This window comes from Triticum aestivum, chromosome 5A (assembly GCF_018294505.1).
Source record: "Triticum aestivum cultivar Chinese Spring chromosome 5A, IWGSC CS RefSeq v2.1, whole genome shotgun sequence".
Classification (NCBI taxonomy): Eukaryota; Viridiplantae; Streptophyta; class Magnoliopsida; order Poales; family Poaceae; genus Triticum; species Triticum aestivum.
Window position 1 is genome coordinate 556905107 of NC_057806.1, and position 144179 is coordinate 557049285.

At 45.0% G+C, this 144179-nt stretch overlaps 4 protein-coding genes across 5 annotated transcripts; 1 reads left to right on the forward strand and 3 right to left on the reverse strand.

Annotated features, from left to right (window-relative positions):
- Positions 1–66502: 66502 nt before the first annotated feature.
- LOC123104739 (Fanconi anemia group J protein homolog) lies at positions 66503–76219 on the reverse strand. The gene is made up of 28 exons (XM_044526610.1): positions 75771–76219; positions 75602–75665; positions 75361–75436; positions 75046–75110; positions 74918–74962; positions 74721–74821; positions 74471–74612; positions 74230–74291; positions 74049–74128; positions 73864–73934; positions 72761–72848; positions 72520–72592; positions 72355–72447; positions 72055–72163; positions 71574–71667; positions 70793–70876; positions 70538–70694; positions 70260–70447; positions 70075–70119; positions 69886–69914; positions 69685–69806; positions 69554–69601; positions 69280–69404; positions 68669–69207; positions 67645–68581; positions 67512–67565; positions 67265–67411; positions 66503–67007 (listed from the first exon to the last, which is right to left on the reverse strand). The coding sequence occupies exons 1-28, from the start codon at positions 76141–76143 to the stop codon at positions 66942–66944; spliced, it is 4077 nt and encodes a 1358-aa protein (XP_044382545.1). The 5' UTR covers positions 76144–76219; the 3' UTR covers positions 66503–66941.
- A 1498-nt stretch (positions 76220–77717) lies between these two features.
- Positions 77718–87376, reverse strand: LOC123104740 (DNA mismatch repair protein MLH3). Of its 2 annotated transcripts, XM_044526612.1 has the most exons (25): positions 87077–87376; positions 86504–86638; positions 86231–86282; positions 86100–86147; positions 85018–85175; positions 84863–84920; positions 84614–84671; positions 84268–84360; positions 84019–84184; positions 83917–83932; positions 83596–83819; positions 82946–83024; positions 82796–82837; positions 81250–82698; positions 81077–81170; positions 80893–80995; positions 80589–80789; positions 80211–80255; positions 80082–80135; positions 79846–79952; positions 79543–79591; positions 78884–78943; positions 78470–78542; positions 78268–78353; positions 77718–78129 (listed from the first exon to the last, which is right to left on the reverse strand). In XM_044526612.1, exons 2-25 carry the CDS (start codon positions 86627–86629, stop codon positions 77932–77934), a joined length of 3639 nt encoding a protein of 1212 aa, XP_044382547.1. In that variant the 5' UTR covers positions 86630–86638; positions 87077–87376; the 3' UTR covers positions 77718–77931. The 2 variants fall into 2 exon arrangements, with proteins under 2 accessions (XP_044382547.1, XP_044382546.1); XM_044526611.1 differs by lacking the exons at positions 84614–84671; positions 84863–84920; positions 85018–85175; ... (2 more) ...; positions 86504–86638; positions 87077–87376 and having other exon boundaries at positions 83596–83932; positions 84262–84473.
- A 3512-nt stretch (positions 87377–90888) lies between these two features.
- On the reverse strand, positions 90889–94154 carry LOC123104741 (SRSF protein kinase 1). The gene is made up of 4 exons (XM_044526613.1): positions 93745–94154; positions 92512–93300; positions 91530–91577; positions 90889–91449 (listed from the first exon to the last, which is right to left on the reverse strand). Exons 1-4 carry the CDS (start codon positions 93955–93957, stop codon positions 91219–91221), a joined length of 1281 nt encoding a protein of 426 aa, XP_044382548.1. The 5' UTR covers positions 93958–94154; the 3' UTR covers positions 90889–91218.
- Positions 94155–114114: 19960 nt separating this feature from the next.
- On the forward strand, positions 114115–115357 carry LOC123107669 (probable ubiquitin carboxyl-terminal hydrolase creB). Its single transcript, XM_044529617.1, has 3 exons — positions 114115–114665; positions 114767–114844; positions 115069–115357. The coding sequence occupies exons 1-3, from the start codon at positions 114252–114254 to the stop codon at positions 115198–115200; spliced, it is 624 nt and encodes a 207-aa protein (XP_044385552.1). The 5' UTR covers positions 114115–114251; the 3' UTR covers positions 115201–115357.
- Positions 115358–144179: the final 28822 nt, after the last annotated feature.

Consider the following 144179-nt stretch of genomic DNA (forward strand, 5'->3'; position numbering starts at 1 on the left):
TTTATAGTATTTAAGTGCCCAAATTCAAATACAATAAGATTTAATTCAAAAATCCAGAATGGCCTAGAAATATGTGCATGACTTTTGGCAGAGGTTTTCACCTTTAACAAAAATCATGAACTTTTCTAAAGGGCAATTGGGATCATTGAAAATATTTTTTATTGAACCTAGTTGAATTCATTTGGTGCTAGGGTTTCAACAATCCCCATTTCAAGTTTGATGAAATTTAAACATGATGCATGGATGTAAAGCCACTAGTTACAAGCAAACTCTAGGGCTGTGACAACTCACCCCCACTAAACAAGAATCTCATCCCGAGATTCAAGACGTGAGGTAAGAAGACAGAGGGGACACAAAGCTAACACGATCTTCACGATCCAACTGTCCTTCTCAAAGATGTTGATTCATTGCTTCAATTTGATCTTGACGTCTTTGCTTTCGAGATCTCCATCCAGCACGATGATGGCAGAAAGAAACTCTACAGGAATCGATCTCCTCGAAGATCGAGTATTCAGGATCAACTCAGGGAGTGAGATGTTGAAACATCTCTTGAGCTGAGCGACAAAACACACATCAGGGGTGATGGAAAGAAGCGGATGACAAGGGTTCAAGTTGGTAGACAAAAATTCCACACCTAAGAGGGTGGTGAACGGTGTCAACGTAGCGAGGAGTTAGGTTGCCAAGATACCACAATGAGACACCTTAAGGAAGGTGACTCGCAGAAATATTCCCTTAAGTGGCAAAAGAATTACTTTTGATCCATAGATCATTGAGACTCTCTATACCAACCTAAGGCAATTCACAAACGATCCTTTGACGGAGTTCGAGAGAACGACATACTCGGGCTAGAATGGATGATGTGGACTACCTTGTTGAAGAATACGCGATGGATGATTTGCTTATCATCAAATATGGATGGAACCCATGGTAGGACCACTTTGAAGATGATCCTGATCAGTAATTACTGAGAAGGGTACTCCCTAGTAGGATGACACAATGGCGGTGCAAGCTGGGAACAAAATGCAAATGCTGGGAATGATTCTAGTAACTGGGGAGAACCCCAACAGTAGAGAGAGATTCCACGGTTTGAAAGGTTATGGCATAATCAAAGAAACCGGGAACGGACCCCAGCTAATGCCGACGATAAATCCTAGTGCTTGCGCATGCTCTCAAGAACTTGAGCATTTCTGTATTCATCAGGGTTTTACCAATATTCGTGTCAAGGACCCTGGCAACACAACATGCTACCATGATGAATAATGGTGGAAGATGCAGATGCAAAGAAAGATAACACTTTCTCAGATTTCACCTTAGCGAGGCCAAGGGATCAAAATCCGGATGATCGACCGAGAGACATTTAGCGCTCCGCTTCTAATGTTCTCCTTGATGTGCTAGCCTAACCCATTCATTGGAATGGTTTGGTATCTAGAACATCAAGTAGCAGGTCAGACTCCGGGAGCTCAGGAATCCATAAGGAATAACTACTGGAGTAAATCCTACGTAATCCTTATGGGGAGGTGGCCAACTTACTCAATCAAGATACTACAATAATAGGTCTTCCAGCTCGGTGTGTTGGCCACGACATCCATTTACCGGGTTACAGAGAGACCAATATTATAGCTCTTGGGAAAACGTCCCAACCATCACATCTGCCTGAGATTCAGATCTGGTTGGTGTCAGGATATTCCAGACTCATCGAGTCTAGAAACAAAATGAAAGTCTGCAACAGAAATCGATGAGATGACATTGCGAGATTCTCAGGAAATGGACTATGGTAGTAAGCTCCAAAACATGAGCTGGTTCTGCTAAACACACATGAACACGCTGTCCCAGACAAGCATGACCACATGGTGGTCTTACAATGAAACACTACCCAGTCCTGGTTGGGAACCATCATCAAGGATATCGAAGTCCTTGCATAAGTCATATGATTAGCTCTTATGGAGAACTTCTTCTCCCTGAACAAGTCAATCAGTGGCTTGGTGTGCTAGGGATACGTATGGAATGAAGATGATCAGTCTATCAAACCATAGAATACTTCGCACATGCATGACTGACTTGGGATGATTCCAGAGGAAGCAAAACAAACTTTCCCGGATTCACGGCGGCAACTTACATCAAATGCACGTGAATAAAAGGAGGTCACTTCTTTCATCCAAACATATACTTCATGAACGGGGCGTGAAGAAAATGATTACACAAGTTTCCAACACTAGCTGGATGTTCAACACAATCATGGAGAGGGCATGGATGTTGTCGATGGGCTCAACAACAATTCATCCAGGTTTCCATATAAATGGAAATCCATAATTAAGTGAACACGGTGATAGCATGGTCAGACCCAAAGAATATAATGATGTATGCTCGAGGAATCAACCACGAGTAGGACAACATGACGAATGTTGTTGGTTCTGATTTGATTTGACAATAGCCCACACTCAAATCAAAGTTTGGGTAAGACAATAGCACCGACAATTGATCACGAGGATCAATTGATGAAGATATCATCTTTCTCCAACACACACGCACACACGCGCAAGATATCCCTTTGGAATGAAATGAGTCAGACAAGCTTTTATCTTTCAACTCTCCAAGTTGTTGTTTAGCTTAACCAACTTGCTCAAGGTATCCGACACAGATTCTTGGAGAAAGGACGGTTTGGAGGAAAACCAACATGATCACAAACTCAACATAGCGGGCAGGTGACAACCTGGTAATACTTCCAAGAAGATATTCGGAACATCATGAACCACCGATATGTTACTAAGCTTGAGAACAATCTTGCTTTTTAGGGCAAGACAATGTGATCAAGAGAGTGATGGATTGACACACTCCTAACACATTGGTCGAAGAGTGCACCAGAAACAATGATTAGGTAGCACAATCTACCTTAGAACGATGATTCGATAACCAACATGCTAAGAATGAAGTTATTGTCCTTTAACTACCAAGCAACGGGGTTGCTAGGAGTATTGATTTCACACATCATGATTCACTTGTCGACATTCCGGTTGCAACAACACGGAAACCGAGAAATGAATAATGATGGAGAGAGTATCACTACGTCAAGAATTCATGAGAGATGCTGCAATTCCTATGACAATCCTGATATAAAGGGGGTAATACTCCGAGGTAGAACAAAACAAAAGTTGGATTGGCATTTTGATCTACGGAATACAACTACTTTGACCAGTCCAAGAAATGGATGAGGTGCTGGAGTTTGTTTCTCCTAGTCATTCCGGAATAGAATGGCTCGATGGACCATAAGAATAATAGGCATCGATAACATGAATGCACAACATAAACTTGGCTATCAACTGATAGACAAGGATCAGAATACAACTACAGAGGGACAACTCAAAGGAACATATATCTTTCTGAGTTGTGGATGCATAGGTTAGTATGTCGAACAAGTTCAACATATTTCTTCCGGATAACCCATGCTGAGATGTAGGACTGGCAGAGTCACAATTATGAATGGAGAACTCCTCAGGATTACTCTAGTGGTGATCTTTTGGTTCAAATAACTTCTGCCTTAATGGTTCATGGTATTTGGAAGAAAGAAATTCCACGGACCTCGAGGACTGTCACATGGTTTCTAATATCCTAAATGAACAAGCAACACTATCTACTCAAATTAAGTAGAGTGAATCTTGGGTTCAAGAACCCAGGAGTAGAATACCTACTACTAATTGGCATCACGGGATGCTTTCGAGAATGGTGGCCAGAATCATCACACCGGAGCACAAAACATGGCTAGATTACTAGGTGACTCCCTAAAACACCTAGGGTCATAATAATAGCTCCAACATATACGCCGAGGCAACGGAGTACCTCACAGACCGAGTAGTGTGCTTAATCTGGCCCAAAAGGACATCGGGAACGGAAAGAAAAGGTTTGCAAATGCATCAGACTATGTAGAGACTTGGGATGACTCGGACAGCATAACAGCTATAAATGCTCGAAATGATTTGAGACATTATGCAAAATGGTGGCATAACCACTCAAAACACAATATCAAGGTTCCGAGATCAACTGTCAACACACAGAAGATAGGAGGAACTGAACTGGGGCTTGAACTCAACAATCCTAGGCAACTACGGTTTAGCACACGTCATCCCGAGAGATAGAAGAGAAGCCTAGTTCTTAACCCCAGCAGAAAAGAAGAGTGTCGGTGTCAAAACCGACGGATCTCGGGTAGGGGGTCCCGAACTGTGCGTCTAGGCCGGATGGTGACAGGAGACGAGGGACACAATGTTTTACCCAGGTTCGGGCCCTCTTGATGGAGGTAAAACCCTATGTCCTGCTTGAATAATATTGATGATATGGGTAGTACAAGAGTAGATCTACCACGAGATCAAGGAGGCTAAACCCTAAAAGCTAGCCTATGGTATGATTGTTGTATGATGAGGTTGTCCTATGGACTAAAACCCTCCGGTTTATATAGACACCGGAGAGGGTTAGGGTTACACAAAGTCGGTTACGATCGTAGGAGATCTTGAATATCCGTGTCGCCAAGCTTGCCTTCCACGCCAAGGAAAGTCCCATCCGGACACGGGACGGAGTCTTCAATCTTGTATCTTCATAGTCCTGGAGTTCGGCTGAAGGTATAGTCTGGCTACCCGAACACCCCCTAATCTAGGACTCCCTCAGTAGCCCCTGAACCAGGCTTCAACGACGACGAGTCCGGCGCGCAGATTGTCTTCGGCATTGCAAGGCGGGTTCCTCCTCCAAATTCTTCATAGAAGTTTGTAAACACCAAGAGTAGTGTCCGGCTCTGCAAAATAAGCTTCCATGTATTGCCATAGAGAGAATAATATTAATACAAATCTAATCAGCTGACGTATTCCGTAGCGTGACATCACACTATGGCCAAGCCTTTATTTGAATCGTTTTCACTTCTCCACCTCAGCGTGTTTTGCGAGGCGGTTTCCTTGGCACGTACTGTCAAAGGAGAGATCGTGTCCCCTTTGTTTACGGGGTTCTCGTTAATACAGACGTGGGTAACCCAACCACGCCACTTATCACGGCGCTTGGGAGGCAAGCGAGTTTTACTAGGCTGGTGGGGACGCATAGTCGCATCTGCCCATATAAGGGGATAAGGATCCACCTTTTTACCTACGCCTTCTTCCTCCTTTGCCTACCCATCTTCTGCACACCCGAGCTCCAGTGCCCAAGCCCGCACTTCCTACCTCAACCCTCTCCAACAATGTCCGGAGCGGGAGGCAAGTGGATGGTCTCCTCCGTCACGGAGGGCCATGTCAAAAGGGTAAGGAAGGCCGGATACCTGTCCAAAGACATCACGCACCGGCTTCCTGAGGAGGGGCAGCTTCTCCCCACCCCAAGGCCCCATGAGAGGGTAGTATTTCTTCCCCACTTCCTCCTCGGACTGGGTTTGCCTCTCCACCCATTTGTCCGCGGGCTCATGTTCTACTATGGCCTAGATTTCCACGATCTGGCCCCGAACTTCATCCTCAATATCTCGGCGTTTATCGTCGTGTGCGAGGCTTTCCTCTGCATTCGCCCCCATTTCGGCCTCTGGCTCAAGACCTTCAACATCAAGCCAAAGGTGGTGCGCAGCAACCAGGCAGAGTGCGGAGGTGCCATGGCGGGCAAAATTGCCAACGTCCTATGGCTCGAGGGCTCCTTTGTGGAGACCTTGAAGGGGTGGCGGTCAGGGTGGTTTTACATCACCGAGCCACGCGATCCGAAGTGGATCACAGCCCCTGAATTCCGATCCGGACCCCCTACGCGGCTCACGTCCTGGAAGGAGACGAGCTTGTCATGGGGCGACGAAGGAGAGTTGACCGGACTGCAAAAATGCATCCAGTCCCTGGTGAACAAGCAGCTCAAGCTTGTCAACGTAATCCAGGTCATGCTCGTCCGTCGGATCCTTCCGTGTCAAGAATGGGACTTCAATTTGTGGGAGTTCAACCCGGCGCAGCACCGAACTCTGAGCAGGCTCTTCGACACGACGTGCGAAGATGTCTGGAGGGGGCTAACCAAAGGCGCCGAGGCTCCCACATCCGCCTCCGAAGACCGCGGATTCAGCTCGCAGCGTCCTACTGGCGAGGTAAGATATTTCCATCTTTTACAGGACGTTAAGTTTTTTCATAGTTTGACTCTATGCAGGATCTAAACTCCCTCACCTTTGACAGGATTGGCGGGAGAAGTCCGGACAGATTAACTGTCCGGCTCCCTTGCCCGAAGACCCAGCCCCTGCTCTCCTAGAGAAGCTGCTGGTTCCGGCACCTTATGTGGTGCCGGAGAAGAAGGCCAAGAAGAAGAAGGCCACGGGGACTCGAAAGAGTTCCCGGCATATGGTGGTGTCGGACTCGTCGTCCGACGAGTCCGAGACGCACTCCTCCCGTGAAGGCAAGGAGGAGGAAGAAGAAACCTCTCCCCCTCCAGTGGGGGGAGGAAAGAAGATGAAGGCCGCCCCAGTAGGGGAGGCCGAGGGGTCCAAGAAGAGGAAAACCCCTCCGCCGGACTACGTCCCCGACACCGACGAGGACGAAGAGGAGTGGCCGAACAGGGCCAAGCATCTGGCGAGATCGTAAGTGTTCGGATACCAGAGTAACCCATGATATTCCTTTTGTTGCACAGCTTTCCCTAATGTCGGATATAATCATGCAGTCCGCCCAAGGACAGGCTCGACGAGTCGTCGAGCGGCTCCCTGGATTCATCGGACGTGAATTCAGTTCCGCCCGCTGCTTCCCCCTGTGCTGCGGATGACGCCGAAGTGGCATCGCGACAAGCTCCGGGGCGAGAGGAGGTGGTCCAAGAGGAGCCACGAGGCGACCTCCCGGACTCCAGGAGTGAAGGGGACAAGACCCCCCTGGGCTACAAGTCCGGCTTTAAGCCGGACACTGCGCCGAAATCATCAACGGTTCCGGACCGCGGTGGGCGAACTCCTGCCAAGAGGAGCAAGCCTACTGAGCCGGCGTCCTCTGTCCAACCGGGGGCGCCGGACAATCTGCTGGAGGAGCTTAAGGGCGCCTCCATCGACGAGGAGCACTGTGCCATCATGAGTACGGTGGTCCACAAGGTTTGGTCCGCCAAAAGTGGACTGACTGAAGCTTGTGCTAGCCTTCTAACAGGCTTCGAGGTAAGTAAAAATATGTAAAAATATTACCATATAGACAGTAGCCCCTGATGCTCTGTTTGGCGTTCGGAAAGAAAAGCCGAATAGAGGATCTATTAAATATCGCAGGAGTCTAACTAAAAAGGAGTCAATATACGTATGCAGGCTTCGCTGCTGGCCACCGCCGCACTGACTGTGGAGGTGGGTGCCCTGAAGCAGGGCCTCGAGCAGACCGAGCAAGAGCTCGGCCTTGCCAAACGGCAGCTCGAGGAGAAAGAAGGTAAGAGATACCTTATAGAAAAAATGCCTATAGGAAGGCGCAATTGCAAAAAATGATAGGAGTATACTGCTTATTGTAGGGGCCACAACTGAGGTGGCGACCCTCAAGCAGGCGCTGTCCGAGGCCAAGAAGAAAGCGGCAACGGAGCGCGCCGAGCGGGAGAAATTTGAGGCGCAGGTCGGCGAGGTGCGGCAAGAGCTTCAGGTTCTCATGCAAAAACATGAGAGTTTGGAGCTCGACTCGAAGACGCGAGCGTCCGAGCTTGCTGCGGCCCTTAAAACTGCCAAATCTGCCAAGGCCGAAGCCCAGAAGGCCCTCCGGGAATTGGATGCGGTGAAAAAGATAGCGGTGGGTAAGGCATTCTATATGCAAAGCAGACAAATAAAAGTAAACTACTTGTTACTTACCCGAATCCGGAGCTCTCCAAGGGCATTCGCAGATCTTCCCCACAGCGTATCCGATGCCGCCGCATTCTATCGAGCCGAGGAAGGCAGCTCGACGAAGAAGGTGTTCTAGTCTCGGTACGCTGAGGCCGGACACCCTGTGCCCTTGAGCGACCAGCTGAAGCAGCTGGTCGAGCTCCACAAGGCGGTCGAACAGGCCCTGAAGGGCTTCATAGTTCAGCTGTGGCCTGGAGAGGCCCTGCCTGGGAGCTACTTCGGACTGGTGCGGCGGCTGGTGGAGGCTTGTCCAAGGCTCGAGGTCATCAAGCGCTCCGTCTGCATCGAAGGTGACCGTAGGGCCCTTGCCCGTACAAAGGTGCACTGGGGTAAGCTGGACGGTGAGAAGCTTGTGAAGGACGGGCCGCTGCCAGGGAAGGAGCATCACAAGCCCGAGAACTATTACAAGGATGTTCTTGCTGGTTCCCGCCTTGTGGTGGATGAATGTACCAAGGATGTAATTTTTGAATGAACTCGCTCGTGTTATCCTGTGCGCTGAAAAGTTGTTCATATGCGCTAAGCAATGCTTGAATTTAAAATATTACTTTCTGTGCGGCCGTTTATCAAAAAATTGAGAGATGGCCAGTCGTTGGCTTCTGCCCCCATGCCACTAGTGTTGGGGTGTTCGGGATAAACCTAAGCGCTCTTTTTCCCATGATTGGGTCCGTCGAGGGAGGCGGTCAGCAAAACGACCAAGGCAATCGGACTATAATGCTTGAACACTCTCACTTAGCCATAGAACTCTATAATTTTAAATTTCAGCGAAGCCCCTAGTATTCGGAAGAACGAGTTCGGGGCGCTATCCACGCCTTGGCCGGACAAAGCCGGTTCCTCGCTCGAAGCGGCATAAGCCTTTAAGGACTCGAAAAACCTCTCGAACAGCGACCGGTCTCTCGCCTCATCATGACAGTCATTTTTAGCTTTCTCCACTGAGGTGCTCGGCCCAGCTCAACTGGGGCACAATCGCAGTGGTTCTCCTAGTGCTACCTTAGCCGATATAGCGGAACGTAAGGCACCAAAACATAGGAGCCGGGCAAACCCAACTATTGACCCAAATCATGATTCGGAGCCGATGCATATAGTGCTATAAGTTTGGGGTGCCGCACTTGTGAAAGTGGACGGACTTCTCACGCCATATTGATGGGTACTGAAGCCCCTGGCGTATTTTGCCGTACCACGATGTACGGATGCAGCATGTTATTAATAAACATATATATATAAAGAGGGTAATGCAAAAAATAGACAAAAAGCTATGCATTGTTTATAGAAAGGCTGCTCTGAAAGCGGAACGATACAAATAGTGCGATAAGCAAAATAAATTGGACTATTTAACATGTCCTGGCCAGGGGCAGGCCGCGGAATTGTATTAAAAAACAGGTATACTGCTCGCAATAGAGACCACCTGAGAGTTCCATAATGCGGTGTGGCTTGGTTGCTTCCCTGGATCTTGCATCGTTTGTGCGGCAGTTGAATTGCCGAACGGGTCGTCCGAAGTATGGAGTCCTGAGAGTAAGAGAAAAAAAGAAGGAATTCGGCAGCCCCTGGTGCGGTTTAAGCCGTATTTCGGGCGTGCCGTGATAGTGCCCCTTCCCCCGTGCCCATGGTATTTCAAGAGCGTAGTTATGTACGTGAAGCGCTGGTTTCTCTATATCGCGAGGCCTAGGGTTGGGGCTGCATTGCTACGCTAGCTCGGAACGTGCCAGGCGGTCTTGTTGTAGGGTACTCCGGGTGCGCTTGATAGTGTCCGGCTTTTTGAAGGCCGAACTGGAGAACTGCCTAGAGAGGCTGCTTTGTACTTCTGCTGCGAGCGCTGCCGTGTGCTCCTCCGTTCGGAGGGAGCATTCAGTGTTCCCATTGACCGTGATTACTCCTCTAGGTCCTGGCATCTTGAGCTTGAGGTATGCATAGTGCGGTACCGCGTTGAATTTTGCGAATGCGGTTCGCCCGAGCAGTGCGTGATAGCCACTACGGAACGGGACTATGTCGAAGATTAACTCCTCGCTTCGGAAGTTATCCGGAGATCCGAAGACCACTTCCAGTGTAACTGAGCCTGTACAGTTGGCTTCTACACCTGGTATGATGCCTTTAAAGGTCGTTTTGGTGGGCTTGATCCTCGAGGGATCTATGCCCATCTTTCGCACTGTATCCTGGTAAAGCAGGTTCAGGCTGCTGCCGCCGTCCATGAGGACCCTTGTGAGATGAAATCCGTCAATGATTGGGTCTAGAACCAATGCGGCGAAGCCGCCGTGACGGATGCTAGTGGGGTGGTCCCTTCGATCAAGGTGATCGGGCAGGAGGACCATGGGTTGAACTTTGGGGCGACCGACTCCATCGCATATACGTCCCGTAACGCACGCTTCCGCTCCCTCTTGGGGATGTGGGTTGTGTATATCATGTTCACCGTCCGCACTTGCGGGGGAAATCCCTTCTGTCCACTGTTGTTCGGCGGCCTGGGCTCCTCCTCGTCGTTGCTATGCAGCCCCTTGTCTTTGTTTTCGGCTCTTAACTTGCCTGCCTGCTTGAACACCCAACAATCCCTGTTGGTGTGATTGGCTGGCTTTTCGGGGGTGCCATGTATCTGGCACAAGCGGTCGAGTATTCGGTCCAAACTGGACGGGCCCTGAGTTTTTCTTTTGAATGGTTGTTTCCGTTGACTGGATTTGTAGCCTCGGAATCCGGCATTAACTGCCGTATCCTCGTTGTTGTCGCTGTTAACGTGGTGCTTTTGTTTGTTCCGACGTGACCTGTCACTTTTTTCCTTGGTATTCGAATTACCAGTGTTCTTGGTTAAGTTGTTACTGCGAGCTAGCCAGCTGTCTTCTCCGCGCAAAGGTGGCTCATGAGTGTCGTGAGGGCTGCCATAGATTTCGGCTTTTCCTGTCCCAGGTGCCGGGCCAGCCACTCATCACGGATATTATGCTTGAAGGCCGCTCAGGCCTCTGCGTCCGGACAGTCGACTATCTGGTTTTTCTTTGTTAGGAACCATGTCCAGAATTGCCTGGCCGATTCTTCTGGCTGTTGAATTATGTGGCTTAGGTCATCGGCGTCCGGTGGTCGCACATAAGTGCCCTAGAAGTTGTCAAGGAATGCGGCTTCCAGGTCCTCCCAAGAACCGATTGAGTTTGCTGGCAAGCTGTTAAGCCAATGCCAGGCCGGTCCCTTAAGTTTGAGTGGGAGGTATTTGATGGCGTGTAGATCATCGCCGTGGGCCATGTGGATATGAAGGAGATAATCCTCGATTCATACCGCAGGATCTGTTGTGCCATCGTATGAATCGATGTTTACAGGTTTGAAGCCCCAGGGATTTTATGATCCATTACTTCATCTGTGGAGCATAGTGGGTGTGCGGCGCCTCTGTATTGGGCTATATCACGACGCAGCTCAAAGGAGCTTTGTCTGTTGAGTTCGGCCCGGCCAGATTCATTGCGTCCGGAGTGACAATCACCGTCACGTGTCGTGGGGCGCCTGCGCGATCCGTAGATCGATCTTGTTTGCCTTGCCTTGTCCTCCAGGATGCCGTGCAGGTCGGGCGCATTTTCCCATGCCTTAGTATGCTTGACGCGGTTCCGGGGCATGGCTTGAGTGGAGGGCCAAGAGGCGTCTCTGTCATGGCCACGAGGTGGCCGGTCGGCCATGTCATGCGCTGGTGATGTAGGTGCTTCCTCCTCTAGTCGGGGTAGCAGCCTGCGCTTTGGGTAACTCTTGGGGGGCGTTCGAGTTCATACTCTTCGGCCGCAAGGACTTCAGTCCATCTGTCAGCTAGCAAATCCTGATCAGCTCTAAGCTGTTGCCGCTTTTTCTTGAGGCTGCTTGCCATGGCCATGAGCCTGTGTTTAAAATGCTCTTGTTCGGCAAGATCCTTTGGCACGACGAACTCATCGTCGTTGAGGCTTTCCTCGTCTTCGGAGGGAGGCGTATAATTATCGTCCTCAACCTCTTGGTCCGCCGCCCTCTCGTGAGGGCTGGCTTCTCTGTCCTCCTATGCCGAATTTTGCTGGAGGGGGTGTTCTTCGGTGCTATCCGGAGTAGTATTATCTCCCGTGCCGGAATCACCATTTTTGCTTTGGCGAGATTTAGAGCGGCGCCACTGACGCCGGCGCTTGGGATGTTTCTTAGTGGTATTGTCCACCGATGTTCCATCGCCATCTCCATCCTTTGGAGTGTCCACCACATATATGTCATATGACGAGGTGGCCTTCCAACGCCCTACAGGTGCTGGTTCTTGTTCGTCTCCTGCATCGTCGTCCATGCCGTCGATGTCTTCGGAGTCGAAGTCAAGCATGTCGGTTAAGTCGTCGACAGTGGCTATGAAGTGGGTGGTGGGTGGGTTTTGACTTTCTTCATCATCAGTATCCCAACCTTGCTGACCGTAGTCCGGCCAGGGCTCTCCTGATAAAGAGAGAGACTTTAGAGAATTTAGGATGTCGCCGAAGGGTGAGTGCTGAAAGATGTCCGCTGCGGTGAACTCCATTATCGGCGCCCAATCGGATTCGATCGGCGGGGGCGCGGGGGGGCTCGGAGTTCGGAGAGGAATCCGGCTCCTCGGAGTCACGGGCCATGCGGAGTGCGGGGCTGGAGTTCGGCTCGATCGCCTCTGAGATCGCAGCCCCTGAGGCAGCGTCCAACCGCTGATCCTCGATTGGCGCAGTGGGCTCCGAATCAATGGTCGGAACCGATGCGTGTGAGGCCTCCAAGACGATGTTCGGCGGCAGAGCTATATCATGCCCATCGAGACAATGCGGCACGCTTGGCTGTGGCTCAAATCTGTCGAAGATCAAGTCCCCGCGGATGTCAGCCGTGTAGTTTAGGCTTCCAAACCTGACCTGATGGCCAGGGGCATAACTTTTGATCTACTCAAGGTGGCCAAGCAAGTTGGCCCGCAGTGCGAAGCCGCCGAAGACGAAGATCTGTCTGGGGAGAAAAGTCTCACCCTGGACTGCATCATGGTTGATGATCGAAGAAGCCATTGGGCCTGAAAGCGATGACAGAGAGGAACTCCCAATGAAAGCACCAATGTCGGTGTCAAAACCGGCGGATCTCGGGTAGGGGGTCCCGAACTGTGCGTCTAGGCCGGATGGTAACAGGAGACGAGGGACACAATGTTTTACCTAGGTTCGGGCCCTCTTGATGGAGGTAAAACCCTACGTCCTGCTTGATTAATATTGATGATATGGGTAGTACAAGAGTAGATCTACCACGAGATCAAGGAGGCTAAACCCTAAAAGCTAGCCTATGGTATGATTGTTGTATGATGAAGTTATCCTACGGACTAAAACCCTCCAGTTTATATAGACACCGAAGAGGGTTAGGGTTACACAAACTCGGTTACAATGGTAGGAGATCTTGAATATCCGTGTCGCCAAGCTTGCCTTCCACGCCAAGGAAAGTCCCATCCGGACACGGGACGGAGTCTTCAATCTTGTATCTTCATAGTCCTGGAGTCCGGCTGAAGGTATAGTCCGGCTACCCGAACACCCCCTAATCCAGGTCTCCCTCAAAGAGGGTGACTCAGATCAGAAGGCATAGGGTATAAGAAGTAAAAAGAGCCTTCCGTTCCCTTCCACAATCAATTCCCCTACATAACTAAAGCATTTCTAGACACAACTTCGACCAGTATGGCTTGGTAATGCTACAGGCAGTCAGGCTCTGATACCAAAGCTGTCAGCACCCCGATTCCAAGTCACATTGATCTAGCCGGTAACACCTCATATCACTTTGTGGCCTCTCGCACGGTATTCCCACGGGTGTCACCTTACCATGGCCTGAGACCGCTTGCGCCTCTTGTCTCATGTATATGATAGTGTCGCTAGCATCCATATGACAGAGAACCCGGGCCGACATGGCTAGTCGTTAACCCAAAGCGGCACTAACCTATGGGGACAGGCATACATGAATCACATCGAGCAGGTCGGTCAGCAGCGTGTGAATCTGGGTTGTAGCACTGGACTAACAGGACTTCGGGAACCCGGGCTGTAGCAGGCTAGGCAGGACTCCAAATGTCACCGCGTGACATTTCCCCCAAGGGACAGACACAGGAACAAAGTGAACACATGCCGGCCAGTCAAGTGTCCTGAGCAGTAGTGCTGGGCTAGCAGAACTCCGGTGAACCGGGCTGTAGCGGACTACTATGGCTCATGGAAGCACTAGACTACATTTCCCCATAAGAGAGGCTGCCAAGGATAAACAACTAGATTGTCGGATCCCACACATACCAAGCATTTCAATCATACACACAATATGCTCGATATGTGTAAATACAACATGGCATCACAACATAACTCTACAACTCAAGTATTTATTCATTAGGCTCCGAGGAGCGGGATATTACAAACATGGGTCTCATGACCCAACAATCATAGCATACAATGCATAGCACATGTGCAAGCTTAATATGTCTGAGTACAGACATCTACAAATGAAAAAGGCTAAGAAGCCTGACCATCTACCAGATCCTGCCGAGGGCACAAGATCGTAGCTGAGGTATCAAGCTAACGTCAAAGTCCACGTGAAACTACTAGCGAGACTGGAGTCTCTCTGCAAAAAATAAATTAAGCAAACGTGAGTACAAAAGTACTCAGCAAGACTTACATCAGAACTAGCTACATATGCATCGGTATCAACAAAGGGGGGTGGAGTTTAACTGCAGCAAGCCAGCTTTGACTCGGTGGCTATCTTAAACTACGACTGCAAGTAACTCTTTTGAGGTGGCGCACACGAGTCCACATATTCACCAATCAATACACCACTAAGGATCCGCTCCCGTCTCCCTACGAGAACGTCATCCATAGCACTCACGCTTATCTTGCGCATTTTAGAGTATCCACTTTCACTTGTCTATGAACTGTTATAGGCAACACAGAAGTCCTTTACCGCGGACAGGGCTATTCGAATAGATCATTTATAACCCTGCAGGGGTGTACTTCTTCACACATGTTTCCACCACTAAGTGTCTGCACATGACATGTGCTCGGCAGACTTCAAGCGAAAGCCGACGCGGGTGTAGACCGCGACCTAACTAATCGCACAAGTCTCTAGTCCAGGTTTATCGCCTATTAGGGTTCCATCCGCAAGGAAATCCGGCCGGGGTGTCCTCAACGGCCCCAAACGATGTGTACAGGGTCCCGAGACGCCAAACGGGCGCCCGGCATACCCGGCCATAGTGTATCTACCGCATCATAGCCCACCCCTAGGGTCAGCGCTACGCACGGCCGCCAACACATAACCTACTAACACCAGAAACTAGTTGCAACTCCTGGACAAAGGACGAGAGGGTCAATAAGTCGAGCGGGGTCATATTTCAGGGCCCAATGTGTGGTAGTAGCTGTTTCATGGATCACAAACACAGAACTCAGTTCCTGAGGACGGTTTTAGTGAGACAACCCACCATGTACTCCTACATGGCCTCTCACCGCTACCTTTACCAAATTGTGTTCACACACTTAGCTCACACACAGTAGGACATGTTCATCACTATTCCAATTCACCCCCGATGAATCAGACCTGACTCAACTCTAAGCAGTAGCAGGCATGACAAACAAGCATGAATGAATAGGCACATCAGGGCTCAAACAACTCCTACTCATGCTAGTGGGTTTCATCTATTTACTGTGGAAATGACAGGTCATGCAGAGGATAAGGGGTTCAACTGCCGCAGCAAGTAACAGTTGACTCGTTGTTGTCCTAATGCAGTAAAAGAGAGCAGGAGCGAGAGAGTGGGATTGTATCGGAATGAGCAAGGGGGTTTTGATTGCCTGGCACTTCTGAAGATATCATTGGGTCTTCATCAGTGTCAACGATCATAGCGTCGGTACAATGTCTACCGAGAGGGGACAACCACCGGCAACAGAGAAGGAACACAATCAATGCAATGCACAGCATGATGCATGATAATGACATGGAAATATGTTGTTGATTGAGCTAATGCAACTAGCAACACAATTAAATGAAGTTGGTTTGAATACAAAATTCAAATTCAAACTCCATATATGATTAGTTAAATGCCAGTTATTTGTTTTGTCCAAAACAGAGAACAAACATTGTTCAAACGTGCATGAAAATGCCATAAACAGATTCCTTGAATTTTTCTGATAATTTTTCAAATATAAATTATTTCATTTGGAGTTACGATTTAATTTCTATGAATTTTAGAAGTTTATACTAATTTCTGGAATTTCCTGGATTATTTTTACACCAGAAAATTAATAACTGAGTCAGCATGACATCATCACTGCGTCAGCAGGTCAACGTGGTCAGCCTAGGTCAAACCTGACCACTGGGCCCCGCAAGTCAGTGTCTCAGATCTAATTGGGTTTTAACTTAAAACTAAACCAGAGATTAACAGGGGCTGGACCCACCTGTCAGTGGCACAGGGGAAGTCAAATCCCGGTCAACCGGGGTCAAACCCACGGGCTTGGCCCACGGCTCATCGCCGGCAATGACAAAGACGGCGGGGCGGCTTGGAAATGCTCCTCCGGCGACCAAAACGGCGGTGGAGAGGCTCTACGTGATGCTGGAGCTCGTCCGCGTCTAGTACTGCAAGCAGCAGCAGCTAGGGTGGCGAGGGTTGAGCACGGCGTCGACCTCGGCGGCGGCCGGAGTTCGGACGCACTTGGGAACGGGACTGTGGTGGCCGTGGAGTGGTGTTCTTAGCTCCTACGGCACCTACGCGGCGCGGTGAGCACGTGGGTGTGCTCAGTTGGGAGCTACGACGACTGTGGCCATGGCGGCGAGAAGCTCGGGCGGCGGCGCGGTTCGGTCTCTGGCAGAGCGACGGCTACAACGTGCAAACGGAACGCAAAGGAGGGGGGTTTGGGTCAGTGGCTCACGGCGAGTCAGACGAGCAGGTCGGCGAGGCCGGGGAAGCGTCGGAGCGAGCGAAACGGTGAGGCGGATCTCCGGCGGCCGAAGAAGGGGATGACGGCGATGGCGGCGTTACGGGGCGCTCCGACTGGCTTCCTTCTGTGGAGAGGCGTAGCGCGAGGTGGCGGAGCTGCTGGGCATGACAGAGGGGCGAGCGGGTGGCTTTGGTGACGACTACGGCGAACGGCGGCGAGGATGGCGCTCGGCCATCGCGGGAGAGGGTGAGGGAAAGAGCGAGGGAGGGAGAGATCGATCCGAACGGGTCTGGGGGGTGGCGTGGCGCTACGGAAGGCTCAGGGCGCTTCGGGGAAGCAGGAGGTGGCTCGCAGGCGGACGCGCGCGGCGAGCACGTGCCTTCGTCCTCCTGGCAGGGGAGCAAGACGACGGGGAGGAGGCCAGTGGGCTGGGCCAGCGAGCTGGGCCGGCCAGGCAAGTGGCCCAGGTAGGTCCTTCTCTCTCTCTCTTTCTTTTATTTCTATTTTTCTTTTGTTCTGTAAGTTTGTGGCATTACTAAAAATATCTAGGCACTTTCAAAAATCACCAAACTGGGCATGCCCAATGTTTAGAATATATCAAACATGGAACATTTTGGTTTGGGATTATTTGGACATTTTAAATATTTTATAGTATTTAAGTGCCCAAATTCAAATACAATAAGATTTAATTCAAAAATCCAGAATGGCCTAGAAATATGTGCATGACTTTTGGCAGAGGTTTTCACCTTTAACAAAAATCATGAACTTTTCTAAAGGGCAATTGGGATCATTGAAAATATTTTTTTATTGAACCTAGTTGAATTCATTTTGTGCTAGGGTTTCAACAATCCCCATTTCAAGTTTCATGAAATTTAAACATGATGAATGGATGTAAAGCCACTAGTTACAAGCAAACTCTAGGGCTGTGACAACTAGAGGCAGGAGCAGGCGGTCTCCCCAGCGCTGGTTTGGGCGGCTGGTGCAAGAAGAGCAGCGATTGAAGAAGCAGCACGACCGTTTGATTCAAATCCAACGGTTACTGCTACTAGAATCGTTTGTTGACTAAGTTGACAAGCCCTGCGTACGCGTCAACTTAGTAGGCCCATAGGTCAGCCTCCCAACAGGTGCGCCCCAGATGTCAGTGGGAGGAATCATTTTTTCGCGTAATAAGGAGGCAGTTGATTGCGTGCGGCCAGGCCATCGGAGGGAGTAGGGTGGGTCGGGGAAGCATGCACGTCATCACAGCGGGCCACAAGAGGAGGGAGCAGGCAGTCCCGCCGGCGCTAGTTTAGGCGGCTGGAGCAGGAAGATCAAAGATTGAAGAAGCACGTCGGCCGTTGGTTGGACATCCGACACTAACTGCTACTAGAATTGTGTGTTCACTGAAAAAGCCTTGCGTAAACAAGTCAGCCTCGAAATCTGTGGCGTGTATAGCCCATTTGTCATTTTTTTATAATTTTTACTCATTTTCTAATTCATATGGAATTTATTGCGGCATGTTTTCCATTTTTAGAATTCTTGGCCATTTTCTGGTCAGTACCAGGGTCAAAAAATTAACTAAATATGTGGGAAATTTTGAAAATTCACAATTTTTTGCTGGGGAACGAAATATTCTTAATCCAAAAATTAATAGCCATACTAAAACAAATTTAAAAATAAATTAGTACTATGTCATGTTAAATCCAATGAAATACGTATAAGATATCAGTGAAGAACAAAAACAAAAAAAGAAACTTATATCCCATTTGCTATTAAATTTTTTGAATTTTCAACCCTTTTTGATATTACTTTTAACAGACATTGACCATACTCTTAAGCTAGGCCGGAATGCATCCCTCCTCATCTTGAAAGATTTGCAGCCCGGTAATTCAGAGAAAACAAATAGGCCTAGCTTGGGTATTCTTCAAAAAGAAATATTGGGCTACCTATTTTCCCAAAGAACTGGTGCATGAGCATTTAGCTTTATTTATTTATTTATTTACTTATTTATGTTTAGGGGACCATGAGATGTACCTGGGCTGGATTCATGTGAGAGCCTCCCTTCCAGTTAATTATGGGCTTCTCTATTGGGCCTTCATCAGTGGGCTGCATGTTATCAACAAGTGGAAAATGTGTTCCGAGATTCAAAAAAAATGTGTTCCGTACGATAAATAGTATGCGCTACGTACGGTACGGGGCACTAAAGGATCGAACCGTGCAACGACTTCCAAAACATTGTGTTTGTCGTTCTAACAACACATTTATTCAACCAACAGACGAAATATACTACTGATTGTATATTGAAAACAGCAGCAGCAGCAACCAGGGCTGGGGGTGCAACAGAAGCAGTAAGCAGGCCAGAAGAGTGAAGACGCAACTCTCTCTTCCAAACCAAACATCAGCCATCATTACAAAAGGGCTACCAAAAAAGAACAAGTGTATGCATCAAACTAAATAAAGATCCTACTACACTAAGTGTACGCATCTAACTAACTAGCTTAGTTAGACGTTACTATTTTTTTCGAAACGGGGGCAAAAGAATTGCCTCGTCGATTAATTAAGAAGAAGAGAATTGTCTGGTTAATCTATGGAAAACCGGGCTAAAACCGAAGACGTTACTATTTATTAAGCTGCAGTGGAGTCGCTGATGGAGAGGAGGTGGGAACTTCACTGGTTCGGGTGCGCGGCAGCATAGCCGCGGTGGTTAGAAGGGAAAACATAAATTGGACACGGTATTACTTTTATAAGAGACCTGCGTTTTATACCCCACAGTAGGCATACTAACAAGTTCACACACAAATACAACAGAAAAGGTAAACATTCATATCAAACTCAGGTTCACAGGACACATTCATATCCATAGCCAACATTCACAATCAACAACTCAAAATATTCATATATACACAAGCTCAGCATATCTATGCATCCAAATGATTGATAGATCACACGACAATATTCATACATAATTTACAAAAAGATTCAGATATACACATGTTCAGTATGTTTATGCATCCAAATGATTGAGATCACAGCCAATATGATCCATGGACGAACTTTAATTATCTAGGGTACAAACTGGTAAATGGTGTTCAATCGGAGGTACTTCTTGCTAAAATTAGTTCTTGTACGAGTAAACTTTCGAGTACATAAGAGGCAGCACAGACAATCTGAACTTTGCTTGTAGGTTTATCCTCAAATAGTGGCCTCGTGCCCAGGTAGGTTTGAGCAACTTGGCCACTACTTTCATCCAACCAGTTTACTGGGTCATCTTGGTCATGTATCTCGCCAAAATTCTACATTGAAGACGAGAAAGGAGGCGGTTGAGAAAATGAACCACCCAAATTTTTTGTGTAGTTCAACTGAAATGGAGCATCCTTGGCGTGCAGACTGATTAAGTGCCAGATGAATATACGCGTCAACCAACTTGTCTGGAATCTTTAGACTCCATGCCATATAGTTCGCTACCATATGTGCCGATAACCAAAAGGCACAAGTTGGGACCAAAGACTGGACTGCATTTTTCTGGGCTATGCACCAAGCAATATTTTTGGCCTTCACTCTCCTAATACTTGGAGTTTGACAATTGGTTGACACCGGTTGATACTCGAATGAATATAGGCACTTCTTGTCAACATCGATGCTTGTCTGAGTGAACTTTGGAGTACATAGCAGCAGCATAAGTACCTGTCCATCTGATCATTTCGTGCAGTTCTACTGAAATCACCCGATGTAATGATTTGCCTGCGAGTTCAGGCTCCAAATTACTCCTTTATGAAATCGGCAAACAGTAGACAATACCAAATTACCAATACATATGACAGGCATAATAATCAGGATAAAGACCAGTACCAACCTATGTGAGGTAGCATATCAATTACTATTTCCTTTGACTGGAAGCTGAGATAAGCCAAGCGACTGACAGCAAAGGAAGAAAGCATGTGGAGTTTAGCGACTGACAGGAAAGGACGGAAGCTGTCGAGGCAATGAAGCACCCAAAGTTTTTGTGCAGTTCCACCAAAATCGAGCATCCCTGTTGGCACATATATTGAGAGAGTGAGATTACTGTAATAGTGGGACTAGTTTATGAAACATACACTAACAAATAGAAGCACCCTCATTATCTTAATGGGTAAAGTTAGCAACATAGTAGTCTTGCTTAAAGAGAGGTATTAGTTTATTTAATCAGTGCCAATTAGCTCAACTCAACACTCAAAGCATTGCCATTTATCATAGGTTGCAAAACTTTAACATGCAAAGATAAAGGAGTTTCTCATGATAGTAGCATGATACAAATAGAGATGGCAGCAAACTAATATGGATGAAGGCCTTAGGCCTGTACCAACCTGAGAAAAAAAGCTTATTCATGTAGTCCCATAAGAGATGATAAAGCACTCACTGGAATCACACAATAGTATATATTTTTGTGCACTTCAAATGTACAGTTGAAATCACTCTTGTTTACCAGTGCTGAGATTATATCGAAAGATTATCAAGAACTTCTAGCAGAGTTAAAGCACTGGCTGGGATATAGTTCATTGTATTGTCTTATGTAGTTCCATTTAATGTATGATTGGCACAACATGATCCCTGTTTGCACAAGTAGGAACAAGGTGAAACCTTCATTAGCTTAGTGAGAAAGGATACGAAGACATAAGCATATTACTCAACCAGTAGCATCAAATTCATGATGGACAATACGCAAAACATTGCCTCATTGAACCAATGGCAATAAACTGACATGCAAAACAATAGCACTATTATGTCATGACACTAATAATATTCCCTCCCTGCTCCACCACATGATTCACCTCCATAGACAAACATACACACGTACATGATTCAGCATAGGTTCCTACTAAAGATTTGTTTAACTCCAACATGAAAATTAGGCAGTAATAAATTAGTGGTACTTAAGTACTCCTAATTAATTAAGTGAGACAGCAGAAGTGGAAGGGCTCCCTGGAGGATCGTCTCACATGTAAGGTAGTCATTGTCGAAGCCCTTGAATGGCCTCGACTGAGGCCTCTGGATTCAGCAAGATCGCCTTGGCACTGTTTATTCTTCTTCTTCTTCCTCTTCATGCTCTGTTTCTCTTTCTCCTCACCAGTTGGTGAAACCAAGTACATGATTGGCCTTCTAATTCAGAATTGGTTTTGTCAGTGAGGGAGTACAAGTGTACTAGTAAAAAACAGCATTATTTTCTCATGGCAGTCGGAAAATAGAGATGAACACATGCATTAAATATCATTCTTACCTAAAGGAAGGTTATGGCGCCAATATGGATGATGAGGATTGGAACACAGATCTCCCTTTGTGCAGTTCCACCAAAATGAACCAACTTTTCCATTCTGACATTCCAGTTAAACAGCACAAAAGTCACTTCTTTTAAGAAGAGTTTTGTGCGGTGCACCAAAAGGTCACAACAGCAACCAGGTGAATTGGATATCCCTATTTGCACAAAAAGGCACAGAGGAAACAGTCAGAGTCTCAAACAATTACAGGCAAAAACATTTTGCTAAACTTGTCATGGCTTATAACAGTGGGTGCACCAGCAGTCCAGCACCATGTACGTAAACAGGGGCATAAAGTGGTGATTCATAGTTTGTTGCCCCGAGAAACAAACATCCAAGAAACATATCTGGCTTGGTCCCATTTTTGTTCACTCTAGCCACCTACTCCTATGTGTGGATAGCAAATCTAGTCCTGGTCATACCACTGCGTACAGCATTACCCCTATATTTCCCTTTTCGACCAAGAGATCGGTTGGATGACCAGTGTGTACTACTTTCACCCCCTTTCCTTCATGTTTGTACCAAGTCCGATGTACATACTAAATTCCCCCACCCCCACTTTATTTCTTGTTTGAACCAAGTACTCCCTCTGTCCGGAATTACTTGTCATCAAAATGGATGTGTCTACAACTAAAATACATCTAGATACATCCATTTCAATGACAAGTATTTTCGGACGGAGGGAGTACAAGATTCGACTCCATGAAGTAGCTTTACCTCTAACAATAGAAGAAAAAAATATGTGACGTTGGACCATCCGATCGAGAGGGGTTGAGAGGTAGAAAATGATGCACATGCAGCGATGTAGCGAGCTGGGGAAGTAGAGCTAAGGCAGTTTCGAACGAAGATATACCTGAAGGTCGTCGGGATGTGGATAGGTGGGCGGCGGGAGGCCGGATCCGCCCACAGGCAACGACGAAGGGATCGGAGGACCTCCCGCACTGGCGCTCGGCCAGAGATAATGGTGCGGCCGGCAGTGGGTCTCCTCCCTCGATGTCGACGACGGCCTAAACGCTGCCCCTCCTCCCCTTCACCGGCGGAGGGGGATACGTCTGGATCTGTAACCAGCGGTGAGGATAGAAAGCCAGTGTTTTTTGAAGGGAAAAAGACAGTGTTACTACCCCTATCTTGTTTAAATCTGGAGAGAATGAGAGTGTGTGAATAGAGCAACCCTAGCAAGCAAGCGCGGAGGCTCCGGCCTATATATACGTAGTGAGCAACCCTAGCAAGCAAGCAACCCCTATCTTCGTCAACTCATACAAGACCAAGAAATTTGATTACTACAACACCCTCTCCCTCGCGAACTGAGCTCCGGTGCCTTAACTGCACCTGCCTTTGGCTGCATGACAGGAGGGCCAACCACCTGTTGGGCCCACCTATCATGGATGCAAAGGCAGGAGCAGTAAGTTGAAGCTTTCGCTATCCCTCCCGCACGAGGTGGACGGACATGCAGCAGTGGATTCGATACTGTAGAAGTAGGAGTAATCATTATTGTTTGTCTTCTCAAAGAGGCGAAGATCCAAGCGCAACCCGAACGTGGCAGTTGCGAACGCTCGAGTGGTGCGGTTCCTTGGAGTACTAGCCAGGCTCTTGCATGAGACAAAATTGCTATTGTTTAACAATTAAACTCCATTATCCATTGGTTGATACTCATTCTGCATAGGTCCACGCGCTTAGCACCGTTTCCTCCTGGGGTCACCAATGTTTATTTGCTAATTAATAGCATTGCATGCAATGAACTAGCCATTGCAAGTCATTAAAAGCATGCACACCTCTCATCTCTTATTGGTTGATATGTCAAGAAACAAGAAACAAGGTAGAAGTTAATGCACCGCGCCTAAGTGTTTTGGGACTATTTGGTTTTCGTAAGATCACTTACACACCTAGACGGAGGGAGTAGTATAGCCCTGTAAACCGGAAAGGAGTATTTGCCTTTCTAGAGATTTCAACAAGTGACTAGACTACACCGTGTGCAGTACTCCATCCCTTCCTGTTTATAGGGCTCAAATCTCAAATCTCATGAACCAAGGCATTTTGTGATTAGAGGAATGTATCTCGTACTTTACAAAACTACCCTAATTAAACTCATGCATTAATTACGTAGTTCTCTCGTTTTCCTCTCCGCCTTGGTCGCGGTGCACAATATTGGGCACTCCTATATGACTAGCCGCTCTATCTACATGCAGGACATTTCAAAGCATCCGGGCCCGCGTGCCATCCACCAAATCACAGCGAGGTGCTACAGTCGAGTCTCACCTGTAACCCCGGTGTGGCCGTCATGACCCGTCATATCACAAAACCCACACCTTTACCAGCAGTGGTAAGGTGGCCTCCAAGTTGGACTGGACGAAGCAACCATCATTTCACTGGAACGCTCGTTCAAGCCCTTTCTTCCCTTTCTTGAAGAAAACCTCACTCCAGGCTACTCACTTCTGCGATTTTTCTTCTGAACCGACGAAGGAAAGGTGGGCGAATCATTTATGCTGCTATATTTTCATTCCAAGAATCTTCTTTTTGTGAAGCACCGGCCGATTCTCACATCCTATTCTTTTCCCGTCATTGCGATTGTGGTTTCCTTTCGATTGCTTTTTGTTTGTCAGTTCATTGATGGATCCTGGAGCACTAGGCAAAGAGTTGCCGGCGGACAACCCACTAGAGACAGCAATCTCCAGGAAGCGAGCACCGACCAACGAGTTGACCATGTTGGCGGGCCAACCCATGGAGACGAAGAACTCCAAGAAACAAGCATTGGCCAAAGAGTTGAGGACGTTGGTGGACGAACTCCTCAAAGGAAGTTGGAAGAATGGCAAGGGCCCCACCGTGCCTACCCCAGGAACTCTGATTGCCACCTATGTGAGGCTCAAGACCGAGTTTGAGGATATAGTCGCCGTTGAGAAGCAGTATTCCCCTGGCAAGGTGATGGCCCCCATCGAGGATGAGGAGATGGCCCCCGGAGGGATGAGATCCCCCGGTGAGCTGCACATGGTAAAAAATAATGGCTTATTACCATAGTTGTGGTTTTTTATTATTTGCAATTTTCTTGCTAATATGTTAGGGTTGTGCAGGTGCCGGTGGACGTCCTTGATGATTCCGATGTCGTGGTGTTGGCATCGCCCTGGAGTTCGATTCCGATGCCGTTGTCCATCCTGTGGACATCGCCCCAGAGATCGATTCCGATGTCGCGGTCAGTCATGCGGACATCGCCCCAGAAATCGATTCCCATGCCGCTGTTCGTGCTGTGGTCATTGCCCGAGAGATCGATGACAAGAAATAGTTGGTCGGGCTAATCCTTCAGGGTAGTTTGCATTGCCCTGTGTTTAATTACCAGAACGATGCGTGTTATCAAACCATCTTAGGGCTAGTGCACTGTCTTGTGTGGGCGGATCTTGCTACTTTTGTTTGATAGTGAATCATGCGATGAATCATGTGAACCCTCTCCGAGTTATGGAAACAGATGTATCCTCACCAGCTTTTGATGTAATATATGGCATGATTAGATGTAAGTTTGAACTGTTTATCATATCAGCAGGGCTTGTTTGATGATTCTTGGTGTTAGTAGGCTAGCTAAGTAGCGAGCTATAGTACTTGCAAAACACTCACCAAAGAGAAACGTTGGGGCTGATGAGCTCGTGGTACCCTTATACTTATCCCTCGTCGATCGACCAATAGCCCTAGCTCCTAAAATTGTAGGCTTAGCGATCGATGACCTAGGCGGGCTAGTTTGGCCTAGTGGGTTTGAGTGATATCACGTGCAACACAAAATCATAGCAGTGTAGAGACGTACTCCCTCCATTCCAAAATAGATGACCTAGGCGGGCTAGTTTGCCCTAGTGGGTTTCGGTGATACTCCCTCCGGTCCTTTTTACTCTACGTATTAGAATTCTGTGAAGTGAAACTTCACAAAGTTTGACCGTATTTATATGAAAAAATATTAACATCTGCCATGCTAAAGTTATACAATATGAAACTTTAAGTCACGGCACATCTATTGATATTGATTTTAGATTTTGAATGTTGATACTTTTTTCTATAAAGTTGGTCAAACTTTACGAGGCTTGACTTCAGTCAAATTTTATATGCGAACTAAAAAGGACCGGAGGGAGTATGATGTGGTACAGTGCCGTCCAGTCTTCGCGTGTGGTAGCAGTATTGCGGGTATATAAGTTTTCTTGAAGAAGCGGAATTCAACGAAGTCATGATGGTTCCTTCGTCCGAACAACTTACAGTGGGAAAGGTTGGGCCTGCGATACGACCGAGGTAGACCAGGATAATTTTGTGCATGGCAGGTGGACCAGGATGGTCGACGTCCCACATGTCAGTGAATGAAAGTATTCTTTCTGATATAGAGGACGAGCAACGAGTATTCATTGTTTATTTTCGATGAAAGCTATTGTCTCCACTGTTACGACGGAGGAGTGTGAAACACGGCAGCCCAGTGAACTTGACATGTGCACCACTCCCTCCTTCCTCATGTAATGCCCAGGTTAAAGATTTTTCTCACTTTCTCTCTATCTATTTCCTCTCAAATGTTTTTTACCTTTCTTTTTTTAAGACACAATTGTTTTTATGCCTTTTTTAGAATTATTTTTTATACCTAGGAGCACATGTAGAGACGGGCTCTTGCAGAGCCCACTCCTTGACTTTGTCAATGCCTCTCTCTCCTCCACATAAGGAGTACTACTTGCTATGCATGCATGCGGCGGGCAGCTGGCGTCTTGAGGGGCCAGGGCGGTGAGAGCGGGCTCCGGAAGCGGTCCGGACTCTAGCATAATTTTGGTTTTTACAGTATTTCTTTCTCCATTGACAGGTAAGCCCGCGTAGATAGATAAAGAACACGAGATGATGAGGCGCATGCGGACTATTTGACTGGTCAACCAGACAAATATGGAGCTATAGCTGAGCCAGTGACCGTATAATCACCATATCTCGTATACAATGATCAAAGTGAGCTATCAAGACAAGTTCGATGACCGCCAGTGCATTTTACTCGGTAATAAATGACCAGGATTGAAGGGGAATCCAAATTTGCTTCGTCTTCTGTCCTTGAGCTCTTAACAAACTAATGCACTATACGGTTGTCCGGCCACTCCACCCCAGAGCTCTCACCAAGCGTCGTTCATGCCACCGCGCCGCACACTAACCGGTAAGGCAGCAATGGCATCCCGCCGCGCCGAGTTCCTCGCCGCCCACGACCGCACACAAAATGGTAGGGAAGCGATGGCATCCCGCCGTGCCGAGTTCATCGCTGCTCGCGACCTCACAACTATGTGGGAGGAATTTGAAGATGCCAAGGCCGAATGGGCGGTCGAGCAAGAGGCGGCCAGAGCCGCACAGAGGGAGCGGAAAAGTTAGAAAGCACTCAATAAAATAGAGGCCCGCCGCCGCAAGAAAGAAAAGGACGCACGCGCTGCTGCGGAGAGGTCGGTGGAGATCCAGGCACGGTGGGGTGTCGCCGACAAAGCCGGGAAGGAGAACGACGGCGTCTGGCCAGCATGTGAGAAGTAGTAGTACTAGTAGTTAGTTAGTGTGTGTGTGTGTCTAAGTACGAGCATGTACCAATACTACTAGTTACTACTGTAGTTTTTAGAGCAAATTACCAGTACATTAGCCTAGACTAAATGGAAAAATTCCTATCCTAAGCATCAAATGGCATCTCTTTCTCTATAGGAATTGAGATGCATGTCATCTCACTTCCTATGATTTTCATATTCCTATCCTATGAACGAAAGGAGGCCTCTATTGGAGTAACTACTGTAGCTAGCAGTACTGCTGGTACAGTAGTTTTCTTCAAGAAGCAGAATTCAATGAAGTCATGATGGTTCCTTCGTCCAAGCAACTTCAAAGTGGGAAGTGGGCCTGTGATTTGACGGCTCATTAGTCATTGTTACTGCGGCGCGACGACCTGGGTGACTCCCTTGGAGTTCTGTGTGCATGGCAAGTGGACCAGGATGGTCGACGTCCCACATGTTGGCGAACGGAAGTATTCTTTCCGATATCGAGGAGCAAGGAAACCGCGTGGTATAGTATCACTGCTGATTGGTTCGCAAAAAAATAGTATCACTGCCGATTTATAATTATTTTTTATTTCTGATGAATGCTAGCGTTTCAACTCTTACGACAAAGGGTGCCAAACACGGCACGTGCTGGATGTCCCACACGTCAGCGAAAGGAGTGGGACATGAACAGCGTGGTAGAGCCCAGCGTAAAAAACAGCGTGGTAGAGCGTCTCCACTTCTTCCACTTCTGGGTCGGAGACCACACGTAGTAGTACTTAGTGGTATGAACGATACAAAGTGCGACCTGGAGACAAAGACACGTCTAGTTGGAAGGTCTCGGGGCATACACGTAAACAAATATAAAAGTTAATATGTGCCTCCAACTAATATAGTAGTAGTAGAGTACTTAGGCACGTACTCCATAACATCACCGTGCATTGCACGTACAACATTTAGTGGTAGTACGTAGTAAGAGACAAATGCCGCCCAAGAGTTCCCTTCTCGACCTACTTTTGGGTGTTTGGTAGAGTGTATGGAGGGTGCATGAGTCCACACTAGTTTAGCACAAATACACTAGAAGCATGCATGAAGAGAGCATGCATGAAGAGGGGTGTTGAGTTGAGCATGCATGAAGAGGGAACAACTATGCTGAGACGAGAACGCAACCAAACACACCCTATATGCCACGCATGTTCATACCATTTGTGCCTTTCTACTTCACTTACTGCGCTACATTACTCAGGTTCGTACGTCCACTCCTGGGTACATGTCCGTCTCGTAGTTCCAGTCCCACGTGTTCTTCATATAGATGGAACGATCCTTGCATAACACGTGCACCTTGATGCTAGATGTCTCGCGTGTTGGCAAAAGGATGAACAAAGCTCACGTAAAAAAATAGAGTGGAAGAACATAGATTCCGGACGACCGAGAAGGAGCAAGGAACCTCGTGGTGGAGCGTCTGCACTCATAATATTTAATATTATTCAGCGATATAAAATTAACCAATCATCTCCACAGTGGACTGGAAGAGTACGAAACACGGCAGCCCAGTGTAGTTACATCATACTAGTACATGGCTAACCCACGCTATCACCATATTTCTTGGCTTCCGTGCGACACCTATCTCTAGTAATCCAGCAGCCTGTATCGCTTCTCCCTCCTCGTCTCTATCAAAGTGCGGCGGGCTGGCGTTTCTGCCGTCTATTGAGGTCGGTTAACTATCACATGTTAGCGACATGCCAAGAGCATTCTAAAAAAATTCCTTTCACGTTCCGTTTTCAAAAAGAAAAAAATCCTTTCACGTACGAATTTGCCTGTATGCTTTGAGCAACTTGCATGTCCTATACTGCTCCTGTTTGATACTCTAACTTAGCTAGAGGTTAGACTAACTCATGACTAACCCTGAACTAACTGTAGCCAAAGAGGTGTTTGGGTGACAGGGTTAGATTGACAATAAATGCACTTCATGGAGAGAGAAAAGTGATTTTTCAGTGGTCCCAATGAGAACTATCTCCAGTTAGCACCTCTTGGGTGGGATAGTTTTTTTTGGTGGGTTCGGTGCAACTTGCTCCAATTTAAACCCTCATGCTTGGATACTTTAGGGCTATTTGAGCCCCAACTAGCTCAAACTAACTCTAACCCATGGATCCAAACAGGGCCTATGGCCAGTCTCGACGCGGAGCAGTCGCGTGCACCGGGAAGCGGCGCTCTCTCGGCCGTCGCGCCACTTCAAAGCCGGCGCCAGTGAGAGGTCGCCTCCGCTCTGGCCGGGCATTAATGCGGCACTGACGCTCCAGGGCGACGCTGACCGTTTCACGCGGGAAGCGCGCGCTGGCAAGGGAGTATAGGTTTTGAACCGTTTCAGGTGTAGTACTGGTAGTTTGCAAAACTACTCAATTATTGCACTCAGTTTCCTAAGAAATTGTGGTAAAAAACGTTACTCCACAGCCCGCTTCCCTTCTCCTTCCTCTTCCACCGCCCGCGCACGTCCGCGGGAAGCGACCGGTCAACCCTTATATAGGAGTGCTAGCACAAAAAGATGCATGCATGACCACTAAAATTTCCATATTAAAGCGCCGCTCCGGCGGGAGTATGGCGTATGTTGTTACCTTCGGCCGGCCCATGGCTACCGGGCGACGGCGACCAGAGAAGAGGCGGCGGGAGGGGAATGAATGCAGCTACTGTTTGGGTTCGCCTTCCGGCTTAAATAAATGCGCAGCATCACGTGTACCCGCGGGTGCACAAATTGTAACATACGTGTCTGCTTAAGTGGGCGTCACGTAACTGGTGTGTGTGTGAGAGAGATTCTGAGAGACAGAGTGCGTGTGTGCGACTCTACTCTTCGGACATGTACTCAACCTTTTGCATCGGGATATAAGTATAATGGTATTTACTTTAGCTAGTGATTTACGTGGCCATGTTAACGTGGTTGTGTCAAAAAAATGTCACTTCCTGCTCGTGATTTGCGTTATATAATTACAAGCAAGATTCTCGTGCATTGCACGGAACATCAATATGCATTTTTTACAGAACACCTGTTGTGATTGACCCATGCAGGAGTAATCCCATGTGTAAAAACTAATGATATCTCGAGAATTTTATCGGAAAACTGGTATCTCGAGAATGTCATCGAAAAAATGAAAGATGAGAGATAAGGCGAGGAGGAGTGGAGCGTGGTGGTGACTGGTGGTCGGAATGGGCGGAGGCATGGGGATGGACGGCGCCGGCAGGCGGCAGCGGCCACCATGCATGCTAGATTGTTCCAGAGACTTATTCCTTTTTTAATTGCTGAGCAATGAGGTTGCGGGAGATAATGATGTGGAGAGAGGTGCGGGTATCTTTTGTAAAATTATCATAGTTTGCTTTCTATCCTCAGATATAGATCATACGGTCTGTATTACAAGATGGCAGGCACACCATCACCGCCAACTCGTTTTTTTATAAGGGTACAGATGATAAGTTTGCTGACTACTAAAGTAAAGTGGAATTTGTCCATGTTATGCAAGTAAATAAAGGTGATTGTTTATCATACGGGTAAGGTTGGATGAAGGGTGGTAGGAACAAATGCTCTGCCTAGAGCATGTGTGTGTGAGATGGAGTCTTAGTGTGTGTGTGGGGTGTGTGTGTGTGAGAGAGAGAGAGAGATGGAGTCTTAGTTTGTGTGTGTGAGAGAGAGAGGGAGAGAGATGGAGTCTTAGTGTGTGTGGGAGGGGCGGGCGTGCGTGCTTGTGTGTGTGTGTGTGTTTGTGTGTGTGTGAGAGAGAGAGAGAGAGATGGAGTCTTAGTGTGTGTGTGTGTGTTGGGGGTGCGTGCATGTGTGTGTGTGTGTCGCGGGGTCCTCTATGGCGGAAGTAATTTAAGTGTGCATTACTTTCATCATAGAGAGGTGATGTGTATGGCAGAGGCCACCAACGATGGGGTGCGAGAGAGAAAATGCCCGTAGAGAGGGAAGAGAAGGTGTGTGCGCGTGAGAGGAGTCGACTTCGAGAGAACGTGTTTGTTCGAGATACACCGAGGAAGACTACTATATATCGATGGTGCATGTAGGCGGGAATTAAACTAAGGGATGGTCTTATTGGTTTCGGGGATATAGGGGAAGAGTGAGAGGCGGGGGGGGGTAGCTAGAAGGAGATTGTTAAGTGTGAGTGTGTGTTTTACCCATCCAGGCGGAAGTTATGTGCACAAAAGAGGAGAACGATTCGATGTGGCGTTAGGATTGAGGGTAATTAACTACGTATGGAGACATAGAGACCTTGAACGTGCATGTGTGAGAGGTATACATGTATACGTGGGATGTGTGTGTGTGCGCGCGCGCATGATCGAGATAAAAGAAAGAAGACATAAGTCATAAGATCAACGACATGGGAGAGACGGATCGGTATGACAATATGCATGCATGTGAGAATGCAGGGAAGAAGGCCCGACAATTGAGCATGTGTTTTTGTCTTTAAGAGATAGTGGCGTGGGCTGGAGCATGCATCTATGGCGAGCAGAGGGAGTGAGGCGCAACGATTGTGCAAAAGAGACCAACCTATAAATGCATATGTATGGAGAGACATATATAGTGTGGGTGATAGGAAGCAAGACTCCGTGCGAGAAAGAAATGTTGACGGAGAAACTACAGATAGATACAGAGATGGAGATGCTAGCTAGAGGGACATCCGCTAGTTTGGGTGTTGGAGATGACCGTCGGGTGGTTCAAAGGGTGAAGTTATATATGTGTGTGAGAGGGCACTTGACTGCATGTAGAGAGAAACATATGTAGTGTGCGTGATAGGAATCAAGAGTGAGGGCGAGAAAGAAGGTTGATGGAGAAACAGATAAATAGAAAGATAAAGATGCTAGCTAGTGTGCGTTAGAGATAGGAGTCGAGTGGATCAGAAGGCTGGGTTATGTGTGTGGGTGTGAGAGAGATAGAGAGAGGGTGCATGTGAGTCACATACAAACAGATATCAGAGAGAAATGAGATCCAGAGAGACGGAGTTTTGTGTCTGCGAGAGAGAAAGATATTTCACAACGAGAGTGATAGCTAGAGAGACATACGAGGGAACGCAAGATATCTCTAGGGAGAGAGGGTGTGTGTGAGCGACATACAAGAGAACAATGGAGAAATATGAGACCCTGGGAGACAGAGTTTGTGTTTGTGTGTGAGAAAGAGATATTGAAGAGGAAGAGTCGTAGGTTCTCATATCTAAGGAGCGAAAGACATCTCTGTATGAGGGGTGTGCGAGTGGCACACATGGGAATAGTAGAGAGAAATGAGACCCCGGGAGACAAAGTTTTGTGTTTGTGTGAGAGAAAGAGATTCCACATGGAGAATCATAGTTAGAGACACATAGCAGGGAGCGAGATATACTTAGAGAGAGATAGAGTGATGAAGGTCGAGGGAGAGAGTACCGTCAGTGTGTTACGAAGATAAAAGATCATTGTCGACATACAGGTAGCACGAGAGATACCTGAGAGACGATGAACGCGTATAGGTCCAGAGAGATAGTCCTATATAAGCATGAGTGATAGCTATATGAGACGAATATCTGGATTAAAGGGGATTCAAATATTTAAACTGGAGATCACGACATCGATAATATCATAACGCAAATTGGTGTATCAAACATGCATATTCATTTGAATTTGGGCACACATGTAATGTTATATAGTTTATCAATATTGGTGATCCATAGATTCTTCAATTACAAACAATGCATGGTTTATATGCAATTAATGTCTAAATGGGATTACACTATATGTTGCGTGTGTGAAACACATTATACATGTTTGAGAAGTAAAAAAAACCGCATGAAACACACATTAATTGGAGACAGTTAGCGAGGAATGCATACATTGGATTTCAACATAAAGTGGTTTCAAATATTTGAAAATCCAAATTGATGGATACAACCTTATGAATCTGAGATCATGCCATTTGTAAACCATATTTATGTATAAATGGTGTTGTGCTTTTGAAAGTATATATATAAAAAAAATGATGTATATAGAATGTAATTCCAATTGAAAATGGATCCCGCCCGAAAAAAATAGAATACAAACGGGATTCGAATTGAGTTGGCACGGTAAACGTGCACTCTGCAAAATTTGAACGAAGCGGGGAAAGTCGCAGTAACCGCCCGAAACCAAAATCTGCGAGATGGAAATCACTGCTGCCTATCCCTGCCACGCAAAGCCTATATGCTGGATTTCTATAGGTTTCGATAGGGGTAGGTTTGTAATTTCACCCAAACGTGACGTAACCGCCTCTCACCCGGATTCATACACGGTGGGCGCCAAAACACAGTGTGTCCTCGGCCGAAATCGACTCCCTCCCCGATTCATATTCATACACGGTGGGCGCCAAAAACAAACTCTCGTCGGCAAATATTCGGTGTATGCGAGATTACCGTCCTATCCCCAACCGACTAGTGTTGCTGTGATGTAGTAGAAATTTGAAACGGGGGCTAAGTTTGTAAATTTCCTCGCATTTGAGACAAGCGCGCCCTGAATACATGGTTCCCCCTTCCTCTCTACCTCCCTTTTCCCCATTCGTACTCCGTGGGCGCCAAAACACCCTCTCCACCCCACCCTCCTCCGTCCGCCGCCGTCCGCCACCCCATCCACCGCCGTCCTCCTCCACCATGCCGGAGCTGATACCCCGACGCCGCCGTCCATTACAAGAGATCGACCTCTCTCATCCACGGCTTCGGACCGGGATCCTTGCATCCCGTCCTCTCGCTTCATCCCCGCCGTCGTCCACCTTGCCGGCGCCGCTCCTACGACCGTCTCGTCCACCGCGCCCCGCCGCCACCGTCTACCCTCCTAGATCTGCTTCCACGCCGCCGACAGCCATCGCTACCGCAGCACCGTCAAATTCTCAGCAGATGCGTACACGGCGCCGCACCAGAGGCGGTACTCTTTCGTATCTGCTCAACTTATTTATCGCAGCAAGAAAATAGATCGCCACTGCTTTACTCTGATTTCTTGTCTTGGTTGCGAAGTTGCCTTTGTCCGGTTTGCACCTTCAGATCCGCCATGGCACGCTCAACACTATACTCCCAATGCTTATGGTTTTCCCCTTTTATATTCCACACTAGTTAAATCACAGTAGACTAAATTTCAAAATTGGGTCAGTCGATTTTTCAGAGCTCGCCGGAGTTCGCCGGTGCGATCGAAGGGGCTCGGGTGGTTGTGGGGCCTCGCCGAACGAAGAAAACTCGACGCGGGTGGGGGTTGGGGGGGTGGGGGTGGCGGAGGAACACAGGCGGTGGGGGCCGGTGGTCCGGCCGGCGGCCCGTGCGGTGTTCTGTATGGGAAGAATCAGAGACGAGGAAGAAGAAGGGTTAGGAGACGTAGGATCTTCATCCAACCGCCTGAAATGGTCGAGAGACAGCTAGGGAGTTGCATTCTTAATGCGCTCTGGTTCATCATGTGTGGGCACTGCGCAACCAACATTTTATTATCCAAAATCTGCTTGCTCTTCTTTACCATGTTCCTCTTCCGTTCTTCTTTAATATGTACTCTCTCCGTTCCTAAATACAAGTCTTTGTATAGATTCCACCATGGACTACATATGGAGCAAAATGAGTGAATCTACACTCTAAAATGTATCTGGATACATCTGTATGTGATCCATAGTGGAAATCTCTACCAAGACTTATATTTTGGAACGGAGGGAGTATGATAGTAGTACAGTATGTTCCTTGTACTGAAGATGAGCAGGGACATTTGCAGTGTAGAGGTCTATACGGTCGGTTGTGATGGACACTTTGAGCCTCTTTGATTCGTAGGATCTTGTAAACATAGGAATAGGATTTGTAGTGGCCTGCCCACTTGAATCCTATAAGAATAGCAAGGAAATGCGGGGAGCTGTGTCGCCTTTGAGAGTTACACTGATATTAACAGTACCGCACCTTCACTTGAAGAGAGCTGGTATCCGAAGCCTTTCTAGCCGTACCGGCAATACTAGCACATATATTCCAGCAAGTTCCACTTTGCTGATTTTACTCTGATGCTTAAGGTTTTCCCGTTATATCTACACTATGATCTGTGTAGCTGCTTTGTGTCGCACTAGCAGCAGTCCACTCTTGAAGCTAAACACTGCAATGACTTACAAAATTGGCACCAAGGCATTGAGTGCCATTCTGGATGCAATGAAACTCATACGCTCCCCACCTGTTGATTCTTGTTCAGAATATGATCCTAATGACTATTCTAACCTCGAGGAGTCAAAGGCAGATGGCCTGTCCTGTTCACCCATCAAGGTGCCTGTTCTAATTTGGCAATGTTTTATTGATTGCGGGTATCTTGCATATGTTGTCTTGCATTTCTTCTACTTTGTTGCACCGCCATCTGCTTAGTTTACTCATCATATATGTCGAGATGCCATGCCCATCCATTATCAATACATATTCCATCTGTCATCATACCATGTTTTTCCACTCAAATGTTGTTCTTGTGCATCAGACATCAAAAAGGAAGAGGGTGATTGCCGAACCTGAAGGAGCACCAGCAAAGTCCTTGAAAAACGTGGTGGTGCCGGAGAAATCAGACAGCACCCCACTTATATTGGCTGTACAACCAGTGACACAAAACGTAGGACCGACTCCAGCAGACTGTACCCATACTTCACTGGCCACACCACTAGCCCCACCACACAGGACCTGCACTCCAGCAAAAGGTATACCGATTTCATTTGCCATAGCACCAGCTGTACCACAGAAAAATCCCACTCCAGCAAAAAGTACAGCAAGTCCACCGGCCGAAGACCTATCCCAACTGCAGAGACGGCCAATTCCTGCAGATTGGAACCCCATTCCATTTATTCCCAGTTTAAAAGACAATGCTTTCAATGTTGTTAGGGACTACGTGCATATATTCCCATCATGGGAAGATTATTGTGAAGACAAACACCATTTTCACATCTTCCTGTCCAACTTACGTGTAAGTGCTATTATTCATGGTTATTATTTTCCTGTTTTCTGCTGATTGAACACATCAATGATTTACATTACATTGTTGTAACTAGGCGAGGGTCAATCTGGATAGTCATGACGAGCAAAGCTTGCTTGTGCTTTTCAAGGAAGCATTGCAGCAGTATCGGTGTTACCTGAGGAAATCACACTTTGATGGCAAGTCTATAAACGAATTTCCGGTGAAGTCTCCTGTGCTAAATTTAGAAGACATTGAATGGAAAAACCTTGTTATGCACTGGTCTCGTTCCCAGGATGAGGTACTGTCTATGAAATCACATGACAATTTGAACTTCTACTTTTCCGCATGTGCCTTACGGATCTTTTTTGCAGGAAATCTGCTCGAAGAAGAATTCCGGTTTGACAAGAACGACAGGATATCGCAAATATGCTGCCCGCTGCTTTGCTCTTGTTAGTACCTGTTGTCCTGTATCACTGTACTTGCATACATACCTGGTTCATTATGTGACAGCAGTATGCATGATAGCTTGCTTATCAATTGTTCGCTCCAAATTATCTGATCTGTATGAATGGTTACATTAGTGTAGAATATATCCAATGCCAATGTTTTTTTAGCTCTGCATTGTTCTTGTAAGTACATGTTGTCCTTTATCAGTGTACTTATAATGACAGGTAGTTGTTCATGTACCATCACTCTGCAGCTTATTTTCCTTTGCCCTCCATTTTCTACACATCAGATCTATATTTACTCTTACCATAAGGTTGGTACTGAAGAAGTTTAGCTGTGCATTGCTCTTGGCTGTACCTTTTGCCTGTATCGCTGCACTTACATTTATAGCTACTTGGTTATGTAGCATCACTCTTCATCTTATCTTAAATATTCTCCATTTTTTCGTATATTATCACATCTATATTTACTCTTAACAAAATGTAGAATAAAGGCAATGCTTTTGAAGAAGATTCTGTGGTAAACTTCTTGAATTGCCCCCCCCCCCATCAGCATGGACAAGGCCTTTATAGAGCCTGTCTTCACCAATAATGTAAGTTTGTCCATCTCAAGCCTTCAAACTTTGTTGTATATATTTGGTTAGGCATGACTGCAACAGCTGTTTATTTTTGGTGTTTGCATCAAATTGCTTGTTTAAAGTTTATTATGTAGTTCATAAACAAAAGTTTGTCCTTTCTCAATTTAAGTTTTCAGTTGTACAACCAAGTTCCTTCTTCATACCATGTAAATTAAACTATACAGAGCAAGTGATCTTCTTTTGCACTGCATGTATGCTTCTGTTCTTCATCTATAATCCAGTGGTGTGGTGAACCTACCCACTACAGCACAATGTCATATTCTGCAATGTCTTAACTATGAAAAATGTCATATCATTCTACTATTATTTAAACCGTCTCTTTATTTGCCAATCTGAAATGGTATAAATTGACAGCACACTAACCATTGATACTTATGAGTTCTTGATCTGTAATCCAGTGGTGTCGTGAAGCTGCCAACTCCTTCACAATGTCATTTCCTGCCATGTCTTGACCTGAACAATACCATATTGTGTTAATGCAAATTTAAACTGTGTCACTTTATTCGTCAGTAAGAAATGTGATGAATTGTCAGCACTGATACTTTTATGTGCAAAACCTGTCATCTGTCTGCTTGTTTATCTTTCAGAGTGAGGAAGATATAAGTGTTGAACAAGCGTAGTCTCATCATCTTGCTCAGCTGCTTGCGCTGCAGCTCCCCAGCAGGGCTAACCTTTCTTGAACTCTATTGAAGTGTTGTCGGTTTTGTATATTATTTTGTCGGCGTGTTTATTTGCATGGGTGGCAATCTTTGATGCCCAGTGTATGTAATATGTTGTCTGCTTGTGCTTTATTATCATAGTGGCGAACTTTGATGCCCAGTGGATGTAATATGCCGTAATTTCTTTATTGTATAGTATAGGTTTTTCCTTATTCACGATGATGCAGTTATTTTACTGTATATATATCCTGTCTTCGCAGTAAACCGGCCAAACCGTAAAATTATGGTACATAATCGGGCCTTCATGCAATCACGATGTAGGTTGGGCCTGAAACATGCCGATCAGCTCACGGGCCGGCAGCAGCCCGATATGAACCCCGGCCCATGATTGTGCGAATCAAATCACGGGATTTTAACAGGCCAAAAAATTGTCTCGGTCCTTGTTTGGCCCAATCAGATATCGGCTGCGAGCAGGCCGGATGCAAACCGGGTCGTAGTTAGGCCCAACTATATGACGGGCTTTTAACAGGCTGAAATTAATATAGGGCCGAAATGTTAAACGGGCCCTTAACAGGACAAAACTAATATCAGACCGAATTACTAAGTGGGCCTTTAGCAAGTGGGCCCAAAAGCATAGTGTCCAGTTGATAGGCCGAATCTGATATGGGCCATAATTAGGCCCAAAACCTCTTAAAGGGCCGGACCTGATCTGGGCCGTAATTTGGCCCAGAACGTGGTAGGCTTTTAACGGGCCGGATCTCATATGGGCCACTATTAGGCCCGGAGCGTGGCAGGCCATTAATAGACCGTATCAAATATGGGCCGGCGTTTGGCCCAAAACATGGCAGCCAGTTAACGGGCCGGCCTACTAGGGTCCTCAAAATCTTGTGGGCCTACAGCTGGGCCGGCCCATTAATGTCGGCGAAATCTCATGGGCCTTTAGCTGGGCCGGCCCATTATGATCCGCAAGAATTTTGTGGGCCCTTACCTGGGTCGGCCTATTATGGCACACAAAAATCTTGTGGGCCTTTACCTGGGCCGGCCCATTATGGACCACGAAATCTTGTGGGCCTTTAGCTGGGCCAGCCCATTATGGTCCGCAAAATCTCATGGGCCTTTAGCTGGGCCGGCCCATTATGGTCCGCAAAATCTTGTGGGCCTTTAGTTGGGCCGGCCCATTTAAACTTGTTGGGTCGTGCCACGTGTCGACGTATCATAGGAACCTTCTGTCCAGTGAGTGGATGACATCTGTCCCGATGATGAGCCGACACGTGTTTCCTCTAGCCAATGATGATTTTACACGTGGAAAATCCCCATTGGTCGGGGCTGTTAACGGGTTATCGGATCCAAAACCCAACCCGATAGCTTAACGGCGTTCCGTTACGGTGGATGCCACGTGTCGGTCACCCTTGACGAAAGCACTTCTATGATGCGTGATTTATCGTCATGGAACACTTCTACGACAGCACAGGTATGACTATCTTGATTCTGTCATAAATTTGTCATGGATGTACATGCATGACAAAAAAAGTGACCTACTATGACAAACATGTATCATCACGGAAGTGTATTTTTTTGTAGTGCTTGAAGTTCCCTTTCTTTCTCTTGCCCTTTTACTTGAAACTAGTGGTCTTGTCAACCATCAACACTTGATATTTTTCTTGATTTCTACCTTCGTCGATTTTAGCATCACGAAGAGCTTGGAAATCATTTTCGTTATCCCTTGCATATTATAGTTCATCACGAAGTTCTAGTAACTTGGTGATAGTGACTAGAGAACTCTGTCAATCACTATCTTATCTGGAAGATTAACTCCCACTTAATTCAAGTGATTGTAGTACTCAGACATTCTAAGCACATGCTCACTAGCTGAGCTATTCTCCTCCATCTTGTAGGCAAAGTACTTGTCAGAGGTCTCAAACCTCTCGACTCGGGCATGAGTCTGAAATACCAATTTCAGCTCTTGGAACATCTTATATGCTCTGTGGTGTTCAAAACATTTTTGAAGTCCCGGTTCTAAGCTATAAAGCATGGTGCACTAAACTATCAAGTAGTCATCATACCGAGCTTTGTCAAACGTTCATAACGTGTGCATATGCTCCTGCAAATAGGTTTATCACCTAGTGATGCATCAAGGACATAATTTTTCTGTGCAGCAATGAGGATAATCCTCAGATCACGGATCCAATCCGCATCATTGCTACTAACATCTTTCAACTTAGTTTTTCTCTAGGAACATATCAAAAATAAACGGGGAGCTACATAGCGAGCTATTGATCTACAACATAGATATGCAAATACTATCAGGACTAAGTTCATGATAAATTTAAGTTCAATCAATCATATTACTTAAGAACTCCCACTTAGATAGACATCCCTCTAATCATCTAAGTGATCACGTGATCCATATCAACTAAACCATGTCCGACCATCACGTGAGATGGAGTAGCACTACTAGGGAAAACCCTAGTGGTAGCGCGGGTTTTGGGGCTATTAGCAGCGCGGGCAGCCGCGCTACCAATAAGGCGCTACAGCTAACTGTTAGTAGTAGCGCGGTCTGTCACGCGCTACTACTCTAGACTGTATCAGCAGCGCGTTTTCGGAAAGCGCTACTATTAATTAGCTGTAGTGATTTCCTTGCCCCGCGCTACTGCTATATCTTTCATCATTTCCCCCCGGCTTTCTACCCCGTTTCAGCTTCAATAAACAGCAATTTCCAGATACTAGGTACTACTAGATATCAATTTCATAAAGCATTATAGGTACTAGGTAGTACTCCCTCGGTTACAAATTACTTGTCGTGGTTTTAGTTCAAATTTGAACTAAAACCACGACGAGTAATTTGGAACGGAGGGAGTACTAGATAATAATTTCATATATACTCAACATGCATCCTCAAGCAGTACAAGGTGATATCGACGATGATCATCATATGTAGTTCTAGATAATATCGACAACGATCATCCTATGTAGTTCTACATGATATCGGTGACGATCATCATATGTAGTTCTAGATGATATAGCCACACACACACACATGTAGTTCTAGATGATATCGATGATGATCATCATCCTCAAGCCTGGGCGGTGGGTGTTCCTGATAGTAATTAGGATGGCCTGTCCAACACGAAGATTCTTGCCAACGAGGAATCTCTTCCACCCAAGCGAGTTTAAGTGTGTGCGACCGTCTGTGTCCATGCGGTAAGTACAGGTGGTGACGGAGCCCCTTGCGGTAAGGCGTAGTCCAGCTGAGCCTTCTTCATCAGGCTCGATACCACAACTCACAGATAGGTTCTTTGGCAATTTCTGAATAAGAAAAACATATCAATTAATAAATAGCCTCGCACATACTCTTGCAAATATAGTTCTATTAAGTCTAGATTTCTGCACTATCAAAAGACACAGTACTACGCATTTGTACTAACTAATCATGAATTCTACTAATAAGTATATATGGATTATCTACACTATTAATAGTTCATTGGATTCTACACTAATAAGAGCATGTGATCAGACTCTACACTAAAGCATATCATCGACTAGATTCCACAAAGCATATCATTGGACTCTACACTAAGCATATCATCGGATTCACTAAGCATATCATCGAATAATTTGCATTTGTAAGTATAACAATAAAGCATATATATATATATATATATATATATATATATATCATCAAATTACTACAGACAGTACGTATAACATACCATTTCATGCCGATCGACCATGGTACTTGTCAGGCGGGTCACGAATGGCACCCCGACAAAGTCATCATGTGGCGGAATTATGTCCCATAGGTTGCACACCTCCTCCTCGCTCAGCCTCATTCTTTGAGCTATGATGGCTTCATGAAGTGGGTTCTCATCATCTTCATCGAGTGGGTCCTCATTATCTTTATCATCTTCGTCATCTTCATCATCTTCGTCATCTTCCACCAGGTTGAGATAAATGACAGCCAGCTTGGGTCTTTCTGCTCTGAAGGAGAAGCTGGTCAACTCACCACCAGTAAGACGCATGTGGGCAAGGAAATGGGCCCATCCATCTCCTCCAATCTGTGACATATTGCATCCTTTCTCGACCTCCATAGTGTACGGCCCCCCAAGAGCCTCAAATGTCACAGTGTCTCCTGTCAGCTTGTTGAATTTCAACCTCACATTGCATGGGACGATCTGTGTAAAAAAGCAAAATGACACAATGCAGTAATGCCAACACTAAAAATAAAATAGTTGTTACATTTCATCTAATTTCTTACCGCCGCATGACGAAAACTCGGCTGGAAGTAGATGTCGAACAGCTTGCCAGTTGCAAGGCTGCTGGTGCACCTTGACTTGCACAGTCGACATGGTGGTGGTGGTGGTGGCGCCATTTTCCTAAAGCAATATGAGCAAAGGATTAACGGTTCACTTCACAGCAAAGAAAAACAGTAGCATGTGATATTTTTGGTTCTTCCGCGAGAAGCAATTTTATGGACAAAGCATTTCGGTGGCACCTATTGCCGAAAAAACTTTTCACCAATATCTACCAAATAAGGGTACCAACTACCAAGACATTTCATCTCATCTGGGCCCTATTGCCTAAGATAATTGATTAAAAAAACAAGTGGCAAATTTAACTAAATTGGCACCTCATTTTGCCAAAAAATAACTTATTACAAAAAACGAAAGCATCTACCTATCCATGTACAGAAAAATAACAATAAAATAGTGCATACTAAATCAACTAAGTCAACTAGCCTACTAAATCCACTAGCATACTAAATCAACTAAATCAAAATGTTCTAAATCAACTAAATCAACTAGCCTACTAAATCAACTAAATCAACTAGCCTACTAAATCAACTAAATCAAGATGTTCTAAATCAAGTAAATCAACTACATACTAAATCAACTAAATTAAAATGTTCTAAATCAACTAAATCAACTAGCCTACTAAATCAAAATGTAGCAGGGAGGAGGGGTTGTGGATGGAGGAGGGAGGAGGGAGAAGGAGGGGCGACTCGAGGAGGGAGAAGAGAGTAGGACAGAGGAGGAAGACGGAGTGAGGAGGGGCCAGCCGGCAGCGAGTGGAGGGAGAACGGAGAAGGAAGGCGGAGCGAGGAGGGGCCGGCCAGTGGCGACTAGAGGGAGGACGGAGGAGGAGGCTGGTACCGAGTCCATCGAGGAGGAGGAGGTGGCGGCGGCGCAGATCGGAGGAGGGGTGATGGGGGAGGACCGGCGTGGGGGGTTGAGGGGGAGATCGAGTGTGAGTGTGAGTGGATCGGATAGGTCGGAGAGTGGGGGAGATGGAATGGCTTAGCAGTAGCGCGCTATAGCAAAAGGTGCTACTGCTAAACGACCTAGCAGTAGCGCCTTTCACAAAGAGCGTGCTACTGATATGTGTCAGCATGTAAAAATAGACATCAAAATGTACAATCTGATTTGTCAATATGAGTCCTCACCAGTTTAGGAACTGGTGAAGACTCATATTGCGGCCACAAATTTTACACATAGAGTTCAATGAAGACCAAGTGGTTGTGAAAGTTTGAGAAGTAACATATTTAAGGTGGTACAAACTCTCTTCACGAAGCGAGGTGGGACTAAAATTTTTAGTAAACTTAGCAGTAGCGGTTATTGTGTAAATGCGCTACTACTATGGTCCCTAGCAGTAGCGCTCTTCATACAAGCGCGCTGCTGTTAGAACTAGCCTCGCGGCAGCGTCGTGGCAATTATAGCAATAGCGCGTCTTAGAGTGTGCGCGCTACTGATACATTCATTTCAATAGCGAGGTTTGTGCGCGAGCGCTACTGCTAGTTAGCAGCAGTGCTTTATTTTAAAGCGCGCTGCTGGTAAGATTCTGTGTATAGGCTTTTCCCTAGTAGTGTAGTTTTCAATGGTGAACATAACTATGTTGATCATATCTACTATATAATTCACGCTCGACCTTTCGGTCTCAGTGTTCCGAGGCCATATCTGCATATGCTAGGCTCGTCAAGTTTAACCCGAGTATTTCTGTGTGTGCAAAACTGTCTTACACCCGTTGTATATGAACATAGAGCTTATCACACCCGATCATCACGTGGTGTCTCGGCACGACGAACTTTGGCAGCGGTGCATTTTCAGGGAGAACACTTATACCTTGAGATTTAGTGAGAGATCATCTTATAATGCTACCGCCGAACTAAGCAAAAATAAGATGTATAAAAGATAAACATCACATGTAATCCAAATATGTGACATGATATGGCCATCATCATCTTGTGCTTTTGATCTCCATCTCCAATGTACTGTCATGATCTCCATTGTTACCGACATGACACCATGATCTCCATCATCGTGATCTTTTATCAACGTGTCGTTACATGGTCGTCTCACCAGCTATTGCTTTTGCAACTATTGCTACCGCATAGCGATAAAGTAAAGCAATTACATGGCACTTGCATCTTATGCAATAAAGAGACAACCATAAGACTTCTGGCAGTTGCCGATAACTTCAACAAAACATGATCATCTCATACAACAACTTATATCTCATCACGTCTTGACTATATCACATCACAACATGCCATGCAAAAACAAGTTAGGCATCCTCTACTTTGTTGTTGCAAGTTTTACGTGGCTGCTACGGGCTGAGCAAGAACCGTTCTTACCTACACATCAAAAAACCACAACGCGGTATAGTGATTGCTTTTTGATCTTCAGAAAGAACCATGTTCATTGAATCTGATTCAACTAAAGCTGGAGAAACAGACACCCACTAGCCACCTGTGTGCGAAGCACGTCGATAGAACCAGTCTCATGTAAGCATACGCGTAATGTTGGTCTGGACCGCTTCATCCAACAATGCCGCTGAATCAAGAATCAACTAGTGACGGCAAGCAATATGTATATACCCACGCCCACAACTCCTTTGTGTTCTACTCGTGCATATAATATCTACGCCTAAACCTGGCTCGGATGCCACTTTTGGGGAACGTAGTAATTTCAAAAAAAATCCTACGCACATGCAAGATCACGGTGATGCATAGCAACTAGAGAGGAGAGTATCGTCCACGTGCCCTCGTAGACCGTAAGCGGAAGCATTATGAGAACGCGGTTGATGTAGTCATACGTCTTCACGATCCGACCGATCCAAGTACCGAACATACGGCACCTCCGAGTTCAGCACACGTTCAGCTCGATGACGTCCCACGAACTCCGATCCAACAGAGCTTCACGGGAGAGTTCTGTCAGCACGACGGTGTGATGACGGTGATGATGTTGCTACCGACGCAGGTCTTCGACTAAGCACCGCTACGATATGATCGAGGTGGATTATGGTGGAGGGGCACCGCACACGGCTAAGGGATCAATGATCAACTTGTGTGTCTATGGGGTGCCCCCTGGCCACGTATATAAAGGAGTGGGGGAGGGCCGGCCCTCCTATGGCGCGCCCTGGGGAGTCCTACTCCCACCGGGAGTAGGATCCCCCCCCCCTCCATGTAGTAGGAGTAGGAGAGAAGGAAAGGGAAAAGAGAAGAGAAGGAAGGAGGGGGCGCCGCCCCTCCCCCTAGTCAAATTTGGACTAGGCCTTGGGGCACGCGCAGCCTCCTCTCTCTCTTTCCCCTAAAGCCTAATAAGGCCCATATACTCCCCGGCGAATTCCCGTAACTCTTCGGTACTCCAAAAAATACCCGAATCACTCGGAACCTTTCCGATGTCCGAATATAGTCGTCCAATATATCGATCTTTACGACTTGACCATTTCGAGACTCCTCATCATGTCCCCGATCTCATCCGGGACTTCGAACTACCTTCGGTACATCAAAACACATAAACTCATAATATCGATCGTCATCGAACATTAAGCGTGCGGACCCTACGGGTTCGAGAACTATGTAGACATGACCGAGACTCATCTCCGGTCAATAACCAATAGCGGAACCTGGATGCTCATATCGGTTCCTACATATTCTACGAAGATCTTTATCGGTTAAACCGCATAACAACATACGTTGTTCCCTTTGTCATCGGTATGTTACTTGCCCGAGATTTGATCATCGGTATCTCAATACCTAGTTCAATATCGTTATCGGCAAGTCTCTTTACTCGTTCCATAATGCATCATCCTGCAACTAACTCATTAGTTACATTGCTTGCAAGGCTTATAGTGATGTGCATTACCGAGAGGGCCCAGAGATACCTCTCCAACAATCGGAGTGACAAATCCTAATCTCGATCTATGCTAACTCAACAAGTACCATCGGAGACACCTGTAGAGCACCTTTATAATCACCCAGTTACGTTGTGACGTTTGGTAGCACACAAAGTGTTTCTCCGGTATTCGGGAGTTGCATGATCTCATAGTCATGGAAATATGTGTAGTTATGGAGAAAGCAATAGCAACAAACTAAACGATCATCGTGCTAACCTAACGGATGGGTCAAGTCAATCACATCATTCTCTAATGATGTGATCCCGTTAATCAAATGACAACTCATGTCTATGGTTAGGAAACATAACCATCATTGATTCAACGAGCTAGTCAAGTAGAGGCAAACTAGTGACACTCTGTTTGTCTATGTATTCACACATGTACTAAGTTTCCGGTTAATACAATTCTAGCATGAATAATAAACATTATCATGATATAAGGAAATAGATAATAACTTTATTATTGCCTCTAGGGCATATTTCCTTCACCCGCTGCCATGGGAGGGTAGGACAAAACATGCCGTGCAAGTTCTTTTCCATAAGCATGTATGACTATATTCGGAATACATGCCTACATTACATTGATGAACTGGAGCTAGTTCTGTGTCACCCTATGTTATAACTATTGCATGAGGAATCGCATCCGACATAATTATCCATCACTGATCCATTGCCTACGAGCTTTCCACATATTGTTCTTCGCTTATTTACTTTTCCGTTGCTACTGTTACAATCACTATAAAACCAAACTATTACTTTTGCTACCGTTACCGCTATTATCATATTACTTTGCTACTAAATACTTTGCTGCAGATATTAAGTTTCCAGGTGTGGCTGAATTGACAACTCAACTGCTAATACTTGAGAATATTCTTTGGCTCCTCTTGTGTCGAATCAATAAATTTGGATTGAATACTCTATCCTCGAAAACTGTTGCGATCCCTTATACTTGTGGGTTATCACCCTGGCGTCGGGCGGGTGCAGAGGAGCTATAGAGGAGGTAGGGATTATGCTTCCACGAAACGGTTGCAGCAACGTAGGTAATGACAACAGGAACTGGTTGGGAGGGTGTACATGTGGATTCAATCCGACGCCCGCACATAATTAAATCCAACAGCAGTTTTGCGGGATGCTAATTGCGATATTAATAGGCGGATGACGCCTAGCATCCGCCATAATATAAGTAGCCCAAATTACTAGGAACTGGAGAGGTCCACACATCACTATGAATCAACTGAAAGGGAAAAGAAGCAATGGTGGTGGAGTTATTAAACGGGAGGCGAACATGTTTGCCGACACGACAGACATGACAAGTGTGATCCTCGATTTTATTACAACTGAAACTGAAACTCCTAAGAATATGACGAAGTGTGACGGGGTTGCGATGACTCAAACGAGCATGCCAGAGATTGACGCCAACAGAGAGAGCAATCGGCGCGGTGGTGGTGAATGAAGGTGAATGCACCGGATAAAGCTCGTCGGGGATGTCACATCGGTGGAGTACCATCCTAGTTCGAGCGTCCTTAACACAAAAACCAAGCTCGTCAAATTCAACAGTGACAGGATTTTCACGAGTAAAACAACGAACGGAAATAAGATTCTTAATAAGATGAGGAGACACAAGTATGTTAGACAAAGATAAAGGCATGGAATTAGAAGGAAAAGAAGTGTGCCCGACGTGTGTGTGATAGGAAGTGTGGAACCGTCGCCGACAATGATGCGGCGATCGGTGGTGACGGGAGTGAAGGAGGCAAGATTACCAAGATGAGCAAACATGTGAGCCGTGGCCCCGGTGTCCATGTACCAATCGCTGCCGCCAGTGTAGTTGTTCGGCGTAGGGGCGGTGTGCAGCGCAGCGAGGAGCGCCGGATCCCAAGGCGCTGGCGGCAGGGCCGGCGAGGGGGGCGGGGGCGCCATCGGGTAGCCGTAACCGCCGCTCAGTTGTGGCGGTGGGTACCCTCCATAGGGCTGCGGAGCCGCGTAGTATGCCTGATGCGCCGGCGATCATGGCACGGGGAGGGTCGGTGCAGGGGCTTGTGGGACCGGCATGGTGTATGCATGAACGACACCGGTCCAAGGGTTGTAGCCGGAGGTCCACGGAGGAGGCACCTGGAGCTGCAGGTACTGCTGCTGACGAGGCGCGCCGGCGCCCTGCTGCTGACCGTCGCGCTGGCCCCCGCGGCGCCTATCGGCGGGAGGGGCGAGAGGCACGTATGGTGTCGGGTACGGTGGCGGCGGCACCGGGTAGGGCACCTGATGGCGCTGGGGGCGACGCGGCCGGGGCAGCGGGGGGCGGCGGGGGCCCGCCGCGGGTGGTGCCGGCAGCAAGGGCGGTGTGGATGGCCCGCGCCTTCACCTGCTTCATCCACCACTCCAGCAGCCGGAGGTGCGCAACGAACTTGGCGAAGGAGGGCTCGGGGATGAGGGTGAGGTTCGTCACGGCGTTGCCGAAGTCTTTGTTGAGCCCGGCGGTGAGCGTGCTGAGGAGGAGGTCATTATCGATCTTCGTGCCAATGTCGCGGAGCTCGTCAGCGAGAGTCTTGAGGCGGTGAGAATAGTCGTCGACGGAGGAGTTGTCCTGATGGCACCCAAAAAAATTTTGCTGCAAAAAAACACGACGTTGAAGACAATTGTCGGTGAAGAGCCCGTTCAGCTTGGTCCACACGGCGTGGGCGTCATCACCGTCCTGCACGACCATCTGAAACAGGTTCGGCGAGATGGTGAGGAAGAACCATCGGATGATCGTGGCATCGACAGTTGGAAGTCGGGGACGAGGCTGGAGTCGACGAAGCCGTCTACATGGTCGATGAGGTGGTACTCCTAAAATACGAGGAAGAAGTACGTCTTCCACGTGTAGTAGAAGGAGTTCGTCTGAAAAAGACGAAACAGAACCCGCTCGTAGATGTTAAGGTTGCGGATGTCATTGACGACGAGAGAGTTGGTGTCGGCGAACGGATGGGTTTGGTGGGACGCGCAGATGAGCAGTAAAGCAGACGAGCGGGCGAGCTGGAAAGAGACGAGCAGGCGAGGCGGCTAGCGACGAGCGATGGGATCGGGAACGAGGCTGCAGCAGTAGATGGAGGCTGCAGCAGTAGATGGAGGCTGCAGAGTACGTGCAAGCCAGCTAGATGGAGGTAGCAGCAGTACGTCCGGCGCGACGCGGCTAGGTTTAGGCAGCGGGCGCGCGGGCGGTGGCCGCGGCGGCGGCGCGGAGGCGACATGCGGCAAGGTGGCAAGGCAAAAGCGATGTCGTAATCTAAAAAGCTGATACCATGTATGATATGAGAATTGCATAATATATTACTCAGGTGCAAACGTACGTATATATAATATATTTCTTCCGTTCGAAAATACGTCTTCATACATCTCCTTTATCCATTTTGATGACAAGTATTTCCGGACGGAGGGAGTACAAAGGTAAGCCATGACCTTAACTATATAAGGAAACTAGGAGCTGCTAATACACAGATATGCACAACACATATACTCAACAAGTAAGAATGACTCAGAGCCCAAATGTCAGACAGACCGGACAGTCTTTTTTGAGAAAGTCCTCAAACAGTCTTCTTCTTCTTTTTTGAACAAAAGTCCTCAAACAGTCTTCTTCTTTTTTTTTGAGCAAAAGTCCTCAAACAGTCAAACCACAAGATTGTATCAACGTTACCATGTGATTACACGTACTTGGGCCTCCTACTCAAATTTAAAATCTGAAGAAGAGAAAAAGAAAAGCCCAGGAGAAAGCCCGTTTGTCCCTCGTTCGCGAGTAAATTGCAAAAAAACACCATAATTGTGGACCCTAATTCAGAAAACCACCATCTTTCTGGGTTTTTTTTCAAAAAACCGCCACGTTTGTGCTGACAGTTTTCAAATGACACTGATTCGCTCGTTTGCCGCGTCTGAGTGCAAACCTGACCGGTTGGGCCCGCTGTCAGGGGCCACGTGGACAGGAGGTGACTACGCGTGTGACGGGCTCCGTTAGACGGCGTCGCACAAGACCTAGCGACCCAGTCCAGCCGCACCTAGTTCCCCCCAAATCGCATCTCCTCCTTCCCACGACTCCGCCCTAGCTCGCTCCCCTCATGGCCACCGGCGGCGGCGGCGGCGGCGGCGGCGGCTCAGCCGGTGACGTCACGGACGGACGCCACATCTCCATCGTCGATTCTACGGGCCGCTCCGCCCTTCCTCGCTCTCCCACGGGGCCCCCTGGTTCGATTGGAGCCGCTCGATCTGCCGTTGCCGGCGGTGATGAGCGCGTCAAGGATGGCAGCATCTTCAACGCCAGCGTCGATGACATTGAGTCACGGGCCGCCGCTAAGTTGGCCCAGGTCTGGAAAGCAAATCCAGGGCAGAGCCACCACTTCACTTCCGGCCTCGGTGGCATTGAGTGAGTATTTTTCTTCCCTTTTCAATGAATTTTCTTGTGATTCTGGTACTGTAATTGTACACTTGGTGTGATTTTGGTAGTGTTTTTTCTCTGTTTGTAGTTCAATTTAGGATTTAGGGTTTATGTCAACTAAATTAGGGTTTGTAGCTTTACTCATTAATTGAATTATGTTGACCTGGTTTGTAATACATTTTAGGAACTAGTGTTTGTAATTCTACAATTGCTCTTCAATTTAGAAGTTCTATTCATTGAAAATTTAGGTTAACTGAACTTTATGCTAACTGAATATGAGCTCATTTCACTAAACTGAAGTTAGTTTCAATGTACTGTTTACTTAATATATCTCCTGACTTAATTAACAGTTAATTCCATATGATTGCAACTGTTGTTAACTGAATTTACTGAAAACTGATAACTGAACTTAGTGGTTAGTGTTAACTGAATTTACTGACAACTGAACTTGCTGTTAACTGAAATTGCAGTTTGGGTGAAGATGAACCTTGGGATCTTAGGTTCCATTTCCAAGGTTGTGACAATCTGGAAAGGACCATATGTGAATCAGATATCATATATATCAATATGCTAGCTATTATTGGGATAGAGGGGTATGGTCAAAAGGACTCCATGTATTATGTGAAGCAACATGGTGTGGGGATGGCAGGCATGCAGCTAATAAAATCTGAGGAAGATGTAGAAGAGATGCTGATATTGTATGAGGACAAGAGGTGTGTCACTATCACAGTTATGAAAGGAAGTGAGTCTGACATGCATATCAACATTGGAGATGGATGTGAGAAGAAGATACCAATTTCTAAGATTGGTTCTCCTAAGGTATATAGTATAGATGATGCAGGTGTGCTTTATCAAACTCAGAGCAGTGAACCACAGCCAGACATGTCTGCTCCTCTTGTTAGTGCACACACAGAAGATTCATATGGAGAATATCTTTTCACACAGGAGAGTTGCAATGTTAGAAATTGGGAAGACATATCAGGTGTCACAGAGTTAGATGATTTTCTTACAGAGTTTGCTGATGACATGCCAGTAGTGCAAGAAGAAGATAACATGGAAGAGGAACAGGAGGAAGAGGAGCAAGTGGAAGAGGAGCAAGAGGAAAAGGAACAAGAGGAAGATGAGGAAGAGGAAGAGGAAGATGAGGAAGAAGATGCAGACTTAAACCAGAAAATAAAAGATTTGAAGAGGAAGAGGGTTTTTGAGGGTGATTGTGAGCCAGAAGACTTGTTCTGTGAGATTGAGGAGGAGGAGGAGTTTGGAGAGGGGTTTGTTGAAACACCACATCTGCAGAAATTGCCTATTAGAAGAGGTCCAACAAGTAGATCACATTGCAGTTCACAAGCTGAACTTGAGTCAGACTATATTCCAGTAAGTGATGAAGATATGAATGATGAACTTTATGTTGATTCAGATGAGGAAGTAGTAGTGTATTGTCCCACATCTGGTAGAAAGTCCAGGGCAAAGAAGAGGAAGGCCAGGATATGGTATGATGAGAAAAGACTTGAGCCACAACAGCAAATATGTTGGCACATGTGTTTCCTTGATGTTTACCAATTCAGAAGAGCTTTGGTAAATTTGCATGTCACACAAAGAAGGAACTACCATTACCACAGGAACAACAAAGATAGGATCATAGTTGATTGTCTTGAGGAAGGCTGCCCCTTTCACATGGTTGCATCTGTTATTGCAAATGAAAAAACATTCTGTATTAGGAAGCTACAACTACAGCATACATGTGCTCCAAGTGGTGAGAATTGCAAGGTTCCTGCTAGGTTTGTGGCCAAAGCAGTTGAAGACACCTTGAGGACAGATCCTAGAGCAGGTATTGAGACTGTCATAGACAAGGCAAAGGAGAAGTATGGTGTGGAGGTTGGAAAGATGAAGGCTTATAGGGCAAGGCAGCAAGCTCTCAGTGTTGTGCAGGGTGACCAGGAAGCACAATACACTAGGATTAGAGACTATCTTCAGGCTGTTTTGGACACAAATCCTGGGAGCAGATGCATTGTGACAACTAGAGTGGTGAAAGAACATCCAAGCAAAAATCTAAGATTTCATAGGCTTATCATTTGTCTAGCAGCACAAAGAGAGGGTTTTCTTAAAGGATGTAGACCTTTCATTGGTAGGTTTTTTGTGCACCAAAATGTTATGTTTCATTGGTATGTTTCACTTCTTTGTTTCATCTTTTTTGTTTCACTTTTTCAGGTCTTGATGGGTGTTTTGTGAAGTTAAACACAGGTCAACAAATCTTAGCTCCTACTGGCAGAGATGGAAACAATAATATATTTCCTTTGGCCTTTGGAGTAGTTGAGAAGGAGGACACCCCTACTTGGTGCTGGTTTTTAACTCAACTGAAGATAGTTCTTGGGGGAGAATCAGGACACTTTGGAAATTACACAATAATTTCAGACAGGCAGAAGGTAATTTAGATGCTTTACTTACTAGTTGTAGCACAAATAGTTCTAGAAAACTTAATTAGGCTTTTGATTTGTGTCACTAGGGCCTGCTTAATGCCATTGACCAAGTATTTCCAAATTGCCCTCAAAGATATTGTTTAAGGCATATTTATGCAAATTTCCAAAGTGCTGGCTTTAGAGGAGATGAACTTAAGCAATATATGGATGCAGCAGCTTATTCTTACACTAAGAATGGGTTTGATGAAGCAATGGCAGAAATTAGAAAGGAAAGTGAGGTGGCTTGGGCCTGGCTGAAGGGAATTCCTGTAGAAACATGGGCTAGATATGCTATGGACACCAACTGTAAAACTGACCTAGTAGTGAACAACATTAGTGAGGTGTTCAATAGGATGATATTGGATATTAGGGGCAAACCCATTAAAACAATGGTTGAAGGTGCTAGGGCCAAATTGATGGTGAAGTTCAATGAAAAAAGAATTGGGGGAGAGTGCTAGATGGACAATTACCCCAACATATACAGAAATGTTAGAGGAGTCAAAGGAATGGGCTAGGAATTGCAAGGCTATGATGGCCGGGCCAGATCTATATCAAATGGTGAGAAATCTTATGCAGTAAACTTGAAGAACTGGACATGTGGCTGCAGAAAATGGGACATGAGAGGTGTACCATGTAATCATGTTGTATCTGCCATCTACAAATCAAAACAGCAGCCTGAAGATTTTGTACATCAGTTCTTCAAGAAGCCTATGTACTTAGAAGCTTACAAGCCAATGATCTACCCTGTTCCTGGACCTGACCTGTGGACAAGAACAGATACAAGAGACATAGACCCCCCTGTGTTCCATAGGAAGAAGGGCAGTAAGCAGACTAAGAGGGGGAAGGGGCAGTTTGAAGTACCAAAACCCAAGGACACTTCTAGAATTGGAACAATAACTTGCAGCAACTGTGGGAAGCAAGGGCATAGGTACACAAACTGTGGTGTTCCTTTGAAGCCAGCCCTTGTAGCTAGGAAGAACAAGCATAAGGTACTCAAATTAATAGCTTTTGACTCATATACATCTTTGCTCTGTTTCACATTTGACTGAAAAACTAATGCACATCTTTGCTCTGTTTCAGGAAACAAGATCTGCACCTATACCTGCAAGAGCTCCAGCAACATCTTCTGGTGGAAGAGCTGCATCTAGAGCTGCTGTTGTACCTGATCCAACAACTGCTCCAACATCTGGTGGAAGAGCTACATCAACTGCTGCAAGGGCTGCAACTATTGGTTTAAGACCTGCTGCATCAACTGCTGCAAGAGCTGCATCAACTGGTGGAAGAGCTGCATCATCTGGTTCAAGACCTACTGCATCAACTGGTGGAAGAGCTGCATCAACTGCTGCTGCAAGTGCATCAGCTTCTTCATCAAGGGCTAGGTCTACATTTGCTCCTCCAAGGCCTGCTACTACTGCAGCATCTGGTTCTTCAAGGGTGAGGAAGAAGCCAAGCAGACTTAGGGATTAATTCTATGCTAGTGGCAATTAGGCTGGCTATTGTAGTTGCTGTGGTGTTGGCAACTTGCATTTTGTTTCCCAAGACTTGCTAGAGTACTCTGCTTGATGTGGTGTTGGCAAAGTTTTATGTGAACTTGTTGTGATATTGGCAAGATTTGTGGAACTTGTCGTTTTATGTGAACTTGCTATCATGTTGGCAAGATTTGTGGAACTTGTTGTGATATTGGCAAGCATAAGGTCCTGTTTATTTAATGTGAACTTCCTGTGATGTTGCTAAACATTATATGATGTTGTTGTTAAATATGTTGAATGGTTATCACAAAGTGTAGATGCCCTTTTGTTGACGGTTGTCGAGAGGCTACGGTTACCCAAGCATCACTTAGTGTTAGCCAAGCCTCTCAACGGCCGTCGACGAAAGGCATCCATCAACTAGGGTTAGCCAAGCCTCTCGACGGCCGTCGACGAAAGGCATCCATCAACTAGGGTTAGCCAAGCCTCTCGACGGCCGTCGACGAAAGGCATCCATCACTTAGGGTTAGCCTATCGACGGCCGTCAACGAAAGGCATCCATCACTTAGTGTTAGCCAAGCCTCTCAACGGCCGTCGACGAAAGGCATCCATCAACTAGGGTTAGCCAAGCCTCTCGACGGCCGTCAACGAAAGGCATCCATCAACTAGGGTTAGCCAAGCCTCTCGACGGCCGTCGACGAAAGGCATCCATCACTTAGGGTTAGCCTATCGACGGCCGTCAAAAGGCATCCATCACTTAGGGTTAGCCAAGCCTCTCGACGGCCGTCGACGAAAGACTCAACAAAATGACATGAAGTATATGATCAATTTGGATCACAATGCACATTAACAACACAATACCATATGATCACATTGAGATAACATCATAATTCCTAGCCTCTCGACTAGGGTTCACATCTTACATAATAATGCATTACAACTAAAGATCATACTACTAAGGTCCTGATTAATTCCATTACTCAAAACAGAGTAGTTAGTTCAACAGAAAGTACTTAGTTCAACAGAAACAACATAGTTCAAGACAATACAACCAAGAAAACTTAGTTCAACCGTGTTGGCCTCATACATTATGCCAACAAATTACTCACTCATCACAGAATTCTTTGATTTTCCTCAACTTAACCTTGTTTGCCTCCCCATCCTTCAGCAAATCAGCTATGATATATTCTAGCTTTTTCTTCTCTTTCTTCATCTGTTCAATCTGTTGAAGACCTTCATCTGCTACATGTTTCTTCCAATTGCTAACAAGTTCATCATTGCTCTGCTTAATGACTTGGAGTGCTGTCCTCAGCTCATTATTGTCTTTCTCAAGCTTAGCCATCTCTTCCTGGGCTTGAAGTACAGCATTCTCTACATCACCATCCTGCATAATCTTCTGGTAATTCTCCCTCATCACATTTTTATGAATTGTTGCAAAAAAATTGCCTGTTTCCTTGATGTGGTTGTGGTGCTTCTCCTGGATTAGCTTCTTCTCTTCTGCCAGTTTGAGTATGAGCTTTTCTTTAGCTGCATTCTCTTTGCTACTCTGCTCATACATATCCCAAAGTTTGCAAAGTGCATTTTTCATGGGTTCTGGCCATTCTGGGTCAATCCACTGCACCAGACCACAATTGTCTCCTTCCTGTGATAACAATAATTACTTAGCATTTATTAAACTCAAGAGAAATAGTTCTTACTACACCATACTGAGCAGCAGGACAACACATTCAAATAAGTCAATTAACTGAGCGCATAACACATTCAAGAGAAATAATTCTGACTATATTCAGTGAACATCTATATATATTCAGTTAACTGAGCTCATTTAACACCTATATTCAGATAAGCATTCATTAAAAATGATAGATTCTTTCCTCATAACAGCAGATAAAACAACATATACAGATAACTAAGTAAACAACTATATTCAGTTAACAGAGAAAAAAAACATATATTCAGAGAACTGAGCACCAACTACAAGATTTGCATAATCTTCATCTCTTCAGTTAACAGAGAAAAACACATATATTCAGATAACACCTATATTCAGTGTATCATGTAAATTGCAAATACAGGACCTGCAACTAACCTCATTACTGCATCCATAAAACCTACGGCCAGTGTTTATTCTTTGGAAGACAACAGCCCTCTGCACAGGAGCGTTGTGACAGCACAACGGCCCTCTGGCCACAATGCCGCACCACTCTGGGTCAACAATGGTCTGTGGGATCTACAATAGTGCAATATAGCAGATACGGTGCTCAATCCCCAATCACAGAGGTGAAAACAATGCTCGAATCGAAGAAACCCCTAACCCTAATTTGCGAGAAAATGGTACTCACGTAGGTTTCCTCTGCGTGCGACTTGAAAAGGGGGGAGACAGATTCGTCGCTGCTGGTTTCGCCGTCTTTCCAGGAGACCATGGCTGCGGCGAGCGGCGGCCGGCGGCGAGAAACGAGCGGCGGAAGGGGTCGGAGGCAGAGACCTAAGCGAGAGAGAGAGGGGGGGAATGGGGAACCGGGTGCGGCTGGGTCGCTAGGTCTTGCGCGACGCCGTCTAACGGCGCCCGTCACGCGCGCCGTCGCCTCCTGTCCACGTGGCCCCTGATAGCGGGCCCAACCGGTCAGGTTTGCACTCAGACGCGGCAAACGAGCGAATCAGCGTCATTTGAAAACTGTCAGCACAAGCGTGGCGGTTTTTTGAAAAAAAAACGAAAGGTGGTGGTTTTCTGAATTAGGGTCCCCAATTGTGATAGTTTTTTGTAATTTACTCCTCGTTCGCGGACGTGACGACTGACGTGGTTATCCCGTGATTAGCGCCGTACTGCGACTAGGGCTGCCGATCGGCGACGTGCTCCTCCTTCCTGCCCGCTCGCCATTAGATTGAGAACACAAGTTGGGAGACCGCATCACCTTCTTACTCATCGTCCCAAAGAGGCTCGTGTTCCCAGATGGATCCCGCGCCTGATCCACCCCCCATGGAGATGAAGTATGTCTCCAGCGTCCATGAGCTGGAGGCGCACTGCGCCAATCGCGAACCCAATCAGATCTCCTTCCGCTTTCGCACGTCCTTGCCTCTCAAATCCAGCGACCGACTCATGATCCTAGTCCAACCGGGCAACTCTGGTTTCCGCGTCCACGATCGACAGCTTCTCTACTGCAAACGCAAGGCCAGGGGTGCAGTCGAGGATGGTTTTGAGAAACTCATCGAAGGCTTTGTCCTGGGTCTAGTGTACGATCGTTCCCTGGACGACAGAGCTCACTTCTTAACATTGAGATGTTGTATCAAAACTATCAATCTCCAAAATGAAAGGAAAAACATATCCACCCTTATAAATATAGAGCAATTAGAATATTTGAGTATTTACATTTTTTCATGGATATGCCCTTCCTATCATTTATGACTTTTTTTTTGCACAACGGCCAAAGGCCATATATAAAAGTTGACCAGATGGCCATCCTTACTGATATTAAAAATTACACAATGGTCCTTGGGAAATTGAGTTGCACTCACTGGCGGCCCACCATTAGTGGCAGACGGAAGACGAGGGGACTCATGGTCTCGCCGGCGGGGAGCGGTGGCACATAGGTTTCTGGAGAGGTAGCGCTTGGAAAGGCTTGAATAAAATATACTCTTCTTTTTCTCTCTACTCCCTCCGTCTAGGTGAATAAGCCATCTTAGGTTGTGCGCCGCAATCAAGGTGGAGAGGAAAACGAGAAAACTTAATGTTTATTTGCTAATTAATATCATTGCATGTAATGAACTAACCACTGCATGTCATGTTTGGTAGTCTCAAATCATTAAAAGCATACACGCCCCACATCTTTTATTGGTTGATTCCTTTATTTATGTCAAAAAACAAGAAACAATGTGAGAGTTAATGCACCACGCCTATGTGTTCTGGGACTATTTGATTTCTCTAAGGTGACTTACACACCTAGACGAAGGAGTATTATTTACATGTCTTGCACACACCAGGGAAACTCATCCGATGCATGCATCGCTGTATATTTAAGTCATGCATCAGTTTTCATGAAAATCTGTCTCGCCCCCCAACTCAACCACACACCGATAACGAAGGCAACCTTTCAGCCAGTACAAAATGTACGTTAGTTATCCTTTAGCTAAGTATAGAGGCCTCGGAGAGTTTTCTGCGGTTGGACGGCCGGCGAATCACCCACTTCTTCTATGTTACCCAACAACACGGAAATATTCCATCATGCCTCCTAATCCTAAAGTGTGCACGGCCTCCAGTTCCGGCCAACGAACTAACTGGTTCCCAATGAGGTCTTCTGATCATCATTCCCAACCGTACGATTGATCTTGTGTTTTGTGCGAGGTGAGTGATGTGGGCAAACTAAAAGAGACCAAGGATCGTTGTGTCATTTTAAAGGCGGGGGCTGAAGAGCACGTGCGCGAGGCAGGTATCAATGGATCTCTCAGTCCTGGTGCCGTCAAGGCTGATGTACCGATGCAATTATCAGCGGGCGGGTTCTGAACCCATGTGCCATGGTAAGTAGTGCGGGTGCATTAAGATAGGGGCGCGCGGAGGTGGGCGGCTATGGCGTATTCTGAACCCATGTGCCATGGTAACCTAAACACACATAACCTTTTTGTGTTATGTGTTTTGGTTATTGGTAAGCGTTGGCGTGTGACAACGAAAAATGAACAGTTTGTGGCCCGCCATGCTAAATGGTACTATTAGCTTTTATAACTAATATATGGCGTGTCTTACATTTCTGTACTCGTCCCTTGAGTTTTTCTACCAAGTTAAATCAAAGATATTGATGGAACTTAAACTTTGTGTTCACTTTCTCCTTCATCATCACTATTGTTGGTGGTGGCAATGTAATTTTTGTGTACAGTGCATCGCCATGTTTCTAGATGCTTTCGCACATGGTTCGTTGTCCATAAAAAGTTACTATAACATTTATCTCATGCTCGGTCTCATCATGTCATCAAAGTTCCCTCTGATCATCCACATTTTGTTCTTTCATTGTCTTAACATCTTTTAGCACATCGACAAGACTCTTTGCTTAATTAGAACCTTATTCTTTGGATGACAGCATTATTTTTGGTCTTCTCTTCGTATGATATGCATGCTCACTCGAACACAATAGCATATTGGCGTAGATAAAAAAAATATTGTTACCTGGCTTCATTCATTTCTTGTGTGAGACATTGAGATTCATGCACATGCATACGCTATCCGATTCTGGTTTAGCACTTCTCCACTGCTTCTAGCTGCCTTGAATTCCCCGAGTGATCTCTAATTCTTGTGTGACTGCCCTCATGTATGTTTTGATTTATCAACCCCTTTTCGTACTACTGAATATGTGTGTATTAGACTATTAGTACTTCTATAGCAAATTGCATATTTTATTCATTTTGTTTTCCACAACTCCATATATGCTAATTTCTAAACTTAGCTAATTACTGGACAACTTTTCACTATTACACAACACTGGTTTGGTCTATTAAGTTAGTTCTGAAATGAGCTTTCTTACAACTATGCCTAAAAAATCATAATATGTAGTATTTAGGATGCAAGCTGGAGTGGGGTAACAGAAGAGGAGCATGGCAGGGGTATGTCCATCGTGGACTACACGGCGTACATTGGCAGCACTAAAGCCACGGGAAAACACTCTGCTATCTTAGGAGAGATGCTCCCCTACACCCAACCCTCCTGGCTCGGCTGCCATAGCAGCGGATGCTGCCGCGCTGCAGACTCCAAGCAGGGGGTGGACTTCGCGGCACCGCCGCCCTGTGACTCCGAGCAGTTCGACAATGTCGGTGACCCTGATGACGCGCACTGCTACTACCGCATCTCCGATCTGTCGGGGCTGAACACCACCACATATGGTGTGACCGAGCGTCTCCTATAGCTGCATGAGTACAAGCAAGCGAACTTCACTGAAGCTGAGCCGCACAAACTATGGACTTGCAGCAAGCGAGTGATCAAATCCAGCAAATCAGCTCCTATCTAGGCTCTGTGGGTGGATAGAAACGGGATTGTATTTCAACAGGGCAGCTCACTCTCACTCAGCTGTGATGCCAGTATTCTTTGGCAAGTTCTCCTCCCAATTGACCAACGCCGCCTAGACGTTGATCAGTGGCTAGCTAGAACTGGACAACAGTCTACACCAGAACTAGTTTTCCTATAGCACTGTGCAATGCTGGTCTTGCTCAACTCTCCACATTGTTGTCCTCTTGTCGTGACTTTTATAGTTTTTCCCATGTGAAGTGTAGATAGCAAGCTGGACGCGGTCCACATCCCTACGCTGGAGAATTTCCGAATACCTCCCACTCCGATCAAATGCATTTAGTTGACATCTTCATCACATTCATTACACTGCTTGTTGCATTTCATTAGTGGACAGAGAGCCTTCACCACTACTACCAATGAAAAAATGAGATCTTCAAATGAGTTTGCCCCTTCTTTAATTGTTTTTGTGTAAGATTGTGGATGAACCTACCCGTGAGCTAGGAGTGCTTTCACATGGTAATGTTGTGTGTGATGTAAGTAGGAGGGATGTGGTGTGAATGGGAGCACATTATGTAGGCCTCATTCATGTACCTGGATATCCGGTGTTGAATAATGTTAGGTCATATATCTTGGAAATAACATGGCTAAGTTTGGATAAGAAGAGATTGTCTATCTTTAAATTGTATGAGATTTGTTGAATCTTGATCACTTTTCTCAGCCAGCGAAGTGATATGCATCCATCCTCGCAATGAAAAAATTACATATATGTATACATAACAAGTATATATGATGTGTAGCAGTGGAATATTATATGAGGATAATTAATTGGTAAAGAAGCTGATTAACATGGGTTAAGAGCAACTCCAATAGCTCCTATAAAAATCTTCCGTAAAAGTGGTTTTTACGGGATGACCTCATAGTTTACGGGTAGTTCTCAGACATCAACATTTCTCGGTTCCTGTAAACCTCTTTCCATAAAATCTTTTATTTTATTTTTAGTTAAACAAACCTAACTAATAGTGTAGGGACCGCATGTCATTGAAATGTGTGACGGTGAACGGCGAGGTGCGGTGCAAGGCGGCAGCACAGTGGTGCATCGGCGCCCCAATGTGGCGGTAGCGAGGCAGTGTACGGGCATGGAGGCGGTGGCAGCACGGAGAGGCGGTGGCCCGCACGTGCAGGCGGCAGCACGACGACGACATGGGGCGGCCGTATGAGGGCGGCACCATAGGGTGGCGGTGGTTGTATGGCAGCCAGCACGGGGTGGCGTAGGGTGCTCATGATGAACTTTTAGACGGTTTTTTACTCGTCAAATTATAGAGGAATGGCTATCTTCCCGTAAACTTGTAGGATGAAGGAGGTGATTATACGAGATCACGTAAACGGGTTTACACGAACTGTTGAAGGCCTTTTTTGCCCCAACTTTCATTAAACGGTAGTCTTTTTAGGGATACGGGATCTAATGGAGTTTCTCTAAGTACATGTTTCCTTTTCCATTTTTTTATAACTTTTAGTGTATACTATCTACGTGTACAAAGTAGCACTTGGCAGCTTTTGTTCCGGATACATTATACAACAGCTTATTATAACTCTAGATTATTGTGTAACTATCTACTTGTCTTATTGAGTAGGTTGAACTTTTAAGAAGATCTTCAAAGAAGGTAGATGTGAGACTAGCGGCTCCATGAATCACACAACGTCCAAGAATTTCCCAACGTGACCTCATCATGTTTGGACAGGGGCATGTATGATGTAGGTTAAGAAATTAAATGTCACACTCGTGCTATTACAAAATTAAGCCGACGTTGTTCTATCCAGCGATCAATACGGAGATTTTTTTTTTGAGTCTAAACACACTTTATTATTCAAAAAGTTCATAGGGATACAATGAATGTCTGGTGGGTTTATAAGCCACAAATGGCGCCCAAGATTCAGACCGAAAGCGTGCTTAGCGAAACTATGCGCCTCAATATTGGTGGATCTACCTTCGAAGATGAAGGTACATTGATGAAACAGAGATTGGGCAAGGTATTAATTTATTGGGCCGCAACTACTCTTCCATGATCTCCGTTTTCTTCTGGTCCAGTGTTCCGTCTCCTAATTATTTCGCCCTAGCTCTAGTTTCATTCAGTTCAATCCACTTCAGGCCATTACAGCGCGTTTACTTCGCCATGGGGCTCTTCCGCTGGATGTAATGGCATTCATCTGGACTTCTGAAAGTTCCTGCGTGATAGGACATAAATATTACCGGATACCTCTTACTCCTAAAGTATTTCCTTGCTTGATTTTTCTGGCTAATGGACCACCCAAACAAATCTCATGTAAGTAGGTACGACTGCGGTGGTGATTTTTGCTTGTTCTTTTTGTGGGAATGGCATGAGCTAGGAGAGGCTTGGGATCAAGGCGACTTAAGGTTGGAGTGGTGATTGTCGTGCATGAGGCCTTGTTGCATGCTGTCTTGCCATGGACCTTTCCATATCCTAGTGACCACGAGGCTTCTTATCTGCCGATTTGATGAGCGATGTGAGTATTTCCTAGCCCATGTGCCATGGACTCATGGTGAACAGGTGGGGTTAGGATTTCTGGGTGGATCCACCTGTCATTGGCGGCGTGAGTGTTCTATATTTTTCTTCATATGGACGTGTTGGATTCACTTATGTACGATAACCGCCTGTAAAGTCTGCTTCTGTACTACTACATATGAATGTGCTAGGCTCAGTTCTACAGTGATGTATGGGCAATGATGCGCTGGCCAATGGACAACTAAATTCGGAAGTTTGAATTTTTAGCACTCGAATGGGTACATCTATGGTTTTTTAATTACTTGTTGGTTTAATGCAACTTTCATAGCTACCTAAGAAGCTTGCAAACTGCTTAATATAATCCAAGTTCACAAATAAGTGGTATTTCTGTTATCGATACAGTCTTTTAGATGTATGACCTCTATCTTATATTGTCGTTAGTATACACATAATAGCCCAGAAATAAACATTCCATAAATTTCTCAACATCAATATACATATGATTTTAAGTTTTCAGTCCAGATATTTCCCACAATATTCTCTAAACTTTGACTAAAGGTGTGTCTAGAACACATTTTTTTGAGTTCTTGCACATGGGGTAAGGGCTCCGGCCTTTGGGGATATCGCATACGTATACGAGATCAGGGATTTGTTTGAGTTCTTGCACATTGGGTGCCTTTTAAAAGCGAGGTGGGTGAGAGTTTTTCTTGGAGTGATCCGGTCACTCATCACGATCGCTCTGGAAATTGGTGCATCAAATGACTGGGTTGTTCGGGTGAAATGTTCCACTATTTCTAGGGGCCATCAAGCTGGCGAGCCCAAAATACTAGAAAACCGCCTGCAAATCGTACAACATGTACTGACATCAAGCAACAGCAACACTCTCTTTGGCTAGGGGAAAGTTCAACACAAGGAGCCAATTTATGCCGGATGCTGCTTGCAACTTGCAACCATGGACTGTCCCACTTGACACGGATATTACAGGTGGCATTCGGGATTTGTGTGGCCATGAGAAATCTACTTACCTACTTCAGGCCATTCTAGCGCGTCTACTTCGCCATGCGGTTCTTCCTCTGGATGTAATGGCATCCATCTGGACTTCTGAAAGTTCGTGTGCCGTAGGACATAAATATTACCAAATACCTCTTACTCCTGAAGTATCTCCTTGTTTGATTGTTCTGGCTAATGGACCACCCAAACAAATCCCACCTAAGTAGGTACGACTGACGTGGAGGTTTTTTCTTGTTCTTTTTGTGGGAGCGGCATGAACTAGGAGAAGCTTGGGATCAAGGCGACTTAAGGTGGGAGTGGTGAGCATCGTGAGTGAGGCCTTGTTGCATGCTGCCTTGCCATGGACCTTTCGATATCCCAGTGACTATGAGGCTTCTTATCTGCCGATTTGATGAGTGATGTGAGTATTTCCTAACCCATGTGCCATGGACTCATGGTGAACGGGTGGGGTTAGGATTTCTGGGTGGACCCACCTGTCAGTGGCAGCAAGAGTGTTCTATATTTTTGTTCATATGGATGTGTTGGGTTCACTTATGTACGATAACCTCCTGTAAAGTCTGCTTCTCTACTACTGCATATGGATGTGCTAGGCTCAGTTGTACAGTGATGCATGGGCAATGATGTGCTAGCCAATGGAGAATTAAATTCGGAAGTTTGAATTTTTAGCACTCGAATGACTACAGCTAGCTTTTTTGTTAGTTGCTCGATGGTTGAATGCAACTTTCATAGCAACCTAAGAACCTGCAAACTGCTTAATTATAATCCAAGTTCACGAATAAGTGATGTTTCTATTATTGATATGGTATTTAAGATGTATGACCATTGACCGCTAGCTTATATTGTCGTTAGTACATACAGTACATAATAGCCCAAAAATAAACATTCCAGAAATTTCTCGACACAAATATACATATGAGTTTTGTGAGTGGGAGGGAGTGCATATCATCACACCACGAAATTGCGGCAAAACCACATTGGGGCATTATTTGAGCTGATTCTGACAACAGAGGGTAGAATATGAAATAGTTTTATGTTTGAGATGGTAAAGTAGGCTATGTACCGAACATGAGTGTTAAATTTACATTTGGTTCTTCCAGTTCACACATGTATATTTTACTATACTACTCCCTCTGATCCATATTAATTATCGCAGCTTTAGTACAACTTTAGTACTATTAATTTCGATTGGAGGGAGTACTACAATTAATTTTGATTGGAGGGAGTACCATTTTTCGTTTTGCCCAGAACCCAGATGGTGTGATACTGACATTCTACGCTGGACATGTTTCTCTAATACAACATGTCATAGATATCAGCAACCGATCCGTTGTCATGGAGCTATCCAGGTGATTTCTATGGATTATATTGTTTTGATTGTGCTTGGACGGAAGAACGGTTGAAATATGTAAGTGTATGATGCAATGATCAATTAGTTGTGTAGTATCAAACTGTGGAATCTGCATATCTGTCAGCCTTATATGTGTAACAGTGCTAGTGCCACCTAATTTGTTGGTAGAACCCAATTAACACCTCATGTGTCATGTTTTACTTTGGAATCCTTATGTGTAGCAGCTCCAAGGATCATACGAAAAACAAAAGCACAGACAAGTCCAATCAATACACGTGGTTTATATGATCTTTGGAATAACATGGAGCGGGGGCCTGCAGAAACTCAGCATTAAGCATTCTAATATTTAATCAAAATTAAGTATCCACCCCCATTGGATCAAGGGAGGATAGTAATCCTTATAAACATAGAGACACAAGCCCCAAGAAAAAATATGGTAAGCATGACTGGTCAAACACTGTCTAACAATCTGCACTCGGCATGTTGCTATCCTACAGTATGCTGTAGATGTCCGCAATCAATTATCTTTGAACAGTCTAGATCAAGTGTACCAAGATGTGGATTCAAGTGTTATCATCATGCATCAATCACACTGGTAACCAGATTCCATTTGAAATGGAACGCGTAAGGATATCCCAATGCCTCCAACTCCAAACATTTGTATATGTGGTTGATATCTTTACCACCCCTCGTCTGTCATTATAAGCAGTAATTGTTGTTTTTGTGGGCGCCAAACTTCTAGTGCGTGTGCATATGATAAGAATGGAAAGGCAGTGGGGTCTTTTAAAGGCAAGATTTGTGCTACGATTCAAATATGTACGAACATAAGTACAATGATCAATGTCGTATCAAGTTGGAGAATCTGTATGTCTATCAACCTTATGTGAGTAACAGTGCTACAACAACCAATTTAGTGGAACTGCGGCAGTACAATCAAAACCTCATGTCCTTTTTATTGCAGCAAAACACAATCAAACCTCGTAACATTTTAAGTTAAGGACTAAGGCGGGCAAGAGCTAGCTTAAAAAAATTCATCAATAATAGGCACTAAAAAAAGTGTATATGATGCTTGTCAATTGTGATCTCTCCAGAATAGCATGGAGCAGGGGCCTACAGAGCTCAGCTTTGGTTGAATTAAAACTATCAACAACCCACTGACTACAGAGAGGATAGCAATCCTTATAAATACAGACACTGGAAATTTTGTGTATTTACGTCATTGTTGTTTTGAGTACACATAAAATCAAAAGTCTGCATCGATACAGTGGAAGTGTTCCAAGTTCAGTCGCCCTTCCTAAGATTTACAATTACAATACGCACGGCACAGCAAAAGTTAGCTAATGCTCATATGGCTCTGTATTTACAACATGCATCGACCTCAATGAAAAATCTCATCTCCCTCCAACTCATCTAGCCCACAGCTGAGTTAGCATCTTCTTCCAGGATGATGTGTGCCAGTAGTGCTGACTGCTAAGGCACAAATTCTTCCTAGTTCGCCAATGAACGAGCCCGAATCCATCCTATGAGTCCTCCACGTTATGCACCAGTTGTGGTTTTGTGGATCTGTTCGTGCTAGGTAACCTAAGCTGCTCATAGAGTACCCCAAAAAAAAAAGTTGATCACTATGTCTAGAACTGGGATTGTTTAGCTACCAGTAAACTATCAGCAATCTTCTGGGAGTGCCATGTGGTTAGCTATCTTAGAGATTGGCCATTCATTTGAAAAATCTAATACAAAGAAGCAAGACCAAAATTATGCTGAACATGGCAGCATTTGGAATAACAGGAAATTGAGCATAAGCAAAGTGTAATTAATAGGTAAGACACCGCAACTGGTGACTAACCTTGGACCTCCGTGTGCTTAGTGACACAGGTTCCTTCTTCACTGGTTTATAAGCAAAACTCTCAAGATCGATCACCGGTGGGGGTGACATGGGTTTACTAGCATCTGTCCCCATGGGGTTACTAGCAACTGTATGATCTCTTGCAACCTTGATATGGAAAAATAGAACAGTATTTTCTTTTGTTAGCTTATTACTATGTCAGCGATATGACTGAAGGGATACAGGTCTGGGAAGGAAAACCACGTACCTGTTCATTTGATGGTTCATGCTTGAGATCCAAACAATCAGCAAACAGGAGCACCTTCGTTTGAAGAGAGGGACAATTAGAATCATGTGGAAATAGTACTAAATCAAAAGATGCATCAAAATGTGGAAAGTACCTTGTTTAATGATTCCAGATTTGAAGCATCAGCTGCAAGAACTTGCGCTCCGAGCACCGTGGCAAAAGAATTTTCACGAGGACAGAAAGGACATGTTACTGGCTTGTATACACATCCATCCTTCTCAGACCAAACACCGGACTGATGAGCAGAACCTTCACTGCAGAATTTGCTAAGGATCCCTTGATTGAGTGAAGAAGCTTCACATACAAGAACATTTACCACAGCTGGTGGCGATGACATAAGATCTTCTGCGAAGCCAACAGTTGATAGCCCATGTCTCAAAAGACATGTCAAGTACAATTTTGAGGGCGATGCCAATGAACATGAAACAAGAAAGCCATCCTTCTGTAATCCAAGTGGCGTTTTGCATGTGGTACAACGAATATCAAGCTTTGTTCCTGCAGATTTATTTGATGCAAACTCTGCCGCCTTGTGACTTCTTTCAAGCTTGAAATTTTCACACCTGGACATTTTCTGACTTTCACAACACAGACCATCAGTTCTCTTCAGATCTCGGGGCGCCATGCTAACAGCACAATCAGTATTGCAGAAAGATGTGCTTGAAGGATTAGAAGGATTAGAATGCTCTGTGCCAGTACAACAGCTCACTGGTATATTAAACCTTCTCCTTTTCTGGTACTGAGAATTTACGCTTCTGTCTATTGAAGATTCATGATCCAAATGATAACCTCTATTGGCTGTTCTTTCAGGAGTACCCGCTGATGTTGACACGCAAGATTGGTTTCTGTTAGCTGTTGAGAGCGAAGCAGACACGCCTACGACCTGATCTTCACCATTGTCCATCGCTGCGGATGTATTTACCTCAGAATGAATGCTGGGGCTAGCAACTGGATCCTTAGCAGAAGTTCTTTCCACAAGAGTAGGCTCTTGCGACCTGTCTTCTGGTGGAGTGAAGATTGTTAACTTTGCATGCCTGCAAACAATAGCAAGGTTAATTAAATGAGAATTGAATTACATCACAATTCTCAGGAACAAACATGCCTGAATGATGATAGATTACCCAGACATAGAATCGCAAATTTCCAAGTCGATAACATTTATATCAACTGCATGATTTCCCCCAATGTCTGATTCGTCTTCCAAATTATTCTGAATTTTATGCGATGGAGGAAGTTGGCATGCTGTTGAAAGACTTCCTGGTACAGGGGAGCTTTTTTTCTTTGTGAAGTCAGAAGATTTTGAAGAGACCTGGCATGCTTCGGATGATGTACAAGGCCTGCCATAATTTTCATGGTCTACTCCCACAACATCAATGTTTGAAACCTTCAGACTGCCATGTTTGTTCTTTACCTTCTGATTACTTTGCTGTACTGAGTGCTTTGAGAAATCTGGTTTTGGCCAAGGCAGAATTCTTTTATCACCGTATGATGTAAGTAGATTGTCATCCAACTTACCCTTCTGATTACTTTGCAGTACTGAGTGTTTTGAGAAATTTGGTTCTGGCCAATGCAACTTTCTTTTATCACCGTGTGATGTAAGTAGATCGTCATCCAACTTATCCTTAGTGGACATTTCTTGACGTTTGATCTTAATATGTTCCTGAAAAGATCACCATTTATTTTAGATAGTGCATCCACATTTAGAATATCAAATGCATAATAATATCAGTACCTCAGCCTTCTGAAAAAACTTCTCCATCTTATCCATTGTCTCCTGGAAGCTACCATAATGCTTAATTGAGTTTTTAAGCCATTTTGAAATGTGTAGAAGGTTTCTCTCTTCCTGATATCGCTCATCTGTAATAACAACAGTGATCATAAGTAATTTTGAATCAAGAACAGCTTATTGTATCCAATGGAATACAAATCAATCAAATAGAAAAACTATAAGAACCAACTTTCTGTCAAGCCATGAAACATTTGGGAGTGAGAATTGAGTAACATACCAATCAAAATTATGCCTCCGTAGTCAAATTTATGCCGAATACATCGACCTAGAAAAATAATTATAGTAATTAGCCATTTTAAACATCTTAATTACAACAAATGATCTTCAACAGATAAAGTAGTATCATACCAGCAGCTTGATTCAGAGCACGAAATGCTTGGTGACAGTACCATTCACTCCCACTCAAAAGATTCTTTGATGATTTGTAGGAATCATTATATTTCTTTTTCAGCTTTACTTGGACATCATTTCTGATCCATGAATTAACGTCAGAAATAAACACAGCAAAGGAACTGCACTTATGTCTAGAAGAAGAAAAAAGATACTTACATATTTGGGAACGGAATGCCAACAATGACCTAATGTCTTAGTCAAGAAAAATTGCTGGGCATCAAAAGCATACAGGTGCGGCAGCTAAAAACGTTAGACAGTTCGCTATTACCAATCATGCTACTGGATAGTAGTGCAGAATTTGACACTGAACTCTTAAAGGCATATAACGATGAAAATAAAGGATACAACAACCCTAGCATTGTCATCAGAGAAGTCAATTCCTTCAGATACCTGAAATAAAAATCAGCAGCGACAAAACATAAGCTAATGGCTGCTGATAAACACGCAGCACCAAGACTTTCAAATTGGGGCTTATGCATGTGTACATATGCATTTATGGTTGTGTGCATGTAAATGGATAGAATTAGCACCTTGCCACGGCAAACTGCAAGAAAAGCAGCTCCTCCTTTAGCAGATTCCTGTGATGAATTCTTTCTCACTCGATTCTTCACAATTTGTTTTGCACCACCTCTGCCTTTCTTAAGAGGAACCTTACCAAGGATTGCATTATAGTATCCATTTAGGACAGGCTCGAGTTCCTCAGTACTACCTCTAGGCTCTGAAACAAACAAATCTCAGATAAGCAACAAGCAGGAAACATGAATGTAAAGTGTGTCTTTTAGAGTTTCTGAAGCAGCATAAATCTTACCAACAAACACCGGTTTTCGAGCATTCAATCGTGCCCACTGACCAGTCTGAGACCAGCGCACTTTCAATTTGTCCAACAGCTTATAGCTAGGAAAAAACACTAGAGCACCACCAGGCACTATTCTGCATATTTCTTCTATTGAAGCTCCAAGTTCATCCTATATAAAAATGAGAGCATTAAATTTTTGGAGAAAAGGATTTATGTTAGCACATAAAAAAACAATGACTACCCACAAAAAAAACAATGACTAGTTACCTGGAAAGAATATGCATCTGCAGTTTTATAGCTGGCATTCAATCGATGTGTTGTTGGGCCAGATGACAGTACACTAGCAAAAACCTGCATCACCATACAACATAGGCTGAGAAATCGCATAAAGTGATTGCTTGGCATAAACAATCTATGATGATATCTCTACTATGCATGCAAGCTCCATATCTTATCCAGGTCACGAGTGAATTAAAGGGTAAGAAGCTTAGAGTTCATCAGGCCAAAGCATTTCTATGCTGCCTGGTCCAGGACAGCACTGTATTTCAATTGGTGAGAAATGATGATCAGTTAGGACTAGCAAAAAAAATCCTGAAACCTGACAGAACTAGCTTAACCATTATTCTAATTGGTTAGATATAAGAGGATTGGGCATGTACAGTAAAATCAAGCCATGTCAGTTAGCTCAAAATGTTTAGCTTTCAAATAGTTTAAATTAGACAACTTTTTATTACATTGCCTTGCAATTTATCATATTGCACACTTTTTCAGTCAAAATATCGGATAAAGCTTGGGAATCTATGATAACATTTAACTGAATATTCATTTCCATTACAATGGGGCAAAATGACCGAATTTGCAGAAAGAAGGAATCATGTTTCACATTTTACCAGCTAACGTTGTGTGGAACAGAAAAAAATCTGGAGTGGGGATAGGGGAAACTAGTATGGTTCCGCTTTCCTTAACTTCATACCCAATAGTTAGTAAAAACTATTGCCATTTGGCTATGCAGGTATTTTGTAGCACAACCTACTTGCAGGAGACACACCTGAGAATCAGCATCGATTACGTGAGGAGCTTCCATGCAAGCATCAAACTGTACACCGAGTTCAGATGCAAAGGAGCCCATTGGAGAGAGTGTGCTGCAGAGATATATGTTAAGAGCCAGCTATATATTATCTGTTGATCTGATATTGCACAGAAACTGTGGGCTATTTTGGAAAACTCCAGAAGTGGATAACCAGTTATTTAGTTTGGAACAATTATATGTCAGCTGGTCATGTGCCTACATGGCGGTGAAAAGCCTGTTCGCACATCCATAAGGCTGAAAGCCCTGTGCTCGGCCAAATTCCAGCTAGCAAGTATGTGCCATACATAAATTTACCATATTTACTAGTTATACATTACATGTACATACACTTGCTTTCTTTTCTGTTTTTTTTTCAATTCATCGAAGCCATATGCTGCTACCGTAAACTAAAACACTTACCTAACATTTTGAGAAGAGAAACGTCAACGTGGAAACTTACCCAGATGTCAATATTACTGAATGGGTTAGATCTGCAATATCTTGAAAAACAACAGCAGGATTGAGGCACCACAAACTCATCACATTTCTCACTCCAAAGGCAGAAGTGCCTGCAAATGATGTGATTCAAATATGTAATGAGACTGTCAATGACTTGAAAGTTGATCAAGCAACCAGATTTGTAATTTAAAGAGCATCTGAATCACATGTACAGTGTCCAAGAGCCAATTTTCTCTTGATAAAATGTTCTCCCCTTCCACATCATTAGGAAAACATATTATAAGGAAGTAAGCATGGCTACCTTCTCTGTGAGCAAACCGTTGGATAGCAAGTTGGTAATCATACAAATGGCGCCCATTCCTACCAAAAAAGTGACTCAGTGAGGAGAATAGACCTGAAAAAAATTCATGGTATTATTAGGTTATTAAATTTACTGAAGATTAATGGGGAACAAGGTGTTGCTTACTCTCCAGTGTCATAGCACCATGACCAGTTAAGTGGTCTCCCTCTGACTCAGTATCTGAAGCAGCCTTAACTGCCTAAAACAAGAGGCAATATCAAGAATCAAGGTGCATGTTGACAGTCTTGACAGCCACATGCCACAGAAAGAAATATTACAGAGAAAATGTTCCAGAGCTACATTAAACTAGTGAATATAATCTACTACTCTAGAGTAACTGCATTTTGAAACTTGAACTGGGAAGCACCTTCGTCGCACATTCCTGCAATATCGGGAAGTATGCAGGAGTAATACCAGCCTTCTGGAGTTCCTTCACAGCATTTTCACCAGTCCAACTGAGGATTACAAAAGGTTATATCAACTGGATGCAAGGAAAATGCTTACTTTCGTCCTTTGTTGCAAGCATGTAGTTATTCTAGTGAATTGTACAAGTGGAAATTAATTAACAAGATAGAATCCAATGTTTTTAAAATATTAATGGATGATTTTTGGATTTAGTATGCTTGAAATTTGTACTGGAAATAAGTAGACAAGATCTAATAACAGGAAAAAAAATCTGAGATGCTTTAGTGCCTAATGTGATTCCATGTGCAGTACCAAGTTATTTGCACTAATGACACAGCACCATAGAAGCAACTGGTCATGTTTCAGTGGTCCATAAAATCCTAACATCTCAGCGCGAAGCAATCATGAATAACTTCTGAAAGTCTGAGGAGCTCTTCCAACTTTACATATCACAGCAAATCCATGCCAAACGCCAACACAATCTTTGGTTTAACATTCCATCGGCTGTGCGGCACGGATACAGATATGTGTCGGTATCGGGGCAATACAGATAGGGACACTAAAAATATTCAAAACGCCAATACAGGGATATACTTCTAACTATTTTTCAAGTGAACACTAAATTGTTTGTCTTAGCAGGAACAGCAAATTACATGGCAAAGACACTTTTTTTGGCTTTTATTTTTCTAGTGCATATTTAGCGCTTGCAACCTCGATTCTGAGCTGAGTAAGACTATCAATTGTTACCTTTTTACATGAATGTATTCCAGCCCCAACTGTTTACTAGCACATATTTATTCCCAAACCTTAGGTTTTATTTGGTCGCGGAGATGGAGAAGCGAAGGACGGCAACAATGACAGTGTGATAATTTGCACTTTTTCCATCTAGGGATGGCAAAGCTGGATGAATTCAGAGATATTTTTTTACAATGTCAATCTTGCCCCTAGTAAATCAACCAATGGAAAAGGTCGGTACCTCTATATAGATCCTGATACTGGTACCTCATGGCAAACATTAGATAGATAAATCAGGTAAGAAACAACACAAGATTCCATAGTACGTACAATGAAGGAGGATGGTCAAATTCGTTATCTCGTGGATCACCCTCCTGAGCAGAAATCCAAGTGCTAAGCCCCTGCATAAGTACTAGAGCTTAATCCCTGACACCAGCATTGCTACTAGGGGTGTATTCTTCCTTTATTAATGGGGAACAACAGGATTATGAATTCTTCTCTTCTCATAAATGTACCTCAATGATGTCATGCAAGGGTTGGTATATCTTTCCAACAGCCTGATCAGTGGCTAACTTTGCTAGTTCTTCCTTGAGACCTTGATCACAGAAATAAATAAGTTTAGCTTAGCATGGGTTGTAACAGGAGGATATGTTTTCTGAACGATGAGCTTTAACAGAACAGTGATGATCATCTTACTGTTAAGTGATTCTTCATCAACATCAACACTTCCAGAATCACGTGCTATGTCTTCTATGTTGCTGCAAGGCAAGGACTTGAAATAAGGATAACAGCTGGAATTCACCGTTTTGTTATTAAAACTGCTCTGAAGAGAAAACTTCCGAGTGATAACTGATTAGGAACCACAAGAAATATATTGCTAGCTTATCTAAGGAAACCATTGATTGACACTGAAAAAGAATCATGAGTCTGGACTTACTGCGCTTCATCGAGAATAACGATTGAGCCAGCGATATTAATGTCCATTGCTCTCCTGACAATTGGACTAATTAGGTAGTTATATGGGCAGAAAACCAGTTGAGCTGCTTCTGCCATGGTTTGCGCAGCAAAATATGGACATCCTGCAGATAACCAAAAAGAAAGGTGGCAAGACAATAGATTTCAGCATCCAGTGGTGGCATAATGTATCCCTCAGGGGAAAATCTATGTAACCAAAGAGATAGACAAACCTTTGACTTGTCTTCCAACCTTAAGAAGATCCTCAATATCGTGAACTTCATAGGAGCCACCGGTCTGAAGGGATGGATGACGACTCAGTTTCTGTGCATTCCTGCCAATACATGTTTCTCCTCGCATTATTAGGGAAAGGGGGAAACGTGATCAAGGTTAAATATGTTTTTACACGAAAGAAGCTAGGAAAACTCACTTGAATTCTGGGCATCCTTGAACTTTGTCGTCTAGGAGCCTCTTGCTGATGAGGGAGAAAAGGACTCACTAAATGGTTTACAATGAAGAACCCAAACAATTAGTAAAGAAATGTGTCTTGTATGTTACCATCCCTCGTCAATTGAGTCAGCCATGCATGCGGTCTTGTTGACGCAATAGTGCTTCCTTGAGGCCTGCATTGCATGATCACTGGCTGGTCAAACTACATGCAGTTTAACTTCAGAACATTGGAGCCCCACATAAATGTGGCTCCTGGGGATTACGGCTTGAACAACACACACTACCACATGATGATTGAACACATGGCTTGGCGTCATTTGTGCCACTGCTACTTAACATTGGTCGGATAATGGATTTCCTTTTCTAACTGACAAAAAGAAAAAGAGGCAAGAAGTGCACTGAGATGGGAACATTAGGTAGTACCAAGATGGCCATGCGCACTCGGTACGAGGTCTTGCGCAGCTCCCGGACCACCTGAGTGATCTGAGAGTGCGTCCTCCTGCAGCAGACAGACAGACAGACAACGGAACCAAGAAACTGATCAGGATTTTTCGATGGGGAATGAAATCAATCAGGATTCATCTCATCGATTCAGACAAGCAGCCAAGAAACCTGGCCGGCAAGATTGTCCCATCGGTTCAGTTCAGGGGAGGGCAGATCTTACGTGGCGTAGTAGATGGTCGGCGCGTTCTTCTTCTTGGCCGCCGCCGCCGCCTTCTCCGGGATGCCTGAACATCAAGAACCGCGACACGCACCAAGTCAAGAACGAGCAGCAGCGGGTCCTCGATCCAAGAACCGGCGAAGCAGAGGACGAAAGGGGGGAAGGGGCGTACCGGGAGTGGGCTGCTGCTGGGTGTCGTCGGGGACGAAGCCGCCGCCGTGGAGGAGGGGGTCGGGGGCGGCGGGGGCGGGGGGCGCGCGGAACGGGTAGTGGCGCTGCCAGGCGAGCGCGGCGCAGAGGAGGGAGAGCGACTTGCCGGTGCCGGTGGGCGACTCGAGGAGCGCGTGGGAGCGGCCCTGGCGGCGGCCGCGGTCGAGCGTGGCGATGACGCGGCCCATGAAGGCCAGCTGCGTGCCGTACGGCTTGTAGGGGAACTCCACCGGCACGCCGCTCACCTGGTACACCCCGCGCGCGGGCGCGGGCGCGGGCGCGGGCGCCGGGGTGGCGGCGAAGTCGCCGTCGTCGTCGTCGTGGGCGGCGCCCATCGTCCCGCCGGCGGGGAGATTGGGCGGGAGGATTTGGGGGGGAACGGAAATGGAATGGCAGCCTCCGAAATGTCTCCGCGCGGCTGCCAATATTACGATACGAGACGACGCCAGCCCGGGAGAGAGATGGGCCGTCCTCGTGGGCTGACTCACCACAGCGACGTTGTTATCCTCCATTTCGTACACGAAGCTCATGGGCCGAAGATTGCCTCGTTTGGGCACAGCTTTTTTTTTCATTTTTTCTTTTCACATTATATAAGGCTATAATTCGACTCAAAAAATATAAGGCTATAATTTTCTTCAAAAAAACACCGGATCTGTTATAAATGTCACTATAAGTAAAGGCATACTAAAGTAATAGAAAAATACATTATTTGGTGATTATTATTTGATCGATGGTCGATCTGCTTGCTAAACAAATACTCCCTCCGTTATGGGGCGGAGGGAGTAGTACTCTATATCATATCAAGCGTAGTAAGGTTGTCACATACTTCCTCCGTTTCTAAATATAAGACTTTTTAAAGATTTCAATAAACGCTACATACGGATGTATATAAACGTATTTTAGAGTTTAGATTCATTCATCTTGCTTCGCATATAGTCCATATTAGAATCTCTAAAAAGATTTATATTAGCAACGGAGGAAGTAGATGCTACTACAGCACACTGCCCTAGAGGAGAAAATAACACAACGTGCTAAAACATAATGAAATAAGAAAAGAAAAAGGGTAATCCAATAATGTGAAAATCGGGTCGATATCTAATGGGATTATCGCAATCAACCGTGATGCGGAACAAACAACCACGGCACCGAACATATATTTTCTTCATGAAAGAAAAGAAACCCAAAGAGCATCTCTGATAACACATTGAAAACCATACTAGCCGTCATCTTTGTTGACTGTACGTCGCCCGCCAAGCCTTGAAAAATGCACTCAACTAGCAGTTAAGAAAAAGGACACCTGTCAAGGCTCTCATTATACCAGGCTTTGAAGACCGCAATAGGCACTCACCACTAGGAACGAGTGACCAGTGAAGTAATATTGGCTGGGGACATCACCCCGCATAATGTATGCTTGCAATCCTTCATTAGTATGTGCATCTCGCTTCAGCAGAGCCAGAGTGAAACAAAACGGTTGCACAAAGAAAGTGAATACTGTACCCGAAAATGCATAGAAGCTCTCGGGTGCTACGCCCCCCTATATTCAAAAATAATTTAGTAATTCAAAAAAGTCAAAAAAATCGAATCTTTTTATGGAATCAAACATGACCAGGTATTGCATTCGTATAAAAAGATTTAAATAGAAAATGACTTTTATTGTATCCGGGGTCAAAGATTTCCCAAAAAATGCTAGATACAAATACTATTCATGCTATATTGTCATCATAAATTTGTTTTTTTTTGCCCTGAAGTCAACGAGAATTATTCCTTGGCCAAACATTTTATACGAGTACAATACCTAGTCATATTTGATTCAAAAATATATCCAAGATTTTTTTGGCTTTTTTTGAATTATTGAATTATTTTTGAATATAGGGGGGTGGAGCACCCGAGTGCTCCTAATCCGCTTCCGTACTGTACCATATTTTATTGCTCGGTTAATATTGTATTTACATGAAAATGACTGACTGCTCTCGACAAGCACACTGGTTGATGCTTGCTTTATCATCTCTACGGCAGAAACGAATGCGCGCGGGGCTACTTTACAGTGTCGCCCCCTCCCCCTACAATACAAATCACACTATATTTCTGGAGAGCTATTTACCTTGTCTCCCTACCTCTACGTCCTACAGGGTGCCACGCCGCAGCCTCCTCAGCTGTCTGAGGCGGGTCCGGGCGCGCTCGAGGCTGGCTTCGTGCTGCGACAGGCCATGCCAGGGCTCCTCCGCCTCGCTCCTCCCGCTCGGCGCTCCCAGCCTTGCCAAGTGGCGGCGGAGGGACGCCACGTTCACGATGGGCACGGTGGTCGGACGCCCGTGAGCACACTGCACGAGAAATGTATTTCCATTTCATCTATGGAAGAACAAAAGGAAGCTCCCATCTTCACTGACATCTTCGCAAACTATATCATCGGGTGGCAACAGAAAAAAAAGGAACCAGAGATTCTTCTGTCTTGTGTTTACCTGGAAGCACAGGGACGTCGCTTTCAGCTCTTCAATGATCAGAGAGCACTCTGACGGTAGCAAGGGATCGCCAAACATGATTGCCCCTGCAGTTGTAAACCAAAGGGTGAGTATCGACATGATGCTTACAGCGAAGGTACAGATTACAGAAGATGCTTGAGGAAAAGGTTCCACGTACTAACATGAGGGATGAAATGTTTACCTCTGCAAGCTTTGTAATTAAGAATACGGAGAACTGCTGCAGGGATAGACGATGACCCGTCGCTCTCATCAAGCTACAGAGAATATCAACGGGTAAGTGAAGTTGCTGTGACAAAATCACACATGCAGGTGGGTGAAATCGTTGCAGTTCTTTTCATTGCAAATGGCACGTTGATTCAAATTTTCGCCTAATTCACTCATGAGCTCAATTTACATGATACTTCAGAAGCCATGCCCGCAGGTTACTACTTCCTGACTGGCATTTTTCAAACGTGAGAGCACCAGCCATCTACTGGTGTACAAATAGGGTGTCAAGAAAAGGCTGAAAAGCAACCTACGTTCGAAAAGTTTGACTTGCATAGTCCTAAATGTATTAAATGAATGAGAAGAACTTAAAAGGAAGTGTATGGATCACCTGCTGAATAAAGTCCGTAAGATCTTTTCCTGTCAAATCAACACCCAAAATACATGGAACCTGTGGTGTAGATGACCATTAGCACACGAAAATACTATAATGCAGTTTTTGCTGAGAAAATTTCACCAGATATTTGTCAAATTGATGACAAACGAACAATTCCACTTCTAATAGGTAACAAGACAAAAGTGCAGATAACGATAACCTAAGACATCAGGGGCTATCAATACCACAACACACAATAGATATTGCAAATTATTCAACTCAAGAAGAACAATTATCCCTTACATGATTGATTCTTTCCAAGAGACATGGTGATATGAATCTCATAAAGATATGGCCTGAATATTATTACAAGGAAACATTGTGTAGAACACTTTCTGAAGCTTGTCTGTTATTTTCAAACTTTTGAGAAACCTGAGGTTAACTTCTCTTTCCATTCATACAGTAATTATCAATCTATGCACAATTTCAAGGTGAAGATCAAACAAACTTTTGGGGTTTTGTAACATAACCATTTACCTATGAAATAAACGGATCTCAGCAATAGTACAAACCAATAGGACTCCTCACCCGGTAGAAGATTGAAGTGACATATGTAGGAACAGCAATATTACAAACGCGTTGAATGGATATAGATGATAGAAAAGGTTGCTTACAGCAGCAAGGGTAACTACACGGCCTTGTTTCCTCAGAATGTTCATGTTCCTGAGTATAAAGTAAATGGTATATCTTAGTATCAACAGAAGGATTCTGTAAGTGCTAACAAAATTGCAAAATCTAAAGAAAACTACAGTCAAATCTCAAGTTGTTAAAAAAGAAAAGGAGATGCGTTAAGTACTGAAAGGGGACTGGAAAACTAAAATGAACAAACAGAAACGTGTGAAACAATTTCATGAAAAATATAGCTTATAAGACAAAACCGATAAAAAAATAAGACCAGATGGTAATCAAACACATACTTTTTGAATGAATGAGAGGAAGTGCTGGAATTGTTGATAATCCAGCCCCATTTCTGAATCTGATCAGCATACTTCTGGAACAATTGAAATCCAGCCTCAGGGAGAGCCTGGCACCACATGGAAGTCTTAGCATTAGCTATCAAAAACTCAGTTTATAACACTACAACATTCGCCCATGTCCACACGTGTTATATTAACACAACGCAGCAGATGACAAATATAAGAACATGAGGTACCATTTCCTTCTCTGAGTCCAAGTAAGTGATACGTCGGTCTTCATCTGATAAAACCTGAAAATCCAATCAACATGTAAGATGAAAAGCCCTATTTAAAAGTTGTTCCCTGGTAAGTTTACCATTAACAACCTTGCTACGGAGCTCCTCCAAACGTATCCTTTCATCAGCTGCATGCTGCACAGGAGTAAGATAGGACATGACTTTCTAAATATCTCAGAAAATATTTTCTGCCATCATACATGCATTGTCTACTTCCGAAATTACACGAACATAGGGAATGCATGCTTCAGAATTCACTATCGCGATATAATAGGAATACTTTCTGTATTGGACATATATCCAAAAACCTCAACAACAAAAAAAACTGCGATCAAGCATGATGAAGTCAAGGATCCACTTCATGAACATTCGCTAATTATTATTACTGCAAAGAAACAATAAATAGATATACTACTAAAAATATTTCATTTGCCAGGAATGCTGTTTATCAAGTAATAAGCTACAAACCTGATCAACAAGGAGTAGCATTTCCCCAGATATGACGGGAATAAATTTCTTATCCAGCTGCAACAAAACTCTTGCCTCCTCAAAGCAATTTTTATCAATACACTCAGGAACTAGCGAGCTAGAAGAGAGATGTAAAGGCCCAGAAGAAATGTTAAGTATATCGTCGTAGCATGCGGAAGGAATATGTGGCGACTCCAAAGCCTACACAAGGAGATAAAATAGTAAGCATAGAATTAGTGCACAGTAACTGGGCCATATTCAAGTCCATATATGTGAGTATCTCAAACTTTAATGCATGCTCAACTGTATGCTGGTCAGAGTCATCCCGCCATTTAGTTATTTGAGCAGTAAAATTTTCAAGCCCATCAGAACATGTCTCTTCATGCATTTTCACGTTTCCCTTCAAGCTGACCCAAATGAGAGAAGCGTTCAGTAACAGGCTCAAGGACTTTTTCAGCATTACGTAAATGCGGGCAATAGCAGAATACCTGAAATTTAGGCCAGAAAATTCACTGCTGCAAGTCTCAGGAATAGGCTGGGTTGCACTCATATTTGAGATATTCTCTGGTGCAGGTGCAGTTTCTACATTCAATTCGAACAGTACAAAGTTAGCACTGACAACACAATACACAAGGATGGCAAAGGTTGCAAGAAGAATAACCTTCTGAGTCCTTAATGGGGATATCTTTATCACCGTCTGCTGTCAATTTAGTCTGAGGATGATTTAATCCAGGGAATTTTCGTTTGCCTTTGTAAAATGGTGGGGCAGAACAGCTCCTAGATCTACCCTTGGAAAACCTGGATCTCCTGTCGCATCCAAAATTGTCTTGATTAGGTAGATCTTTAATAAGCACACTGTTGTTTGCCAGGTGGGAAGAAGAGCCATTCAACTGGTAACCGTTGGTACTTTTCTCGGGAGAAATAATGTGTGACAATGGTGCACTGATTTTTGATTTCCACGGTATCTCATCATCTTCAGAAACAAACTGATCGACATGATTGAGGTAATTCAGTGACTGAGGTTCATCATCTAAGTTATTGAAATGTTTAGATCCTTCACATATTCTTGACGAATTACTGGTGAATCTGTCCCAAGTAGATCTAAAATCACTGTCCATATTTTCACAGTTCCAAGAAGCAAACCTTTTACTTGATCTCCCCTGCAATTCCAAGCCAGTCCTTGCATGACTTTGACTGCTAGGTGTATCAGGTAACAAGAATGAATGAGATAAATGAAGATGGTTATCTTTGATGGAGGACATATCCATGACGTCACTTTCCCACGCTGCACGGATATCAGGGAAGTTCATCTGAGCAATTGCATTAGTTTCAAGGCCGTCAACATATCCTGCTGCAGTCCCCAACTGCTTTCTTGTACTGCACCTTTTCAAGATAATGGGGGTACTACAACCTTCATGGTAGAATTCATCACTGAAGTGGGGCATCTCAGGGCAAGAAATATCACCCATTGTCTCTGTGACTTCATTGAGTAGGCAATCATCATCGAATCTATCAAATTCAGTATATAATCCATCACAGCCAGACATGTTTCCATTTATATTAGTTTCATTATGCATAAAATCACAGGTAATTCTGTTGGGTCTATTGACAACCCCAAAGCAAGGTTCTTGGAGATCAATTTCTGGACCCATTATCTCAGACTCTTGGTTATCAGCTGAAAGGCCTTCAGTTTGCACGTCTTCAAAATTTCCAACTTCACAGGAATATGCATGCCCATGGAATATACCTTCCATCCGTCGCTTTTTCCAAACAGTTGGGTTAGCACCTGAAAGACTACAGTCTTCTAGCTCGGAGGAACCATCCTCCAACCACTGATAACTGACCCTTTTAGGAAAATGTGTAAGATCGTTCCTAGCAACATTGTCAGAGTGTTCAGATGCATCGCTGATTCGATCTGGATAACAGACATGCCATGGGGGTGGTTTCATATCAAAAGAAAAGTAGTCCAGGTCTTTAGGAGCTGTTGCTGCACCTGTACCAAAATTGCTTTCTCTGACTGAACTCTTACGTGGAGTGTGATCCTGTAAATCAGCATCATCTTCCTTGTTCTGTACATTTTGATGCTTTAGGAAGGCCCTATTCAACTTCACTGCAGCCACAACACCACAACACGTGAAGAAAGGTCACAACAAAGAAAAACAAATGAGAATCAAAGAAGTAAAATATGTTCACCAGAAGTCACTAACCATCACTTTTCAGAGGAACACAGGTATCGTCAATAGCTTTGCCTGCCAGTAGGAAAGGGTAACAGTTACAAATCCATTCATACCAAGAACTTCTCCAAAATTATTCAGTTTTAAGACATTACAAGGCAAATGAAGATCTTAGCCTCTAACCTTTTGATGATTGTGGTACATGCTTCTTCCAGTAGTTTGTGATAGTTTGTTCAAAGAAAAACAAGATACTTTGCCAATCCTGAACAGTAAGAAAAGAAGGAAATATTAAAATTAAGCTATGAGAGAGTAAATTCAGCTGAAAATGGAAAACATAAAAGACATCAACGTCTTATTTCTTACACTAGATAACCCCCCCCCCCCCCCCCCCCCAAGTTGCTGCAGAAATTAATAGCAATGAAATTATCAAAATAAAATTAGAATATACATATGAGAATAATATTGCACCACATTCTCACCATATGACAGGTGGCAAACCTAGAGGCAAATAGAGGGTGGATGCATGTTATATTGCCTTGTGACATTCAAGTTCAATTATTTGTTGCTGAAAAAATAAAAAATGATGATGTGGAGGGCTTGCATGTAGTGGAAAGTGGAAGTGTTACATGCGCTTGATGATGTGGATGGCTTGCATGTGAATTTGAATAGGATCACTTACTTTGATATATAGGATGCCAGAGACACGAAGTGTGCTTGTCCAATTTTGAATAAAAACAAAGTGTGTGTAATATCCATACAAGTAGTAAAAATCAAGCTTTCCTAGAAAAAACGGGAAAATCAGAACTCAAAAGCACACATATACGTTGAATCACCTTGAATTCCACAATAGTCTTTGAAGGCTCAAAATGTAGATCATAGCTAGATCTAGGGCAGAAGAAGTTCAGCAAAAATGCAGGGTAGACATTAGTCTTCTGCCTCTTTCGGCTCTGAATATCGGTTTCTTCAATCGTCCTTGTAATAGAAGACTGGAAACTAGCTGCCAGACTATTCAGAATATTATGGATTGGGCTTCTACTGACGAATCTTGAGTTGATATCTTTGAGAAGTAAAGGATGATGTCTCCAACTCAAGTATTTGAAAAATGGTAAAGGAAAGTAGATAACGAATAATTGCCGAATAGGACTGTAGGATACACAAGTACTGGAAATCCTGAAATGGAAAAAAGTGCACTTTGCTAAAGAAAATTTGTCAAAACTTCAGTTTGAACAGCTCACAATACACAGAAATGACATTACCTTATTACAGAACACATTTGTTGGTCCAGAGATGTGCCCTGAAAGAGCCCAGCTTTGATGTGAGGTAGATATTTCATGAAGGCAACTGGAGACATCATTTCCAAAACTGTCTGATATAAGAGGCAAAGGGGATGATGAAGGAACTGTGTATAGCAACTGATCTTCGCTGCATTTGTAGAAAAGACATGTAAATTGTAAATATGTAGGTAAGACTAAAATGCCTAGTATAGCATGGTAGAATACCTCTACCTGTCAGTGTCAAGAAGTCTGACTGAAAGCTGTGGATGAATAAGTGCAATTCGCAGGACACACTTCTTCACATTGTGCAGTTCTCTTTTATAAAGGACAGACCCAGTGCATAGAAGCTCCCACACAAGGTGGGGTCTGGGGAGGGATTATAGGAACCTAGTCTTACCCCTGCAAAGTGCAATGCAGAGAGGCTGGTTCGAACCCAGGACCTCTTGGCACAAGTGCAGTTCTCTTTTATGACTACAAAATATTACATTTAGAAATCATTACTCAAATTATTTGTCATACAAAGCTGTGAAATCAGAGAAACATGTACATGTGAACAATAAATAAAGGTCAAATATACCCAGATTGCATTTGTTTTCTCCGCACAGGCTGGTTATAAAAAAGCTCCCGAGCAACAACTACAAAGATGAAACTTCTCTGATAAGTTCGCCAAGAACATGACAAAAATATAGCACACATGACTAGAGAAAAATGACAGCATCTCATTCTTCACATGCATTGTGTATTATAGTGTGCCTAACTTGGTGAACATGTGTAGCATGCATAACAGCCACTCTGCTTTTATTCAAGAAAAATATCAAACAAGTACCTGTTGTACCAACAGCTTCCCTCTGGTCATCTATTCCTAAATGTGAGCATTTGGATCCCTGTGCAGTTGCCACAGGACAAGACATTCAGATACATTATACATGAATAGGTCAAGAGTATGCACAACAGTAAATGGGTATAGTGTGTAAGCGGTGCCTTTATTATCTTGCAGTACGAATTTGGCCTCCCACGAGCCTTCGTCCTGACTTCAACCACAGAGATATCAGAAAGTGATGCGAGCGCTTCACCATTTAATCCAAAACTTCTAGAACTAGATTCCGCATCACCCATGACATCAGGAAACTTGGATGTTGCTGTGATGGCAGAAGGAGGTTATACATCATTAGCACACTGAAATCCACTGAATAGCATTGAGTAGTTCTTTCTTTAGATACTTGCACAAGGTGGTGAGCCTCTACTTAACAAATGACAAACAAGATAATTAATTGAATCTGAAAAAAGGGGTTCCTTAGTTCCGTCAAAGAAAGGGGGGTTCCTAGTTCCGTCAAAGAATAAGGGGTTCCTAGTTCCACCAAAGAAGAAGGGGTTCCAAGTTCCATCAAAGAAGGAAGGGTTCCTAGTTCCATCAAAGAAGAAGGGGTTCCTAGTTCCACCAAAGAAGGGATTCCTAGTTTCAATCAAAGGAGGGGTTCCTAGTTCCATCAAAGGAGTTCCTACTTATTAACAACCAAAAGAATCCAATCCAACGATGATGACAGGATATAAACTAAATTGAGTTGAACAGTGAGAGAAGAAAACAAGATAAAAAATCAGCCAGCTGGAGGTACTAATGCAACTAACATGTCACGACCAACGAGTGATGAAATAAATGTATGTAAGTATGTTATCTTGGAATCTGTATGTACCTACTGATGATTAAATATATTTGCATGCCCTTCTAGTGAAAATAAAGCACCCTTGGTCATTTATCAGTCGTCAATTTATAGCCTTATGCAAGTAACAATAAGAATTCAGGGTAGAATAAGCATATCCCCTTTGAATATCAATCATCGAGGTCAACTATCACAGAATGGCTTTTCGAAGCAAATCAAGCAGTCATTTCTGTATGAGAAAAATCTCATTCTGATGTCCATGAATTCAAATGAGCCCCCAAAAGATATGATTCACTGTGTAAGGATCAGTTGCAACGATGCAATTTTTAAGATAAAGCAAATAGTACTGCTGAGTTAGGAAAAGGCAAGCTTATAAATACAAACAAACAAAAAAATCTAACTTACCATATTTTTCTCCTAATAGAACCAATTCATCTCGAGCAATACCACAACCTGCAATAAGTACAACAAAAAACAAGTTTTTCAGAAGCAAATCCCAGTGATAAGAAAGTTCAAAACGTAATGCAAGCACATACCATCATCTTCCACTTTAACATAACATGCTCTGACATTTACTGAAACGTCGATCTGAAATAGGTACAGGCGTATAAAAATGCCAATACATGATGCTGAGAATACCAATGTAGATCATTTACCCTTTTTGAATGTGAAAGTAAAAAAGCAATACCCAATATAGAAAATACAAGCCGAACTGTGGACTGTTTTGCATTTATGTTCAAATCAAAGGAAACCTATTCAGGACGGCATATAGAGATTCTTTTCTATTCTCCTACATTTGAAAGGCATACCTTTCTGGCATTTGCATCGATGCTATTATATACCAACTCCTCGACAACCCTTGGGAGGTCAGACAAGATAATGCTTGAGCGCAAGGAGCTGTGGACGCTTTTGGGCAAGCGTTTTATGCTCTGCATCGACGTGTTCTGGTAAAAAAAATGAACTTAGATCAGCCAACGGTAAAGACTGAAATGTATCGAAGCAGGCAGTGTCCGAAAACTATTCCAGAAACTTCAGATAACTAACTAACTTGTCGATATGCTACTTTTCATCAGGTGAGGACTGATCACGATGTGAGATTACAGATGCAGTTCTATCATTGAGGCAAAATGTGCATGTAGCCAGCCAACCAACATGGTAAGGAACAGATTGTTTTTCTTTTTCTCTTTTTTTTGGAACATAAGGGAACAGATTATCTAGGCTGCAACTCAGAACGCCACTACGCCAGCCCCAACTCGCGAGCACATTGGACGAGCAAACCATCACGTCCTACTCTTACAAAAGGCGGATCTAGATGGGGTGCGCCCGAGTTTTTTGGAGGTTCGTTAGGGTTTAACCAATCGTGGACGGAGAAGTGGCCGTACCTGAGAACCCAATGGCCGAAATCGTGGGCAGCGTTGGGATGGCGGGGGAGCGCCGAGGCTGGAGCGGGAACGGCGATTCCGGTGACGCGTCCGACGGGGGCCGGGGTGGCGGCGGGCGGCGGCCGAGGAGGAGAGGAAGGCCGCGGCGCGGCGGGAGCCCTTCGGCCGCGGAGAGGGCGGGCCGGCGGATAAAGCGCTCGCGGCTGCTTCGCGGGGGCCGGGGGGGATAGGACGGGGGCTCGCCGCCGGTGGAGCTGAAGAGGGAGAGGAATGGCGCGTGCAGTCGGTGGTGGGAGAGAGGAGGGGGGGATTGTTAATTTTCTGTTTGGGAGGGGGGTTGGGGCGAAATTTGCAAGCCGTGTTGGGCCTTGCAGGGCCTCTTTTATCGGGCCCAGAGGCCCTGCACGGTCTAACAAGTCCAATTTAGTGCAGGATAGGCCTATAATATACAGTATCTATATCTATATCTATACCAGTATAAAAAGACCTAAAGGGGCAGATTCAATTAATCTCAGCCATCAAATCATGTCAATTCAACGACCTATACTACTTCAATGTTGAGCGTTCAACACGTTTAACGTGCAGTTAATTTCATGCCAAATATAGTGCTAATCACATAATAACACGCAACTAATATCCTATTTAATATCCGCATGCACTTAATATACTTCCAAATTAACGTGCATTGCACGTACACATTAACTAGTATGAACTAAACAAAAGAATGATAGAACCCTAAAAAATGATAGGCCAATAGTTTGTTCCGACAAAAAATGGATGAAATCATTTTCGATGTACTTTGCCACGCTTTGGAATTTCAGATGATCCATGACCCATATATTCCAAAAAAGAATGGCAACCTGTTGCCACGATTTTGAATTTCATATGGTCCATGCCTCATATATTCCAACAGAAAATGACAATATGTTTTGTTACACACAATTACCTAAGGCTAGTTTTTGCAAAGCTAGATATGAACCAAACATACCTTGAACCCATGTTGTCGTGCCCATGCTATTCTTTTGTGTAACACTGCTTAGCTCTTCTGTTTCTAAAAAAGCTAGACTAGTAGCGGAGGAGCCCCTATTGGCTTTTACATCAAGAATTTCTCCCCCCCCCTCCCCCCCCCCCCTAATTTCTAATCGCGCATCTTTGAAAGCAATGACCGCAACAAGGGCTAGGTTTAGTTTCATTAAGTTTTTGCATGAGGTTTTCCCGTTCCTTCAGCTCATCTCGAAGATATATTAGAGGTGGCGTCCATGGCAGCAAGAGTGAGGTGGTGGCACCGGCAATGAGGATATGGAAGTGTGGTGGCCTGGTAGGGAATGGGTCAACACCAATGGTCGACAATCGCTTGCGTAGACAAATCGATGACGAGGAAAGTGCATACATGGCATGCCAACAAATGGGCGGACAAACAAGAAAGATTCGCTCCAACTGCAAATTGGTGGACAAGAGGATGGGAGCAATGATGGAGAAGAATAGAGGTAGCCAAGGTAGGAAGGGAGAGGAGGTCGCCCCATACGAAGAAGAAGAAGGTAGGCGTATAAGAAGGATATAACAAAACATAATCTTATCATATATCATGAATACAATATATCAAGAGCACACAAGCAACACTACTACAAATAGTAAAAGAGAAGCAAGATGCGAATATGACCACTAGTCATTACCATAGACAATGTACAACCAAATTGTTTTTTTGCAACTTGTTTTCAGGTAATAATTTGTGCGCACGAACATTCTTTTTCATGCGAGAAATCATTTAGGGAAGCAAGTCCTTGGAAAAGCAATAATCCAATAGCATCCCCTTTCCTGTGAAAATTTGTGGTTTAGTGGGAGTTGGCCCAAAAAAGTGCTCTGACGGTTCCCGTAAACAAAAAAGGAACCTCGTATAATCTGCCCAATTTCCCCTCCATGTAGGGAGAGTTTATCCTTCCTGTAAACATTCCCCTAGATTTGGTGCCAAAGAACTCCTATCTCATGCGTGGACTTCCATGTGCTTCTTTGTTTTTCGCTGCCGCGATGCCGACGCAGATGACCACTGCCAATGTTGCCTCTAATCCAACATTGTTGCCGTCATTTGGTGGTGCATTGCTAAGCACCCTGCTTCCAGCGGTTGGCGTTGTGCCACTACTGGCCTGGCCTAGGAGATACATTGGCCAAGTGGCTCCGCCCCCGCCGCCCCCCCCCCCCCCCCCCGACCGACCTACCTCACTAGCTACGAAGCCACAGACACCGAAGAAGACGACAACGGTTGCGGCCACGGTTGGTCATTCATCCGTGTCGCCGCCCATGCTACTGATCTTCACCCCTATCTACCACACAATGACGCAAAAGTCCTTCATGCACATGTCGTTGGCCATGTCCGCCTACTCCAAGGTCGATGATGACTTTGACATGTACAACGCCAATGAGGTGTATGACGAAGCGGATGACAAGTATTTTTTTTTTGTATTACTCGTTTGTTAAAAAAACTGTGTTGCTTGTTTATTGTACATTTCACAATCATAATTTGCATTGCTCAATATTCTATACAATGTGATAATGCAGTCAAAAATCATACATGGATGCGATGACCGAGGCAGTAGGCATACGCGATATGTCTTTGTCCGCTTCATTTCAGGGTGGCGATGATCAAGTTGATGTTGCTTCGAAGACAACGAAGAGGTTGGGGGGGGGGGGGAGCTTCTACACAGATGAGGATAACGCATTGGCTATGACATGACAGAGTGTAACATTGATCCAATTGCAGCGACCGATCAAAGCATGAAGACCTATTGGAATAGTTGGGCTGGTTAATTGTGTGACTCAAGTAGACCATGTCAAACTTAGTGGAATGACAGATGACATGCTGTTGAGAATCTGTTGTTCATTTTTTTTAATAGTTTGTGTACATCCAAATTTGTAGGACCCCAATAGACAGCAAATGTTCGATTTTGTTATGAAAATATATGAACCATATGGCAATTGTGAACATTTTTTATGGCAAATTCTTCGAAACGACATGGCAATTTCTTCAAAATCACATGACAAATACCGGCAAATAAAGGATTTTGCTGCGAAAATTGCCTTGTCCGTCCGAAAAAATGCCATGCCAACACATAAATATATGTAATGGAAAAACGTTCATTTTGCCATGCACCCCAGCGAATGTCCACCAAATAACATTACCCAATTTGTAATGTGCAATTTACACACGCAAAAAAAAAGGTAATGTGCAATTTTAACCTTGACAGCTAAACTACACAAGCGAGTTGTACAAGCAAACCACCCCTAAGTTATACGAACACCCCATAAAACCACTTTCAGAGGAACTTTTTCAGGACCCTGCTATAAATCTGATGCCAGATTTTTAAACATGGCAAATCTAACGTTTTTTTTTTGCTAGGATTTGCCATGCCTGTCGAAGAGATTTGTCATGCTACGCGATTTGCCATGAAAACCGTTCGATTTACCATGCTTAAAAATCTGATGTCAGATTAACATTTTCCTTTTTTATGGGACTCGTTGTTGATGCTAAAACCACTTTTAGGTGAACTTATTTATGGGACTCGTTGGAGATTCTCTAACCACTGTACTTATGTAAACAGTAGGGGCCGCAGCTGGAATCACTGCTGAGCAGCAGCGTGAAGCAATCTGCTACAAGAGGCAAGGCACAGGCAGGCAGCACGGTGTCTGCTTCTTCTGAACCCAGCAACATGTAAAACCCAGCTTTCCAGCGCACAGCAAGCAAGAATTGAACCACACTGCACCGCAGCATGTCAGCGCATCGCACTTGCTCCTTCCTACTCAACCAGCAAACGGAAAGCTAAAATAAAGCTGAAGGCCAGATCACACTACCACCAAACATCTTCTTACACCACCTCACATGCAGAATAAATAAACACCACAACTACTACATCAGCTTCTGCACCCACAAGGCCACAGCACACCCTACACCAAAAACACACGATCATGACGACGATGATGCCACGAAGATTAAAAAAAAGAACCCGGATCATCGGTTACCGCTGCAGATGGTTCATCGAGCCATGTCGAAATCAGTGCTCGCCGGAGCTGATGTCTAACACTCGGCCTCCTCTGTAAAGCTATTGTCTGTTAGGCTGCTTCTCATGTTATTACTTGGTGGTTTGGTTGAATCAGTTGTTGAGCCATGCGTGCTTCAGGCACTCGGCGGCGGTCGGCCTGTTCTCTGGATCAAAATCGAGAATCGGGCGGAGGAAGTCGGCGAGCCCTTTGGCGTCCGGCTCGGTGAAATTGTACCTCTCGACTAGCACGCGCTCGAGGGGCCAGAACCTCATTCTTTTGACCCTCTTCAGGTCTCCGTACCGGTTGAAGTAATCCTTGGAACGGGTGCCTGAGGTGGCAATCTGAAAGACAACGGCAGGATTAGATACGGCATTTGGGATTAGACAACATGACAAAGGGAGTTACAAGATATTGTAGGGACCTTCTTAGGCATCTTTCCCAGAGTTTCCATCATCAGAGCTAGGTGATCCTGCAAAGAGTCATAGAGAGATGAGTTGGTTGGTTGGTGAGATAACAACACTTGGATGTGATGCCACCACTGTAGACTTTGCAGCTAAGAGTCAACATCTGAAGTTGATTGCTTAATGAGTACTATATCTGTCCATTTGACAGTTAGTAAGTACTATATCTGTCAGATTTGACAATCTTACATAGGTAAGGTGTGTGATCCGCTTTAGAGGACAGTCCAGCAGGTAAGAGTATAACAAATCTTTTAGCTGATAATCACTGGCTACGGAACAATCTGTCATTGTCGGTACTCGGTACTTTGTTTTGTGCCAGTGTATTACATCTGGCAAGAATAACAGAAAAGCGGACAACCAGAACAGCACACTTAGATCTGTACCGGTATACCACATTAAGATGCACTTCTATTGTACACCAGTCCTATGATGGTTGGTAACTGAACATCAAATTGTTTCTATGGCTTCAGTTTGTACAATGGGGGTTGCTTTGCAGGGTCATAATAAACAAAAAGAAACCAAAAAAGCATGCTAGTACTAGCAGAAAAGTGCTCAAATCGCAATTCCTGGGAACGCAGCCCTCGCAATATCAGTTCACATTTCATTTAAATATTTCAGTTGCTAGGTTGGTGCTGTCAGGTTGGTTGCATCTTCTTTTGAATTTTAAAGTGGCACATGATCCAAAGCGTCTACTTTTTATAGTGTAGTTTATCAATTGCCATGACTCAATCGACCAACATAACAACAGCAGGAATACACAAAAATAGGGTGATGTCCGCAGCCTCGGCATAAGGAAAATGGACTAGTTTTGACACTTTGACTAATGTTAGAAAACCCATATACTAGTAAGCAAGAATATATGATAAAACCATCATTGCTAATGCTACCAGTATAAGCAAAAAAGTGCTGAAAGAAGCGACACGAAAATTATGTTTTTTTTACCTCATCTTCACTGCAACCTTGGCAAGTGTTGGGAGCAAACAGCATGTCACCGGTGGCAAGCTCAAACGCCATACAAGCGAACGACCACATATCAGCAGAATAAGAATACCCAGAACCGATGATAACCTCGGGTGCCCTATACTGCCTTGTCTGTATCACACCATCACCCTGCTGATCAGCCCAGCAGGCATTCCCGAAATCGACAATCTTGCACTTCATGCTAATGCCATCCAGGCTTCTCTCCTTAACCATGTCTGCCGTGAACCCACCGAGCGACACCCGCCTCTGCAGAATCTTCGCCACGGCGCGCCTCGCCCGCGTCTTAAGCATCTTCTCGCTGAAACTGATGGGTGGCGTGCGGTACTGATTCCCCTCTGGCCTCTTGAGAATCGGGGTGAGCCTCGAGCGCACCGGGTCCTTGGACGGGTTTATCGTCGACACTAGGAGGACATTCTCCGGCTTCAAATCGGTGTGGATAATGGCGAGCTCTCGGTGCATGTAATCGAGGCCGGTCAGCACCGACCGGCAAATCTCCCTCACCCTGCTCAGCCCGATGCCCTTATTCCGGTTGTACCGTATGAGCCGCAGCAGGCTGTCGCCGAGGAACTCGGTGACCAGGCAAATGTGCTTGCCGTTGGGGCCGGCGTGCTTGAAATGGTCCAGCAGCTGGATGACGCACTTGGAATTGGTGGGGTCGCCCTTGGCCGCCGCGGACAGCAGCTCGATCTCGTGGAGCGCGGCGTGCGCGTAGTCCCTCGCGCTCTTCTGGATCTTGAGCGCCACGAATCTCTGCAGGTTTTGCAATGGCCGTATCCAGTTAATAACATGTCTTGCACAAACCGTAAAATACAGAGTTCCATTACCGATGGAGGACGGTAAATATTAGTTTTGGTCCCAGTTTGCACATATCAGAGAATAAACCTGTAATCTTTGCAACAGAGATCACGAATTTGGCAAAAAAAAAGAAGACAAAGATCGGTGCAGAGTTCTGCCGGCCCGAATTTGAACAGAGCCAAAGCAATGGAACATGGGTAAAAGGGGCAAAGCGCATCGTTTTGGGTTGCGGCGAACGGCCCCCGCCGGAGTTGGCGGAATCCAATAGCGGCCGATGGGAATCCCCCGACGGCGACGGCCGCGCCATGAGCGAGCACGCCGAGAAGGGCGGGCGAAGAAAACAGAGCAGGAAGAAGAAACAGAACCAAGATGAGGGGAGGGGAGGGCGGGCGGGCGTACGCTGAGGAGGGTGTCGTAGGCGAGCCAGACGGTGGAGAAGTTGCCCCAGCCGAGCTTCCGCTGCGCGACGAACCTGCCGCCGGCGAAGCGGTCCCCGGGGCGCGCGGCGTGGTAGCCGCCCTTCCGGTACCCCTCGGCCCCCTCCTCGTCCTCCTCCTCGTCGTCCTCCGACCCCGACGAGTAGCAGTACCCGTTGCCGCCGAACGCCGCCATCGGCCGATCCGCCGGCCGGCGAGCTCCTCCGGATTCGAAAGGGGGGCGCAGGCGGGCGGGGGGGACTAGGGACAGGGAGGAGGCCGGGTTCGGTTTGATTTGGTTTGGCTGGGGATTTTCCTGGTGGAGTGGAATTAGTTTTGTTGGGTGGGGGGCGGAGGGAGAAAAGTGACCGTTCCGGCACCCCACCACCACACCACCAGCTGCCTGCCTCCGGTGGAGTCTGGAGTGGACGGAGGGGCTCCCCGTGGCACTGCTTTATACTATTGCGTTACTCCATTGTCCATACATATCCATGCATTTCTCCATACATATCCATGCATGGATTAATTGATTGTTTTGATTGCTAATTCATCACAGGTCATCAAAATAGTAAAGTGCTCATTTTGGACCAATCAATCGGCACATAAAACCCACGGTCAAACCAAAGCACCCCTTAAATCACATTTTTGGAGCCCAATTCCCTCTCTGTAATCATGATTTAATCACGGTTTTTTTCTCACAAAAAAATCACTGCTTTTTTTTACAACTTTTTAATTATTCACAACGTAATTTTGTGTGGACTCATGCACAAGAAGTAGGATGAAAATGGTACGGAGGCGGGAACACAAAACTTTGGTGTGAACAATGCAACACTGATTCATAGCGGAAAAGGATTCAAAGCCACTAAACTATGTGATCCTCGTGTGAGATCATTTTCAGCCATACTGGCGCACGAAAAAGAAAACCTGGTTTGTTGGTTTTGGCGTGTTTTTCTTTTCATCACGTTTTAGTTTTCTCTTCTCCTTTTCGAAAAAAAAAGTTTTTTCCTTCTCCTACAAATACTTGCTTCTATATCTGTACTACTTTGAATTCGATCCAAATTTACTTTCGGCGTTACTTGTGTCCGTTTTTGTTTCATATATTTCGTACTTATTTATGTTTCCACTAATAATATACTTCGTTATCGATTTCTTTTTATTCTAATATCACGTACTCATTTACGTCCCCCTAAAAGTATTTGACGTTATCGATTTCCCTATTTGTTTCTAACATTTCATACTCATTTACGTTCCTCTAAAAATATTTTACGTTATCGATTTCCGTATTTGTTTCTAATATTTCATACTCATTTATCTTCCTCTAAAAATATTTGGCGTTATCGTTTTATGTTTTCTTTCTAATATTTCGTACTCAGTTATGTCCCACTAAAAAATTCCGTACTCATTTACGTTCCTCTAAAAATATTTGATGTTATCGATTTCCATTTTTATTTCTAACATTTCATACTCATTCATGTTCCTCTAAAAATTTTGACATTATAGTTTTACGTTTTCATTTACTGATATTTTCGTACCATTTATCTTTTTATCTGAAAATATTCGGTGTTATATGTTTTCCATTTAATTTCGATATTTTCATACTCACTTATGTTTCCTCTATAAATATTCGGTGATGTTTTTGTTTTTGTTTCTGATATTTTGTACTTATTTATGTTTCCTCCACAAATGTGCGGTGTTTTATATTCTGTTTTCGTTTACGGTATTTCGTAATCGTTTACATTGCCTTTGAAAATATTTGATGTTATCTGTTTTGTTTTCAATATTTCATATCATTTATATTTCCTCTAAATGTATTTGAGATTTCCTATTTTCATTGCTGTTTCAAAGATTTCATACTCATTTATATTTTCTCTAAAAAGATGAATTTAAATGTCTCTGCATTTTACCCGCGACAAAACGAAGAACCATAAATATAGAATGGCAAGTCGTATGTAGAACAAGTATGGGGCTATGAGTCGTTGGATCTGCATGTACGGATGCATACCTTTTTTTGTCGGAAAAACTTCCAATCTATTCATTTTTCAATCATGGCAGTACAATGAACAGCAGAAATAATAAAAATTACAACCAGATTCATAGACCATGTAGCGACGACTACAAACACTAAAGCAAGGCAAAGGCGTGCTGCCGTCAACATCTCTCCCTCGCCGGAGCCGGGCAACACTTGGTGTAATAGACAGTCGAAAAGTCGCCGTGCCAAGGCCTCATATGCCCAACACACCAGAACGGCAACCGCCACTGACAAAGAGACGCGTAGATCGGAAGGATCTATCCCGAAGACATATGAGTGTAGATGAACGAATACCAAATCCAAGTAGATCCACCAAAGAAAACCACCAACATAATCTCGCGAGATCTGCCGAAGACACACCTCCATACGCCATCGAACGATGTTAGACGCACCACATTAACGAGGTTAGGCGGGATGAAGCTTATTCCATCTTCACGGAGCTGTCGACGACGCCTCACCTTCCTGAGTAGGATACAAACCTTAACAAAACTAAAAAAACATCTAGGGGCTGTTTGGTTAGCGCCCAGGACTGCCCTGCCAAATCAAGGGCGTGCCAATTTTTTGGCGTACGATTCTGCCGCCGCTGCCAAGCCAAAGCATGGGCGCAAAAAGTAAAGAGGAGGTGTACTAGCGACCAAAGAATTGGCAGGGTAAGAAAGCGCTGGCACCAATCCAAACGCCCTCCTAGCCTGGTGGTCAACGCCAAAATATTGGCATGGCAGCGCTCGGCTGCCATCCAAACAGACCCCTAAAAACAAAACTCTCCTGCTGGCAAGGGCTAGGATCCACTATGACCCATGTCCCTAGGGCCACTAGGGAGGCAGAGGAACCCTAGCTTTTTGTTAGAAGAGGAGCCGACGAAATGTGCATTACTGTATTAGCATCTAACGACCTAGAGTTGTAGTATGACCTAGTAAATGAAAACACGGAGGCAATTCTCACCTTAAAAAGAAGTAGTACAACTTTGCCTCCCAAACTTCACTATATTGTGCGAACTGATGTGTAACTCAGATGGGTAGGTTTATAGAGGGAAGCACATCGACCCCCCCCCCCCTCCAAAAAAAAGAGGTGAGTGTATGTATTCCCTGTATTAGCTTTGGTTAAAGTCAAACTTTATAAACTTTGACAAAGTATGTAGATAAAAAAATTAACATATATAATAAAAAAATCAATATCATTAGATTCATTATTGAATGTACTTTTACATCATATAGATTTGTTATGGTAAATGTTTGTATTTTTTATTATAAACTTGGCCAGACTTTACGAAGTTTGACTTGAGTCAACTCTAATATGCAGAGCGGAAATGTTAACGCCCACACGTGTGGGCGTTCACCATCCCAACCACACGCAAGCATCTCCGTTGACAACTTTGTGCACGAATCTTGGAACAAACCGGCCGGTTTTTTGCGCCACGTAGGACGAGGCGCGTGTGCGGTGTGCGAGTCAGTTCGCCCGCACGTTGGTTGCCATCCCGCGGTCAGCGGTTGCCACTCGGAGGCGTGCGGTGGAACTGCTATGCGCCCACACGCCACGCTCCGACCGCGGCTGACGTCAAACACGTCGCACACCTCTGCCCCCTCTCCCTCACGGTTCCATTTACTCACCTGCATCGCAGTTACTGGCACAACCCACTCGCATTTCAAACCATTGGAGGAGAAGGCGAGGGGAGAAGGCGACGGCGGAGGCGGAAGAATCAACGGTGTTCGCGGCCGTCGGTGGTGCTCGCCGGAACGGAGCGGCTTCGCCGGAGCGCCTGCGGGTTGAAGGTAATGCTCGCTACAACTCTCGCAATCCCTTCCTGCATTTTCCTCCCTTCCCTCCCTGTTCGATTCCTCGATCGATATTCGTAGAGATTTAGGCGATTCGGCGATGTGTCGGCGTTCCCGCCGGCGCCGAAGTCGTCTGCTAGCCGTTTTTGGTGGCACTGGGCAGTTTCGTCGCGGCGGCGGCATCGTCGGTGTGGTTATCCCTGTTCGGAGGCACGCACTAGTCTTGCCTATGGATTAGGCAGGTGTCTCCCGGTTTGTTTGATGCGCATTGGTTCGAATTTGTGTTTGCAGTCAGTTCGTGGGAGAATTTTGAGGGTGAATTTGAAGTCGCGGTAGTTGCCATTGAACCCTAGATCTAGTTAGTTGGGTTTTGAAACTGTAGTATGAGGCGAACTTGATAGTTTCATTAACTATCATGATTGTGTGGCAACTAACTCCCTGAACAAATGTGATAGTTGCCATAAACGTGTTTCCCCTTGCGGCAACAAATTACTGAAATGACTGTGTTAGTTGCCACATATAAGCTTTCGCATGGGGCAACTATTTTTATTGAATGACTGTGATAGTTGCCACACACACGCTCTTCCATGTGGCAACTAAATTTGCTGAATTACTGTGATAGTAGCCACAAACATGCTTTTTCATTGTGGCATCTAATTTTTCTGAATGATTTGTGATAGTTACCACACTGTGATAGTTGCCACAATCGGTAGTCAATGCAGTTTCAGGAGCCAACTGCACTGGACGGCAACTAATGTGCACATCAAGTGTGCCTGTTGCCACTTGGATAGTATATTCATGTGGCAAATAGAATGTGAACACACTGTCTGTTGCCATTCTGCAGATAAGACAGTGTGGCAAATTGGCTGCATAATGTGGCAACCAAATTTGCATATCAACTGTGTCAGATGTCATACATATGCTTTGCATGTGGCAAGTTTTTGGCTGACCACATCATGTTTGTTGCCATGCCACAGTCAGTACAATATGGCAAATTCATTGTACTGTAGGCGCAATTTTTTTTGCCACAACGACTTTGTGATATCTGATCACACTGTGGCAATTTTCAGGTTCTTGATTAGATGTGGTTTCATCGATTTGTTGTAGTATGTGTTGCATTTCAGCACGGCAATTTCACCCTAGCACATTTCTGCCGCTGAACAAGTGGCATTTGATTGGTGTATTTTTAGGACAGTGTGTGAGCTGCCACATCTTAGTTTTTGTGATGTGGAGGATTCTGTGACTTTCTATCGTACTATCTTGGGCTAACATGGCAACTTCAACATTTTTTGTTTTCAAGTGCATTTACCATATGTACACTTTTTTTACTTGATAATGCAACCAACGTGCTTACTTGCCACGTTTATGTTTTCGACAATCATAGGAGGGGTGCGTGTGTGTTCATGTTATTTTTTCTGCATTCACTAGTTGACATTTTCTGTTAGGTGGCAACTGCTTACCTCTTGCATTTACATTTCCACCATGACAATTTGGTCTGTTCCTATCTCAGCAGAATGGCTCGTGGCGATCATCAAAATGATGATGATGATTTCATGGATCCACCACAGCGTAATCGGGCAACTGGACGGAGAAAAGAGGGTGATGAGGTAAATGTTCACACATCCCCCCTTCCTCCTGCTTTATGTTACTGGTTGACACCTCGAGCTTGCAGTCGTCTGACGCGAACTAAAATTTCATGACATTGCAAAACATGGCAACAACTGATCACTTTTTGTCTGTTTTTTTGCAGAAGAAGAAACGTATTCGCAACAGAGCCTCCCAAGAACGACTGACTGCGTTGACTGACAAATTCACCGACGATCAGAAGGGGGCTGCTGCTGAGATGGGTATGCAGTCTATGATGGATGTCCGGTGCACGAACCTTGTCAACCCTGTATGCGACTGGCTTGGTGAGATCTACGACCCCGCCTCCAGGGAATTCGTGATTCCGGGACGTGGAAGACTACCATTGAACGAGGAATCCGTGTTCTGCATTTTGGGTGTGCCTCGTGGACATATCAAAGTCCCGTACGAGGTCAACAATGAGATCGAGGAAGCGCTGTTCCCCCGTTTGTTTCCTGGGTCGGAATCCATGCCGAACACGTCTGCAGTGGCAGATTCGCTGCAGGCCATGACGACGCATGGAGATGTTTTCAAGATGAAGCTACTCATGTACCTCATCTCAGCTGTTTTCGCGCCGACCACCTCTCTTCGCCCAAGCAACAAATGCTTCCCCATCCTGGTGAATGATCCATCTTTACTACTTTATTTTCCTTTGATCTTTTTGGCTCCGATGTCATGTGTAAAGCTAGTGACTGCCAGCGTTTTCTGATGTTTTTTCCATTTGATTTCTGATGCGGCAACCTTTTTTGTCCTGAAATTTTGTGTGGTGCAGGCGGATCTGGAAAATGTGAAGAACATGAATTGGTGTAAGTTTATTGCCGACTTCCTGCACGATGCATTCTCAAGCAAGATGTACCAAAAGGGTTGTCGACTGTATTTAATGGTATTTTTTTACCAGTTCTTTCTGTGAACACTGTTTTTTAACACACTTTTATTCATGCATGGCAACCTGATCATAACAAGATGGCAACCTGATCATATCAAGATGGCAACTGCCATAATGACAATATGGCAACTGGCATAATGACAATATGGCAACTCCCATCATATTAGTATGGCAACTGTCATCATACTATGATGGCAACTGCCATCATAACAACATGGCAACTGCTATCACACTATGATGGCAATTAGCACATGTAGATGGCATCTTCTTCTTTTTCTTCTCTTCTTTCATGCACCTCAACTTGATTATCATGGGAACATATATTATCCTGTTTTCCTCCACACAGTACCCATGATGGCAACTGATATTTCTTTCTTTTTAAAATTGTTTTGCATCAGCTCATGTACGTCGACTGTCTTGATCTGTCCATCGTGGATTTCACTGGGACAGGAGGCCCGCCGCCTGCGCACAAGTTTGCTGTTTCTGCGTGGACTATCAACGCTGTCAAGGCTGTGCTTGCCGCAGACAAGGCTACTGACACCACATATGGAAAACTGCAGGTTAGTTCTGGTTTCTTTGCCCACACGGCATGCCTACAAATTGGCATGAGGCAACCGTCTGTGGGTCATAAGAGATGACTACCTTTGTTATCCATGGATGTCTGAGTACTGTATCCATGTCTCATTCCACATGGCAACTCTTTTCATTCGTGCTTAAACTTACATTCTCTCTCTTACGTCCTAGCTTTTTTTTCTTTTTTTTGTTCTTTCCAGCTGATGGCCAAGCATGCTATAGACTACAGCGTGTTTGGGGGCCTCAAAACTTTGAAAAGTGGATGGACGTGCACTCAGCTCCGTCTTGCCCTGCCGAGGTAATCAAAAGATCTACATCTATGGTTTGCCGTGGAGTATTTTTTGATATCGTGCAAGTGATTGCAATACGGGTGGTCATTGATGCTTCTTTGTTTCGTGAACAGGCGAGGGCACCTGTTGAACATCTAATAGGGCAGTTTTGCATATGGAATGACCGGCTTGCTCGGGAAGTTGGTTGAGGGGTGGATGTCCCTCAGTGGCTTTGACAGCGACGCGGTTGCGAGGCAGTTCACTTCATTTGTTCCAGAACGTACACACTGGCCAACCGGTTGCCGTGGCCGGTATGACTACAACAGTTCCCAAGAGCCTGCTGACACACAAGATGAACTAGGTGGAGATGCTGGTCTCAGCAAGGATGACGACGATGTCATGGAGAATGTGCAAGAGGACACCGATGATGATGAACATGCTGAAGTTCGCGCAGGTGGTAACAAGGGCAAGGATGCAACAGATGTCCCCCAACCGGAGAAAGTCAAACAACATACGACTGCGAGAGGCGAGGGGGTTTTGCCATCAAAGAGGGGGAGGGCTCCAGAGGGTGTTGGGCAGGGTTCTGCTGGCAAGAGGTCTAGGACCGACCCCGTAGCTGCCAGGAAGAGGTTCGACTTTTATTTTAGTTTTTTGCTTTGTCTATTTTCTTCGAACAGACTCATCCTTTTTTTGCACTTGTTTTTGTCAAGCACGGCAACGAGTTTGCTGTCTGACAATTGCCACCTTTTTTCCCTCCATCTCATACGTGCAGCGAGCCGACAGCTGGTGGACGAGCAGTTACGAAGAAACAGGCGCCAACGCCAACCCGTGTTTCTGCTCGATTAAACAAAGGCGCCCCCGTTGCCGGTGACACCCCTTCCACCAGGTCATCTCCTCGCACGACGACGACCAACACCGGGGATCCTGTCGTGTTGCCAGACCTGAGGAAGGCAGTCAAGAAGTAGGTTTTTTCATCCGCTTTCATTGACATAGCGCTATATTTTCTTGATTTTCCAATGCATCCGTTTAGCTTGTCACATTGTCTTCTGTCATCGCCCCCCACGTGGCAACTGCTGTTTTCCAAATGATTTTTCCTTCCTTTTTAAGTGTATGGCAACTCCTATTGTTTTTTACATGGAAACTGAAATCTAGGCCAAATGGTAACTTTAATGTACCTAATGGCAACTGCCATCTTTACTGTTGGCTTGTGAGCTCATCCCACACCTAGGTTTGAAATTGCATTCATGGCAGATCAGACATTTTATCATTCTTCAAGTTTGCTAACATGGCAACTGCTGCTGGATGGCAACTGCTAATTATGACACATGGCAACTCACGTTCCCCTTACATGGCAACTACCAGCTTTTCCACTTGTTTTTCATTTTTTTAAGATTTCTACCAAGGTAAACATATTTTTGTTCATTTTTTAATACTTTTTTCATGTGCTTTATTTTTTTTGCAGGGTGAAGAAGACTACTACGCGCGGGGCCAAGCATATCAGTAAGGACCCGCTCAAACGCCTGCATTCAAAGTTGTCAACAGGGGGCAACTCAGATGTACATGAGGCACCAGGCGACAATACTGCTGCTGCACCGTTGACCGCTCCCACCAACTCTGATGCAAGTGGCCGACCATCTCCGCCGGTTGCAGATGTGCAGGCTAGAACAACAGGCATCCGTACATCGGGGAATGACGAGTCGGTATCTGTCAGGACAGCTGAAATATTGCCAACTCTTCTCGCAATGAAGGATGCTGCTGTGAGCCATGCCACCCCATCAGCAAGCGTTGAAGTGGACGCTCCTGAGACGAACCTAAGCAAGGAAGATTTCCGCTCATCTGACACTGATTCCAAGCGCGTGCGTGGTGGCACTCCTGTGTCCACAATAGAAGCGGCTGAGGAGGCAGTTCACAAGGATATGCCATCTACAGGTGAGAGTCCTGACACAACAGCTCCAGCTCCCGTCGGTGTAGATACTGCTAAGGCGACTATTTCGCGTGCTGGTCTTCCACCTAGGTGTCGTAGCCCCCGCAAGCAACCAACAGACATACCCAACGCACCGGTTGTAGCTAGGAGCAGGAGAGACGAGTCTGGTTATGTTCCTGCGTCCACACTGTTCCCGCCACCTGCCAAAAGCAATGTGATGGAGAAATCGGAAGACCGGAGCACAATTGATGCAGGTGTCAAGCCGGGCACGAATGACGCAGGTGAACACCCGGAGCAGACTGCGCCTTTACCCGCAGTTGAAATCCCCAGCATAAATCTGCGCACCTCTAGGCTCCCAGTCAATGTCGGTGTCCCCTACAGCCCAAACAAGAAGATTGTCATGAAAGCTACGACTGATACCGCTGACAACACGCCCCGCCCTGCAAATAAGACCGATCATTCTGTAGCGGTCGATTCAGATATGTTTGTCGATCTTTCACCCTTGGATTCTGCCCCGCAAGTCATTCGTGGTCCGGCCAGTAGGAATGAGAGGCACCCAATGGCCTTTACCCCACCGAGCTTCAGCCTTGGCATCAGTCAAGATCAACCGGTGGTGCAAGATCCTATACCAGTTGCCTTTGCTTTCCTAGGAGGCATGCCCGCAATGATGGCGCAGCCAATGGTCGAGGGCAGGAAGGCTGTCAAGTTCGCAGAGCCGATTGTGCAAGGTACACTTGTCATGTCCTTATGATTTTTCTTGTATACATCTTTGTAGTTTGACTTTTGTCCCAATCATATTTTTTGGGGGTTCTCACTTGTGATGGCAACTGACATGTGATGACATGGCAACTGGATTTGATGCACCATGTCACCTACATTTTTTTGCTGCCATGCTGCATTTGACATTTGGGCAACCACGTGACAACTGAAATTGATTCAACATGGCAACTGTAGTTGCTGTCACATGGCAAATACAGTGCATTACACATGGCAACTGGATTTGCCACACCATGTCACCTGCATTTTTTGTTTCCATGCTGCATTTTTTCATACGGCAATCACATGGCAAGTGGAGTTGACACAACATGGCAACTGTAGTTGCTATGACATGGCAACTACAGTCCAACTAGATGGCAACTACAGTGCAACTACATGGCAATTGTAGTTGCTATTACATGACCATTGTAGTTGGACCACACATGGCAACTGCCCCACTTTTTCTACCTACATCTCACATCATGCACCCTATCTTCTCACAATCCATCTGTTTTTGATTTTCTAGGTATCCTAATCCACTTTTTTTTATCGTTGCAGCTACCCCTGAGGAGATTTCACCGTCACTTGACGAAGCTTACCGCATGATTGAGGAGGCAGCATTGCAGAGGAGGTCCTCACGAGGGCAAGGGCAATCAAGTTCCAACGTGCCTGCAGATACGGTATCTGAGGATACCATTAGGAGTGCCACTCCTGGTTCTGTGAGGCAGCAGAGGATAGTTCACCCACCTCCCACGGAAAACTACGAGTCCGAATTCAGGGCCACTAAGGAACAAACCCAGCTGTACGATATCGTCAAGCGGTTTGAAAATGCGAGGGCCAGCAGCAAGCACATGAAGGAGCTAAAAGCGTAAATGACCACACCCCATAATCTCTCATTTTGCTTTGCTCCTTTTTTACCATTCATCTTCTTCGTACTTTCTATACACGATCCGCTTATGTTTTAGTTCTTTCATATTTTTTTTACTTAGTAGGCATGATTCTTCCATGTTATATCGTTTTCATACAGCTCATGTTTGGACAGAACCAAAGTCATTCAATGCGGAGCGACGTACGTCGACCTGGGTGATCTTGCCGAGTCCGTGAGGCCAAATGGTAAAATGTCGACGAATATAGTTGCATGCGGGATCGACTACATCAACAATCACACCGATGTGTGTGCCGAAAAGATAATCATGCATTACAGCGTGACCTGCAAAATATGGGATGGTGACTTCCACCACAAATCCCGAGGAAGAATTTTGCTCAACACAGTGAATTCAAGCTCACACTGAAGAAATATGTGAGTACTCCTTCCCTGTCTGCACTGTTTTTTCACATGGTGTGATTTTTTGCCATCATTTGCACTTGTGTTTATGTGGCAACAGCTGCCGTGCATATTGACTTCTTGGTTTTTGCATCCCGTGCAAACTATGTGGCAACTTGATAGTAAAATACACGGCACATTTTTTTCATACATGGACGACAACTTTCTTTCAACTACCCCCACCCATAACCAAACATTCTACGTGATTCTAATTTTTTTGTCCCTCTGCTATTCTTTATGTGAACTATGCTTCTCATTTCTTCACTTTTAAATGCAGGTCATGTTCCCCATGTTCCAGGAGCTTGCACCACATGACCCACACGACAAGTGTGGTCACCACTATGCAATCTGTCTTGACCTGAAGAACCAATGTTTTGAGGTGCTTGATTCAATCTGTTCGGAAGCTGATGCAGACCTTACTACGCATGCCGAATTCTTCATTAACAACCTCAAAGAGATATGGAACCGTCACTATGAACATTCAAAGGTCCAGATCAGGCATTTCCCGACTGAGTATGTGGCGACTGCGAAGCAAGGGAACACGTAATTTCTTCCTTCCTTCATATGCCATTTACATCAATCTAACCCCTCTTTTGTTGTCACATCTGAATTGAAGTCTATCTTTGTTACGTCTGTCCTTTTTGCGTGTTCACCTGACTCTTTTCCTTGTGCAGGACGGACTGTGGCTTTCACGCACTGGAATACTTTGCAAAGTGGAAAGGCAGAATTGTCCCCGCTATCACGGCTGCAACGGTCGTTGAGCTCCGGAAAATCTACACATGGAACTGGTTGACGAATGAAGATTTCAACAAGCGGTCCGGACCACGCGAGTTCGTGGAGGAAGCTGTCAAGAAAGTCATCAAGAAGTACAAGTGATCACGTGGCGTTACACACCGGACGCATACCTTACATTCTGTTGCCGAGGAATGTAAGGTACTATCTCTTTATTCTCGTCGAAAACTATGTTTGTGTGCTATGTTATGACTGCAACCCCGCGTAGCCTACTATGTAGTGGTGGTGTGTGAGCGACATTTGAATAGTTTCTGTAATATATGTGTGGACGTGAACCTATTTTAGGCGTTACAGCAGATATGTTTTTATGTTTATCATTATTACAATGGTTTCATCGTTTCTAGCACCGGTTTGCTGTTTCGAATGCGTCTATGATGTTTTAAAAAAGATGGCAAATGTAGTTCATCAGACATGGGTAGTGAAAGTCATCATCGTTTTTCATTTTGGCTATTTTGCTTCTTCTTTTTCATCGCTAACTGCACCGGCTAGCATGGGTAGGTTGATCATGTAGCCACAACCTTTGCTGTGGTTTATGCACGTTACGCTTTTTCCAACTTGTTTCCCATACATTGCACACAACACACTATGTGTCTCTAAACCGCGTCGTATTGTCATGAAAATATATGCCATGCAGAGTCATTACAAATACCATGGCATATTTTCAGTACAACTAACATGGCAGATACAATACAAACAACATGGCAGATCCAGCATAATTAACATGGCAGATACAGTACAACTAACATGGCAGATCCAGTACAACTAACATGGCAGATCCAGTACAACTAGCATGGCATATTTAGTATAAAATAACATGGCATATTTAGTATAAAATAGCATGACAGACTAACTACAAATAACATGGAAAATTAACTACACATAACATGGCAGATTAAGTACCCATAACATGGCAAGTGCATTTATCCATTCAATGAATTTTCCTTCCACTTCTAATGCCCCTCAAGAGTCATTCTGCCAATTTTTTTAAAAAAATTCTCATCATCTAGGGTACAAAACAAAATGTCCACAAGGACCATGTCACATCGCCCCAATTTTTGCTCATGGATTGCCCGCCCCTTTGTTCGTTTTCTTGTGTTTTACTTGGATCTCCAATCCTGACTTGTACCTTATCTCTCTTGGACGACCCTTTGTGATGGAACGGGGTGGGTTCCTGACCTGGGTCTGTGTGCTTGCTGTTCCAGATTCTATCTCCGAGTTTTCAGATGATGGCCCCGTGGATGAAGGCACACTTGATGTGCGGGGGAACCGGTGTAAGGCTTCCTCAGCTTTCCTCATCTTGATCTCATCAAGCTCTCTTTTTAGTGCCTTCCTGTGTTTTTCTGCGACTCTCGCTGTCTCATCACTCTTGCACGCTTCATCAATTAGCTCAGGATAGTTCTTTGTCAGCACAACGTGCCTCACGGCTTCCACGGTTGACTCAGGTCTCTCGTCATGCACAGCCAGAACTGCGTGTGTTGTCTGCGGTGCCAACGCGTCGTCAGTGTCCCAAGTCCATCGCCGCCTTATGAAATGGCGGGGCATCCGTGTCACAACGTTCATGTCCATTACTTTTAGTATGTGACAGCACACAATACCGCCCCGTTCGAACTTGCAGCATTGGCAGTAATACTCACCTTCGCCTATCGAGGCTTTGACGAAGTAGTTCCTTCCTTTGCCCGGGTCTTCAGATTCTGAATCTGACATGCCCAAAATAGAACACACCTTGAACGTATGTTCGTCCACCTGGAAAGCCGTGAACATGCTGGCACGCTTTATTTCTTCCTGAAATCTGCAAGTTTTGTGTGTTTTCTATTAAACTATCGTGCGCTCTTTTCTTGTACCATCTTATGTTGTCATGGAAATAGAAATACATTTTTTTTAACATGGCAAACATAGTTCATTGAACATGGCAAATATAGTACGTTGAACATGGCAAATGCAGTACACTAGACATGGCAAATGCAGTACACTAGACATGGCAATTGTAGTACATTTTCAACTGGACATCGTCATTTTTCCACACCAATATTTCCCAATGGAAGCACATTGCATAAAACATGGCAACTGCCCTTTTATTTAAACATGTCATCTACAGTTGAGTAAACATGGCAATTGCATTTCAACAAACATGGCAGATGCATTTTATTAAACATGGCAACTGCATTTCAGCATATGTGTCGCCAATATAACATTTTTTTCAGTTGACATTGGCATTTGCATGCCAACATGCCCCAATGGAAGCACAGTGCATTGAACATGGCAACTGCACTTCATTCAATAAGGAAAATGCACCCGAGCAAGCATGGCAAAACAGAATTTTCATCGAACATGGCAACTTGCAGCTGAGTAAGCATGGCAAACAGTATTTCATTAAACATGGCAACTGCATTGCACTCTATAAGGCACCTACTGACTTGGTGCTTTTTCTGCAAATAAGACTGTAATGCAACTGACTTACTTGTTAAAGATCTTGTTGGTGTATATTTTGCTCATTTGCCTCTCTATCGGTAAATACGTTAGCAATTTTGGCTGTTTTAGTATCGTGGTTACTTCTTGTTGTAGCTCAGATCCCAGAATTTTTTGTTGCAAAGCTGTGTACTTTTTGGCAAACTGTAGCAATGAGTTGCCAGGGCTGACGTACCGCTTCAAAACAGCATTGAACCCCTCGCTGCGCTGCGTAGTCTGCAGAAAGGGGAAGAAGCACTGCATGAAGTAGGCCGGCACCCAGTACATTTGCTTCTCCCACAGGATAACAAGAGTCTTGTTGTCTTGGACTTGATATGTTTCAGTCATGGCCATCCAGCTCCTTTCAAACTCCTCCAACGTCAAGCTATGGTCCACGCACAGCTCGAATGCCTTGTGCAGCTCTGGACGGTCAGTAAAGAACGGTCCTAGCGTCTCCTCAGCCTTCTTTATAATGTGCCACCTGCAGTGCCTGTGCACTGTCAACGGAAAGACCTCCTCTATGCCTGCACGCATGCTGAAATCTTGGTCTGTTATTATGTTCATCGGAGCAAGTCCATCCATGCACTCCAAGAAGGTATTGAACAACCAAACATACCCATCCGTGTCTTCATTCCGGATGAGCCCGCAGCCGAACTGCAATGACTGATTGTGGTTATTTATTCCTATGAATGGAGCGCATGGCATCTTGTACATATTGGTGAGGTACGTCGTGTTGAATGAAATGCAATCTTGGAAATGTTTGTAGGCTCTCCTTGCAGCACCATCCACCAAATACATGTTCCTAACACGGTCCTCATCGTCCAACCTTATCCTGTAGAAGAACTCTGGATCTTCCTTCGCTTTCTCATCAAAGTAGGCCATTGTGGCCTCTATGTCTGCCAATTTGCTTTCTCTACGGTACTTGGCCTGTAGGTTTGTGACGTCAGCTGGTATGTACGGCAGGCTACTCAGAGTCCCCTTTTTGCTGTGGATGAGAGATAATATCTGTACCATTCTTAATGGACCGACGTTACAATCATGTAGCAGCTTTACGAGTTGCCTTTCAACGGGGGTGAACCCTTTGTGGGCGGTCAGAAATTTTACCAGGTCGAACTTCTTTATGAGTTGGTGGTTGTGCTCGTCAAAATATTCATTGACCACCCACTGTGCTCCATCTACGTTTAGCTTACACCGGACAGGGCACTCAGTCTTGAGAATGATACCTCTCTTTTGTTCCGGAACGACAGGCGCAACACCTTTCCCCTTCTTGTTCCTCCGTGCCTTGTGGCACCTCATCTCACCTCTGTTGTACTCGTTAGTTTTCTTAATTTTCCTATGGTACTTGGTGTTGACCGCAAATCCATGGAACTTTGCATATGTCTGGTAGTATTCCTTTGCTTCTTCGAACGATTCAAATCTCTGCCCAATGTACGGTGGTTGAGGTACCACGATCTCTGATTGCCCACCATCTTCATCCCCTTGTGCGTCGTCGTTAGTTTCATCATTCACTTCAGTATCGGTGGCAGTTCCATCTACTTGAGTGTTGCCAGTGCTTGTGTTCAAAGGGGTGCTTGTCGGTATTGCTGGAATGATTGCCATTCCCGACTCTGACTCGAAATTGTTTGCGACATGATTGTCTGCTGGTTGGTGGAACGCGTCTTCCGTGCGCTCAGAGCTCCCCGCAGTAGATGTCCCCGCGCCGCTGTTCAGTGTAGTTGTAGGCCCTGTAATAGAAAAAACAGATACGAGAGTAAGATTTTTGTTTGGATAACATGTGTATCGCAACGGGTCACACCATCTTCGAGTGATTTGGCATGACATCATTTCAAACAGCAAGCCGTGAGTCTGCGCGTGGACATGTATGGCAGCTGTAGCTGTCCAGTCATGGCAGCTACTGTTCAACAAACATGGCAACTATTGTTTTGCCTACAAATAACTACAAATAACAAATGTAGCGCTGTTTTTGTGGTTCAATTTTTTTCCTTACCTTATTGTGCTGCATTTGACCATCTTGTGTGGTCTGTGACACCATAATGACGTGCTCCACCTGCAATTTGTGAAGCTTGCCATGAGATGTTTGCCGGGTTACCACCAGCGTAATAACCTGTAAGCATAGTAGTGGTTGGTCAATTCATGGCAAATGCAGTTTGTGCTAGCACGGCAACTGCAGTTGCCCCTGATGTGGCAACTGTAGTTTTACCGGCATGGCAACTGTAGTTGCATCGGTATGGCAACCGCAGTTGTTCCTTCATGGCAACTGCCATGGCATGGCAAATGTAGTTGCACTGGCATGGCAACTGCAGTTGTTCCTCCGTGGCAACTGCAGGTGTCCAGGGATGGCAACAACAGTTGTCCAGGGATGACAAGTTTAGTTTTTAATTCATGGCAATTGTAGATGTCCAGTCATGGCAATTGTAGTTGTCAACTATGCTCCTTCTGCTAATTGAGCATCCGCAACTTCACTTTTTTATGGACTCACCTGTGTATGACGTCGATGGCAGGTACATGGTTGCTGCCTGATGCCACGTGCTGCATGAAGGCTCTGCATTTTCACCCGTGATAACTCGTGAGTCCTTTTGCCAGTTTTTTTGCATGTTCATTTTTCATGTCCACAGCAGTATGTGCTCTTTTTTGTTTTGCATTACCTTGATTAGCCATACTAGCTAGTTGAAGTTGGCTGCCCGTACATTTGTCAGTGTTAGCGCCTTGTGACTGAACTTGCCACGGGGGCCCCCTAAGAGTGTTTTGGTAATAAGAACCTGCGAAAAAATGACAGTGTATGACATAAGTAGAATGTCATCTTCATCGTTGCGAAGATGGCAACTGTTCTCTTCTTTTGTTATCACGCATCATACCTACGCCTGCATACTGTTCTAGTAGTGGCAGCAACGGCCCTACAGAGATGAGTTGATTGTACTCTGATGCATCCCAAGGGGGCGTTTCTGGTCTTTAAAAACCCCAAGCATCAGCGTCATCTCTGTGATTCATTCTTTCCGTGTCTCGCTTCTTTCCGATGTGTTCTCAATCACTGGATGAACAAGAAGGCATCAACAATCCACGAGAATTGTATTCTTCTGCTGCTTGCACATAGAAGATAGGGATGGCAAGCAACAGGTCAAAATATGTGGCAGCTACTGACAACGAAAGGTGGCAACTGTCGTTATACACAAGTGGCAATTAATTTTTACCACCCCCTTCATTCCAAACATTGTCCTTCCTGCCCTTTTTTAGGGATTCCTACTCATCCATTTCATACCGAACTACTTGCATCAATTAAACTATGAACTTAAGTTAATCTCAAACGTAGTACATGGCAGATCTGGTGTATTCTGCCTGGCAATTGCGAATATACACCGAACCGTGCAGTGCTCTACCCCTATAGCATGGACCCAGTACAAGATCGAAAGATTTTCATCCTTAAGGATGAGAAGGATGAGATCGGGAGATTTCACCTGGTTTTAGATGATCGTCTCTGGAGGGCTGGGTTGGAGTGGGGGGCTGGGGGTGGGGAGGGTTGGGGTGTGGTTTGCGGTGGGAGCGCCCTACGGATCTGCCCTGGTTGCCATGGCAACCAGAGATGGCTGGCGACGGAGGTCGGGGTTCGAGAGGTGGGGGACGATGGCGGCAGACGAGAGAGGGGATGGATCGGAGGCCGGGAACGGCTGGGTCGTGCGGGCAGCGGGTCGTCTGGCCCGGACGGGACAGTGCGGGCGGGGTTGCCACACACCGGACGTGCGGGCCGTACTTTTGTGCGCGCGGACGTGGTCGTGCGGGCCGGTTTCCGTCCATGCCACACGAGGCGTGCGAGCGGGTTCCCGTCCATGCCACATGTGTGGCAGTTATTCGGACCCATGCAGAGTACTAAATTAAAACAGAGGAAGTATGTGTATGTGTATGTGTGATTGTATATACCGTGTAAAAAAAGACCGTAGAGCCTAGCGACTCTCATCGGCGGGCCGGTTTAATCGTAGGTGTGAACCCACGGGGCAAAAGCCACGATCAGATCCGTCACCGGAGAAGAACGCTTCTTCGAACCAAAACATTTTTTTAGTTCCAAGACGTACGCGTTCTCTTCTTCCTGTGCTGCCGTAGGCACCGTTGCGTACAACATCTATACACTCGAGTTGTAAACGTATACTATACCTACCTCCCTCCGTGGTAGCTAAGCTCCCGCTGGAAATCTCCCTCCTTCGCTCTGCACTTGTTTTTCTTTTTCTCTCCCACGCCAGAATGTGTCTTGTGTCAGTATTCCTTACATTTTGTTCGATTAGAGTGGACTTTGGCTCTTTTTCCCTACAGTGCTGAGTTTTTTTTTTGAGAAATCCCCTATAGTGCTGAGTTTTTAAATTTCTTTCTTTCTACTATCTTTCTACATGTTCACTTTACTTTTTATTTTCATTTTGTTATGTTTCTAAATTTCTTTCTTTCTACTATCTTTCTACATGTTCACTTTACTTTTTATTTTTATTTTGTTATGTTTTTAGAACTTCTTTCTACTATCTTTCTACATGTTCACTTTACTTTTTTATTTTCATTTTGATTTTTATCCTACTAGTAACCGAGGAGGTGCGTCTGACTAACACACTTGGTGTCTCCATGGCGAAACTACATATACATACTATTGCTATATTACTATAGTGTTCATCACTTAGCAAGTATCTGTGTGTCGATGGTGCTGAAACAGTGAGCTTGCTTTGGCTTGGCTTGAGGTGTAAATTGGTCAACGTGAAATGTGAGAGAAAAGCACGGGACTCATCGTATTTATACATGGGAATGGATTTCCTTTTAATCATCTATATGCTCAATCAACATGCTACCATCCATTTTTTGAGGTGGGAGGGGGGGGGGGGGGGTCCAAAATGATTTAAGCAATAGGTTTTAGCTGCAATCATTTTGCGTAATTTGTCGGGTAAGAATTTCAGCATGAGAGTTATTAGTGAGATGTGCGGAAAGGAAGAGAGCACATAGCATTCTGCTCTATCATGTAGAAGAAGGCAATACGTTGATCCTAGGTGAGGTGTAAGGCCATTGCATCTTATTTGTATTTCCGCCATTCCTTGTATAAGAACGAGGAGGGTGAGACGTTGGTTGTCGACGAGGAGAGTCAACAAGACAGGTGGATAGAGGGCAAAGTCAAAATGTTTAGTTGTAGCGTGCATGAAGAAATTGCAATTGTTTGGCCAAAAATAGGGTGGTGTCACCTCCTTCAAGGTTTTCCTCCTTGAACACTAGGGAAGATCGTAGGGTTGAGGATCAGATGCAATGAAGCAATGATGTCGTTTCTTCCTTGAGGCACTTTCTAGGTTGCCTGTGGGGTTCTCGACTAGATGTAGCAGTCAGAGATGTAGATCGGCGAGGCATTATGGCGACTTGTTGCTCTGACGTGTGGCACTACGTACAACGTGGGGTCCAGGGTGCAATTACGCCGGAACCGACACTTTTCTCTTGGACGATATCTTCACAGGTTCTGGCTAGGTCCTGCCATCCGCTCACCGACTTTGTAAACTGTTATTTTCATACCACTTCCCCCGTTTCTAAATATAAGCAATTTTAAAGATTCTAATACGGGCTACATTCAGATGCAAATTCATTCAGTTTGCTTTGTATGTAGTCTCTCCGTTCCAAATTACTTGTCTTGGATTTGTCTAGATGCGCATCTAGACAAATCCAAGACAAGTAATTCAGAACGGAGGGAGTAGTCCGTATTGAAATCTCTGAAAATATAGATCTTCCTTCCATTCGTAAAAGGAAAAGATACCGAGCGCCAGCAGCACGTCATCCGGCAAGCGTTCCCCGAGAACCCCGCAAAAGAGCATCGTCATCATGCGTGTGTCCGTCTCAGCGCCGAAAGCCATCCAAATGACGACCAGGCAAGGCCGAGACTGCCCTCGGCCGTCTTGCCTGCGCCCCCACGTTCCCCACGGGCAAACCCGTCCATCCAGAGTTACTAGCCGTTGTTACTCTGAACCCACTCTCCCAACCCTTCAAATTCGAACCCCCCAAACCGCTCGCGAAATCCCCAAATCAACGCCTCCTCACGGCAATCAATCAAGCAATCATCCATTCACGACGCGAGCGGGGATCCTCCTCCACTCCGATGGCGTCGGAGGCCAGGTCCGGGGGCGCGCGGCGGGTCCCGCTGCAGCCGCGGGACGGCAACGCGGCCGCCTCCCCGTCCTTGGGCGGCGGCGGTGCCGCCAAATCGAAGGCGAAGGCGAAGGCGCGGGCGGCCGCCGCGTCGCCGCCGTCGGTGAGGTCGTATGCGAGCCGGGACGAGGCCGAGCGGAGGGCGGCGGCGGCGGTGGTGAGGGAGAAGGAGGTGTCGCTGGCGGAGGAGCTGGAGAAGGCGCGGGAGCGGCGGGGCCGCCTGCGGGCCGCGCGGCAGGTCACGGAGAGGGCGCTGGCGGAGGCCGACGAGGCGCTGCGGCGGGAGATGCGGGAGTGGGAGCGCCGCGCGGACGAGCAGCGCCGGGTCGTCGCGGAGCTGATGCGCCTCATCGGGATGCCCGAGGTACGGTCCCGTCTCTTTCGATTCCGCTTGGTAGATGTTCCTGAAGGCGCTCGTTTCTCAAGCTCTGTGGGGATGCTGCTGATCATGACGGGCGGTGGCAGGTGTACGTTCCGGTGGAATCGCTGAGATCCAGGGAGGAGAGGAAGAGGAAACAGGGGACCGCGTCTTCAGATCCTCCGGTAAATGCTCTGCTCCTCGTTTCTATTTCCACATCACCGATCGGCAAAAATGTGTCTGAATCTAATACGGAGTACATGCTTAAATTCGTCGAGAAACAAAATGTGCCTGAACTGAATCTCACATGCTCAAGTTCGTTGAGAAATCAGGATCCTGTACTTTATTATTATTTGCCTGGACGAAATGCTTTTTTCTTTTGATTCGAAACTCCATTCACATGGTTCAGGGTCCGGTCACAGTGGCTTCAACATTACTAGAGGAAGAATCTGGACCATGCCTCTCCGATCAGGAACTGCTGGCGACGCCGGCAAGGGAAACGACCGCCGCCGCAGCAGCGACGGAAAGCAGCAGCGCTTGATCCCTTTCTTTGCCTGTTCCAAACTGTTTCTGCACAAGGCCTCCCAATGAAATCAAATGGCTTGTTTGGTAGTGTCTGCTTGCGTGCGTCCATACATGATATGTGATGCCTGAGAATGTTCAGCATAGACAACTTGGATGAATCACTGTCACTCGTCTACGCTTGATTTCCTCTTCTGCTGGGAAGAATGATTGTGTGTCTGGAGTATACGAATTTCCTGAGAAGCAGGAAGGCGGGGCCAGTACCTGGCGACCCGGCGGGCTCACTCGCCGGCGAGCTTGCCGTGATTTGCCCGGGCAAATTGATAATTCTTGGGCCTTGCTTGTTGCTTCTAGGCCCAACTAGCTAACTTGCACGCCCGCACAGCGCAGCCCGCTGATGATAGGCCTAGTGCCCAAATCGCCGGGGATTTCCCCCTATATGACGCATTAAGCGAAATCACTAATTAAGAGGTACTTCTTGTGGTTAAATCGCAACCGAGAATGGAGACTTTCTCCTATGTGACGCCTTAAGCAAAGTTATTAATTAAGAGACACTCTTTGTAAAGGTCACTCCCACCTTCTGGTGTTGACGTGTCCACTTGTCGTAATCTGAAAGTTTTTCTTCTTCTTAAATTCATGTTCTCAAAACTTTTTATCTCTTGAACCATTGAATTTCTCGCATTGAAATCTTTAAAACTGGATCACATGTTAATACATTTTGATAAAGTTATGATTAAAGGGATGGAAAAAACACAAACAAAAAAAGCAAGAGAAAAACTACAAGCAAAAAAAAAACCAAAACCAGAAAAGCACAAGTATATGTGCTTCTCGGGGAAAGCACCGCTTCCCTAAAAACCAAGCAAAATCAGAAAGCCAAAAAAAAAATCCTAAATAAACCCCGGTGTGCCATGCGTGCGAGGTGTGGCGGATGCTAGACACATCAGTTGCACGCTAGTAAACAAAGAAAATGACATCTATGGAGGCCTCCCAGGGGTACCTCTTAATTAATCCCCCCCCCCCCCCCCCCACCCGCCCACACACACACACACACACACATTAAGCGTCAAAGTGTGGGCAGTGTTGTGTGTCGCTTATAGCGAGCACTAAAATAGACAGAACTCAGATGCCCTCTTACATGGGTCTGCTCCATCGACTAGGCGCCAACAAGCAAGTGCACATTCACCAGCTAGCACTGTGGGCTTTTCTTTTCTTTCCTTTATTTTGTTTCCTTTTCCTTTTCTTTATGAGGATGAATATGTTCGGAATACACACTAAAGATTTTTATAATATACATTACATAATTTTTTTAATATACGGTGAACTTTTTTTATATAAGATAAACTTTTTTACATATACCCACAGAACATTTATTAATACATGATAAACATATTTTTGAATACAAACTGATTTTTTAATATACACTAAACTTTTTTAATACACATATTGAACAATTATTCACGCATTAAAAAATGTTCATGATATTAATATTTGTTTGTGGAATCCAAAATTACTCACGGATTTGAAGACTGTTGTCAGATGCAAATAAATTTTCATGGACTCAAAAAAAGTTTGCGACATTTAAAAAAATGTTCGTAACATTAAAAAATGTTCATGGATTTGAAAAATATTTTGTTAATTCAAAAAAATCCTGAAACTTAAAATGGTCATGAATTCAATAAATATTCATGAAATAAAAACTGTTTGCTGATTCAAAAATTGTTGCAACACTCAAAATAAGTTCACAGATTCAGAAATTGTTCACAAATTCAAAATATGATCATTCACTCAAAAAATGTTCATGGATTCAAAAGATCTCCGGATTCGTAAATTTTCATAGATTCGGAAAGTGTTCACTAATTTGAGAAGGTGTTTGCATATTTAGAAAAAGTTCATGAAATTCAGAAATGTTCGCAGATTAAAAAAAATGTTTGTGAATTGAAAAACTATTCATGAAATTGAAAAAAAATGTTCATGAACTTTAATTTTGACATTGTTTTTACACTGTGATAAGATTTGCTAAATTTTACTAGGTACAAGAATGAACTATACTGATGTTACAATCTTTCATGTATGTTTTGAACATTGATCAAGTTTGCAGAAATATTTCCGAATGCATCTTCTGTCAACTTGTTTAATGATCATTGAGAAGAAGAATACACATGTTGAAGTTTTAAAAGTGAAAAGGAATAGCTAGAATTAATACACATGTTCATTGTTCATCATATAGATGCGCACTAGTTGAGAGAAGAGAGGAAATAGAACACAAATTCTCAAGTTAAGAGAGTTCAGTGAGGGAAGCACACAACACATGTGGTTCATGTGACAATTGAATATGACCAAGGGTGCATCCTCCTACCAACCAAAATTGCCACTAGACGGGAAAACCATATAAACAAACAGGGAAAATTCCATGGTCCTCATAACAGTAAAAATACACTTGTTGCATCCTGTAAGGAATGCAAATTAGTACGCTGGGTGTGGAGTGTAGGACACATATGCAACTGCCACGGATGATAAAAAAAATCTAAAAATGGAAAATGCCCTGTTGAAGAGTCAAACTATGTTGGCAGGTGAACTGCATGCACAACGAACAATGCCACTGCAAAATACAAGGACAATGACAATAAATCTGACCGTAGAAAAATTTACACAACAATATCCAAAATAATTTCAAGACCATGAAGGATCAGAACAAAAAATGTACTAAAAGGCAACAATTGCTAAAACACAGAGCAACCCTGATGAAGGTAAAATATTAACACACAGAACACTCCCAATTGTTGTTCTTCCTTTCTTTAAAACCAGAACTGCTTGAAACAAAACGAAACACTAACTGAAACCTCACCAAATCAAAGTAAAGAACTCCAACTCATCCACCTCTCAGCATCTTCTCACCAGCAATAGCATCAGGCCAACCTAGGAACAGACGGTGTCCAACCTTTCATCCCGTTGAAGAAATCATGCGCCACCTGCACTAGCATGTTTGCCGCGCTGCAGCACAGACAAAGTAATTAGTTATGCACGCAGAGTGAATCCAAATATTTGAAACCCTGTGAGCTGAGGCGCAATGCTGCCACTTTCTCAACCGCCCACTTTAAAGTGCTCAGTTTCATGCTTCAGTCTTTTCTTTTGTCATTTTGTTATCTATATTGTAGATACGCTACATCCTCAAGGGTATGATGAAAGGTCCTACCATCCTTGTTTGAAATAAAATAATGGCTTTCCCACAGACATCACATACATAACTTTTCAGATGTCACTTATAACGATGAACCTAAAATAATTGAGATACCTAGCAGACCAGGCAAACCCTAGATATAGCTAGAACCAGAGAAATAAAATGATGTAAGTAAGTATCGTTGCAAAGCATATAACGGTCTATGCAATAGTTGACACAAATCTAACCTATTGTTGTTACCCATGTATGATCACAAACTTGATATTTGTGATCTTTTTTTGCGGGTAAAAAAAACACAACATGAGTGGAGTAAGTGTTCACATATGATTCACAATCTAAATTTTAAAACGAAATAATGATGGGTTTTCCAAATGTGTTTCCCAACTTGCCATACATGATTGTCGTTCTTGCCAACCAGGAGGGTTGAAATTTCTAGCAGAGCATGAAAACCCGCTAGACCTAGGAAACCATGGATTTGGTAACTAGACAAATACCATTAGTTCTAAAATTAAGTGGGCTAACTACCACTACCGTTGAAAATCGGAAACGACATAACCACCGAGTATGAAATTTCTACCCTTTTTGACGCTACCCGTCATCATGAAAATGATATACGCTGGTTTTCTTTCATAAGCTATAAATCTTATCTAGAGGTTGCAGGGTCTTAATTTTGTCCTCACTTTGACCATTGATCGACTATTGCCCGATCCACAAAATATGACATATAATATTTGTGGCGAACACGTACATCAATATTTTGCAGAATATGTAAAGCCTAGTTACAACGAAAACTGGCATGGGATAGTGAGATAGACAATCTAATTTCTAGAATCTAATTGCGCCACAGATCAAGATACAACAAAAAACAACATCAAATAATAACATGACAGATATGTACGTACCTTGTCACCATAGATTTGGTTTGGGCTGAATCCAGGAACCCGAAGAACCCTGGGCCTTTTTCTTAGAAGAGAACAACTCCGACATGCCATTGGCTATGTCGAATATCTCCAACTTATGGTCTGGATCCTCCTGACGGCCATCATATCCTCTGAGTATGACATATTTCCCCTTTTGTCGTTACCCGTTATCATGAACATCACATGCTTGGGGTTTTCATAATCTATAAACCCTATCTAGAGGTTGCAAAATCATAACGACCATATATATGGCATCTTAATTCTTTCACCACTTTGACCGTTGATTGACTAAGATCTATCCACAAAGTATGACATCTAATATATTTTCGCCCCCCTTGACAATAATGAACCGAGCGCATGCATCATGATTAGCGGAATATCCTAGCTAGTTTCAATGAAAACTGACATGAAATAGTGAGACAGACGGTCTGATTTCTAGAATATAATAGCCCCACCGATGGAAATATGACAAAAAACAACATCAAATAATTAACAAGACAGAGATGTACGTGCCAAGCATCCATAGATTTGGTTTTGGCTGAATCCAACAAAGAGCCTCGAAAAACCCTGGACCTTTTTCTTATAAGATAACAACTCCGGCGTGCCTATGTCAAATATCTCCAACTTATGATCTGGATCCTCTTGACGGCCATCCAGATGTTCGGAGAAGTATACAGAATTCATCATGAGCCCTGCAATGCTTACTCCACCATTGCCTGACATGAAGATATTTGAACAATGTCCGATGGCCAACATCCATCACTCTAGACCACATCCGTTTCTTGGCGAAGACATCGCACATGTAGACCCGGGTGTGTGGCGGGTGTTAGTCTCAAGCACAGTGCCAACGAGGTGAAGCTTGCCGTCCACTTGCAGGTAGCTGCAGGGGTAGCTCCATTCCGGCGGACTGAAGCATCTCCACAGCGCCCACACACTCGGAGTAGCACTAGCGAGGTTGCAGATAGAGATCCCGACGGCTTCACCGATTGCTAGGAACGTGCTGCCGTAATAGTGCACGACCGACCTCGAATATCATTTGACCACGCTACACCCAAGGAAGAAAACATAGCCAAACATTTCAAAAAATATAAAACTTTGTGGGAATGATTATGAACAAATGTTATAGACACTTACAAAGTTTGGTCGTCAAATGACATCCGAAGAGCTCTATACCAAAAAAAATTAGAAATTCTGCTCAAACAGTGCACATACATTTTGAGTAATTCTGTATTTTTGTACATAGCTCCTCGAATAACATTTGACCACAAAACTTTGCAAGCACCTATAAGTTTTTTTCATAGTCCTTCCCACAAAGTTTCAGATTTCTTTGAAATGTTTTGCTATGTTTTCATGTGTGGGTGTAGCGGGGATGCACCAAGCTGGGGTGTAGAAAAACTACTCTCAATGCACATTGAATACGGCGGGAGAGGAGTGTGTATGCAGGACACATGCGCTCGTGTTTCCTTACTACTCCCTTCATTTCTAAATACGGAGTGTAAATCTCTTTTAGAGATTTTAATATGGACTACATACAGATGTATATTGACGTATTTCAATATGGACTACATACAAATATTTAGTAATGGAGGGAGTATAAAATATTTGGTTTTTAATTGCTACGGCCAAAGCATATCCAGGGGAATACCGGTACTCCCGTTGAAACACAACTAGATTTGGCAATTCTACTTATGGCTACACGACAACACAGACACCACGAACGGCATGCTCATGAGAAATACATCAGAATCACACGATATGGAGTAACACAGAAACAATCACATACGCAGTTAAAAATGGGGAGGGAAAGAAATGGTTTATCATCATTATACCTGTAGCTGCACCCCTTGAGCTGACGCACAAGGACATCCACCATGTCGAAGTTCACTACGAGCTGGTTCCTGCGGGCCGGAAAGCAGAGCAGACAAGATCAATGAGTACCCGATCGAGACAAGATAACAAAAGCAGAGGAAGAGAGTAGGGCAGACAGCAGGGCGGTGATGTCGTTGAGGATCCTGTTGGTGTTGTTGATGAAGAGGTTGATGATGTCGGCGACATAGCCCAGGGCTGCGCTGCCATCCTCCTCCATCGACTGCAGTTGCTGGAAATTCTCGTCCAGCATGCCCTAGATGGATCACATCACGAGAAGGCAAAGATAAACTAGTTACCGAGCCCGCCGGAACAACCACACTACCGGGGTCTAGATGGGAGGGACGCCGAGGGGATGGACTCACCGAGGCGAACATGGATGCGACATGGGTGTTTATTTGGGCCCTGAGCGTTGCGGCGACCATTGTGAGGAGGTGCTGGAGCGGATCTGGTGGCGGAGAACCTGCTGAAGGGATCCGAAGCTGTGATGGTGGTGGAGGAAAATATTTGGTTTTTAATTGCTACAGCCAAAGCATATTTAGTTTCGTGTTGGATATATATAGTTGGAATGCATTGAATGTGTTTGTATTTACTGGCAATTTCTGGCCTTCTCCGTGTTCCCTCTCTCACGTTTAATGAGCATTTGCAAGACGGACGTCATGTAGTCTAGCAGTGTGGCCTCGCTGCATCGCTCTTGCACATTGCATCCCTCAAATCATCTACAGCCAGATACAGCAAATCAAGCCCCCTAAACATCCGCAGACGTGCTCTAACATGGGCCTGCCCATCAGCCGGAAGCTGGCGATGTCTCGGCTTGACGGGAGCCTTTGGGCGATGCACCATAGGAGCTCGCACGACAGATCCGTGATGCGTCCTAGCCACTTGGCCTCCAGTCTCGGACTTCTCTGAAGAGTGGAGGGCCCCGCCATGGTCTCAAGGAAAAGAGAGTGAAATGGATTGCTATGAATTAGGTGGTTGGTGGCTGGCCAAAGGGGAGGTGATCCAGTGATGGATCATGACCCAGGACGGGGAGAGGGGGAGTGCTAGTTTTGCTTAATAAAAAAAATTATATTGCACTTTCTTTTACAAAATTGCAACTTAATGAAAAAGTACAAGTTGCACTGAGGTTTGAAATTTTGCTAACACAAAAATCTAGATCTCACTAAAATATCCAATTTCATAAGATTAAAAAATCCTTTTCGATTTTGATCTATCATAATTCATGGCATTTTAATAATTTTATCTAACTTAAATTTGGTTTGAATCTGGTCCAAAAATTTGAGGTTGCATATACTTATGAAAGTAGTGATTCTATTTTTTTATGTTGAATCCCAGATTTAGTGACATCACTGGTGGAAAAAGGGCCTTTGGTCGCGGTTCGCAACTGCCATTAGTCGCGGTTGCGCAACCGCGACCGAACGGGCGCGACTAAAGGCCCCCCCCTTTAGTCGCGGTTGCTTAAGAACCGCGACTAAAGGCCCGTCCACGTGGGCGCCAGGTGGCCGTCGGGGCGGACGACCTTTAGTCGCGGTTCTTGTGGCTAACCGCGACTAAAGGCCGCCACAGGTTTTTGAAAAAAAAATTGAATTTTTTTTTTCAAATTTCTGAATTATTTTGACCTCTAGTCTCTAATCACCACCCCTCATCACTTCTCAATTTATTCTTTTATCACCCCTCATCATTCCAAATCATCTAACTTCCCAACCGGTCACCCATCCCTCTCACTACTCCAGCCCAAGCACGCTTAACTTCCGGGTTCTATTCTCCCACGCTCCAAGTCTGCACTTGTTGTTTTCCTGACAATAATAAGATGTCAATCCTATTAACCTTCAGGAATTTTGCTTGAGCATGAAGTGACACATTTCACTGTTTGAGTTTGAAACTATTGTTTTAAAAAACAATAATTATTTAGTAACACTAATATTTCTTGAATAATTAGTTTGACCATTGTTTGACCACAGTTTGACCACAGTTGACCACAGTTTGACCAGATTTGACCAAAATTGAAATAATTAAAATAATTATTTAGTAACACTAATATTCTAGAATAATTAGTTTGACCATTGTTTGACCATAGTTTGCCCACTGTTTGAATATTTTTCAATTTTTTCCACTCTAGATCTTACAAGCCCCGTAACTTTTTTTCTATTAGGTTTTTGAGGATTTTGAAAATGTTTAACGGGGTTCCCCCGGTTAAATTTGGATGTAACTTTTCGAGTAGATGATTTTTCATATAAAAAACTTTTTCATCCGAGTTAGTATGCAAAAGTTATGCCCATTTTTACAAATTTCAGAGAGATTTTGCAAATAAAGTCAAAATTCACATTTGCAAATTTTCCCAACAACTAGACCACATATCACATGAGAAACTTATTTTCTTTTATTTTTTTGACATTTCCATTATTTTCTTTTATTTTTTTTAAAACTGAAAAGGCGATCCGGGGGGGGGGGGGTAGAGTTTGAAAATGGGACCTTTAGTACCGGTTCGTGGCACGAACCGGGACTAAAGGTCTCAACCCCATTAGTTCCGGTTCGTGCCACAAACCGCGACTAAAAGGGAGGAGCTTTAGTCGCGGTTGGCCTGGCCAACCGCGACTAAAGGCCTTTGGGCACCTTTAGTCCCGGTTGGCCTGGCCAACCGCGACTAAAGCCCGCGAGCGCCCTGGGCCCAGGCATTTGGTCGCGGTTCATCTGCCGAACCGCGACTAAAGACTTCATTAGTCGCGGTTCCTACAGTTTCGCGACTAATGGGGCTGGACGGAAGCCTCTTTTTCTATCAGTGCATGTGTCGTTGCTGAAGCGTCGTGCTGCCAACTTTTAGCAGGTGATAGACGATGGGGAGATCTTATAGAGTAAACTCATGGCATTGGGCCGCAAGGCGATGCACAGCTTGTCACGGGGGTTGGCTGACATAGGTGGACGAGGTTGCGGGCTTCCTCCATGATGTTGCTCAACCTGTTCACCGGCGCTACCGCCCATCTCCCAGCAGCGCATGCGGAGGCTCCAGTGTATCACTCGCACTACTTATCATAGTGAGCATCGAATATGGCATAGTACTATTTTTTAGACTTCTTTTAATCTCGACTTAAATCATCATAACCTAGTTTCAATTCAAAAGGTGTTTACCACACATCCCGTGTGGTAATAGGCATAGTGCTCGAGTCCACATTTTGAGTCATTCCAAAACTTTGCATTTAGAAGTTCTCAAAATTTCCTGAAACTATTCTACATGTGCGCTTGTGTATTCTATGTAATGTGTAATGTGTTATTAACAAACAGTCCTCGGATCCCTGCAAAAAAAGTATATCACTACAACATTTGAGCAATACAAGAAGTACACATTTGTGTACTTGAAATATCAAATAGTAGGCTATTTTTAGATCCACACATTTATCCCTTTTGTATATGTACCACATATTACCCGCGAGAAAAAATGTGTACATACCACATATTGAAATATGTGTATTGAACACAATTATAGCCATATATGTCATATTCATATGCATCTAAACGTAAGCATGTCTGGCTGGACGGGAAAAAAATCGAGTGGCATATGGGACCATCTTGGTAGGAAGTGCAATAAGGAATAAAACCCACCACATATGTGGTTAAATTTGATTAAGATGAAAGAATTTCCCTTAAATAGGGTAATCTTTGTCAAAATAAGCCACGGATGGCCTTCTTCAGACCACTGGCCTCCTCGTCAGCACGCATGGCGTCCTTCGCCTCATCGCGCACGCGGTTGGTATCCTTCAAGCTTGCTGGAGCTGGGCCACCTCCTCGGGGGCTGCGGGGCAATCCGAATTCAGAGCTCAAGACAGAACAATGCTAACCAAGGAGAATATGGACTAGGAAGACGAGGGCTTACGGGCACATGCGCGCTCCAAGTTCTCATTGGCGCACCGCCGGGCCTCAAGCTGTTTGCGTAGCTCCGAATTCTCGGAGGCCAGCTCGCGGTTCCGGTCTTCCCGTTTCCGCAAGATGAATACACATATATTCAATAAACTGCGAGCCTACAAAGAAGTAGGCATAGTTCAACAAAAACAAAGCCTGATACCAGGCCGATACCACACTCACACCTGGGGCTACTACTACCATAAACAACTAGCAAAAATAAAAAATACTTACTGTGAACCAGGGTCACTAACAAGCCCAGTGTCCGGATGGTGGATTAGAAGAGCTTCATCTCCTCGATGGCTCCATCCATGGCGGCCCTGGTCTCCTCCGGCACGTCCGGTCCCTACTCGCTCCCCTTTGGGAGAGAGAGGCCAATGACACCACAACCAATTGCAAGTCCGTCACCTCCCGTCTCTCCTTCGTATGCCTCATGTCCAGGTCAGTGTCCTCAGACTTCGAGGCATGGGCGGCAGGCCTCGGCAGAGGCACAAGTGGGAGCGTGACCTTGGGTGCAGGCTCCACTGGTGTACAGTACACTGCGTCAGGCGACACCACAATACGAAGAGCGCTAGACGCGACTGCCTTGACAGTGACGCCGGCTGCCTCCTTTGAAACATTAGCATGGGACTTCCCCGCCCCACCTCGGTGGCAGCAAGAAGGTCAGTTACCTACTGCTCGGGCCCGATTACAACCATGAGCTCCTAAATAACAAGAGAAGAAGAAGCAATTGCAGTTCACCAGCAGGCAGAACTATGATTACGTCTCATTGCGCCTAAAAATGAAAAAAAGACAATGACAATGCCCTTACCTCCTCTGGTCATGGAGGTATCCAACGACTACTCCTAATCATTCACTGCGGCATCACGATCGCCAGACGCGGGGGCTTCAGGCACCACCGGTAGAACCCCAAGCCACGCCGACCTCCTTGATTGAACGGGCGGGCCTGAAGGGGTGAGACTTAGGTGGGAACATAGAAAGTATCATCAAGAAGCAATGTCAAAGACATAGTCAGAGGACTTACCAGCCCTTCACATGGACGTTATGCTTTTGCGGCGGCTTTAACACTGTGACAAGCTGTGTTTTGATTTTCGGCCGCAAAAAGTGGATTTCAGCCAAATTTCAGCCATCTCGGCCTGAGGCGAAAAGTATATTTAGGCCGAAATTACTCAAATTTGGCAAATTTTGGTTAAATTCATGTCAAATTGCAGTCAAAATTTGGTCAAATTTCAGCCGGAAATTTTGAAAATGACCGAAATTCGGCCATTTCGGCCTAGGGCGAAAAAAGCTCAAACCGAAAATCAAAACACAGGTGACAGGGACCGCCTGCACTAGAGGCGCCCAGAGCCCCAATGGGCTCATCGATTCTCGACGAGCCTTGTTGTTGATCTTGAGATCCCACCGCGATGGAGGAAGCCTCTCCATTGTGGCCCCTATTCAGACCCTGCGAAGGTGAAAGCATGGTGGTGTCCTCCTCGCCTATGGCCTCTTCCTCCTTGAAGGACACATTGTCCTCCTCCTTGGCATCATTGCCTATCTCCTCCTCGCAGTCGTCATCGGCTCCTCCTCTTTGGTAGTCGCAACAGCCATGCTCACCTCCTCTTTAGGGGCTACAATGACCTCCTTCTTCTTCTTGGAGGGAGCATGGCCGGCCACGGAGCCCTCGTCGGGAATGGACTCTAGCAGCCTTGCCATGGCTAGGTCAAAGATCTGGCAAGGCAATGGGGGCTCCAACATAACCGACAAAGGGCACGTACTCTTGCATGACTAATTGGTTCCTTTAGTGACCCGATAAAGGAGCAGAAAGGATTCTCGCCTTTTCCTGGGGGTGACCCCGAGTTATCGAACCCACAAGACGAAGGCACCCTTAAAGTCAGGGGTTTCTACCAAGCTTTTGCAAGCCTATTAGTTCCAACTTTTGACCTGATCAAAATCAAGTTGAAACTGAAAACACTTATAATAAAAATAGGCATGGGCATGAGGACTTCTCTTATAACCATATATTTGTGAACGAGATCATCATCTTATATCATATATCCTAAATATTTACTAATTGGAGGCACCTTTCGTGCCTCCACGTTAATTCACATCCACAAGATTAATTTAGCCATTATATTTAATATTTAATGGCCACGATATATTAGAAGGCTCTGCATTATCTATACCTACTATTAAAAGGAGGAAATATTCTTCCCCCCAAATTTTCATCCATTTTCGTACATCAATACCAGATTTTCATCCTTTTTCTCGAGTCAACATTTTTTCGTACGTTGGCCAACTTTTTTATTCGTACATGCTCCCGCTCCGCCCATGGGCCGGGTGGCCACACCAGGCCTCAGCCCGCCAGCGCTAGGCTGCTTGCACGTTCTTGACAAAACGAAAAAAACTAGGCTATCAAAAAGGAAGGAAATAGACTTGCTCACGTGGGGTTGGGGGATTGGGCTTGCAACTTGAAATATCATAATTTGAGAAAATTCAAAATTATTTCAGATTTAAATCTATCAAAATTCTTTGTATTTTATTTTTCTAGCTAATTTAAATTTGATTTGATAGTTTGAAACTTATCCGAAACTTTTAGGCTGCAAAAGTTTCAATACCAACCAAAATTTTGTAGTAATTTTGAAATCTGAGTTTCACTTTCTCTTAAATGAAAAACCACTTTCAAAACCGACTTGCGCGTTAGAAAATCTCAGAGAGCTTGGATGTAATCTAAAGTGAACTCCAAATTTTTCCTCATAATGATCTTCTTCAGATACAAACGCCGACACACGAGATCCCTCCCCACTACCACCCACCGCATGGACATGTTTATTCAGATTGTCAGAACCACTCCTCGTAATGAGCAAGTATCAGAACAACTCCTCCATTTGCATGGGGACCTAGCCTTGGTACACTAGGGTTGTGTAATGAGGAAAAAGTCAATAGACAACTTTGAAATGGCAAAGTGGCGGTAACGATAGAAAGAGTGAGAAGTAGAGGGATTATAATGGGTGGCTGAAAATTGGCGGGAAAGAGATGGGGAAGAAAGAATATACAATAAAAGAACACTAAAACTGAAAAAATAGACTTTGTGTATTATCTAATGGAAAAATGCATGGAAACAAAATTCACAAGTGTAAGTCGAGTGTTTTTATCAAGCACTTGGCTTACATTAAGGCATATTTAAAAAGAAAAGGAAATATGTAAACACAGTGTGCCGTTAGATGGTACTCGGCTTATTGCAATTGTCGTCATGGAGCCGACAAGTGCGATGAGGATGGCCACGTGGCAAGTACTTTGCTGAGCCTCTGGTGTAAGCCGAGTGTTTTTTCCGTTCTATGCCGAATTTTCTGTATAAACCGAGATATTTTTTGGTGGGTTCTCAACTTACTCTTGGCTGCCCGAGGACCTTGCCAACAAATATTATTTTGAGGGTGATCATCTTACTCTGGGTTATGCCAAGTTTCCTGTATAAACCGAGATATTTTTTGGCGGTGCCGACTTTCTCCGGGTTATGCCGAAGTAAGATAAGGGAGGGAGGGGGGTTACAACACATCACATACTCGCCTATCCCGAACTCCAGTCATGGAAGGTAAGAATACGAGACCCAAAGTAGATAGAGCTTGTCCCGACCAATGCTAGGCACCTCCGTCATGCGGCCACGATCCGGGACAGATTAAGAGTCTATCTAGAGGAGTGGACAAGTGGACTGCAGGACTAAATAGTGCCGGAGGAAGAAGCCACGAAGGAAGCGATGGCGAGTTCTACATTACACCCTGAATTCCCCCGTCTTGAGAAGCCGCCCAAAACCGAGCATGACGTCTGACATTGTCAATTCCAACACTGGAGACACCACGAGAAACCAAGACAACACTTCATGAAGGGGACGACGTTGGTATATGCTGCCGTCATCCGATCCGGGCAACCGGACCTAGTGTTTCCCCCAGTGCTCGAAGAGGCACACAGGAGAAAGGCCATGTCAATGCCCCCAAAAAGGGGATGACATCCTCATGTGTTGCTGATACCAGCATCGGTAAGCAGAGTGGAGATTTCACCCTAGCCTTTGACACCTCTTCAATCCTACAATCATATGTTTGGTTGGTCATAGATCACTTGCCGTGTACCATTCATTGTGATTTAGATAGCAGGGCTGGCTGCAAAAACATAAATTAAAATAGTCATAAAACATTTTTCGCTTCCTGATAGTTTTGAGGCCTCAAGCTAGTAATGGAAACCTAAAATTGACCAAGATCTGTCTAACAGAACCGTCTTTAAAGCCAGTTGTGTACCAGTGTCAATTGTATACACGCAAGAGAGGGTGTAATAGGTGGCTAACGTGGCTGATGAGGTGATTGCAAAATTCAAGCTACAAATGAAGGAGTTTTTCAAGATGGATGATCTAGGGCCAATGAGTTACTACCTCGGCATCAGGGTACATCAAAAGCCAGAGAGGATCACACTATGCCAGGAGGCATATGCAAGAAAGGTACTTGAAATCCATGGCATGAATGATTGCAATCACATTGTCGCTTTAATGGAACCTCGTCTTGAGCTGAGCAAGAAGGAGATGGTGAAACTACTCGGCTATAGTGGTAGTGACAAGGAAGGAATTGTCGACGACCGTAAGAGTACCTCGGACGTGGCATATTTCCTTGGTGGAAGCATAGTAAGCTGGCTATCACGAAAGCAGAAAGTGGTGACATCAACTACAAGTGAAGCGGTGTATCAAGGTGTGTGGCTAGGAAGGCTACACGGCGATCTCATGAATCGAGACTCGAAATAGGTGGTGCTCAATGTTGACAGTGAGTCTACGGCTTTTCTACGTGAGGATCCAGTGCGGCGTGAAAGGAGCAAGCAAATTGATACGATGTATCATTACATAAAGGACTGCGTGGAAGAAGGGAAGATGGAAATCAACTACAATCGCACCGATAATCAGCTGGCGGACATCCTAACCAAGGCTTTGGATCGAGAGAAGGTCTTGAAGATGCTAAGAAGAATTGGCGTTGGAGTAGTGACATGATGACGTCGTGTTTAGGTCCACATTGTGTTTAGTGGGATGATTATTAGACTTAAACACGTAGTAGTAGTGCACGGCATGTGTACGTGGTCTCCTAGGATTCCTAGTCCAACTAGGATCGTTGCTGAGTATATATATTGTACCTTAGAGCATCTTCAGCCGCGCCCCCAATAAGGCCCCTCAGGCGATTTTTCGACCGCTGGCACCGAAAAATCGGCCCACTTGCGTTCTCAAAAGCCTTTTTTTCGCCGGCTCGGACCGAAATTGGCGCCGGCGGACCCAGGCCGAACCCGACGCGCTGGGGGGGGGGGGCGCTTGGGGGCACTGGCCGAATCGTTTTTCGCACGAAAATCGGCGGGTCCTCCTTGGCAGCAACTCGGCTCTTCTCGTCGCTTCGTCGTTCTCATCGCCTCGGTTCTCGTGGCGAAATCAATGCCAAAGCTGCCGCGTGCTGCCGCACCGGTCAGCCTCCTCCATTGATACCTCACGGGCGGCGTAGTGAAGACGGGACGACGCACATACCTCACCCGCCACGTGTACACACGGCGGCCACGCGAGCGCCGCCTATATAAGCCGACCTCTCCCGCACTGGTGACGCACAGACTCTCCACCACCGACGCCCCTGTTCCTCGACGCCCCTGTTCCTCCCTCTCTTCTCGCCGTTTCCAGTTCAGCCAATGGCCGAGCGCTTTCCAGGCGACAGCGTGGCGGCGAACGGCTTCGGTCGCCGCCACCTTCACGAGGACGAAGCTCGGCTTCTCTATGAGCCCGAGCACCCGGTCCCACCGGACATGCGGGTGCCCGGGGCGTGGAGGATCAGTACCGGCGGGGTCCCGGTGCCACCGCCGCCCATCGGGGCGGCGTGTCGTGCGGAGATCGGCCATATACGTGCCTCTCTGCCTGTAGCGACCAGACCTCAAACAGTCCGATCTCTGTGCATCAGTTTCATCCCTGGATCGGTAATGCTAACACGCACAGTACTTGAGGATTTATAACAGAATAGTAATCACACACTTATTACATCGAATGTCTCAAAAGCGAACTTAAAACAATAAATATGGCTTAAGGCCATCTAATACGATAACAGCGGAAGGCTTGGAAGATAAATGAGTCCATCAACTCCAACGGCATCACAGAGTGAAAGACAACGACCTATAGCTCCTTACTCGTCGTCTGAAAAGTCTGCAACATGAACGTTGCAGCTTGAAATGGGTCAGCACATGGAATATGCTGGCAAAGTAACATAAGAGAATAACGAACAGAATAATTGCTATCACTACATGCATAAATGGCTGGTGGAGGCTGTATGGTTAATAAGTTTTTGTGAAAAGCCAATTTTTCCCTACAACAAAGGAATAAATTTGTTTAACTATCATGGTAGTTGTTAAACATTGAGAAGGTTCCTCGAACTCAATCCTAATTAAACATCATCATTAAACCCAATCAAATTATATTAAGAGTGATGAGATCAATCATGATAATCCAAGAACCAGATGCTCAAGATGTCCATAACCGGGGACACGCTAACCATGATTAGTTTATACACTCTGCAGAGATTTGCACACTTTTCCCCACAAGACTCGAGTACATCCATGGTCGGAGATTCAAGACACAGTCTTTCTCAAGCATTAACTCTCTACTCTAGGTAGACTATACCACCGACAACCCACTACATCTGCTAGTCTACCTCTTCAAGAGCTTCACGCAACTTACTCAACTATGCTAGAGCCCATAATAGCATGTGGCTGCACACAGAAGTTTCTAGCATGAATAATCTTATGGTCCCTTTGAGCCTCGGTGGCGGGCCGTAGGATGATCACACGGGTCCTCCGGGATATCCTAGGACAACACTGGGTTCTCCACGTGCCCACATGCAATCTACCCAGATGTGTATTCAAGTTGCCACCTTAAGTTGAACCATTAATATATAACTCACATCTGTCGTGAATACTCTCAAACTCAATCCACGTCTACGAGCATAGCATAGCAATATAGGCAACGTAGAAGTTACTCCCGAGGTTTGAAAATAAACAGGTGAATAGGTACTACCTCAACTACTTCCCAAAACCCACAATTTAAACAGATCCTAATCATGCAAGTGTTTGAGGATTGATCTAATGCAATAAAACTGGGTAGTAAAAAGGTATGATCAAAGTGTTACTTGCCTTGCTGATGATCCGAGAAACCTAGAGACTCGTAGTAGCACACTTCGCACTCTGGGCACTCTATCGCAAACAACAAGCATACAATAAGCACTCAACTAGAAGCACGGGTAAAACTCAAATAAGAAATCTAACCAGAAAGTTCAACTTAAAAACTCCAGTTTGCAAAAAAATCAAATCAAATGAAGCAACAAAACTCAAACTACGAAAGAAACAAGATCCGTTTACTAATATGAACTTAAGTCAAATTTTACAATAGCAAAATCTTGTTCAAGTTGATTAAACAGAAAAAAGGCTTCGAGAGGAAGATCTAGGCGCTTGAATCGCCTAATTCCGACTAACGAGCGAAAAGTTATACTAGAACGAAGATTAGGGCATAAATCACGATCGAAAATAATCGCGAAAAAACCCTGGAAAAAGAAAACCGACGAACAGGCTAACGAACGAACTTTCATTGCCTGCGATTAACGGGCGAAAACCGTTCCTTAAAACGAACGTACGAACGAGCGTTCGCTAATTAAATAAACGGACGGAAAACCGAACCGATCTAAACAAAAAAAAGAAATCTAGGTTTTCAGAATAAAACCGATCAGTTTTAACAAAAATGGCGGGTACCTCGACGAGGTCCGACGATGGCGGGGGGGGGGGGGGGGGAGGCTCCGACGGCGGTGGCGGCTGCTGGCTAGGGTTTTTGGGGTGGTGTGATGGCCTGGATTATTAGGGATGATAGACTACTCATATCAATAAGGAATTCCTTCTTTTTCGGGAGCCCATTCGGACAGAACTCCAAAGTTAAGCGTGCTTAGCTTGGAGTAGTGTCAGGATGGGTGACCGACTGGGAAGTTTCTCCCGGGTGCGCATGAGTGAGGACAAAGTGCGCAGAAAAGACTAGTATTGATCTGTGGGGCCAGTCTAGATCCCGCCAGGAGTAACGACCACCGGCGGGTGTGTCCGGGGCGTTACAAGTTGGTATCAGAGCCGACCCTCGCGGTTACACGGATGGTTGCGGACAGGTGCGTGGTCATGTTGTTCATGACGTTTGTGACCCGTCGTGGCACCCGACATGGCACATGTACCAGACTGGAAGCACAGACGTTTGTGCCAAGAGGGAACGTTCCTGTGGCCCGACGAGGACGTCGGTTCCTCTGAGTGGGGGTGTATGTGATGGCCTGGATTATTAGGGATGATAGACTACTCATATCAATAAGGAATTCCTTCTTTTCCGGGAGCCCATTCGGACAGAACTCCAAAGTTAAGCATGCTTAGCTTGGAGTAGTGTCAGGATGGGTGACCGATCGGGAAGTTTCTCCCGGGTGCGCACGAGTGAGGACAAAGTGCGCAGAAAAGACTAGTATTAATCTATGGGGCCAGTCTAGATCCCGCCAGGAGTAACGACCACCGGCGGGTGTGTCCGGGGCGTTACAGGTGGGGTGGGCTGGCGGGCTGCAGCTCGGCTTATAAGAGGTCGGCCGGGCTAGAGTCCTAGTCGGTTACGGCCCGACTAGGTCGGTTGACTTTTTTGAAAAATAATTCCGCTTGTAAAACAAAGAAAAGCAATACTAAACGGACTCAAAAAATCCTGAAATAAATTTTCCCCATCCTCTAAAAATCTAACGGACAAGGTGAACATTTATTTGGTCCTCTAATGCAATTTTGAAAAACGCATATTTTCCTAATCCAAATAAAATAGCGGCAAAACTCCGAATAAAATCATATTTGATTTAATATTAAATATCCAATATTTCTTTATTTAGGGGAAGTCATTTTATCCCCTCTCTTTTTAGTTTCATAAAAGAAATATTCGAAAAGAGAATAATTAAAATCAAACATTCCTGATTTTCAAAATTTGGGAAAAACTCAAATATGAAAATAATGAAATCCCCAACTCTCTGTGGGTCCTTGAGTTGCGTAGAATTTCTAGGATCAAACCAAAATGCAATAAAATATGATATGCAATGATGATCTAATGCATACATTTCAAATTGGAAATTTGGGATGTTACAAACCTACCCCCTTAAGATGAATCTCACCCTCGAGATTCGGGTTGGCTAGAAAATAGGTGAGGGTGATCCTTCCGTAGGTCTTCCTCTCGTTCCCAGGTGGCTTCATCCTCAGTATGGTGGCTCCAATGAACTTTACAGAACTTGATAACCTTGCTGCGTGTGACTCGGCTGGCAAAATCAAGAATCTTGTCTGGTTTCTCCTCGTAGGTCAAGTCACTATCCAACTGAATCGCTTCTAGTGGCACTGTATCTCTCAGAGGAATATCAGCCTTCTCTTCAGACTCTTTAATCAAATCTGGTTCAAACAACTGACGGCCTCCAACTTTATCCCACAATAGTGGTGTCCTGCACCTCCTTTCGTACAATGCTTCGAAAGGGGCCATCTTCAAACTGACTTGATAGCTGTTGTTGTAAGAGAACTCTACATAAGGCAAATTGTCGTCCCAACTAGATCCATAGTCTAGCACACAAACTCTTAACATATCCTCCAAAATCTGATTGACTCTCTCAGTCTATCCATCTGTCTGCGGATGAAAAGCTGTACTGAACTCTAGTCTGGTTCCCAAAGTCTCATGCAACTGATTCCAAAACTTTGAGGTAAACTGGGTTCCTCTATCTGATACAATGGTCCTCGGAACTCCATGCAAACAAACGATTCTGGTCATGTAAATCTTTCCCAACTTAGCACTGGTGTATGTGGTCTTCACTGGGATGAAATGAGCTACTTTCGTCAAACGATCGACTATAACCCATATCGAGTCATAGCCTGAACGAGTTCTGGGCAATCCCGTGATAAAGTCCATGCCTAGTTTATCCCACTTCCATTCGGGTATCGACAATGGCTGTAAGAATCCCGCTGGCTTCTGATGTTCTGCCTTCACTCTCTGACATACATCACAAACTGCTACATACTCCGCAATATCCTTTTTCATTCTGGTCCACCAGAAACTATCCTTCAAATCCAGATACATCTTGGTATTTCCTGGGTGAATCGAATATGGCGAATCGTGGACCCCTTGCAGAATCAACTTCCTGATCTCCGGATCATTTGGCACATATACGCGGTCTTCAAACCATATGGTATCGTGCTCATCCTCACGAAATCCTTTAGCTTTTCCTTTGCTCATCCTCTCTTTTATCTCAGCAATCTTCTTGTCCGTCTTCTGAGATTCTCTGATCTTATCCATCAAAGTAGACTGAATCTCCAATGTTGTTACATAACCCCTCGGAACTATTTCCAAGCATGGCTCACGAAGATCCTCTCCTAACTCCTTGGGTAACTCTCCGGTCATGAGTGTATTGACATGACTCTCGCGGCTCAACACATCGGCTAGTACGTTAGCCTTTCCGGGATGATAATGTAACTTCATATCATAATCCTTGATGAGCTCCAACCATCTCCTTTGCCTGAGATTCAACTCCTTCTGCGTGAAGATATACTTCAAACTCTTGTGATCCGTGTACACCTCACAATGATTTCCGATGAGAAAATGTCTCCATGTCTTCAACGCATGCACTACGGCTGCTAACTCCAAATCATGGGTAGAATAATTTAACTCATGGGCTTTAAGCTGTCATGAGGCATAAGATACAACTCTTCCTTCCTGCATAAGCACTGCTCCAAGTTCTCGACGAGAAGCGTTGCAATACACCTGGTAATCCTTGCATTGATCTCGAAGAATCAACACTGGAGCTGTAACCAAGCGTTTCTTCAACTCCTGAAAACTGGCCTCACATTTCTCAGTCCATTTGAACTTAGTGTCCTTCTTCAACAACTCTATCATGGGCTTTGCAATCTTCGAGAAATTCACAATGAACCTCCGGTAGTATCCTGCGAGTCCAAGAAAACTCCGGATCTCTCCAACTGACGCGGGTGCTTCCCAATTTGCCACAGTGATGACCTTGGTAGGGTCTACGGCTATTCCTTTTCCGCATATAACATGTCCTAGGAATCCAACTTCCTTCAACCAAAACTCACACTTGCTGAACTTGGCGTATAGCTGATGTTCTCTAAGCTTCCCAAGTACCAAACGCAAATGCTCCTTATGCTCCTCTTCATTCTTCGAATAAACCAAAATATCATCAATGAACACCACGACGAACTTATCCAAAAACTCCATAAACACCTTGTTCATCATGTTCATAAAATAGGGAGGTGCGTTAGTCAGACCAAATGACATAACGGTATACTCATATAGTCCGTACCTTGTGGTAAAAGTTGTCTTAGGTATATCCTGCTCTCGAATCTTCAGCTGGTGGTACCCTGATCGCATATCGATCTTGGAAAATACCTTAGCTCCTTGCATTTGGTCAAACAAGTCATTGATCATTGGCAGTGGGTACTTGTTCTTGATCGTCACCTCATTCAGTCCTTGATAATCAACAACCATCCTCAACGATCCATCCTTCTTCTCCACTAGAAGTACTGGTGATCCCCAAGGTGACGAGCTTGGGCGAATATAACCTTTATACAGTAACTCCTTAATCTGTTTATTAATTTCCTCCAAATCCTTAGCGGGCATCCTATACGGTCTCTTAGATATTGGCCCTGTGCCTGGCAAAAGCTCGATCAGAAACTCAATGTCTCTATCTGGTGGCATGCCTGGCAACTCTTTTAGAAATACATCCGAGAAATCCTTCACCACTAGTACTTCCTCCTGTACAACTCCTGATAAGGAATTTACTTGAGTCCTATTCGGCACATGCCAGGATACATACTTGATCCTTCTTCCTTCTGGGGTGGTAAGCAAAATCGACTTACTGGCGCAGTCAATGTTCCCTCCATACTTCGATAACCAATCCATGCCTAATATCACATCCAGTCCTTGTGACTCCAATACTATTAGGTCTGAGGGAAACAGGTAGTTACCAATCCTTAATGGTAACCGATCACACCAAAGGTCAGACATATACTTTGCTCCTTGCGAGGTTACTAACATGGGTGTCCTAAGGGTTTGGGTTGGCAGTTTAAACTTATTCACAAATCCCCTTGATATGTATGAATGCGATGCACTAGTATAAAAAAGAACGATTGCAGTAAATGACTTAATCATAAGCTTACCTGAAAGAACATGCGGTGCCCCCATGTTTGGTTTTGGTAATTGATGACAATCTCTATGGACTAATGGTTGCCTTGAGTTATATTTGAAGGTTTTGTCCATAGGCTTTTCTTGGAGTACATGTGTTGGTTTCAAGGAGAGTTTGTGTCGACCAAGGTGTTATTCAAGGAATTATCCAAAGATTGGTCATGTGAGAGTTGAGCTTATTGCAAGCATGTCTTGAAGAAGAAGATTGTGTGATCATTCATGTCTACCTTCAAGACATCATTCAAATGAAGAGAATTGGAAAGGTTCAAGGATGATAAAGACTAAGTCAAGAGTGAATCAAGTTGATCAACTCACAAAGCGCAGAAGATGTACCGAGAGGGATCAAGTGATCCCATGGTATGGTAAGAATTGTCAATTATGCTTTGTGTACTAACCCATGGTCTTCGTGAGAGTTCTTTGTGGGGTTAGGTTGCGGTGTGCAAGTTCAAGTGGAGCATCACGAAGAGATCAAATGCTTGAAGCTTGCCGTCCTTTGTGGTGATAATGGACTTGTGAAGATGTGCGGAAGAGTGGCTCACCCATAGTGGAGTATGGGGGAGCAATCAACTAGTCTTCATCGAGTCAACACAATCAAGTAAGGTGGTCCAACTTGAGGGAGTCAATATTGTCATCATCTAGCTTAAGTGGACCATGTGCAAGGCAAAGGTTTGCCCTTGATAGGTTTTCTATTTTACCGGTCTCATGATGGTAGTTGGGAGACCGGGTTATAGGATCGATTGCCGTACTATCAAGGGGGGCTCTCGATGAGTAGCTTGATCGTATCGTTCGTAGAGAGCTCAAACCATTGCATCCTTGCATCATCTTTCTTGGTTCTTGTTTGGTTCTCTTTGTGAGTCTTAGAGCTTATGGTCATCTTGATGACAAGCTCGAGTTCATTGAAAACGGAGTTCACTTGCATCTTCTATGATGTTTTCGATGTTGGAGGTTTTGCCGGTTCTTCTCGGTTGGAGGTTTCACTCCTCTATTTCTTGGCATACCTCCCCTGCCTCTTCTTACCTCCCCTGTCGCTGTTTTGATGCTACTCGTCGTCTTGTTTCCAACAAGCTTGAGTTTGCTCAATTCGGAGCTCATATGCAGAAGTTATGGCAGTTCTGGTTTTCTTGAGAGTGGTTTTTGTCTGGTCCCAGCGGTAGTACCGCGTGCCCCAGCGGTAGTACCGCTTGGAGCTCTCAGCCGTTGTACCGCTGCTTCCGGGCAGTGGTACCGCCAACTTGCTCAGCAAAGTCTTGGGCGGTTGTTCAGGCCAGGCACCGCCCAAGTACCGGTCAGGCCTCTATTTTGATGCGGTACTCGGGCGGTGGTGGCCCGGTTGGTCCGGTCGTACCAGTACCACCGGTATCCGGAGCGGTTCTACCACTCAGGACTTAGCCGCCCGAGCGCTCAAGGCCATGCGGTTGCACCGGCCCGGTACCGCTCGACTACCGCACTCAGGGGTGACTTCCTTCTGTTCCTATGCGGTGGTTGAGCGGTGGCTGGGCGGTTGGTCCAGTTGTTCTTCTCAACCGGTGCTATCGCCTGGTCGCCCGGTTGTACCGCCTGGTAGGGTTCTGCACGTATACTGTGAGTCCCGGTTGTACCGGGACCAGGAGCGGTAGTACCGCTCGTGTGCGGGCTGAGCACATAACGGTTGGATTTTCCCCCTCCTATAAAAGGGGGTCTTCTTCCCCATTGAACCTAACCTTTTGAGCTCGTGTTCTTCCCCCATTGTTGACCTTCTTTGAGCTTGCTAACTCTCAATCCCTCCATGGATTCTTGCTAGTTTTTGAGGGAAAAGAGAGAGGAGATCTAGATCCACATTTTCACCAATCACTTTCTCTTCTATGTGAAGGGAACCCCTTGGATCTAGATCTTGGAGTTCTTGGTGTTCTTCTTCTTGTTCTTCCTCTCATTTTCCTCCCTAGCATTAGTTGCTCCGGTGGGATTTGAGAGAGAAGGACTTGGGCACTCCGTGTGCTCTTGCCATTGCATTTGGTGCATCGGTTTGAGTTCTCCACGGTGATACGTGGAAGTGAAGTTTGAGAAGCTTATTACTCTTGGGTGTTTGGGCACCCTAGAGCTTGTTCCTCTTGGGTGCCTTGGCGCCCTAGATGGTTGGTGTTGTTCGGAGCTCAATCATTGTGGTGTAAAGCTCCGGGCAAGCGTCGGGGTCTCCAATTAGGTTGTGGAGATCGCCCCGAGCAATTTGACGGGTACCGGTGACCGCCCCCAAGGGTTGCCAAAGTGTACGGGTTCGGTGACCGCCCCCAAGGGTTGACATTTGTATGGGTTCGGTGACCGCCCTCAAGGGTCCCTTAGTGGAATCAAAGCATCTTGCATTGTGCGAGGGCATGAGGAGATTACGGTGGCCCTAGTGGCTTCTTGGGGAGCATTGTGCCTCCACACCACTCCAAACGGAGATTAGCATCCGCAAGGGTGTGAATTTCGGGATACATCATCGTCTCCATGTGCCTCGGTTATCTCTTACCCGAGCTCTTTACTTATGCACTTTACTTTGTGATAGCCATATTGTTTCTTGTCATATATCTTGCTATCACATAGTTGCTTATCTTGCTTAGCATAAGTTGTTGGTGCACATAGGTGAGCCTAGTTGTTTTAGGTTTTGTGCTTGACAAATTAACCGCTAGGTTTATTCCACATTTGTTCAAGCCTAAATCGTAATTATTTTAAAACGCCTATTCACCCCCCCCTCTAGGCGACATCCACGATCTTTCATTACCTATTACTGCATCGGGTTGCGCTTCAATATCCTCCATGCTAATGTGGTTCACTTGTCCCCTGTTGAAAGGGTTGGACTTCTTCCCAGAGCTTCCATTTCCATTGTTTGCTTCAGAACATTCTGTGGCATAATGTCCGTTCTTCCCGCACTTGAAACAAGTAATGTGACTTAGATCCTTCTTGGCGGGCGTTGCAGGGTGGGTATAGTTTTGGCTGTTGCTTCCTCCATTACCATTTCCATTCCTGGGGCCACTATGGTTGTGCATAATCCCTCCATTGTGGTTGTGACCTCCATGGTTATGCTGAAGGGGTCCTCACGAGTTTGGGGTAAAACGGGGTCTCTGCTGAGCTCCAGAATTATACTTCCCGTGTCCATACTTCCTCTTACTGTTGTCAATCTGCTGCTGCTTCCTTCAATCATGACAGCTCTATCTACCAACTGTTGGTAGTTATTAAAGGTTGCTATCATCAACTGCATGCTCAGCTCATCATTCAGTCCCTCCAGAAACTTCTCCTGTTTAGCTGCATTCGTAGCAACATCACCTGGGGCATAACGTGCTAGCTTACTAAAGTCATCCATATACTGGCCAACGGTGTGTCCTCCTTGGCGTAAGTTGCGAAACTCACGCTTCTTCATGGCCATAGCTCCTGCTGATACATGGGTAGTGCGAAAAGCCTGCTGAAACTGGTCCCATATAACAGTGTCGATGGGATAGGTGACAGTGTAATTCTCCCACCATGCTGCTACGGGTCCATCAAGCTGATGTGAGGCAAAACACACTCTTTCCGCATCTGTGCATCTTGCAGTGGTCAACTCCCTTCCAATCTTGCGGAGCCAATCATCTGCAACTATCGGCTCAGTGCTACTGGAGAACACCGGCGGATTCAGCCTTAGAAAACGAGCTAAGTGATCAACAAGTGGTGGTGGTGGTGGGTTGTTGTTATTGTTGTTGTTCCCCTGATTCTGATTCTGGACTAGTATCTGCATCAATGCATTCTGCTACTGGATCAACTAGGTGAGCTCCGGTGGGAAAGCAAATCCATTGTCGCGTCTCGGAGGCATCTGATGGGTTTAGAAAAGATGAGAAAACAGAGTAGAATGGGGTCTAGGGGGAAAACACTACCCATATGCACATGAGACAAACACAAATATATCACTTCAATCAATTCAAAAAAGGGCATACAATCGATCTAACCATCGTTACAAAAATGCTCGGACTATACTATATACATGGGGGAATTCTACTACTGATATGGTGGTCGACTAGAAATATTGATCGGTGGAAGACTCCATAATATCTGCTCTAGCTTCAGCAACAAATTCATCATCGCTATCGTCAGGGTCCGAGTCGGTGTCGTCGATGATGATGTAGTTCTCCGGGCAAGTGGAATCGTCATCTTCTCCTCCTGGTGCGGGGTCTCCCATGAATACTCCTATCTTCTTTGTCAGATCATCATTCATCTCCACTAGTATCGTCATTTCCTCCTCGCATCCATCGCGTTTAGACTTGAGTTCTTCCTCCAGCTCCGTGATCCTGGCGACGAATGTGCTGGTTTAACTCCTGGATGAAAGCGACAATAGATCTATCCTTCCTGGTGCTGATCATCTCCCATTACTCATCTCGGCACCCACAAATCTGGTAGATAGTATCCTTGATATCCTTGTGGTAAACTCCTCCAATGCGTCCCATGGTGATGTAGGCTACCATGCTCTTGCCTAGACTCCAGGTGGGTGCATCAAAGGAAAACTCTATGAGCTCAGTGACTGGCATGAACGTCCTTCATGGAACTTGAACTTGGATCATCCAGCGCTGCTCTTCTGGTAAAGTGGCGTTGTAGGTCCCGGTGAAGCTTGGTATTCCGATGTCCAGATACTTAGTGACTTTCTTCAAGTGTCGTCCAAAGGGTGTCTCTTCATCCGGTTGTGCAAACTTGTTCCTTGTGTCCGCCATCCTAAAGAGTGGAAAAGGGAGAGGAGTCAGAAATGAGAAGAGAGTAGTGATCTAGGGTTTTAGCTTAGTGGTCGTGTCCTATAGTCAGCGTGTGCTCTGATACCATCTTGTAGCTATCAGACCTCAAACAGTCCGATCTCTGTGCATCAGTGTCATCCCTGGATCGGTAATGCTGACACGCACAGTACTTGAGGATTTATAACAGAGTAGCAATGACACACTTATTACATCGAATGTCTCAAAAGAGAACTTAAAACAATAAATATGGCTTAAGGCCATCTAATACGATAACAGCGGAAGGCTTGGAAGATAAATGAGTCCATCAACTCCAACGGCATCACTGAGTGAATGACAACGACCTATAGCTCCTTACTCGTCGTCTAAAAAGTCTGCAACATGAACGTTGCAGCCCGAAACGGGTTAGCACATGGAATATGCTGGTAAAGTAACACAAGAGAATAACAAACAAAATAATTGCTATCACTACATGCATAAATGGCTGGTGGAGGCTATATGGTTAATAAGTTTTTCGAAAAGCCAAATTTTCCCTACAACAAAGGAATAAATTTATTTAACTATCATGGTAGTTGTTAAACATTGAGAAGGTTCCTCCAACTTAATCCCAATTAAACATCATCATTAAACCCAATCAAATTATATTAAGAGTGATGAGATCAATCATGATAATCCAAGAACCAGATACTCAAGATGTCCATAACCGAGGACACGGCTAACCATGATTAGTTTATACACTTTGCAGATGTTTGCGCACTTTTCCCCACAAGACTCGAATACATCCATGGTCGGAGATTCGAGACACAGTCTTTCTGAAGCATTAACTCTCTACTCTAGGTAGACTATACCACCTACAACCCATTACATCTTCTAGTCTACCTTTTCAAGAGCTTTACGCAACTTACTCAACTATGCGCCCATAATAGCTTATGGCTGCACACAAAAGTTTCTAGCATGAATAATCTTATGATCCCTTTGAGCCTGGGTGGCGGGCCGTAGGATGATCACACGGGTCCTCCGGGATATCCTAGGACAACACTGGTTTCTCCAGGTGCCCACATGCAATCCACCCAGATGTGTATTCAAGTTGCCACCTTAAGTTGAACCATTAATATATAACTCACATCTGTCGTGAATACTCTCAAACTCAATCCACGTCTACGAGCATAGCATAGCAATATAGGCAACGTAGAAGTAATTCTCGAGGTTTGAAAATAAACAGGTGAATATGTACTACCTCAACTACTTCCCAAAACCCACAATTTAAACAAATCCTAATCATGCAAGTGTTTAAGGATTTATCTAATGCAATAAAACTGGGTAGTAAAAATGTATGATCAAAGTGTTACTTGCCTTGCTGATGATCCGAGAAACCTAGAGACTCGTAGTAGCACGCTTCGCACTCTGGGTACTCTATCGCAAACAACAAGCATACAATAAGCACTCAACTAGAAGCACGGGTAAAACTCAAATAAGAAATCTAACCAGAAAGTTCAACTTAAGAACTCCGGTTTGCAAAAAGAATCAAATCAAACGAAGCAACAGAACTCAAATTATGAAAGAAACAAGATTCGTTTACTAATCTGAACTTAAGTCAAATTTTATAGTAGCAAAATGTTGTTCAAATTGATTAAACAGAAAAAGGGCTTCGAGACGAAGATCTAGGCGCTTGAATCGCCTGATTCCGACTAACGAGCGAAAAGTTATACTAGAAAGAAGATTAGGGCAGAAATCGTGATCGAAAATAATCGCAAAAAACCCTGGAAAAAGAAAACTGACAAACAGGCTAATGAACAAACGTTCGTTGTGTGCGGTTAACGGGCGAAACCGTTCCTTAAAACGAATGTACGAACGGGCGTTCGCTAATTAAATAAACCGACAAAAACCAAACCGATCTAAACAAAAAAACGAATCTAGGTTTTTGGAATAAAACCGATCGGTTTAAAAAAAACGCGGCTACCTCGACGAGGTCCGGCGATGGCGGCCGGACGGCTCCGGTCGGCGGCGGGCGGGGCGGCTCCGGCGGCGAGCGGGCGAGACGGCGGCGGCGGCTGCTGGCTAGGGTTTTCGGGGTGGGATGGGCTGGCGGGCTGCGGCTCGGCTTATAAGAGGCCGGCCGGGCTAGAGTCCTAGTTGGTTACGGCCTGACTAGGTCGGTTGACTTTTTTTTAAATATTTCCGCTCGGA

Coding starts and splice junctions, on each gene's coding strand:
- LOC123104741 (XM_044526613.1), bottom strand. CDS start 93,957: ATGGCGGCGTTCGGCGGCAACGGGTACTGCTACTCGTCGGGGTCGGAG. Junction 93,301..93,744: donor CCTACGACACCCTCCTCAGC/GTACGCCCGCCC, acceptor CAAAACCTGCAG/AGATTCGTGGCGCTCAAGAT. Junction 91,450..91,529: donor TGGGAAAGATGCCTAAGAAG/GTCCCTACAATA, acceptor GTTGTCTTTCAG/ATTGCCACCTCAGGCACCCG.
- LOC123104739 (XM_044526610.1), bottom strand. CDS start 76,143: ATGGGCGCCGCCCACGACGACGACGACGGCGACTTCGCCGCCACCCCG. Junction 75,666..75,770: donor CCAGCAGCAGCCCACTCCCG/GTACGCCCCTTC, acceptor CTTGATGTTCAG/GCATCCCGGAGAAGGCGGCG. Junction 68,582..68,668: donor ATTTGCGATTCTATGTCTGG/GTAATCTATCAT, acceptor TATTGTTTGCAG/GCATGCAAAGTTAACAATCT.
- LOC123104740 (XM_044526612.1), bottom strand. CDS start 86,629: ATGCAGAGCATAAAACGCTTGCCCAAAAGCGTCCACAGCTCCTTGCGC. Junction 84,361..84,613: donor AGAAAACAAATGCAATCTGG/GTATATTTGACC, acceptor TGGGTCTGTCCT/TTATAAAAGAGAACTGCACA. Junction 80,996..81,076: donor TTTTCTGGCCTAAATTTCAG/GTATTCTGCTAT, acceptor CATTTGGGTCAG/CTTGAAGGGAAACGTGAAAA.
- LOC123107669 (XM_044529617.1), top strand. CDS start 114,252: ATGGCGTCGGAGGCCAGGTCCGGGGGCGCGCGGCGGGTCCCGCTGCAG. Junction 114,666..114,766: donor GCCTCATCGGGATGCCCGAG/GTACGGTCCCGT, acceptor GGGCGGTGGCAG/GTGTACGTTCCGGTGGAATC. Junction 114,845..115,068: donor CCGCGTCTTCAGATCCTCCG/GTAAATGCTCTG, acceptor CACATGGTTCAG/GGTCCGGTCACAGTGGCTTC.